At 47.2% G+C, this 121896-nt stretch overlaps 2 protein-coding genes across 11 annotated transcripts; both read left to right on the forward strand.

The window, feature by feature from the left end:
- Window positions 1-1418: 1418 nt before the first annotated feature.
- ei24 (EI24 autophagy associated transmembrane protein) lies at window positions 1419-40105 on the forward strand. Of its 9 annotated transcripts, none has more exons than XM_085968119.1 (11): window positions 1439-1549; window positions 5293-5468; window positions 8198-8346; window positions 9887-9947; window positions 15912-15978; window positions 18192-18316; window positions 22360-22479; window positions 23743-23854; window positions 27923-28034; window positions 30275-30349; window positions 32033-40105. In XM_085968119.1, the coding sequence occupies exons 2-11, from the start codon at window positions 5427-5429 to the stop codon at window positions 32193-32195; spliced, it is 1026 nt and encodes a 341-aa protein (XP_085824245.1). In that variant the 5' UTR covers window positions 1439-1549; window positions 5293-5426; the 3' UTR covers window positions 32196-40105. The 9 variants fall into 9 exon arrangements, with proteins under 9 accessions (XP_085824248.1, XP_085824249.1, XP_085824250.1 ...); XM_085968120.1 differs by having other exon boundaries at window positions 5298-5468; XM_085968121.1 differs by having other exon boundaries at window positions 5341-5468.
- Window positions 40106-64450: 24345 nt separating this feature from the next.
- On the forward strand, window positions 64451-121373 carry stt3a (STT3 oligosaccharyltransferase complex catalytic subunit A). Of its 2 annotated transcripts, none has more exons than XM_085968125.1 (18): window positions 64451-64554; window positions 76043-76166; window positions 80282-80342; window positions 81957-82078; window positions 84926-85071; window positions 86759-86849; window positions 88811-88917; window positions 92935-93099; window positions 95339-95519; window positions 96633-96788; window positions 101869-101960; window positions 103895-104050; window positions 108700-108888; window positions 109213-109329; window positions 111604-111706; window positions 114207-114395; window positions 116385-116500; window positions 121079-121373. In XM_085968125.1, the coding sequence occupies exons 2-18, from the start codon at window positions 76079-76081 to the stop codon at window positions 121115-121117; spliced, it is 2118 nt and encodes a 705-aa protein (XP_085824251.1). In that variant the 5' UTR covers window positions 64451-64554; window positions 76043-76078; the 3' UTR covers window positions 121118-121373. The 2 variants fall into 2 exon arrangements, with proteins under 2 accessions (XP_085824251.1, XP_085824252.1); XM_085968126.1 differs by lacking the exon at window positions 64451-64554 and adding an exon at window positions 75460-75553.
- Window positions 121374-121896: the final 523 nt, after the last annotated feature.

Consider the following 121896-nt stretch of genomic DNA (forward strand, 5'->3'; position numbering starts at 1 on the left):
CTTTCTCCCCCCCCACCATTCCCTCAGCCCCCCTTTTCTCCCCCATTCCCTCAGCCCCCCTTTTCTCCCCCCATTCCCTCAGCCCCCCTTTTCTCCCCCCAATTCCCTCAGCCCCCCTTTCTCCCCCCAATTCCCTCAGCCCCCCTTTCTCCCCCCAATTCCCTCAGCCCCCCTTTCTCCCCCCAATTCCCTCAGCCCCCTTTTCTCCCCCCCATTCCCTCAGCCCCCTTTTCTCCCCCCCATTCCCTCAGCCCCCCTTTCTCCCCCCCCATTCCCTCAGCCCCCCTTTCTCCCCCCCATTCCCTCAGCCCCCCTTTCTCCCCCCCATTCCCTCAGCCCCCCTTTCTCCCCCCCATTCCCTCAGCCCCCCTTTTCTCCCCCCCATTCCCTCAGCCCCCCTTTTCTCCCCCCCTATTTCCTCAGCCCCCCTTTTCTCCCCCCCTATTTCCTCAGCCCCCCTTTTCTCCCCCCATTCCCTCAGGCCCCCCTTTCTCCCCCCCATTCCCTCAGCCCCCCTTTCTCCCCCCCATTCCCTCAGCCCCCCTTTCTCCCCCCCATTCCCTCAGCCCCCCTTTCTCCCCCATTTCCTCAGCCTCCCCTTCTCCCCATTTCCTCAGCCCCCCCTTCTCCCCATTTCCTCAGCCCCCCCTTCTCCCCCCCATTTCCTCAGCCCCCCCATTCCCTCAGCCCCCCCTTCTCCCCCCCTATTCCCTCAGCCCCCCCTTCTCCCCCCCTATTCCCTCAGCCCCATTCCCTCAGCCCCCCTTCTTCCCCCCTATTCCCTCCTCCCCCTTCTCTTCCCTCACCCCCCAATCCCTCCTCCCCTATTCCCTCAGCCCCCCCATTCCCTCAGCCCCCCTTCTTCCCCCCTATTCCCTCCTCCCCCTTCTCTTCCCTCACCCCCCAATCCCTCCTCCCCTATTCCCTTCCCTCACCCCCCCAATCCCTCCTCCCCTCACCCCCTATTCCCTCCGCCTTGTTCTCCCTCTTTTTCTCACCAATCTGTGGGAAGTCCGGCGTGAACAACCAAAAAAAACAATAGAACTGCATATGCGCAACTACTTTACTTCGTTGGCAGCAGCGCCCGGTGAGGCCGATCCCGGGGGGCGGGGTGAAGCGGGAGAGCTGTCCGTGCGAACACAGTGACTGCTCCCAGTGGCCGGAAGCTACGTATTGCGCAAGCTACAACGACCGGAAGCTGCTGCGCGTTAAACTGGAAGCGAGTTCAGTCGTGCGTCCGTGTTGGTGTGGGGGGAGCCAAAAAAAAAAGCAGAAACATCAGCAAAAATACAAACAGAACAAAGGCACAATGCTAATCCGCGCAGCTTCCGGCCGTTGGCAGCAGCCACTCCGGCTTCCAGCTCCCCGGGGGGACCCGCGCAGTGGATGCCGGGACCTGTAGTTCCCCCAAACCCCGTGCGCGCTGCATGCCGGGAGCTGTAGTCCGTCCCGCGCAGGCGCGCAGAACTGCAGTACCCGTCGACCCACGCGCGGCAGTCGGCGGCGAGCAGGCCTTGGGGTGGCTGAGCGTCCGTCCCGAGACCAGTGAGTGAGCGGGCGGGCATTGCTTGGTATACCGGGGGACCGGGTCAGGGCGAGGTGGAGGCGGTGAGAGATGGCACTGAGAGGCCCAGGGGACACAGTGAGTGGGGGAGTGGAGGTTGCCCGGGCGGGCGGGCCCCTGGGTCATTGTCCTCCTCCCAGGGCTGCAGCCTCTCCCGGGTCTCTGCAGCCTCACATTGCACCTTGTATTTGCACATTTTTGAACCAGAGACACAGTTGTGGTTACAAGGAGGGGAGGGCACTGCCCTGTTAAAGGGCATTATCTCTATGGGGAGGGAGGGAATAATAAGGATTTGGACCACCCTTTTTTTGTGTGTGTTTGGGTGTGATGAAGAGTTGCAGAAAGTATCATGATGTGTTTCAGCAAGAATTGCGTAAGTAAACAACAACAAAAACAAATTGCCAGGACATGAAGGCGGTGGCGGTGCTAGTGACCAGTATTTGGTGCTGTTATTGAGGCTGTTATGACGTGTCACCCTTCATACAAAGCACAGCAGTGTGGCAGAGCCTTGGTGCTGTGACACTCCTATTAAGTTTGGAAATTAAATGTTGATGTGGGCCCTGTTGTAGGTTTTATATCGATTGTGATGGTTTAATAGTCCTATTTCTGCCACATTACATGATAACACAGCAAATAGTAACATTAGTGCAAGTCACAGCGGGTAAAGAAAACTTAACACTGGGGCACAAACTGGTGCAAGTTTCGACTTGTTTCTTAGTCAGGAACTTCAGTGTCTAAACTAATACTTGCTGTGCCAGCAAGTTGCACTTCTGAAGCAGACTTTATTTGACCCAAATTGCCTGAATTACGTGGTGGTATTGGCATAAAGCAGGTACTCAAGTTTAAATCTCAAGCTGATGTCAGGTTGGCTGCATTCAGATGCTATTGGTGGTATACCCTGTTCCAAATCTCCCTAACTACCAGACTCATTTCTCCTCCTCTTGTCCACCACACCTCCCTCAAGCACCCGCTTTATTCTCAATAACGTGCTGGTTACTGAGCGAGAGAAAGCAACGTCTGTTAGTCCAAACACTGGCACCTGCACAATCTATGTGCAGATATTTGTGCAATGCAGAAATGCGTGTACCACCATGGAGCAGTGTACCCGGGCAGCTCCACTAATCTCAAGTGGGTTCGAGTGCGGAAGCTGGATTGTGGTACCAGGGCTTAAAAGTAAGCGAGGTACAAGGCTTATGCCCATGAACCCGTTTTTATTGGGACGAGTCATCCTGGTTTTGGAGGTGAGAGGAAAAAGATCGAAAATACTATACATCGTGATGCCATTGAGCACAACACAGTGATGGTTTCTATTGCTCTAACAAAGAGCTATAAAGGCACATTGGGCCGAATGGCCTCCGGTGCTATAAACTTTTATAGTCCTACATGGTTCTGCAATGCAAATAATGCCATTGCGTTATGGGTTTATTGACACAAGTAGGACATTTTACATGGGCGATGCTATAACTTTTATAAAGAGTTGCTGTTTACACGGGTTGTTTGGATGGAGTTGTTCGGAAAACACTTTTCTGATGAGTCACTTTGACCTGCAAGCTATTGCACAGTAACAATACTCTGACTAATTGCAAGCCTAACTCAATGAGTATTTACTGCTTACTTAAATCTATGAAATATTCCAGGCTCCTCGGCAACTTGAAAGAGAGGTGCTTCTGCAATGCTGTTTTAGTTCTTCCCTCCAATTTTCTCCCTCGCGCACTTGCATTAGAAACAAAGACTTGCATTTCTATAGCGCCTTTCACCTCCAGATGTCCCCAAGTGCTTTACAGCCAATGAGGTACTTTTGAAGCGTAGTCACTGTTGTAATGTGGTAAATGCAGCAGCCAATTTGCGCACAGCAAGCTCCCACAAACAGCAATGAGATAAATGACCAGATCATCTGTTTTATTGATGTTGATTGAGGGATAAATATTGGCCGGGACACCGGGGAGAACTCCCCTGCCGCTCTTCGAAATAGTGCCATGGGAATTTTTACATCGACCTAGGAGAGCAGACGGGGCCTCGGTTTAACAGCTCATCCGAAAGACGGCACCTCCGACAGTGCAGCACTCCCTCAGCACTGCACTGGAGTGTCGGCCTAGATTTTTGTGCACATGTCTCTGGAGTGGGACTTGAACCCACAACCTTCTGACTCAGACGAGGGTGCTACCCACTGAGTCACGGCTCAGTTAGGAGTATGATTCTATTGGTATCTCACTCGCCAAAGTGACTTTTCTTCATGTGTGAATCCAGACAGAGATTGCTGCCAGAGTATTTAACTAAGTCGGTGGGGGGGTTGCTGCTGTTTGCAGACAGGCCAGAACTCCCCCTGCTTCCCAACACGCACGCTTCCCAGCTGTGTCACTGCCTCGCAATCATCTGACTCGGTAGAGACCCAGGTTCGAACCTTGGACCTGCCTGGTTTATATGGCTGTCAAAAAGTGCCATCATTAACTCTCTTTATTAAAAAAAAATTAAAAAAACTCACACTGTATCCTGTCCTTGCAAATTACCATCTTATCACTGAGAAACTAATGTAACCCGTAGAGCGGGAGGCGAGTGAATTACCATTGTGCGGGGTGGTACTGGCTTGGTGTGTAGTTGTGCTTTAATATGTTTTATAGGTGGTTCAGACTCTACAGAAATGGTGCTGTTACCACAATAATGGAATGAAAATATATACTTATGAGCTTTGGCGATTTGAAAATTGAAATCAGTTGAGCTAAGGCTTATCGACAAAGAGTTACAAAGCAAAGTACTGGCCGCATGTTATATAGAAAGCCACTTTGTTGTGATGACAGGAAAGGAAGCTAATCACCTGGGTTGTTGCACCCCTCCCTAGTACCTGAACTGTATGCTTTGAACATGCTTACCGGGGCATGCATGGAACAGATTTAGTTTTTGTGAAATCCACCCCCACCCTTCCTGCCCATGAAGCATCATTAATGGGTACAGTGGGTGGCCTGCAGCTATACTGCCAGGCATGAGGTCACTGTGGTGCTCGGTCAGTGTGCTTCCAACTGGAAAGTATGTTTGAGCAGTCAGGGGAGACATCCCCCCCCCCCCCCCATGCCGCCTAGTCTATGTTTAATTTGAATGTTAATTTGAATTACAATCATGCTTAAAAATCCTCCTGTGTTTTATTAAAATTGCTTACTTCATGCTGCTGGATAATTTGACTATTAAAACAAAAACTTTGAATTCATAAGAATAGACTTGTCTCCAAGCGAAGGTCTAATGTGAATGTCAGTGGATGCTGGGATTTCAGCCGGTGTCTCAGTTTAACACACGTCAGTATTGTAGGTAGAGTTCTTGTTTAAGAGCAAATGTATGATGTCCTTCTGTCTTGTTTCAGTCAGCAGTTGCTGGTCGCTGTGCCTCTTTTTTTATCCACCCCTCTTTTATGTCCCCTGCAATCTACGCACAAAAATGGTGCTGTTGCCGCAATGATGGATGGCTAACATATACTTAGGAGCTTTGGAGACTTGAGAATTGAAATCTGAGTGAACTGAGGCTGATGAACAAGTGGTTACTAAGCAAAGTACTGGACGCATGTTATATGAAAGCCACTTTGTTGTTTTGATTGCTTGAAAGAAAGCTATTCATCTAACTTATTGCACCCTCCCTAGGCCCTGTGCTGTTTGCTTTAGAAATGCTCATCAGGGGCAAGAGGTCAGTTGAGTAATTTGTTTTTTTTGTGTGTCTGTCTCCCTCTCCCTTCGTCCCTCCACCAGTGCAGGTGGTTTGTGTGACTGATGTGGCGATGTCGCTCCTCTCCCCAGGTGCCTGAGCTGGCTGCTAGCTCCCACGGTGAGATGCTGCTGTGAAGGGGCTGTTGCTATGCTGTACAGTTGATGTTGCTCTGGCCATGGCTGATAGCGTTCGGACGTTCCTTCTGGATGTCGTTAAGGTGAGTGTCCTCCATTTAGTTAGAATCGTTCTGAGACACCCGGTCCAGGGCAAAATTCCACACAGTCAAACCTGCAGATTGCAGATGAGATCCGACATGGTGAAATTCCCAATCCCAGTTTTATATCGAGCTTGGTTTGGGCAAATTGGCTAAGACGAAAGTCCATTTTGAAAACAACGTTTGGCGTACTTTCTATCTAGATCTGTATGTCACCTGCTAAATCTACTGACAAAACTGTATTCAGCCCCCACCAACCCCCCACCACCCACCAAAATATTCCTCCCCTGTCTTCCCCAAAGCCGAGGGATTTTGTTTTTTTCATAGGTCGATATAGAAAACTACACCAACGTGTCTATCTGGGATCTGAAAACTGTGTGTGCATGTTTGAAGTCGTTTCCTGTCTCCTGAGGGTTGTCAGTACAGGAAACTCTCGATTTACCAGCACCTAAATATCCAGAAATCTCTCTTAACCGGCAAAATTCAGGAGTAGGTTCAGGTAAGTTTTACTTCATATTAGTGGCAGTGTAACCGGGGTCCCTGGATCTGTGGCCGTGTAACTGGGGCTCCTGCACAAGTGCCGTGTAACCGGGGCTTCTGCACCTGTGGCCATGTACGGGGCTCTCGTACCTTGGTAAGTATACCTCTCTGTAATCCGGACTTTTTGATCAACCGGCACCACGTTGGTGCCGGATAAAAAAAGAGTTTCCTGTATATAGTTCCACTCTGATCACACCAAGGGTATATGGAGTGCAGGGGAGTTAGCTGGCTCGGTCGACTCTGCACAGAGGTGGAAAGATTTTTAATTTCAACAAATGCTCTCCGCCGAGCATATTTTCTCCATTTTCCCACTATTTAGATGTGTACATCGCCAATAGTTAAATTTACAGTGACACCTAACTTTTTGAGTGGGGTGTGTTCGGAACCTTCTGGTGCATAAACAAAGATCACACTTGCATTTATATAGTGCCTTTCACATCCTCAGGGTGAGACAAAGTTCTTCACAGCCAGTTAATTACTGTGGGGAAAAAATAGTCACTGTTACGTAGGCAGCCAGTGTGCGCACAGCACGATCCCACAAACCGCAAAACAAGACGAGAAACCAGTTGAGCTGGGGGGGGGGGGGGGGGGGGTTTTGGTGATGTTGCTTGAGGGAAGAATATTGGCCGAGACACCAGAGAACGCCCCCCCCCCCCCCCCCCCCCCTGGTCTCGGGGTCGTGCCATGGCATCATTCACATACCATCTAAAGAGGGCCTTGGTTAACCCTTCGTCTGAGAAACGGCACTCCCTCAGTACTCAGCCTACGTTACATGAGCGAGTCTCTGGAGCGGGGTTTGATCCCACAAACCTGCTAACCCAGACATAATGAGCAGCCATTCTGCCTGAACAGTGAATGTTTGAGCTTTCCCACTGTGAGCTGTCACAATTGTCCCTGACCCCTGTCTTCGCCCAGCAGGGGACACGGGGCCAATTTTAATTCCCTTACTACCACTGCTTCTCCTTCCCAAATTCAATAAGCTGAGACAGGGATCTAATCTGGGACATTCCTGGTTACCCTGTGACCCCCTGTCGAAAAGTTTTAACTTGAATTTCCATTAATAGGATTTTCAGGGTGACCAAAATGTTTGAGGGGTGAAGGCTGTTTCACATAAAGACACACGGGATGCCTTGGTACCGCAGTACCTGCCATGTTCATCAGTTATATAGTTTATTTTAGTTTATACTTCTTTTCCTATAGTCAAAGATTTGTCCATTTGCGTGACTTCCCAAAATGTTGCTGTTTTTATTGGCTTCTCCAGCTCTGCATCTTTCGCCCTGGGGTGTCCGAGCGAGACACCACACGAAGGGCCAGAAATTCGGGTCCCCACGGGTGAGTACGCGCTGTGTGCTCCCCCCCCCCCCCCCCCCGTAAGGCCAACGGAAGTGCCAGTTTCGCGCATGCACTGGAAACCGGAACTTCCGTTCCCTTGAAGGAAGGGGTTCGGAGGTCAAACGCGTGCGCCGGAGAGGCAGCGCGTACGCCTGGAACTCCCGACTTTTTCACAGGTTTTTCAGTGCGGGTAAGCCCCTAGCAGTTGCGCGTGGAAAAAGCAGTCGCAAGGCCTTCTTATAACAAGGTAAGAGGATAATTAAGTAAAATTAAAACATTTTTTCCACTGATTTATCATTTTAAAATACTTTAAAGAACGGTAAGTTTATTTTTAGCCCCGTTAAAAACTTTAATAAATTTTTCAAAAATTAAAATTTTTGTTTAAAATTCATGTAATTTATAGTTATTTTAAAAATGTGATTTTTTTATTTTTTTATTTGAAGTTTTACTTCGTTTTTGGGGCCGCTCTCTATTCATAGATTTGACAGGCCTTCCTGTCAAATCTATGAATGGAGATTCCCTGCTCTGATTGGCTCTCCATGGCCCACGTGATCCCAGGGGACGCTGCGAACTAACTGCGCCCCTGGGATACGCGAGCACTGCGCGCCGGCAGCTGGAGGAGGCCCAGGATCGGAATCCCACGCGGCCCCACAGCACAACGGCCGGCGCGCTAGGTAAGCGCAGGTCGGGGGCTTGCACCCGCGGGAAGCCGCCAACCCGAATTTCTGGGCCGATGCATTTAGCATCCACAAACATTTAGCAGGGGGCAAACTACTGATTGCATCTTTGGTTTGAAAGGCTCCCTCATTAGGGGAGAGAGAAGCTCCAGCGCTCACACAGCCCACCTGCTTATATTCCAGGGGATAAAGGATTCCGTCTTCGGAATACGAACGATCTCCAAGCTCGATGAGCGGATTCACCAGAAGCGGGAAGAGCAAAGGAGGAAGAAGGAGCAGCGCAGCGTACTGGCGCACAGGAGGGCCCAGATTGAGGACAAGAGAGAGGAGAAGTGAGTGGATACTGGCTCCCCGATAGCAAAACCGTTAAATGTAGAATGAGCGCGAGGCCTGCAGGTTCGAGTGCTCGTATTTGCCAGGGTACCGCCGAGTCCTGTTTTATTCCGAGCAAGGGATAAATTCAATAAGAGCCGAAAGCTAGACTATAACCTTCGTTAAAGGGCCCTGAAATTACACTTCATGCATTTGTCTGAAATTCCTCTCTGCTATTTTGCCAGAGGCACTTTTATTTTTAACCAGTTGATGACTGCACTAAAACGAGGGATTTCAGAGGAACGCATCTGAATCCCACTGTATATTTTCAGGGCCTGGGCATTATGAGTACAGGAAACTGTGCTATCCGGCACCGACGGGACCGAGCTGTTGCCGTTCCCTCAAAACTGCCGGACACTCCAGCGCTAATGTTGAAAGATACGGAAGCTTCTGAGCTCCGTATCTGTCAACAAACCCTGTCAGCTTCTAAACAGTCCAAGCGTCTCTGTAGCTTAGCAACAGCTTCAGCAGACCTTGCAGAGCTTGACTGTTGAGGAAAAAAGCAACGAGAAGAAAAAAAAACCTAACGAAAACGGCTCCTGATTTTTGCCGGTGGCTCGAGCATTCCGGACAGTTAGCCTCCGGATAACACACAGTTTCCTGTACATCACAAAAAAAAAATCCAGATGGAAACTGCTAAATGAAAACTGAGGAGAGAAATGTAGCAGGAACTCCATCTGTTCAACCAGTGAAAAGCCTGCAACTCTTGTCCACTCATTGCTGAGGGGTGCAGACGCCAGTTACTGAGTACATTCCCCAGCTTGTTTGTGTGAGGGCTGGACAGAAAGTACAGTGTCATATTGACTCAGCTGACGCTCTCTAATGTGGGCTGCATCGACTTGGCAATGAGCCTCGGACATTGTGACATAGCAGGAATGAAAATGTGAACAAATAAACAACCCAAGATTAGAGGAACCTGGAATAAAGAAACCAGGCACGCAGGAGAGAAAGAAACTGGGATTGACAGTGGGGGGGCTCCTTTATCACACTCTTCTCAATATTATAAACATATCGATATAGAGGGACTTCATTTCTTCCATTTATTAATTTTAGCATGCCGTTTATTGCGTTTGTGTTAAATTCCTGTCTGCAGTCCTTATGTGGGTTAAAGATTGCATTAAAATAGCACCTGATTGGGATTCAATGTGATTGAGTTAAACCCATAAAGTGAGAGCTGCGGGCACTGCGGAGGCAGGAGTGTGATACTTTGCATGCATCGCCGTATTCCCCCATCGCTCGCCCCCACCTGGAGTGGCAAGGGCCACTGACTTGGCTATTCCACTGCTGCGAGGAGGGGCCTCAGGGCTCAAGGTTGGGTCATGGAGTGAGGAGGCAGCAGTGCTGGAGGTGGGTGTGGGGGATTGGAAATTCAATTGGCAACCCTAGGTTGGTAACAAGGAGGCACAAACTCCAGATTTTCTCTGTGTCTGTGTCGGCAAAAACCAGTCTCTCGTCGAGCTCGTTCAAACTGACGAAAGGCATCCTGCTACTGTTTTTCAGTGAGCCCCGAATAGCGAACCGGATCGTGCAGTGTTGTGCCTGGAACGGAGGGATATTCTGGGTAAGGCCACTGTGTTTTACTTATTGTTGGGTTCTCCTAAAGGATGGTGATTCCAGAATGTAGTGAGCTTGACTATCTGTTAACTACTTTATGTTTACCAAAATCGCAGCGGTTTCAGCAACAAGGACCTATTCCAGTAATTCCAGGTATTTTAGTTTAACATGGCTGAGCATGGTAAGAAATTGTGGAGATTTATGTATTGTAATTGTTGAGGGTGCTCACACTGATAAAAGAGAACGGGGTCTCCTCTCCCCCCTCGAATGGCTGAGTTGGTCACTACCCCATAGCTCCAACCAGCAGGTGACTTGTAATTGAAGAGCATAGATATGTTACATAAGGAGTGCAAAATTACAGCTTACTCTATTACAGCCTGTAATTACAGCTTACTCTGTTACTGCCTGTAATTACAGCTTACTCTGTTACTGCCTGTAATTACAGCTTACTCTGTTACAGCCTGTAGTTACAGCTTACTCTGTTACAGCCTGTAATTACAGCTTACTCTGTTACAGCCTGTAATTACAGCTTACTCTGTTACAGCCTGTAATTACAGCTTACTCTGTTACAGCCTGTAATTATAGCTTACTCTGTTACTGCCTGTAATTACAGCTTACTCTGTTACTGCCTGTAATTACAGCGTGCTCTGTTACAGCCTGTAATTACAGCTTACTCTGTTACAGCCTGTAATTACAGCTTACTCTGTTACAGCCTGTAATTATAGCTTACTCTGTTACAGCCTGTAATTACAGCTTACTCTGTTACAGCCTGTAATTACAGCTTACTCTGTTACAGCCTGTAATTACAGCTTACTCTGTTACAGCCTGTAATTACAGCTTACTCTGTTACAGCCTGTAATTACAGCTTACTCTGTTACAGCCTGTAATTACAGCTTACTCTGTTACAGCCTGTAATTACAGCTTACTCTGTTACTGCCTGTAATTACAGCTTACTCTGTTACAGCCTGTAATTAGTGTGTTTTTTTTATTTATTAATTCATGGGACGTGAGCGTCGCGGCCAGTGCCAGCATTTATTGCCCATCCCGCGTTGCCGTTGAGAAGGTGGCAGTGAGCCACCTTCTTGAACCGCTGCAGTCCGTGTGGTGAAGGTGCTCCCACAGTGCTGTTAGGGAGGGAGTTCCAGGATTTTGACCCAGTGACGATGAATGATCAGCGATATATTTCTAAGTCAGGATGGTGTGTGACTGGAGGGGAACTTGGAGGTGATGGTGTTCCCATGCGCCTGCTGCCCTTGTCCTTCTAGGTGGAAGAGGTCGTGGGTTTGGGAGGTGCTGCCGAAGAAGCCTTGGTGAGTTTCTGCAGTGCATCTTGTAGATGTTACACACTGCAGCCACGGTACGCCAGTGGTGCAGGGAGTGAATGTTTAAGGTGGTGGATGGGGTGCCAATCAAACGGGCTGCTTTGTCCTGGATGGAGTCGAGCTTCTTGTGTTGTTGGAGTTGCACTCATCCAGGTAAGTGGAGAGTATTCCATCACACTCCTGACTTGTGCCTTGTAGATGGTGGAAATGTTTTGGGCAGTCAGGAGGTGAGACACTCGCCGCAGAATACCCAGCCTTTGACCTGCTCTTGTTGCCACAGTATTTATGTGGCTGGTCCAGTTTAGTTTCTGGTCAATGGTGATCCCCAGGACGTTGATGGTGAGGGATTCGGCGATGGTAATGCTGTTGAATGTCAAGGGGCGGTGGTTAGACTCTAGCTTGTTGGAGATAGTCATTGCCTGGCACTTGTGTGGTGCGAATGTTACCTGCCACTTATCAGCCCAAGCCTGAACGTCGTCCAGGTCTTGTTGCATGCGGGCATGGACTGCTTCATTATCTGAGGAGTTGTGAATGGGACTGAGCACTGCTGTCATCAGCGAACATCCCCATTTGTGACCTTATGATGGAGGGAAGGCCATTGATGAAGCAGCTGAAGATGGTTGGGCCTAGGACACTGCCCTGAGGAACTCCTGCAGTGATGTCCTGGGGCTGTGATGCTTGGCCGCCAACCACCACAACCATCTTCCTTTGTGCTAGGTATGACTACAGCCAGTGGAGAGTTTCCCCCTGATTCCCGTTGACTTCAGTTTTACTAGGGCCCCTTGATGCCACACTTGGTCAAATACTGCCTTGATGTAAAGGGCAGTCACTCTCACCCCAACTCTGGAATTCAGCTCCTTTGTCCATGTTTGGACCAAGGCTGTAATGAGGTCTGAAGCCGAGTGGTCTTGGCAGATCCCAAACTGGGCACCAGTCAGCAGGTTATTGGTGAGTAAGTGCCGCTTGATAGCACTGTAGATGACACCTTCCATCACTTTGCTGATGATTGAGAGTAGACTGATGGGGCGGTAATTGGCCAGATTGGATTTGTCCTGCTTTTTGTGGACAGGACATACCTGGGTAGTTTTCCACACTGTCGGATAGATGCCAGTGTTGTAGCTGTACTGGAACAGTTTGGCTAGAGGTGCGGCTAGTTCTGTTACTGCCTGTCATTACAGCTTACTCTGTTACAGCCTGTAATTACAGCTTACTCTGTTGCAGCCTGTAATTACAGCTTACTCTGTTGCAGCCTGTAATTACAGCTTACTCTGTTACAGCCTGTAATTACAGCTTACTCTGTTACAGCCTGTAATTACAGCTTACTCTGTTACGGCCTGTAATTACAGCTTACTCTGTTACGGCCTGTAATTACAGCTTACTCTGTTACGGCCTGTAATTACAGCTTACTCTGTTACGGCCTGTAATTACAGCTTACTCTGTTACGGCCTGTAATTACAGCTTGCTCTGTTACAGCCTGTAATTACAGCTTGCTCTGTTACAGCCTGTAATTACAATTATTCTATTGCAGCCTGTAATTACAGCTTACTCTGTTACAGCCTGTAATTACAGCTTACTCTGTTACAGCCTGTAATTACAGCTTACTCTGTTACTGCCTGTAATTACAGCTTACTCTGTTCCAGCCTGTAATTACAGCTTACTCTGTCACAGCCTGTAATTACAGCTTACTCTGTTACAGCCTGTAATTACAGCGTGCTCAATTACAGCTTACTCTGTCACAGCCTGTAATTACAGCGTGCTCTGTTACAGCCTGTAATTACAGCTTACTCTGTCCTCTTTTATAAACCCAAATAAAACACCCTTAAACAAATAAACCCTTTAAATAAACCCGATTAATCAAATTAAAATTTGGCCTCTTAAATCGATTACGCACTCCAGTCCCCGCGGCGCCCACCGGTCACGAAAGAGCTCGAGCTCGCCGGCGGACACCGCGTGCTCCATCTCCAGGGCCACCCGGCCGCGAACATGGCCGCGGAAGAGAGGGAGGCAATCCGGCCGGACGACCCCCTCAGCTTACTCTGTCACAGCCTGTCATTACAGCTTACTCTGTTACAGCCTGTAATTACAGCTTACTCTGTCACAGCCTGTCATTACAGCTTACTCTGTTACAGCCTGTAATTACAGCGTGCTCTGTTACAGCCTGTAATTACAGCTTACCCTGTTACAGCCTGTAATTACAGCTTACTCTGTTACTACCTGTAATTACAGCTTACTCTGTCACTGCCTGTAATTAAAGCTTACTCTGTCACTGCCTGTAATTACAGCTTACTCTGTCACAGCCTGTAATTACAGCTTACTCTGTCACAGCCTGTCATTACAGCTTACTCTATCTGTAAATACAGAACATGTAGCATTTTGTAACCATGTGCACTCTGTAATAATGAACTCATTGTAAAATATACCAGTCCAACTCCGTGACATGGCTCCTGGTAAGTGGGGTGACCTGTTTTGTAGCAGCGGGAGATTTATACCATAACATTATTCTGCGGCTAAGATAATCTGTCTCTTTTTAAGGCCGCAAAGCCATACTGCTGTCAACTTTGTGGTCAATTAGCGGTTAATTGTCAGTAATGAAAGTTTGCAGATTGACAGGTGTTGTCGGTTCTGGGTCAGAAGTAACCAGCATGAAGTGACTCCCGTATTCTTTTTTTTTTCTTGATGCTTTTCACACTTGGACATGTGATGGGCACTATCAAAACATTGCAATTAAATATTTAGGAGTTTCACCAATCCTGCTGTACTTCACCTCTCGTGGTTGGCAGTAAAGGAATGTATGTTGGACAGCAGTCACCGCCATCCCTCAGCAGATACTTCGTGCCACAGAATGGAATTGGGTGCTGGGCAGATTTTAATCGGAGTCGTTCGAGCGAGGAAGTGCCGCTTCACTCGCCGGGGGTGGGACTTGAAGGGCAATCGGAGTTCCTGCATGTTTCCTGGCACCGCCTAGTAACTGCAGTGGGTGTTTGCACTGGGCTAGGGCCAGGCCATATACCTCCCCTGTAACCTGCACAGGCATCAGAGCAGAGAGATGGAGAAAATTACAGGGAAAAGGGGAGAAACGTAACCAGAAATATCTTCACACAAATTAAACTTTAAAAAAAGCTGTGGCCTCACACCCAGATCCTGACGGTCCACTGGCCAGATCCGACCGTCAGCTGCATTAGTGTCTTTTTTTAAATGTTTTAATTTTTTTCCTGTTCTCTCCTCTCCCAGAGTCTCCCCATGCCAGCCTTAGCTCAGTGGTATTGCTCTCGCCTCTGAGTCAGAAAGTCAAGAATTCAAGCCTCACTCCAGAGATTTAAGCACACAATCTCTAGGCTAACACTCGCTCTAGTGCCGAGGGAGTACTGAACTGCCGCAAGTGCCATCATTCAGATGAGATGTTAAACTGAAGTCCTGTCTGCCCTCTCGGTTCGATGTAAAATATCTGTGGTTCTTACTTGAAGAAGAGCAGGAGAATTCTCCCGGTGTCCTGGCCAATATTTATCTCTCGATCAACGCCACCGAAACCGGCTAGCTAGACATTCATCTCTCTGCTGGGCGCAAACTGGCTGCCGCGCTTCCTTACACCAGTGACGACACTTCACTGGCCGCAGCGTGCTTGGTACGTCCTGAGATCGTGAAAGTCTGTACAGAACATGAAATCATGCCCAATTCATCTGAAAAAATACCAAATTTGCATCCTGTAGTAATATATAAAGTAATGTACAGTATCTAATACAGTATACATTATAAAATGTAGCAAAACTGTTAATTTTTTGCCTTGCAAAAAGCTCCTCGTCACATACATGTAATGTATTATTGGCAGGGCCGAGGATGATTCTTCTGCCGCCTTTGTTGGATTAAGTGATCCAGTAATCATTGCAGGATTGTTCAGTTTTCATGGGGTGAAGTTCCCCCTCTGTTTCCCCCCTCATTGAGATTTGTGTACTAATGAGCAGTTAACACATTAATGTGCACAAATGAAATTCTTTCATTCATTGTTTAAAACAGGTTAAAGCCATTGTTAAACCAGCAGACAGGAATTCTGTACAAACACATTGAGAGATTCAATATTAGTATCATGCAGTACATTTTCGACCCATGTGTGTATTCCTCCTTTCTTGGTACAGTTTTCCTGATGGTTCCTTGTGTAAATGCACCACATGGTGTGATCCTGAGCCTTATGGAAAAGAAAGATCCCACTTCAGACTCCACAAGCCTTTGAGGAGTTAGCCGATCTCAGCCAGGGTGGAAGTTAGGGTATTACAGCTGGCCTCATTACCCACCAGCTAGAAGGGGGTAAATCGGGCAATGCTTCCTCTTCGGGGGCGTGTGTGTGTGTTTAAAAGTTGGGTGAGGTCAGGCGTCGGTGTTGCCTATAATGTGCCTTGCAAACAGCCCGCTGATGCTCATTGTCTGGAATCACACGTGCAGAAAGGCCACTGGGGCAAGGTACCTGGATGGCTACCATTATTGCTGAAACCAAGAAAAGCTGAGTTGAAAAGTACACACTGTATTCATTCCTTACCAAGAGAAAGGCAATAGACAGCAGAAACCTCCAGTGTCGTGTGCATTTTATTACAGTGAATATTTGACAAGTGATGCTGTGGCACTGTTTCCAGTAACACCTTGTCCTTCTCTCCCCACAGCTGAGTATCTTGGTCTTTTACCGAGTCTTTATCCCTCTGCTGCAGACCATCACTGCGTCTATTATTGGTAAGGAAACACTATTACTGAGAGAGAGAGAGAGAAAGGAAGGGTGGGGGAGATATTTGAAGAATCCGGGAACAGTAGCTGTCATCAGCCCATGAGGAACAAAGCTCCCTGGTCACTCGTTTAGTAAACGCACTGCCCAGTGTGGAACTGACCATACAGATCAAGCAGGTCCCAGCTTCAATCCCCAGGCTGTGCGGAGCGATAGATTTTTGTTAGGTAAGCGTGTCGACAGAGACTGGTTAAAGGCAGGTAAATGGAGTTGAGGTACAGATCGGCCATGATCTAATTGAATGGCGGAACAGACTCGCGGGGCTGAATGGCCTCCTCCTGTCCCTCTCTGATCTCAGCCGGAGAGGTAGCGGGTAGACTATAATTGGCCCTAGGCTAGGGAGTGGAAAAATCAATCAGGATTCATCTCTCAATCACTATCACAATGACTGCTGCTGGACAGTGAATGTGTGCAAATGTCAAGTGAGGGCTCCACAGTCAAATAACCCTGCCGGCACTCATAGGCCCACACCTGAAGAATGGGTGAGTTACCTGAGGCAAGTCCACGTTATCAAGGCAATTGATGCTAGATTAATTGTTAATTTTAAATCCGAGATTGATAGCTTTTTGTTAACCAAAGGTATTAAGGGATATGGGCCAAAGGCGGGTTAGGTCGCAGATCAGCCATGATCTCACTGAAAGGCGAAACAGGCTCGAGGGGCTCAATGGCCTACTCGTGTTCCTAGAATGGGAGAAAACAGGGGACAAGAAAAAGATTTAAATATAAAGATTCTGGCAAGTCAAAAATGACGATTGGAGCCTGATTCTAATCCGTGGCAATTGCAGTCTTGTGACACAGTTTGACTTGTTTACTTCAAGCCCTGATTAAAGTTCCAAGGTTAGAGACTGCACTGTCCTATTAACAGATAAAAACCATTCGATCTGTTTGACTGGACCATGTTGTCTGTATTCTGGCAGAATGAGGTGTCCTGTAAAATCCTCTACTGTTGCAAAAGCATGTTGCAATGCTACTTAGTGCAGCCCGAACCCTACCCTGCACAGCTGTGGTAATAGTCACCCCTCTGTCTGAGAACAGGGGGTGCACTGGAAATGATATCATCTGCACTGGTGTCCGTTTCCCATTTTGGGAAAGGATCGGGTGGGGTGGGTTACAAGATAAACATACCACATTTTGGCCACCTTTTACGATAATTCCTGCAAGCTTACCCAGCGCTCTGTGCTTTGTTGAAGTTTTATTCCTCATGGTGCTGCTCAGATGTGTTAAATTCCAGCAACACTACTACACAGTGTTTGGGGGATTCGTGTCCCCAAGCTTGGCTCTGGCAAATTGGACTTAAATAAGTGGGGTGTGTGTCCCTGTAAAGCGGTGGGGGGGGGGGGGGAGAGAACGGGGCAGCATTTGCATTCCGTATCAGGCAATGGAAACTGAACATTCCTGGATTTCTCAGTAGTTTGGTTTGGAGACTCGAGTTTGATTGTAGTTTCCATATGTGTGTCGGGGGAAATAGTTTTTTTTAAATACCCTTGTTCATTTTAAAGATCTTGTCTCCTGCTCGCCTCCACTCCATTTGTCTCTTGTCTCCATGTTCTTGATTTTCCCTGTGAGCTACATGATTTCTATCTTATTTTAATTTTGTATGGTTTATTTGGGGGGAAAAGCTCTCCTGTTTGATTCATTTCTCTGCTCCACTTTCTTTCTGTACAGGAAACTTTGGTTTTTCCGGAGGTTAACTGTCCGGAATGCTCGAGCCACCGGCAAAAATCAAGAGCCGTTTCGTTAGGTTTTTTTTCTTTTCGTTGCTTTTTTTTCCACCAGTCAGGCTCTGCAAGGTCTCGCTGAAGCTGTTGCTAAGCTACAGAGACGCTTGCAAGGTATGGCCGACTGTTTAGAAGCTGTTGCTAACAACAGGGTTTGTTGCCAGATACGGAGCTCAAAATCTCCGTATGTTTCAACATTAGCGCTGGTTTGTCCGGCAGTTTTGATGGGACGGCAACAGCTCGGTCCCGTCGGTGCCGGATAGCACAAAGTTTCCTGTACTTGCACGGGACTGGTTTCTTGCCTTATGTACTTCAAGCATCCACTAACCAAAAGTTATTGCATCAGGTAGCGTTGGCCCCAAGTAGGAAATCTCTTTGCCTTTATACTGAATGGAAGTTGCTGATCTTTGGCTCTTTATGTGAAGTAGTGTTTTTTGTCCGAGCAGGTGACCCCTCGTTACATGGAGACGTCTGGTCCTGGCTGGAATTTATCCTGAACTCCACTTTCAGTGCTTTGTGGATATTGCCTCTCTTTGTCCTCAGTAAAATAGTGAATGCCATCTGGTTTCAGGTAAGTGACACTCAGCCATGGAGCAGATTGTCACTCCAGATTGTTCAATTATAATCTTGACATTGTATAATTATTCCATTTCCCTGTGGTCCTGAATGTATTTAGTGCTCTGCTCTATATCTCTGGAGGTGATTTTTATGTAGGGGCCCTTCCACTGAAGTGACTTCTGCTTGACGTGTGATGTAAGGTCACTGCAATCTGATAACCGGTTTACTCTTTGGTGCCGAGAAGCTCTCTGTATTTAAGTCAGCCGAGAATCTGACGTGTGCAGAAAGCCATCACTGTGTTTGAGTCTCCAAGACAAGCATAAGAAATTTACGATAACAAAATACTGCGGATGCTGGACATCCGAAATAACAACAGAAAATGCTGGAAAAACTCAGCGGGCCAGGCAACATCCGTGGAGAGAGAAATAGAGTCAACGTTTCGGGTCGAAACCCTTCTACAGAAATTTACGGCCAGCTTCTGTTTGCTCCAATATGGAGTGTACACGTTCCCACTAACCCAAGGTCAGATTAGGTCCAGGTTGGTGGACCCAAGTCTTAGTGTCCGTATGCAGCCCCCAGGCCTCAGCTTTAATCAACTGAAACCCCCGCACTGCCGAGCTTCCTGCTGCTTGTCCAACTGGGGCCACCCTACCCTTTGGAACATTATCTTGCAGGATTATGTGAAGCCAGGTGGGAAGAATCCCAGCCTCCAGTGACTGGTCCAACTCTCCAGGTTCCATTAGTGAGCCAGGGATCGCTGATCACCAATTGCACTCGAGTACTGCGGACTTGCCTGGTTCAGGCATCCAAGTACAGAGGGTATTTATTGCCCATCCCTAGCTGCTCTTGAGAAGGTGGTGGTGAGCCGCCGCCTTGAACCGCTGCAGTCTGTGTGCTGAAGGTACTCCCACAGTGCTGTTAGGCGAGAGTTCAAAATTTTGACCCAGCAACGGAATGAACGGTGATATATTTCCAAGTCAGGATGGTGTATAACATGGAGGTGATTTTGTTCCTATGCGTCTGCTGTCATTATCCTAGGTGGTAGAGTTCGCGGGTTTGGGAGCTGCTGTCAAAGAAGCAATGGCGAGTTGCTGCAGTGCATCCTGTAGAATCATAGAATGGTTACAGCACAGAAGGAGGTCATTCGGCCTATCGAGCCCGTGCCTGCTCTCTGCAAGAGCATCTCAGCCAGTCCCACTCCCCCGTCCTTTCCCCGTAGCCCTGCAAATATTTTTCCTTCAGGTACTTATCCAATTCCCTTTTGAAAGCCACGATTGAGTCTGCCTCCACCACCCTTTTGGGCAGTGCATTCCAGATCCTAACCACTCGCTGCGTAAAGATTTTTTCCTCATGTCGCCTTTGGTTCCGCTGCCAATCACCTTAAATCTGTGTCCTCTGGTTCTCGACCCTTCTGCCAATGGGACCAGTTTCTCTCTATCTACTCTGTCTGGACCCCTCATGATTTTGAACACCTCTATCAAATCTCCTCTCAACCTTCTCTGCTCTAAGGAGAACAACCCCAGCTTCTCCAGTCTATCCACGTAACTGAAGTCCCTTATCCCTGGAATCATTCTTGTAAATCTTTTCTGCACCCTCTCTAAGGCCTTCACATCCTTCCTAAAATACAGTGCCCATAATTGGACACAATACTCCAGTTGAGGCCGAACCAGTGTTTTATAAAGGTTCATCATAACTTCTTTACTTTTGCCTCTATTTATGAAGCCCATGATCCTGTAAGCTTTTTTAACCGCTTTCTCAACCTGTCCTGCCACCCTCAGCGATTTGTGCACATATACCCCCAGGTCTCTCTGTTCCTGCACCCTCTTTAGAATTGTACCCTTTAGTTTATATTGCCTCTCCTCGTTCTTCCTACCAAAATGCATCACTTTGCACTTCGCTGCGTTAAATTTTATCTGCCACATGTCCGCCCATTCCACCTGTCTGTCTGTCTTGAAGTCTATCACTACCCTCCTCACTGTTCACTATACTTCCAAGTTTTGTGTCATCTGCAAATTTTGAAATTGTGTCTTGTACACCCAAGTCTAAGTCATTGATATACATCAAGAAAAGCAGTGGTCCAAGTACCGACCCCTGGGGAACACCACTGTATACCTTCCTCCAGCCTGAAAAACAACCGTTCACCGCTACTGTTTCCTGTCACTTAACCAATTTTGCATCCATGCTGCCCTTTTATTTCATGGGCTTCAACTTTGCTGGCAAGCCTATTATGTGGCACTTTATCAAACGCCTTTTGGAAGTCCATATACACCACATCAACCGCATTGCCCTCATCAACCCTCTCTGTTACATCATCAAAAAACTCAAATCAAGTTAGTTAAACACGATTCGCCTTTAACAAATCCGTGCTGGCTTTCTTTAATTAATCCACACTTGTCCAAGTGACTCTTAATTTTGTCCCAGATTATCGTTTCTAAAAGCTTCCCCACCACGAGGTTAAACTGACTGGCCTGTAGTTGCTGGGTTTATAGTACACACTGTACTGATTGTGTTTTAGACGTTCACACCAATCTTATATTAAGAAAATATAGATAGTGCACACAGCAGCCACGGTACGCCAGTGGTGGAGGGAGTGAATGTTTAAGGTGGTGGATGGGGTGCCAATCAAGCGGGCTGCTTTGTCCTGGATGGTGTCGAGCTTCTTCACTGTTGCAGCTGCACTCATCCAGGCAAGTGGAGAGTATTCAGTATGCAGGTGCAGCAAGTGATCAAGAAGGCCAATGGAATATTGGCTTATGCTAGGGGGTGGAATATAAAAACAGGGAGGTATTGCTGCAGTTGTACAAGATATTGGTGAGACCGCACCTGGAATACTGCATACAGTTTTGGTGTCCATACTTAAGAAAAGACATACTTGCTCTCGAGTCAGTACAAAGAAAGTTCACTCGGTTAATCCCGGGGATGAGGGGGTGGTCATATGAGGAGAGGTTGAGTAGATTGGGACTCTACTCATTGGAGTTCAGAAGAATGAGAGGCGATCTTATTGAAACATATAAGATTGTGAAGGGGCTTGATCGGGTGGATGCGGTGAGGATGTTCCCAATGATGGGTGAAACTAGAACTAGGGGGCATAATCTTAAAATAAGGGGCTGCTCTTTCAAAACTGAGATGAGAAACTTCTTCACTGAGGGTGGTAGGTTTGTGGAATTTGCTGCCCCAGAAAGCTGTGGAAGCTACATCATTAAATAAATTTAAAACAGAAATAGATAGTTTCCTAGAAGTAAAGGGAATTAAGGGTTACGGGGAGAGGGCAGGAAATTGGACATGAGTCTAGGTTCGGAATGGTCATGGCCCTGTGGGTAGTGGAGTGGGCCCAGGGGCCGTGTAGCCTTGTTCTGCTCCTACTGTGTTCTAATTCTGTGTTAGATTTCAGGAGATGGTTTTATTCCTGTTCCTGGCTGGGGTGGAGATCGCCTTTACAGAAGGTAAGTACTGTAGAAAATATAGGGACAGAGTGATCTCCTGGAAGAATTTCGATCGCCTAGATGGGTCGGAGAGGAATTTCCCAGATTTTTTTCTCCCAAATTGGCCATTGGGTCTTTATCTGGTTTTTCGCCTCTCCCGGGAGATCACATGGGTTCGGGTGGATGCAGAGTGATAGAAGATTTGAGGTTAGGATCAGATCAGCCATGATCTTATTGAATGGTGGAGCAGGCTCGAGGGCCGATTGGCCTACTCCTGCTCCTATTTCTTATGTTCTTATTCCATCACACTCCTGACTTGTGCCTTGTATGTGGTGGAGAGGAAATCTGAAATAAAAATGGCAAAGTGCTTGAACTGCGCAGCAGGTCAGGCAGCATCTGTAAAGAGAAAGGACAGACTGTGGGGTTTCGAGGATGTGTACCCTTCGTCAGAGGCCTGGGAGCAGGTTACTTACCTACTCAAAGATGCTTAAGACAAAATAACTGGGGGTTGGGGAAGGGTAGATGGAGGCGGTATATACTTTTACCCTTGCCCTCTTCCCTGCCCTCACCCCCCCAACATTAAGGCAGTCTTCACAGTGAATAATTCTTTAAAACGCTACTTTACTTGTTACAGGACATCGCAGACCTAGCGTTTAAAGTGTCCGGGAGGAAAGCACAGCCCTTCCCCAGTATCAGTAAGATTATTGCGGACATGCTCTTCAACCTGCTCCTGCAGGCCTTGTTCCTCATTCAGGTATGATTGGTGCAGAAACGCAGTGCTCGCTTATCCAAACGAGACTGGTAAACGGGTCAGACTCCGGGCAGTGTCGATACAGACCATGAGGGCGCAGAGTGGCTGCAGTTCCCCCTGTCGCCATTTGAATTACTTTTGTGTTTGGCTAGAAGTCCGTTAATCTGGATTACTTGAACCAGATGCTGGTGTGGTATTGTGTTGAAACACAGTCTGGCCAGGCGATGAGACACTCGGCAGAGTCGAAGAGTTTTGCTCTTTCCATCGGTCTCTGGTCTTCTGTCAGCCGGTCTCCATTTCGCTCTGTGGATCTATGCAGGCATCGTCCTGTGCAGCACAGATTCTTTGTTGGGTTATGTTTTTAAAAATGTAGCACAGAAGAAAATAGTTCTGTTAGTAAATACAAGCCCTTCGTAAGCCACACAGACCAGCAAAGTCCCAGGTTCAATCTCTGTTGTGGTGTTAGCTGATCTCCGCTGGGGCAGTGTAATGGACGTGAAAGAAAGACTTGCATTTCTATAACGCCTTTCATCTCCGGACGCCCCAAAGCGCTTTACAGTCAACAAAGTACTTTCGAAGTGTAGCCGCTGTTGTACTATAGGAAATACGGCAAGAGGGGAAATGGGAGCGAAAATAAAAGAAAGAAAGACTTACATTTATATAGCGCCTTTCACGACTCAAAGCACTTTACAGCCAATGAAGTACTATTTGAAGTGTAGTCACTGTTGTAATGTGGGAAACGCAGCAGTCAAGTTGTGCACAGCAAGCTCCCACAAACAGCAATGTGATAAAGACCAGATAATCTGTTTGTGATGTTGATTGAGGGATAAATATTGGCCAGGACACCGGGGATAACGCCCTTGCTCTTCTTCGAAATAGTGCCATGGGACCTTTTACGTCCACTTGAGAGAGCAGACGGGGCCTCGGTTTAACGTCTCATCCGAACGACGGCACCTCCAACAGTGCAGCACTCCCTCAGCACTACACTTTATATGCTCAAGTCTCTGGAGTGGAGATTGAACCCGCAACCTTGCGACTGAGGCGAGAGTGCCACCACTGAGCCACAGCTGATTCATGCAGTTGGGTTAAGTGCCCCTGAACTAAGTTGGGGAATAATAAGTCGGGGTTCCTGCCCCTGACTGCTATCCAATACCCTCTGCTGGAAAGTACATGCGTGGACATCTGGCGAGCACAGGTTTGAGCTCGGCTGTAGAACACTTTTTATCATTAAACTCTGGGCTTGTTTTCTTGGTTTCTTTCCTCCAGGGGCTGATCGTGAGTCACTTTCCCATTGAAATCATCGGACAGCTGGGCAGCCTGTTCCACATGTCAATGCTGTATTCTCTCTACTGCTTCGAGTACAAATGGTTCAACAATGGTGAGTATGGTCTGTGCCAGTGACGTCTGCCGAATGAGTCAGGTGGGGGGAAATGTGTGTGCAATCATATGAAGGGGAAAAGCCAACTTTTCCATCAAGCCTGTCCTGGTGCAGCCTCTGCACATCATTCTCCCCCCATCCCCACCCACCACATAATCTCCGGGAGAGGCAAGCAAAACAGAGGGAAAACTCCTTAGTCAATGTAGGAAAAGCACTCTGGGGAAAATTCCTCTCTGACCCGTGAAGGCGATCAGACAAGTTCCAGGCGACCAATGTGACATGGAGACACGCCCCCCCCCCCCCCCATAGCCTGCCTAGCTTCTATATGCAGTTATGTTGGCCACACAAGGAACTCTTCCTTTTGAATGCTTGGAGTAAATCCGCACTCACTGCCCAAGCTGGCTACTTGTTCAGTAGATCAGCGGCTCTCTGTGAAAACAAGCTGACTCCTGACCTAGTTCTGTGCTTGCATACTTTATGCTCGGCGCCTGCTTACCAAGGCCCCCACTTCGAAAGGGGTCTCAGTTCACTGGCTGAAACTTGAAAGATACTCTAAAGCAAGACTGGCAACACTGACTGCTGGACGTTGCCGCATTTTATTGCAGTACCATATTGTAGAATGATTATGGGGGGGGGGGGGGGGGGGGGCGGTGAGGCTGGGAGAAAGGGGGCTTCCTGCAGTGGCTCTGTGGTTAAACTGGACTGTCCGGGCTCGCTCCTGAACATTGGGTGCAAAGCCAGCCACCGAACCACATCCCAGCACAAGCCACCAGAGAATCGCTGAGTGGAGAAACGGTTCATCCCCACTGGAAGGGCGATATGTAAAGTGAGCGTGTAGCCGGGCGGATACACACCACGGTCAAGTCCAAGACAGGACTTGTGTACCACCCACCAGATAAATGTCAGGACCTGTGTGCTGCTTGTGTGGGAGGCCAGTTCGCCAGCCTGAATCGAAAGCTAAGCAATTAAACAGTGTGAGCAGTCGGTTGGTTAAAGTGGCTGAGCCACATTGAACACAAAGGCACCAGACTTGAATCCCCAGTCTGTGCTGAATTAGCTCATCTCAGTGGCGGTTGGCCTCAGCACCCCTGGGGCAGGGAGAGGGGAGGAATCCGGCCTTGGTTCCTTCTGATCATTGTCCAGTGACCGCTGCTGGTAAGTGGACACTGTGTGAGGACAAGGTTGGACTCCGCTGTGACGCCTCCTGTAGATGAATAGCCAGCACTCACCGTCCAGGCTCATGCTGGAAATCTGGGGCGTGAGTGAGGTAGCGGAAGGTAACCAGGGCCCATGGAACTGTTTCCCAACATGGAGTCAGCACTTCCTCCTTTCAGCAGAAGTCCCCTCAATTGTCATCAGAAATCTGGTGGCCTTTTCCCTTCTCACCCTTACCCCTGGAATGCTGATATTAGCACCTCTACTGCTGCCCCAGCTATCGGCTAACTCAGTATAGACTGGGAGCCAAGTCTGGGACCTTCCTAGTCTGTGTGGTTCAGTCCCAAACCATGGTGCGTTTACACACAGCCACCAGGGGGAGACGGTTTTCCTTTGGTGTTGGAATTTGCCGGCTGGTTAATTTGTTCCTCTGCCTTTCGTTTTAAAGTATTTGGCTGTTTTCTCCTTTTCCTCTTCTGGTCTCCACACGTTAGGCACACAGGCGTTTAACATGCTCCCAGGCTTTACTCTAAAACCGACAGCTTTGATATGTGGGAGTGGCTTGTGTTTTTCTCTACATTTTTCCCCCCATCCTGTGAGGGAGTGCTTGCTTTTGCTCACAGGCTCCTTCTGGTGGGATACCTGAGATCAGCAGCTCGGCATGTAGCAGGGAACCCTCGACCCACTGCTTATTGCTGCCCCATCACACTGCACTAGCGTTCCCCCCAATTTCAAACAACAGCTTCTGGCTTCTACAGAATTTGCACTACCTTAGGAATAAGCAAAAAATCATTTTTATTTCAAAAACATTTCAACTTCAACATAAAGCAGTGGTTTTCCAGCTTTTCAGTGGGGCAAACACTGACAATATTGACGCACTCCCAGGAACCCCCCTTCAAATACTAAATGTACTCTGGGTGGGGGACGTCAATGTCCATCACCAAGAGTGGCTCGGTAGCACCACTACTGACCGAGCTGGCTGAGTCCTGAAGGACATAGCTGCCAGTCTGGGCCTGCGGCAGGTGGTGAGACAACCAACATGAGGGGAAAAACCTACTTGACCTCGTCCTCACCAATCTACCCATCGCAGATGCATTTGTCCATGGCAGTATTGGTAGCAGTGACCACCGCACAGTCATTGTGGAGACGAAGTCCCGTCTGAGGACACTCGCCATCGTGTTTTGTGGCACTACCACAGTGCTAAATGGGATAGATTCAGGACAGATCTAACAGCTCGAAACTAGGCATCCATGCGATGCTGTGGGTCATCAGCAACAGCAGCAGAATTGTATTCCACCACAATCTGTAATCTCATGGCCCGGAATATCCCTCTCTACTATTACCGCCAAGCCAGGGGACCAACCCTGGTTCAATGAGGAGTTTAGAAGAGCATGCCAGGAGCAGCACCAGGCGTACCGAATAATGAGGTGCCAACCTGGGGAAGCTGCAACACAGGACTACATGCATGCTATAAAGCAGAAGCAGCATGCTATAGACAGGGCTAAACAATCCCACAATCAACGGATCAGATCAAAGCTCTGCAGTCCTGCCACATCCAGTCGTGAATGGTGGTGGACAATTAAACAACTAACAGGAGAAGGAGGCTCCATGAATGTCCCAATCCTCAATGATGGCAGAGCCCAGCACACGAGTGCAAAAGACAAGGCTGAAGCGTTTGCAACCATCTTCAGCCAGCAGTGCCGAGTGGATGATCAATATCGGCCTCCTCCTGAGGTCCCCACCATCACAGAAGCCAGTCTACAGCCAATTCAATTCACTCCACGTGATATGAAGAAATGGCTGAGTGCAATGGATACAGCAAAGGCTATGGGCCCGACAATATCCCGACTGTCGTGCTGAAGACTTGTGCTCCACAACTAGACGTGCCTGTAGCCAGGCTGTTCAGTACAGCTACAACACTGGCATTTACCTGACAATGTGGAAAACTGCCCAGGTATGTCCTGTCCACAAAAAGCAGGGCAAATCTAATCTGGTAAATTATCCCCCCATCAGTCTACTCTCAATCATCAGCAAAGTGATGGAAGGTGTAGTTGACAGTGCTATCAAGCGGTACTTACTCACCAATAGCCTACTCACCGATGCTCAGTTTGGGTTCCACCAGGACCACTCGGCTCCAGACCTCATTACAGCCTTGGTCCAAACATGGACAAAAGAGCTGAATTCCAGAGCTGAGGTGAGAGTGACTGCCCTTGACATCAAGGAGCATTTGACTGAGTGTGGCATCAAGGGGCCCGAATAAAACTGAAGTCAATGGGAATCAGGGGAAACTCTCCACTGGCTGGAGTCATACCTAGCACAAGAGAAGATGGTTGTAGTTGTTGGAGGTCATCATCTCAGCCCAGGACATCGCTGTAGGAGTTCCTCAGGGCAGTGTCCTAGGCCCAACTTCAGCTGCTTCATCAATGACCTTTCCGCCATCACAAGGTCAGAAGTGGGGATCTTCGCTGATGACTGCAGAGTGTTCAGTGCTATTCGCAACTCCTCAGACAATGAAGCATTGTTGCAGGCCTGAGCTATGTTCCTATTTCCACCTCACAAACCCAGCACAAGGCCCTAGCAGCGGGCGATCTGTGCCAGGAGGGTACATGGGTCAGGCAAATTCGGTCACTGCTGCCTCAACGGTGCAGCACACCTCTGGTGTAAGGTGTGCTTGTCAGGGGCTCAAGGAGGAAAGTCTGTGGCCCACAAGGCTCCATGGTAACCTGATGTGGAGGATCCTTCATAATTTAGATGTGAGATACGACAGTGAATGGATTGGTGTCAAGAATGGCCTGTTTGAATAATAAAGCCTCCATCCCCTGAATAAAAGCTGATCCAGATTTCACACTATTCATGCGTGTTTTAAATACAAAGCAATATCTCGAACGTACTTGTTCTTTGTGCTGTGTCTAGGGGTGGAGATGCACCAGCGCTTGTCCAACATCGAAAGGAATTGGCCTTATTACTTCGGTTTTGGATTGCCTTTGGCTATCCTCACTGCTCTGCCGTCATCCTATGTGATCAGGTTTGTGCTTCACCTCAATAATCTCATTAACTGTTAACGGCTGTTTAAAATATCATACGAGGTCCTTAGCTTCATAAATAGAGGCACACAGTACAAAAGCAAAGAAGTTATGCCGAACCTTTATAAATCACTGGGTTAGGCCCCAGCTGGAGTATTGTGTCCAATTCTGGGCACCACACTGTAGGTAGGATGCCAAGGCCTTAGCGAGGGCGCAGAGGAGATTTACTAGAATGGTACCAGGGATGAGGGACTTCAGTTATGTGCTGAGACTAGGGAAGCTGGGATTGTTCTCCTTAGAGCAGAGAAGGTTAAGGGGAGATTTAATAGAAGTGTTCAAAATTGAGGGGTTTTGATAAGAAGAAACGGTCTCCATTGGCAGGAGGGTCGGTAACCAGAGGAGACGGATTTAAGGTAATTTGCAAAAGAGCCAGAGGCGCGATGAGAAAATAAATTCCGCAGCGAGGAGTTGTGATCTGGAACGCGCTGCCTGAAAGGGCGGTGGAAGCAGATTCAAGAGTAACTTTCAAAAGGGAATTGGAGAAAATTGCAAAGCTATGGAGAAAAGAGCAAGGGATTGGAACTAATTGGAGAGCTCTTTCAAAGAGCCGGCACAGGCATGATGGGCCGAATGGCCTCCTGCTGTACTGTAAAATTCTATGATTCTGTAACAGTGTACCGTCCCCTTCCTCCCAAAACCTCTATTGTCACCTCAAATAAAAACACCCTTGACTCCTCTGCCCTTGCAAACCACTGCGCCATCTTCAACCTACCTTTCCTTGCCAAAGTTCTTGAACGCGTCATTGCCTCCCAAATCTGCGTCCTTTCCTGCAGCACCCTGTTTGAATATTTCCAGTCAGGTTTCCACGCCTACCAGAGCACCATAATGGGCTCTAACCAAAGTTACAAATGACCTCTGTGACTGGTGCCTTGCGTTATCCCTTCTCGACCTCTCTAGCTTTGACCACACCATCCTCCTCCAACCCCTCGCCTCCATTGTCGCGCTCAATAGGACAGCCTCATTGGCTCCACTCTTATCCAGTTGTAGTGAGAGCATCTTCAGCAATGGCTTCTCTTCCCACTCCCCCACTGTTACCTCCAGCATCCCCCAAGGACCTATTCTTGGCCCCTTCCTCTTCCTCATCTACAAGCTGCCCTTCAGCGACATCATCCGCAGACGACAACTAGGTCTACCCCAGGTTCCACATGTTGTCAGACTCCAATTTTGAATGTACACATTTTTCTCCAGCTAAGCATAGGTAAGACCAAAGCCATTTTCTTCAGCCCCCACCACAAACCCCGTACCCTTGCCACTGGTTCCCTCCCCCTCCCTGACCATTGTCTCAGGCTGAACCACGGAGTCTTGGCATCTGTGCGACCCCATCTTCTCCATCACAAAGACCTCCGACTTCCACCTCCATCCCTACCTCAGCCCATCTTCTGCAGAAACTTTCCTGCCTTTTATAACCTTCACTCTCAACTATTCCAATGGTCTCCTGGGCGGCTTCCTATCCTCCAACCTCTATAAGCTTCAGCTCATCCAAAACTCTGCTGCCCATATCCTATCCTGGAGCAATTCCTGCTCGCCCATCACCCCTTTCCTCATTGACCTACATCAGCTCCCGGTCCCCCAGCACCTCACATTTAAATTCTCACCCCTGTGTTTAAATCTCTTCATGACCACTAATGCTCACCCAATCTGAGAGATGATACAATCGTGTGCACCTCCCCCCGCCCCCCCCCCCCCCCCCCCAAATCGCTGGCAATACTGAAAGCCATGGGACAGAGGGATGATGGTTTTCTGTGGTATTCTGATTGTTCTGGACTCTTAATAGCAAAGGAAGGAAGTGCTCACAGAGTCTGCTTAACTTAGATCCACTTTCATATGCCCAGAATGAGGGAAAAAGAAGGAAGAAAAGCCGAGAGACACAGGCGACAATGAGAGAAATTGTGAGCGAATCGACAGAGAGGAGAGGGACAGAAAGAATGAAAAGAGAAAGTGAGCAAGAGAGAGACAGTTACAGAAACAGAGAAACAGGTTTTCTGGCATGGGAAATCGCCCAGTCTGGGATTAAAATAGTATCAGAAAGTGAAATCCATTGGGTTTATCAATGAGTCCAGAGGCCCAAACTTGGCATACATTAATCTGCTGGTCTGTGTCCACTGGAAGAAGTGTACTGCCTTGGGCAGGGTGGTGTGATTACCGCTTTGTAACAGAGAATGTCCCTCTTTGTGTTTTGCAGTGGCTGTTTGTTCTCCATTCTCTTTCCTCTGTTTATAATAAGCGCAAATGAAGCCAAGACCCCCGTGAGGTCGTTGTAAGTACACTTCGATTCCCATCTCTCGTCACTCTACAGAAACAACTCTCGTGGTGAAGACTCGCATTTGGAGAATGGGGAGGGAGGCTAAGAGTCTTGTTGGCGCCAGCTCACAGGCTTGTCAACATATACCACCTTGCACCAGGGGTGGAGCGAGATTGTTGATACTGCATTGTGGCAGGGAGGCAGAGTTTGATCCATGCCAGCTCCCAGGGTTGATGATGTTGCCCTTCAGCATTGATGTTTCAACCCTTTCGCCAACTACAGAAGCATAAAGGTGTGAGGAGACTGGGTGGTGCAGCGACTTCACTATCGCTACTTCACCTCTGGGGCACGGTATCAAATCCAGCCCCAGCTCCTGAAATTCTCCACTCTTTGCCAGTTGTAAGGGTCCTGAATTGAGTTTGGACAGTCCCAACCCACTTCCAGAACCAGGGGACACAGTCTAAGGATAAAGGGTAGGCCATTTAGGACAGAAATTAGGAGGAATTTCTTCACCCAGAGAGTGGTGAACCTGTGGAACTCTCTACCACAGAAGGCAGTGGAGGCCAATTCATTAAATATATTCAAGAAGGAGTTAGATATATTGCTTAAGGCTAAAGGGATCAAGGGGTATGGGGAGAAAGCAGGGACCGGGTACTGAATTTGGATGATCAGCCATGGTCGCATTGAATGGCGGAACAGGCTCGAGGGGCCGAATGGCCTACTCCTGCTCCTACCTTCTATGTTTCTTCCCAGTGCCCACAGCTCAAAACCATTCATTGTCACAACATGCGAGTTGGTGGATAGGCAACTTGTTCCCAGGTCGCTGCCAATGCTCCTGGTGATCCTGCCTCAAAGAGGTACGCAAGGATGACCCAGCACCCTTGCTTTCCATATTTCTGTATTTTTCCTCTCCCCCCCCCCCCCCCCCCCCCCCACCCACCCAGTGTGAACAGCTAAAGCTTCCCTTGGTGTGGCCTCACTGGCGCAGCCTAGAATCGCAGTCACAGCCCAGCATCAGTCAGCTGTGGGGACCGCACGTCAGCACTCCCAACAAGAACTTCCCTTCCATCTAATGTGTGGCTGCCTTTAGATCGCCCAGTTAGTCCCACCATCCCAGCAAGGGACAAGCAACCTGCTAATGGGGTGGGAAGAATACCAATGTTAGATTTTCAAAGTGGTGAAGTTAGGAATCTATTTGAAGATTACAGTGGACCCGCTTAATTGTAACCGCTTAGGACAACCTCACAAATGGTGATAAAACGCAAATTTCTATGAAGTGAGTAGAAACAAAAATCAAGGCTCGTCTGCTGCACAACAATATTTATTTGCCTAAATTTCATACACTCTATTCACCCTTGTTGTAAGGTGTTGTAACATCTTAAAATTAAAATGCTCACATTTTGAATTTTTTTTATGCAGCGAAGAATTATTACAACATCCTAAAAGATGAAAACAGTACAACATCTTAAAAAATTAAAGAAAAATACTCAAGTCTTGTTAAACGGGATTTCTGCATGTTTAGCAGCAGGAATTCCACTCGATAGAATTGCAATAAAACAAACCTTTCACAATTGGAAGGATAGAGGGCGGGGGGGAGACGGGACTTTAGAAATGGGTGTGTTAAAATGGGAACTGCAAAGCAAGTTACAAATAAAGGGATATATCTGTAATTGTTCTCCTTTCTCCTCCTTTTCCCAGTCATTTCCAGCTGCACCTCTTCTCCTTCGTGATCATGCTCAGCAATAAACTCTTTCACAAGACGGTTCATATCCAATCTGCCATGACAACAACAGGGTCATCTGAGCATCTGCCATCTCCCCATCCGTCCCCTGCCAAACAGAGACCTACGATGCAGCAGTAAACGCCAGCTGAGGGCACAACGCTTCCTGCCCCCCTTCACTTGCACAAGGTACACTCAAAAGATTCATCTCCCCAGAAGGCAGGGCAGTTCTGCTGGAGACTTTGTTGATGAGTAGCCATGATTTGCTTGCGTGTCTGAATATGGATTGTACCTGGCACTCCAGACCTGCCCGCCACCTGTCCAGCCCTCCTCTCTGAATCTGCATAGAATTCGCCCACCTGCTACAGAGCTGGGAAGATGATGATTTGAACTTCGTCTGATTTTCAAGGGGTACACTTTTATGTGAAAAGCATTTTATATAGAATATGTGCGAGTGAGACAGAATTCACAGCAAATACTAGCTGACTTGTGCCTGAATGTTACTTTTTTGTACACATTTGTGCCAAGTATGTGACTTACAGAATACAGTGTGTTTTTTTTTGTTGGGGGGGGGGGGTGGGGGCTGGGGGCTGAGAGGAAGGGTGTGTGGGGTTGTTAAAATGTAACCGTGCTTGTGTCAGTATTAGTCTCAGTCCAGATAACCATCAGGGATGTCATAATGAAACGGTAACTTGTGTTCTGGTTCAATATTAAACCAGTAATAATTATGGTAAGTGTACTTGTGATCCCATTGAGTAAATGAAGAAAATTCAGTGATTCTTTTCGAAGAGGTGGGATGGAGTACTGCAGTGGAGTTTACAAAATCTTGTTCCTTAAGGACTGAAAAATGAAGCTATTCTCAATGTAATATTGTGCTCTGTTTAGACTGCCCCAAAGCCTGATCTGGTTCTAGTTAGGAACCACTTTGAGGCTGGATTGACGGCTAAATCTCAATCTGGCTGACACTCTCGCTGAACGTAAGTAAGTGAAGTTCACTTGCACTAATCTCTAACTGGGAGAGAAGAAAATACCCAAACATTACATCGACCCGGCATGCCTTCTGTGAGCTCTGCCAAAAGAGGGTTTGTTACTTCTCCACTGAGCTTCTCTCTGCCAGAACAGGTATTTATTTAAAGTCTCATTTGAAGGCTGATAATCAAAATTCTTTGAAAGTAATCGCAAATGAGGGTGGTTAATCCCAATCTCTCGACCAGTAATGTCCCAGGAAAACGATCCCGATCACCCAATCGACCAAGACTTCTGTAATAAGGTGTCCATCAAGACTCCCCTTCCTATTTACAAAGCTTAAGTGTTCAGTTAAGGAGTCAAAATGGAGAAACTGTTGCTGCAAAGATTAAATCTGCCACTGTCTGTAGCATGCTATGTAAATCTGATCTGATAATGATGTTTACTAACATCATTGAGTGGTGTGAATTGTAGGTAGGCTGGATGACTGAAGATGAAAGGTCAAGTCTGTTCATCCTCCAACCGTTTGGTAAGATCATGCTTTGGTGCTGTCCGAACTTTGGGGTTTGTTTCAATAATGTACTTTTTAATATTTTTTGCCTTTTTTCCCGGATGTTGCTATTCAGTGCCCACCCAACCAACAACTTGGATTTAGCCAGGCCTCTTCAAGGTATTCCCAGCTGACCTTCATTTCATTGTTGATACTTTTCCTTTGGCCGGATCTCAAACTCTTCACAGCGTGTCCACGGTGCAATTGTAATGAAGACCCACCTACACAGAATGAGTTGACTCTCAAATCCACTCGACGTGTGTTGGGTTTCAACAATTCTGAGTATAGAGTACTCTGTACAACTGGGAGGGGGGGGGGGGGGCGAGGGGTGAAGAGAGAGAACTGATCGTTGTTTCCTTCTGTGCAGAGTGCCATTGGTGAGGGGGAGGGGATGCAGATGGCCTCCAAAAATGGAAGAAAGAGCAGAAAAGATGTCTCTGATGACCAAAAGAACATGCTGCTCAATCTCGGCAGTTTCTGGGTCAGTGTCAGTCATATTGGGCATTATTGAGGAACAGTTAGAAACCCTAGTTTATAGGGACTATTCTCCTTTAGGATTGGAGGTTGGATACGTGTGTGGGGGGGTGGGGGGGGCAATGTTCTACTCCCACCAACAACTGCTGAAATGAGCTTGGGACGCTTTGACCCAAGTCCTGAACACATGCTCCCTCATCCCATTTGCGGTACAGGCTCAAGGGGCTAAATGACTTACTCCTGTTCCTATTACCCCCTTCCACAATACATCTGAATTGAAGCAATTATTTTTACTGTTTTTTTTCACCAATTTTCTGATCTTCCAAAAATTGATGACTCCTCACTGAGGTACGTGTCCATGGGCAGCACCTAACCCCCCCCCCCCCCCCCCCCCAAGATACCGAAGTCACAAGACAGTTACAAACGAAGAAGGCCATTCGCCCCATCCAGAAAGAGCCTACCGGTTCCTGTCACGCCATACAACCATTCCAGGGTTTTCGCCTTCACTTTCCTACCCATAAATACATTCTGTGGGTTGATCAATTTGTGAAGCAGAAATTCCTGACACAAGTCCTAAATTTGCCTTTTACTAGTTTGAGCCTATGCCACCTTGTCCTGTCACAGTTTTTAGTTTGACACCGTGTTCCAGATCTCTCTCTCTCTCTCTCCTGTACCATTTGCTATCTTGTCTACTTCTATAAGATCACGGCTCCAGTCAGCTCCTCTCCAGGCTGAAAAGCCCAGGTTTCTCCAGCCTTTCCACCTAATTCCGTCCTCCGATGAGCCTCGTGGCTCTTCTCTGAACTGCCTGCGGGACTGCAGCGTTTCCTCTGCAACTCGGTGACCAGGACCAGTCAAAAAACAAGCAACTGACCCATGGTGTGGTGGTGTACTGAGGGGGAGTCATCTAATTTCAACTGGTTGATAAAAGGATGTTTAAAACTCTCCAATCTTGGAATGTGTTCAGTGCACTCGGCTTCTTAAACTTACCTAATACTTTGTGCGTCTCTAAAGAAACAAAACGACCGGTTTTGTGATCTACCATAGTCAGCACCAATGACTAGGTTCAGCAAACTCCTGTGATCTAGCCTACAGTAGTAACCTTCAGCCAGTTCATCCCTCTGACCAACAGACGTGGGGAATGATGAGATTTCTGTCCCCCTGCCCTGAGTTTGAATCCACCAACACCACAAGCAATTGTGGTCATAGTACATGCACCATAGATGGGCAAACCAGTGGGTTTCTTGTGTGTGGGAGAGATATTTGCCATTGTCGATCTGTGATACGAGACAGAGCCTGTTCTCAAAGAATATACATTAGAACTTCAGTTACAGACACTATGGGACCAATATGTGTCACTGACCACAGAAATTATTATTTCTATAAAGCAAGCTTTTAAACACAGTAAAACTCCAAACTTATCAAAGAGATAAGAGTAGCCAGCACTAGGATAGTGTGCACTGTTGTACATTACTTACTTACAGTTAATTTGCACTCTGTTGATTTGAGCTATATTGTTGCATCAAACTGAGTAGTCAGCATTGAAATTGCCGAAAGTGGATCTTGCCAAGTTTTCTTAACCCTGAATGTATAGAACTAGCTCCTCTGCTAAAGAGCATGAAGATTACACAGATACCACACCTCTTGGCAGGATGCTGACCATCCAAGAAATATCACCTTTTACCCGATTTGTGCAATATCCAGGAGGTATTTGCGGAAACTCGTAGCCCTTGATTTGAGGGTCCTCGGCCCGTGAAATGTTGAAGTGAATTAACTGTTAATGTTCTGCAGAAGTTGCCATTTCCTTTTTACAATCGCTTGTATCTTGTCCGAGAAAAGGGTTACATCGTCTTTTTAACAGTATGTCGTGTAGGATTGATCTGTGACTGTCTCTAAAATGCAGGCTACAGTAGAGGGCCACACTTTATCCAGGCCAGGCATTAAAACAAGGACTCTCATTCGCGTTCTGTTTCTCATTGTTGTTCTCTCTCTCTCTCTCTCTTCCTTCCCCCCCCCCCCCCCGTCTCTTTCTCTCGCTCTCGCTCTTGCGCTCCCTTTCTCCTTCTCTCTCCCTTTCTCCTCAGTCTGTCACCTTGCCATGCTGAATGATTTTCCTCATCAGCCAACACAATGGGATTTCTCTACAAACCCCTCGATTCGATTCCACCCTATGATTCGCTCCCAGAGATTTATTATTCTATGTCAGCCATCTAAATCACTCACTTATATTCCAACCTCTAACTCACTTTCAGATATCCATCATTATTCTACATTATTTTCTTTAACAAAGGAGAACTGATCCAAAAGAAGACCGCCCTGCTGTGATTAGTATATCTTTGATTGCCAGCAGTTCTCCAGGCAACCAACTTGTTTTGGTTCACAAGTATGATCAGCAATGTATTGTACAAAGGGCTTTATTGGCAGAGAGCATCTGTATTCAGCCAAGCACTGAAATTATGGGTTGCTTTAATGCTGTGAAGCTGTTGCTTGCTTCAAGTTATTTACACACCAATTGTTGGAGAGGTGCAACCTGAAGCTCTATTTAGTCAATAATAAGGTATCCGCAAGGATAATGCAGGCTGGAGTTGGCCTCTATCCCCCTCTGTCTGCATTTAAAGGTTCTCTAATATGTAAGGAGTGAGGTGCAACAAAGGGAGCAGTAATCCAGGCAGGTTACATGGGTGTTCTTGCCAGGGTCACTGTCAAATGTGATACCGTACAAACTGTCAGTGATAGACCTTCGCTACTAATGGAGTGCACCAGGTTAAATGACTCAAACCTTTCGGAAGGAAAATTATATTTTCAGATCAAACCTGGAACAGTGTGATGAGAAAATAGCAAAACACGAGCAGCCGGTACTGCATCTACCACAGCACGCACACCACAACCAAGGGGTTGAAATTCAGCTCAACGCTATCTTTCGCATGTTGCTTGAAGCACTCGTAAAATTCCTCCGTGCACTACCTGGGTGAAGCTGTTACTCCGACACCCACACGCGTGCTGCTTCGAGCAGGAGTCACTGGATAGCAGTCGGGAGCGGGAACCCCTGCTGATTTCCCCCAATTGCCCTCTTTTCCTCCCCCCCCCCCCCCCCCCCCGGCCAATTCCTAACCTGAGGCCAATTGTACAACCCCCATTGCCACCTGGCCAAAGCTGACCAGCACAGAGCAGGGATTGACTCTGGGGACCCGCTCCCCTCCTCTGTGGGTCACACTAAACACCCCCATTCACCCACCCCGTACAAATTAATCTTACTTTGTAATTCTGCTATTTCAAGGCTCTTTTTAAACTAGATTTGAGCAACTTTTGCAGAAAAGTTTGAAAAAATAAATAAATATATGTAATAACAGAAAATGCTGGATCCACTCGGGCAGCATCCGTGGAGAGAGAGAAACCGAGTTAACGTCACAGACCGAAAATGTTAAAACTCTGTTTCTCTCTCTACAGATGCTGCCTGACCTGCTGAGTGCTTCCAGCATTTTCTGTTGTTACTTCAGATTTCCAGCATCCGCAGTATTTTGCTATTGAATAAATACATGTATCCTGCCCAGTCAGTAGGGAATTGGTCTGTGCCAACTCTAATTTAATCTAATCCCAGCTTTAGATTTAAACCAATAAAACTCGGCAAATGGAACGCTTTGCGGTTGGTATGTATTTCAATAAAACCAAGAGGAAAGGTGAACAGTGCAGCTCTATATATGACTGGTTAATCTATGTTTTAAATATGTTAAATTTGTGTTGGTTTACTCCCAAATTTAAAACAATTAGTTTAGCTCAACAGTGATGCAGGGAAGCATTGATTCAGAAACTGCCCAATCCAGGGTGTGATAATGATGCTTTATGTTTTTTTGTACCTGATTCTACCTTTACCAGAAGCACTGATAAACCAACGTCGTTAGCGGTTAAATTAAACACTGAAAAATCATTTGAAAAGAAGCTGTGCCGGCCCTATTTATGCTGTGAAAAGGTTCACTGGCATTGAATGCGATGTGTTGCACCAGTTATCAGTACTCCACAGGGACAGTCCCATCTCCAGTCTCATCAACTGACCAGAGAGAGAGGGCTCACTGGAACTTTAAAAATAAAGATTGAAAATGTTGAAGTTTGCCCGGAATTGACCCAGTCTGAACCGATTACAGGCTGCAGAACTCTTGAATGTCATCAGTCCTGATCCTCCCAACCCATTCCACCTCCGTGTTGCCTGGGGTGAGCACAGTTGAAGGCATTTGGCAATTGTCCCCGTTAGATTTCCTCCTTTTATTATAAAGAATTCGTACCGTGGGAGTCGTAACCACATTCGCCTAAATATACTGTACAGGGATCTCACTAGAACCCGCGTTTATATCAAAAGGTAGTCTGTATTGCTGCAGTGCTGAAAAGAACAGAGCATTGATGGTGAATACTTCCTTTGCTTTGAGTTAGTTCTAGGCTGTGTTGTGTCTGGCTCACAGCAAACCGTCCTTGACATGGTTAATTGCACATAGCTCATGTTTGTATTATATCTTGTGTGACAAGTCATGGACACGTCTCTGAATATTGTGGTGTAAGTGAATTGTTAACCTGCCAGTAATGTGTCTGTGAGGCTCCAGCAATTAATGGGTTATTAATATCTCTGTGTTGCCCCTTTTTTCTGCTTTCTAAAATGTGTGCTTTAACCCTTTGATCCACGGAGCTCCCCCCACTGTGACGCATGGTTCAGTCCACGGAGCTCCCCCCCACAGTGACGCGTGGTTCAGTCCATGGAGCAACCCCCAACTGTGAGTTCAGTACCTGCATTCCCTTTGGTTAGGAGAGTGCAGCCTGTCGACATAACTACATTTAATGCAGCTTTTCAGACAATTCACCAGGAGATGCAGGAAGGACCCAAACAGTTCCCCCCCCCCCCACTCTCTCTGACCTGGGCCAGATTGACTAACCATTCCGGTCAAATCTGGGATTTTGTTTGCAGTGCCCTGCTTGCGATATCTGACACTCTAGCATTGTAACTCTCAGGTTGCCAGTGTTCCCCTGTGTAATGTGGCGCTCAGTTCACAGGGCACACCTGTGCAATGCCCTGTTTGGCTTGGCAAGGCTCCCTTCCTCCCTTGTGTAACGCAGACACCGTCCACAGAGCTCCCCAGGTATTGCGGTGCTCTGCTGTGATGCACCATGATGTTTATACTGGTCTTAATGAGGGTAGATTGCAACTGTCTGTTAAATGAAAACACTGCCTCACTGACTGGTGAACTCTTTGAGCAACTGAATTACCGAGGGCTAGACAAGAGCTAAAGGCAATTTTCTCTTTCCCCCCCCCCCCCCCCCCCAAAACCCCACTCAAGCAGGGGTGCCGTTCCAACAGGGCTGGCCCCGAGTGGCCACTCTTCAGTGCGAGTTTAGATGCTGGATATTTAACTGTGGGGTCATCACCTCCCAGCCTGACCCCAACATTCACCACGTGCAGCAGGGGTCACTGAACGCTAACTACTTTTCACCCAGCTATTGCCTTGGCTGAGATCGGGTAACCCGGCACAGGTCAATGGTTGGAGCCCTGGACCTCCCTGGTTAGTTTGGCTCTATCGCACCAGGTGCAGTATTAACTCACTGATTATCCAGGGGACCGCCCTCCTCTCCAAATATTCTAAACGGTAAAACACTTCCTATAACAAACCAAAAAAAGGGATGATGAATATTATTTCTAGTTAGAGAGGTGCCGAAGGACTGAGTCCTGAGGTTTCTGGTCAAGCTGCTTGTATTCCTTTATATGAAGGACAATATTAGACTTTTTTTAATGTGCATTTTCAGATTTCATACAAAGCATGTTGTTTTCAAACTGCAGCAAGCTTGAGCTGTTCAACTTTCACTTTTTAAGAAGCAAGGTCTGTCTTAACGTGCTATGTTTTGTGAACTTGTACAAAGTAATTTTTAAAAGTCGTGTTTGACACATTGTGTGCTTTTGTAACAAGGACTTGATCCTCTGCCTCTGGCATAGACTGAGGACTACGCAAAAACGGAGCTCGAAATGTATTTGATATGTCGGTGTACACACCACTAAACGTGAAAATAAAAGCACTTGTACCAATTAGTCATGTTTTTCGAATGAAGTGCTGAGGAGGGAGAATGTGTAATTCGATATGGAAGGTGAATTGCAGCACTGTCACTGCACTCGGTGTTAAATAGTACCGAGCACAAGAGGAACACTTGCACTTATTCCAATATTCTTGTGCAAGGCATTCAGTTCGTCACCACAGATTGCCCCCACCACCTGTGACACATCTATGACGACCATTACTTCACTCGAGTGTTTCACCGCTCATGATACTCCCTCCAGACATAGCCCAATTTTGGATAGCCAAACTTTGTAAATGTACTGCGGAATATTTTTCACAGTACAGGTGAACATTGAGGGAAATAAACTTGCAGGGCTACAGGGATAGAGCGGGGGAATGGAATTGACTGGATTGCTCTACAGAGAGCCGGCACGGACTCGATGGGCCGAATGGCCTCCTTCTGTGCCGTTATGACTATGATGGAAGTTTCACACACCCGCCAATACCCTTTGTTGAAATGCGAGTAATGACACTGATTTGGCCCAAGGCAACATTTAAGGTAAAGACAACAACAATTTATCACTGACTAGAAAAGTTTAAAAATCCCTGGCCTAGAAATTCGATGCTTTAAGGCCGGTTTTGTAGAAAACATGGCGGCCGCCTCGCTTCTGCCCACTTCCAGCACGGAACATGGCGGCCGCCATATTCGGCAGGTCGGCAGCCCTGTAGCTGCCTGCACTCGCCGCAAGTGTTTTAATTAGCAGGAGTGTGTGGTCAATCGGCAATATTTTTCAATTGATTTCTCATGCAACAGTTTAACGACATCTGTGCCACAGTCTTCATGTGGTGCTTCCAGTCACAGTCCTTCAGATCTGAGCCTGTGATTTAAGACTCTCTCAGCAGGGAGTGAATCCCCTGTGTGACATGCAGGCTAGTGCACAGTCACTGCAAGCTGCAAGACCGCCATCCCCCTCCCCCCTCCAGCACCATGTTGGCGCACAAACCTCCACACAGCAAACATCTGGGTGAAACATCTATGGACCTATGGCAGCCAGCGAAGGCGGGAGCACCAGGCAGTCTGGCACCTATTTGTGGACCCCACACAACACCCAGACAAACGTCCAAGAAAGTAAGAGGAGAGTTGTGGACAAACAAATGCCTCGTAATGTGCCACAATGCTCCAACCCTACAAGGGTCAGCAGCGGACTTGATACCTCCTGACCCAGCAAAACCCAGGAGCCATCACCAAATTATCCCAAACAGCACACTGCCAGAGAACGTCGCACCAATCCTTTAGACGCGACTTTCGTCCTCCTGCTGAGGTTACTGCCGGAAAGAGCGCGCTGCACGAGATTCTGCGCTCACTTAAATCAGCAAAATACCGGCGCTGCCTGTGCTGTTTTTACGAGTGGCCGTTAACCTTGGCCCGTGGTGGCACCATCCATTTCCGGGCCGAATTGAATTTCTAGGCCACTGTCCTTAAAACATTCTAGATCGCACTGACATAAGATTGGCACATGCTGGAATTGCACAGGTCTGTCAGCATCTGAAAGAGTCGTCTAACGATTCAGGAGTGATCCGGTATCCGAACTCGAGGATTCCCACCTAAAATCTGAACCGATCTTTCTCTCAGCAGCTGTGTTTCATTGCAGAATTCCAGCACTTTATATCTACCAGCAGATCTCCCACACCCTTATTCATGGTGAGTCAGAGGTTACAATGTCTTATAACAATTAGGGGTGTTGTCAACAAAGTAGCAGAATTACAGGGAGTAAGCATAACACTTAGTGTGTGATAATATGCAAGAACATAGCAGATGATGGCAATGCTCATGGTTAAGTCAGGTTTCATAAGAGGCATGGTGTTGTGGCAAATACCAGACCAGGAATCCTGACTGCATTGGGGCAGATCTGGGAGGACTGGAAAGGAGGGCCGGGATCTGGCAGAAGTGGGGAAAAAGTCTCAGGGACCAGCAGTACTTTGAGGATAAGGGGTTGCTCCCAGAGTTTGGGCACGGTAGCATAGTGGAACTGCGACTGGACTAGTAACCCAGAGGCCTGGACTAATGATCTGGTGACAAGTTCAAATCCCACTACGACAGCTGGGGAATTTAAATTCAGTTAATTAAATAAATCTGGAATAAAGCACTAGTATCAGTAATGGTGAGCATGAAGCTACCGGATTGTCGTAAAAACCCATCTGGTTCACTAATGTCCTTTAGGGAAGGAAATCTGCCGTCCTTACCCGGTCTGGCCTATACCTGACTCCAGACTCACAACAATGTGGTTGACTCTTAACTGCCCTCTGAAATGGCCTAGCAAGCCACTCGAGGGCAATTAGGGATGGGCAATAAATGCTGTCCTTGCCAGCGACGCCCACACCCCATAAACGAATTTTAAAAAAGTTTGGGAGCAATAGGAGAGGGAGTTGTAGGGTTCCAGAAATGGCTTCTGGGAAACATTGGGGCAGATTCTGGGACTTGGGAACATTGAAGAGGTGAGACTGTGGGTTTGGGGGCAGTCCTGGGATTAGGGAATATACAGTGCGGGGGGGAAATTGGGGAGTCTTGTCGAGGTAGTTGCTGGGGTCCAACTGGATGATGGGGTTGGAGCATTGGGGAGGCAGAGCCTGGCAGTATTTGGTGGATTCCGAGACCTGGAAGTTTTGGGGGACAGAACCCAGGAAATTGGAATTTGAACTGACCGTGGCCCTTTCAGAACATTAGGTGCCACTGCTCCCACCATCCCTGTTCCCACCTTTTGTCCTTCCCAACCTGTTCACAGTTCCTGTTGCGCCCTCGGGCACTCCCACACACACCACCGCTTGCCCCCGTCATCAGTCTGCTCCCATCTGTCTTCAAGCACTTGTGCAAGTAGTGAGTTTACCAACACAGTCTTTAATTGTAGTGTATGTGCTTTAAGTCAGAACTACTTTTTACAGCTCCTGTATACTGTAGTACCGGCAGTAACCACACCGGTATATAAGCTGTGCGCATGCCTCTGTACTCCAGTCTAGAGATGACCCTCCTCCAGTAAAGACCTGTTGTTTGTTTATGTACAGCATCCGTGTAATTCTTTATCCACTGAACCACGGATCTAACATTAATAAACATAAATTGCCATCAACAAACATAAAGGACCCCATAAAACGCTCAAAAGTTCACTGTTTGAAGCTTTCTCTTAAGCTGCAAAAGTGCTTCAGGAGAAAAAGATTTTTTTTAATGAATTTTCAAATTAAATGAAAAGGGGTGTGTGTCTTGCTTTGATTGATGTGGACAGCAGCCAATCAGGATGGATCTGATCCTTCAAATGTCTTCGAGTTGGATTTAAATCACTTGGAAAACAAGTTGAGATCCTTAATAACAACAGAAAAAGCTGGAAAAACTCAGCAGGCCAGGCAACATCCGTGGAGAGAGAAACAGAGTCAATGTTTCGGGTCGAAACACTTCTTCAGAAATCCTTGTCAACCATTCTTGTTAAACAATCTCTTTGTTTAGTAAGTGTCAACAAAGAAACCACACCTGCCCTAATTACAGGTATTGTCCATCAAAGAGTACTTCATCATAGAACAGGAGGAGTTGTTAACAACAACAACTTGTATTTATATAGTGCCTTTAATGTAGTAAAACGTCCCAAGGCGCTTCACAGGAGTATTATAAGACAAAAAATTTGACACCGAGCCACATAAGGAGAAATCAGGGCAAATGACCAAAGCTTCAAAGAGGTAGGTTTTAAGGAGCGTCTTAAAGGAGGAAAGAGAGGTGGAGAGGTTTAGGCAGGGAATTCCAGAGCTTAGGGCCTAGGCAACAGAAGGCACGGCCACCAAAGGTTGAGCGATTAGAATCAAGGATGCTCAAGAGAGCAGAATTAGAGGAGCGCAGATATCTCGGGGAGCAGGTTGTAGGGCTGGAGGAGATTACAGAGATAGGGAGGGGCGAGGCCATGGAGGGATTTCAAAACAAGGATGAGAATTTTGAAATCGAGGTGTTGCTTAACCGAGAGCCAATGTAGGTCAGCGAGCACAGGGGTGATGGGTGAACGGGACTTGGTGCGAGTTAGGACACGGGCAGCCGAGTTTTGAATGACCTCAAGTTTACGTATGGCAGAACGTGGGAGGCCAGCCAGGAGTGCGTTGGAATAGTCAAGTCTAGAGGTAACAAAGGCATGGATGAGGGTTTCAGCAGCGGATGAGCTGAGGCAGGGGCAGAGATGGGTGATGTTACGGAGGTGGAAATAGGCGGTCTTTGTTATGTGGTGGATATGTGGTCAGAAGCTCATATCAGTGTCAAATATGGCACCAAGGTTGCGAACAGTGTGGTTCAGTCTCAGACAGATGTTAGGGAGAGCAATGGAGTCAGTGGCTAACCTCACCCTCAGTAAGCTCCCCACTGGAGTGGAGCTAATTTACAGAACAAATGGGAAACTGTTCAACTTCCGTCGCCTCCAGTCTGGATCCAAGGCTGTCCCATCCTCTGTCGTCGAATTACAGTATGCAGACGACGCTTGCGTCTGCGCTCACTCGGAGGTTGAACTCCAAACCATCTTCAACACCTTCACCGAAGCGTACGAGGGCATGGGCCTTACGCTAAACATCCGTAAGACAAAGATCCTCTACCAACCTGCCCCTGCCACACAGTACTACCCCCCGATTATCAAAATCCATGACAAGGCCTTAGACAACGTGGACCACTTTCCATACCTTGGGAGCCTACTGTCAACAAGGGCAGACGTCAATGACGAAGTCCAACACCGCCTTCAGTGTGCCAGTGCAGCCTTCGGTTGCCTGAGGAAGAGTGTTTGAAGACCAGGACCTCAAACCTGGCACCAAGCTCATGGTCTACAGGGCAGCAGTGATACCTGCCCTGCTGTATGCCTCAGAGACCTGGACCATGTACAGTAGGCACCTCAAAGCACTGGAGAGGTACCACCAACGCTGCCTCCGCAAGATCCTGCAAATCCATTGGCAGGATAGGCGCACCAACATCAGTGTTCTTGCTCAGGCCAACATCCCCAGCATCGAAGCTTTGACCACGCTTGATCAGCTCCGATGGACGGGTCACATTGTCCGCATGCCCGATACGAGACTCCCAAAACAAGCGCGTTACTCAGAGCTCCGGCACGGCAAGAGAGCCCCAGGTGGGCAGAGGAAACTGTTGAGTCTGTGTGTCCCAGTTATGCTTATTATAAATCACTGGACTCAGACAACAAGAATAACTTTAACAGGTCTTTACTATTCGGAGGTCAGGGCTGAACTGCCCAGCAAATCACTACACAACGTTTATATACCGGTGTGGTCACCACCGGTATTACAGTATACAGCAGCCAAGAGAAAGTAGTACATCTCTTAAGGCCATTCTCTTAAGGTGGAACAGGCTACATACACCACAATCCTCCCTTTTTAGCTTAACAGTGTATATCCCCATTTAACATAACATAATAACATACATATATATATATACAACTTCATGCAAAACAGTTCAAAGATTCAGTCTCTGAGGAGGCCTCCTGATCCGAGTTGGATAACGCCTTTCAGGGGTCTCTGATTCTCGTTGCTGGGGTGACTCATCTAGTTGATCTCTTATGGATTGGACATCATCATCAGGTACATTCACTTCTGAGGTAGATGCTTCAGGTTCACTAACTTCTTCCACAGTTGTCTCTGCCGTAACCATGGGTTCGACCCTTGTTCTCGATTCTACCAGTTGGTCAGCATGATGCCGTATTACATTTTCACCCATATCTACCGTGTACATCAGGGGTCCTTGTCTGGCCCGAATTGTTCCAGATTGCCATTTCTCATTTTTATAGACCCGGGCTAACACTGGTTGTCCTATTTCGAAACTCCGAGTGGTCTTGTTATTTATATGCTGGAACTGTTTGTTTTCGACTTCCCTCCGCACATTTGGTTTTAACAAGTCCAACCTGGACCGCAACCTCCTGTTATAGAACATCATGGCAGGACTTTGGTTTGTCACTGCATGAGTGGCGTTTCGATATGCCAGTAGGAAATTGTCCACCTTGTGTTGTAGTGGAATCTGATCTTCGCTCATGGCCTTTATTGCTTTTTTGAACGTTTGTACAAATCTCTCGGCCAACCCGTTTGTAGCCGGATGATATGGGGCAGAGGTATAATGTTTCACCCCATTCTTCTTCATGAATTTCTGGAATTCTTCTGACACGAACTGCGGTCCGTTGTCTGAACATATTTGTTCTGGCAATCCATTTCTTGCAAATATCGTTCTTAGCACCGCGATTGTCTTTTCCGAGGTAGTGGTAGTCATCTTAATCACTTCTGGCCATTTAGAATGTGCGTCCACCGCAATTAAAAACATGTAGTCCATGAATGGACCAGCAAAGTCAATATGTACACGTTGCCATGGGGTTGAAGGTCATTCCCATGGATGCAGCAGTGCAATCGGAGGTGCATTTTGAACTTTTTGGCACCCTGAGCAGCTTTTCGTCAGATCCTCTATCTGTTGGTCGATACCCGGCCACCACACATAAGCCCTAGCAAGGCTTTTCATCTTGACTCCCCCCAGATGACCTTCATGCAGTTCCTTTAGAACTCTCTCTCTTAACTTAGGAGGAATAATCACCCTTGTTCCATACATCAATGTTCCTTGACAGACGGACAGCTGTTCTCGTCTTGCTGAGAATGCCGGTAACAGTGGATCACCATGTGCTGGCCATCCCTTCACTGTCAATTCGTAGACCCGGGACAGTGTCGGGTCATTCCTGGTTTCTCTTTCAATACTTGCATTGGTGACTGGTAAACATTCGATGATGGTCGAGTGAAATAACTCAACAGGGTCAACCGTCGGTGCCTCCTCCGCTGTAGGTAGTGGCAGGCGCGACAGCCCATCAGCATTACCATGCTGCTTTGTACCTTTGAATTCAATCTGATATTGATGTGCCCCTAGGAAAAGGGACCATCTCTGGAGCCTCTGTGCTGTCATCACCGAAACACCCTTCTTAGGGTTAAAAATGGATACCAACGGCTGGTGGTCTGTCAGTAGCGTAAACTTTTGGCCCTGCAGGTAATGATTAAACTTCTTTACTCCCCACACAAGGCTGAGAGCCTCCCTATCTATCTGAGCATAGTTGCGCTCAGCGGAGGTCAATGATCTGGATGCGAACGCGACTGGCTTCTCCAAGCCATTTGGCAACTTGTGTGAGAGTACTGCCCCAATACCATATGGAGAAGCATCACAAGCCAAACGAATAGGCAGTGTTGGGTTGAAGTGAGCCAACACTTCCTCTGAGGTGATCAATGCCTTGCTTTTGCGAAAGGCCCTCTTACAGTCCTCGCTCCACTTCCATGGTACTCCCTTCTGCAAAAGAGCGTTCAGCGGGTGCAGCACCGTGGATAAATTTGGCAGAAACTTATGGTAATAGTTAATCAACCCTAGGAACGACCTCAACTGGGATACATTATCCGGAGCGGGAGCCTTCACAACAGCTTCGATCTTGTCAGGAGACTTATGAAGCCCCTCCTGGTCAATGACATGACCACAGTATGAGATCCGCTTCTGAAAGAACTCACATTTCTGACGATTAACTCGAAGTCCATATTCTTTCAATCTGGTGAGCACCAGTTCCAAATTTGCAAGATGTTCCTCATCATCATCTCCTGTAATCAGAATATCATCCAGGTAACATTGTGTGCCTGGAATTCCCTGTAATACCTGCTCCATGGCCCTCTGCCAAATTGCTGGAGCCGATGCCACTCCAAAAACCAGTCTATTATACTGATACAAGCCTCTATGCGTGTTGATCGTGAGATACTGGCGTGACTCTTCCTCAGCTTCCATCTGTAAGTACGCCTGCGCCAGGTCTATCTTGGTGAAGTGTTTCCCGCCAGACAACGAAGCGAAGATATCCTCAATCCGCGGAAGCGGATATTGCACCGTGTGAAGCACCGGATTAACAGTGATCTTGAAATCTCCACAGATGCGAACCTTCCCCGGTTCCCCCGGCTTGTTGCTCGATGAACGCTTCATGACGGGAACAATGGGCGTAGCCCATTCACTCCAGTCCACCTTTGACAGTACTCCGGACCATCCTAGTCCTTCCAGCTCAGCTTCCACAGCAGGTCGTATCGCATAAGGTACCGGTCTGGCTTTGAAAAATTTTGGATTTGCATGTTCTTCAACTTTGATGTTTGCCGTAATTCCTTTCAGTGTTCCCAGTCCCTGCTGGAACACCTCTTTAGCATCGTCCAATATTCTGGACAGTCGTTTAGGTTTGACATCTTCCTTTTTGCCGGAATCTACAGTTAGTGCTTTTAAGGAATGCCAGTCCATATTTATTCTCCTGATCCATTCCCGTCCCAGGGACCTCCCTCAGGTAACACATATAAGTCCATTCCTCGGCTTTCTTTATCCTTGTGGACCACCTTTACCTTTATCTTTCCAATGGGGTATACTCTTTGCCCCGTATATGTTTTCAAAACAATCTCCGTATCCCTTAAGGGAATGTGTGGAAATAACCTTTTGTAATCTTGCTTATTCATGACCGTCAATGCCGATCCAGTGTCCAATTCCATCTTCACTTGGACTCCTGCTATCTGAAGTGTGACCCAGATAGTTTGGTGGTCTGCTGTGTTACCCACATTATGTATTCTTAGACAACCCAGTTCCTTACTGTTGGAGTCTGAATCTGTCTTCTGTTCATCCGAACTGTTCTCTGTCACCTTGTGTACCTTTTTGCACTTTTCCTGCGGTGACTTTTTGCTGCTGGTCTTCTTACCTGACCGGCATACTTTAGCTATGTGACCGAGCTTGCCACATTTTCTGCATTCCTGATTTTTGAACCAGCACTGATTCTGATCGTGCGTTGTCCTTCCGCAACGATAACACTTTACTGCACCCAATGCCATTTGATTGGTGCTGAGTTCCGATGACCTTAGTTGCATTTCCGCGGTGCCTCTTGCTGCGGCCTCGTGCGATGCTGCAATGGTGACAGCTTTCTCAAGCGTAAGGTCCTTTTCTTCTAGCAGACGCTTTTGTGTTCCTTCTTTTAATAATCCACACACGAATTTATCTCTCAGAGCATCTGCTAGTCCTGTACCAAACTGACAGTACTTTGATAGCTTACGCAGTTCAATTAAGAATTCAGCGTTGCTTTCCTCTTTCAGCTGCGTTCTGCTGTAAAATTTAAATCGTTCCGCTATCATCAGCGGCGTGGGGTTTAAATGTTCTTGCAGGATCGTAACAATTTTCGCGAAAGTCTGATCCGCCGGTTTATCTGGTGTTATCAGATGCTTCAATAACCCGTACGTTTTCGCCCCCATTGAGTTTAATAATGTTATTGCTTTCTTATCATCTGGTACTTCATTTGCTGTACAATAAACTCCAATGCGTTCTACATACATGGTCCAATCTTCAACATCACTATCAAAAGCAGTGATGTTACCGTGTTTAGGCGTCCTTGAGATTTTCTTTAACTATTTTATTTTCCCAAAATGGCGGCTTCCCGCGCTTGTCTTCTTCTCCCGCCTACTACAATGGCGGCTTCCCGCGCTTGGCGGTTTTTCCCGCGCTCATCTTCTTCCCCCGCCGACTACAATGGCGGCTTCCCGCGTTTGCCTTCTTCCCCCACTGGCTGCAATGGCGATTGCCGTGCTGCTGCCGTTCTCGCCTCCCCAGCGGTTCTCAATTCCCCGACGCTGCTTTTTTTGCTCCCCCGCGGGTCCCGTGGGCATTCACGCTTCCCCTGCTGTTGCGCCTCTCAGCCCCGCTTGCAGGCCGGTCCTTTACACCGGCTGCAGTTGAGTTCTCCGCGGTTCTCGTGGTCTTAACGCTGCCCCAGTCGCTGCGCCTCTCGGCCCCGATTGCAGCCCGGCCCTTTTCACCGGCCGCGGTCGAGTTCTCCGCCCTTTTTCCTCCGTTTTCCCTCCCCTACTCCACAGCCAACGCGGCCGACTTTCTGCTCGTGTCGCTGATCGGCTTACCCACCACCGTGGTAGAAGGGATGATCACTGCCTGTCGCTGATGGAGGGCTTCGTGGTCAGAATTTTTCTTTTTAACCCGGGTTCTCGATGCCTCCCGTGCGATGTGGTGCTCAGCAGGATGATGAGGGCGGATGCCTCTTCTCGATGCCCGTTCTGAGGACGAAGCTGCCTTGGATGTAAAACTGCCGCAGGGTAAGATCGGACTCGTCGCCACTGTTGAGTCTGTGTGTCCCAGTTATGCTCATTATAAATCACTGGACACAGACAACAAGAATAACTTTAACAGGTCTTTACTATTCGGAGGTCAGGGCTGAACTGCCCAGCAAATCACTACACAACGTTTATATACCGGTGTGGTCACCACCGGTATTACAGTATACAGCAGCCAAGAGAAAGTAGTACATCTCTTAAGGCCGTTCTCTTAAGGTGGAACAGGTTACATAGACCACAGAAACCCTTCAAGGACACCCTCAAAGCCTCCTTGAAAAAATGTAACATCCCTACCGACACCTGGAATCCCTGGCCCAAGACCGCACAAAGTGGAGGAGCAGCATCCGGGAAGGCGCCGAACACCTCGAGTCTCTTCGCCAGGAGCAAGCGGAAGCCAAGCGCAAGGAGCGCCCGTCAACCCAAGCACCCCACCCACCCGTCCCTTCAACCACCGTCTGCCCCACCTGTGACAGAGACTGTAGGTCCCGCATTGGACTCATCAGTCACCTGCGAACTCATTTTTAATGTGGAAGCAAGTCATCCTCGGTTCCGAGGGACTGCCTAAGAAGAAGAGTGTCAAATATGGCACCAAGGTTGCGAACAGTGTGGTTCAGTCTCAGACAGATGTTAGGGAGAGGGATGGAGTCAGTGGCTAGGGAACGGAGTTTGTGGCAGGGCCCGAAAACAATGGCTTCGGTCTTCCCAATATTTAATTAGAGAAAATTTCTGCTCATCCAGAACTGGATGTCGGACAAGCAGTCTGACAATTTAGAGACCGTGGAGGGGTCGAGAGAAGTGGTGGTGAGGTAGAGCTGGGTGTCGTCAGCGTACATGTGGAAACTGACGCTGTGTTTTTGGAGTATGTCACCAAGGGGTAGCATGTAGATGAGAAATAGGAGAGAACCAAGGATAGATCCTTGGAGGTCACCAGAGGTAACGATGCGGGAGCGGGAAGAGAAGCCGTTGCAGGTGATTCCCTGGCTGCGATTAGATAGATAAGAATGGAACCAGGCGAGTGCAGTCCCACCCAGCTGGACAACGGTGGAGAGGCGTTGGAGAAGGATGGCGTGGTCAACCATGTCAAAGGCTGCAGACAAGTCAAGAAGGATGAGGAGGGATAGTTTACCTTTGTCACAGTCACAAAGGATGTCATTTGTGACTTTGATGAGAGCCGTTTCGGTACTGTGGCAAGGGCGGAAACCTGATTGGAGGGATTCAAACATGGAATTGCGGGAAAGATGGGCACGGATTTGGAAGGCGACAACACGTTCAAGGACTTTGGAGAGGAAAGGGAGGTTGGAGATGGGACAGTAGTTTGCAAGGACGGAGGGTTCAAGCGTTTTTTTGAGGAGAGGGGTGATGACGGCAGATTTGAGGGAGGGGGACAGTACCTGAGGAGAGAGAACCGTTAACAATGTCAGCTAACATGGGAGCCAGAAAAGGAAGTTGGGTGGTCAGCAGTTTGGTGGGAATAGGGTCGAGGGAGCAGGAGGTGGGTCTCACTGACAAGATAAGAATATAAGAAATAAGAGCAGGAGTAGGCCATTCGGCCCCTCGAGCCTGCTCCGCCATTCAATAAGATCATGGCTGATCTTCTACCTCATTTCCACTTTCCTGAACTATCCCCATATCCCTTGATTCCCTGAATATCCAAAAATCTATCGCTCTCTGTCTTGAATATACTCAATGACTGAGCCTCCACAGCCCTCTAGGGTAGAGAATTCCAAAGATTCACCACCCTCTGAGTGAAGAAATTTCTCCTCATCTCAATCCTAAATGGCCGACCTCTTATTCTGAGACTGTGACCCCTGGTTCTAGACTCCCCAGCCAGGGGAAACATCCTCCCTGCATCTACCCTGTCAAGCCCTGTAAGAATTTTGTATGTTTCAATGAGATCACCTCTCATTCTTCTAAACTCTAGAGAATATGGACCTAGTCTACTCAATCTCTCCCCATAGGACAATCCCCCCATCCCAGGAACCAGTCTGGTGAACCTTCGTTGCACTCCCTCTATGTCAAATATATCCTTCCTTAGGTAAGGAGACCAAAACTGTCCACAATACTCCAGATGTGGTCTCACCAGGGCCCTATATAATTGCAGTAAGACGTCTTTACTCTTATATTCAAATCCTCTTATAATAAAGGCCAACATACCAATTGCTTGCTGTACCTGCATGTTAACTTTCAGTGATTCGTGTACAAGGACACCCAGGTCCCTCTGAACACCAACATTTCCCAATCTCTCACCATTTAAAAAATACTCTGCTTTTCTGTTTTTCCTACCAAAGTAGATAACTTCACATTTCTCCACATTATATTCCATTTGCCATGTTCTTGCCCACTCACTTAGCCTGTCTGTATCCCCTTGAAGCCTCTTTGTATTCTCCTCACAACTTACATTCCAACCAAGATGAGTGCAGAGAGGTGACGAGGGGAGATCGGAGAGAAACTGGAGAAAGATGTGAGTTCAGGACTAGGGCAGGGGGGAACCTCAGAGCAAGTTTGGCTCGGGGGCCTGGGGAAGGAAGGGAAGTGGCAGAGACAGCTGATCGGATGGTCTCAATCTTAGAGACAAAGAAGTCCATGAGCTCCTCACACTTGTTGTCGGAGATGAGGGTGGAGGAGACAGGGGAGAGTGGTTTAACAAGATGGTTAGCAGTGGAGAATAGAAGTCGAGGTTTATCTTTGCATTCCAGAATGATTCTGGAATAGTGAACAATTTTGGCAGACGAGAGCAGGACCGGATAATGCTTTACGTGGTCCAGCCAGATCTGGCGGTGAATAGCTAAACCAGTTGTCCACCATATCCGTTCAAGTCTGCGTCCCTTGGACTTAAGGGAGCGAAGATGAGGGCCGTACCAGGGGGAGCAGCCAGGGTGAGAGAGGGCAATTGTTTTAATAGGGACTAGGGCGTCAAAGGTGCTGGTGAAGGTGTGGTTGAGCAGATCGGTAGCTGCAGAAATGTCGTGGTGAATGGAAGGCCAAAGGTTGGACAGTTGGGATTTCATAAGTGCAGTTGTAAGAGAGATGGGAGAGAGTTTTTTCCCGGGACGGACACAGAAGGAAGTAGGGTTGTGGGGTGGGGGGGAAGGGGGATGTGGGTGGAGAGCGATACGAGGAAGTGGTCAGTGATGGCCTTATCTGCAATTGACACAATGGGAATAGCGAGGCCACGAGAGATGGCAAGGTCGAGGGGGTGGCCGTGAATATGGGTTGGGGAGTTTACATGGAGGGAGAGATTAAGGGAGGATAGGAGGCTAGTGAACTCAGAGGAGAGCGAGCATGATGAATTGAGATGGAGGTTGAAATCACCAAGGATGAGAAGTCGCTCGGTACAGAGGCTGAGGGAGGAAGGCAGTGAAGATATCTCAGTAATAACATTTTTATGGTACTTGGGTGGGCGGTAGAGAACGAGAATTTTAAATGAGAGGCGAGAGGGGTGGAATAAGGTGAGATGCTCAAAGGAGGAGAAACTGCCGGAGGAATAGAGAGACAGACCAAGGTGTGATTTGGTGATGAGAGCCACACCGCCACCACAGCGGTCAGAGCGGGGCAAGTGGTGGAAGGTATACTCAGGAGGGGAGTCTTCATTTAAGGGTAAGGTGTCATCGCCCCTCAGCCAAGTTTCCGTCAGGGCCATGATGTCGATGCAATCATCCACGATAAGCTCATGGATGGCAAGGGCCTTGTTCGCAAGTGAACGGACATTCTGGAGGGAGATGCGGAGAGGGTCGGTGATGGCTGCCCCACTGCCAGCGTCCACGGGGTCAGTGCTGGGGGGGGATGAGTTGGAGGGGGAGGAGATTGGCAAGATTTTCCCCCAGTGGGCGCGCTGGATGGGAAGGTTGGCGAGAGAGTAGGATGGGAGAGTTGGGGTTGTTACTCGTGAGGAGGCAGTGATGAGTGCCACGTTGGGCCTTTCAGAGGATGCCAAGAGAGGCACAAAGGGAAGCTGTAGGCTTATCTAAGAGGGAGTCAAGCCTGGGACAGTGGCAGGAGAGTTGGAAGAGTAATGAAGGATTGGGGCAGGGATTTGGGAGGGCAGAGTATCCGAGAGAGGAGAGATGAAAGGAAGCATGACGACAGGAGAGAGCGGTCAGGGAGGGATAGAGAGGAAAGGAAAAGGGGGAGAAAAAAGTGGAAATAGAAGTGAACAGCTCGAGTCCGGAGCAGCAGCCAAAGTGTGCAGACGAATGGACACAGGGAAAAACTCAGATTATATAGGCCTGGTTATTAATGGGATACATATTTCCTGGTAGTAGCAGGGAGTAGGTTGGAGACAATAACAGGGAGACCAGAGTTAAAGTCAGAGGTCCCATGGAGGGATAAAGTTGGCGTAGGTAGGATGGAGTCGGTGTGGAGCATCGACGAACTATTATCCAAGTTCAGAGACAGGCGTAGCAGGCAAGTGAAATCCAGAAGCTATTTGAAGGGTAGAGAATTGGAGGATGGAGGTTATTGCCGTAGGAATGAGAATTAGTTGCGGCTGTTAATAAATTTAAATCTATGTCAGACTTGCCTGTGACTAAGTTTTCTGAATTCAGTCTCAATTTCTTGTGAAGTCTTCAGAATAAGCAAAATAATCTCAAATTATCAGGATGGTGGGACTCACCCTTCTACATCACTTCATGTTGTCGGCCGTGACTCAATTGGTAGCACTCTCACTTCTGTGTCAGAACCGGGATGAGGTCCTAGAACCGGGTAAAAACCGGGATGAGGTCCTAAAAGCTGAATATAGGGAGTTAGGAGGTAAATTAAAAAATAGGACCTCAAAGGTAGTAATCTCAGGATTGCTACCAGTGCCACGTGCTAGTCAGAGTAGAAATAGAAGGATATTTCAGATGACTACGTGGCTAGAGGAATGGTGCAAGGGGGAGGGATTCAAATTCCTGGGACATTGGAACCGGCTCTGGGGGAGGTGGGACCAGTACAAAACGGACAGTTTGCACCTGGGCAGTACTGGGACTGATGTCCTAGGAGGAGTGTTTGCTAGTGCTCTGGGGGAGGGTTTAAACTAAAATGGCAGGGGGTTGGGAACCTGTGCAGGGAGACAGAGGAAAGGGAAACAAGGATAGAAGCAAAAGACAGGAAGGAGAAAAGCAAAAGTGGCAGTCAGAGTAATCAAGGGTTTAAATCAAACATGGCCACAGTAAATAATAATTCTAAAAGGTCTAAGAGTGTTAAAAAAACAAGCCTGAAGGCTTTGTGTCTTAATGCGAGGAGCATTCGTAATAAGGTGGATGAATTAGCTGCGCAAATAGATGAAAACGGATATGATACGATTGGGATTACAGAAACATGGCTCCAGGGTGACCAGGGCTGGGAACTCAACATCCAGGGGTATTCAATATTCAGGAAAGACAGGCAAAAAGGAAAAGGAGGTGGGGTAGCATTGCTGGTTAAAGAGGAGATTAACACAATTGTAAGGAAGGATATTAGCTCTGATGATGTAGAATCTGTATGGGTAGAGCTGAGAAATACCAAGGGACAGAAAACGTTAGTGGGAGTTGTATACAGACCCCCAAACAGTAATGCGGAGGTTGGGGAAGGCATTAAATGGGAAATTAGAGATGCGTGCAATAAGGGCACAGCAGTTATCATGGGTGACTTTAATTTACATATAGATTGGGCTAACCAAATTAGTAATAATACTGTGGAGGAGGAATTCCTGGAGTGTATACAGGATGGTTTCCTGGACCAATATGTTGAGGAACCAACTAGAGATCAGGCCATCTTAGACTGGGTATTATGTAATGAGAAAGGATTAATTAGCAATCTTGTTATGTGAGGCCCCTTGGGGCAGAGCGATCATAATATGATAGAATTCTTCATCAAGATGGAGAGTGAAGTATTTGACTCGGAGACTAGGGTCCTGAATTTAAACAAAGGAAACTACGATGGTATGAGGCGCGAGTTGGGTAGGATTGATTGGGGAATGTTACTCAAAGGGTTGACAGTGGATAGGCAACGGCAAACATTTAAAGATCGCATGGATGAACTATAGAATTTGTTCATCCCTGTTTGGCATTAAAATAAAACAAAAAAGGTGAATCAACCGTGGCTAACAAGGGAAATTAGGGATAGCATAAGATCCTAGGAGAGGACATATAAATTGGCCAGAAGAAGCAGTAAACCTGAGGATTGGGAACAGTTTAGGATTCAACAAAGGAGGACAAAGGGATTAATTAAGAGGGGGAAAATAGAGTATGAGAGTAAGCTTGCAGGGAACATAAAAACTGACGGTAAAAGCTTCTATAGATGTGTGAAGAGAAAAAGATTGGTGAAGTCAAGCATAGGTCCCTTGCAGTCAGAATCAGGGGAATTTATAATGGGGAACAAAGAAATGGCAGACCAATTAAATACATACTTTGGTTCTGTCTTCACAAAGGAGGACACAAATAACCTCCCAGAGATGTCGGGGAACATAGGGTCTAATGAGAGGGAGGAACTGAAAGAAATCAGTATTTGTAGGGAAATGATGTTAGGGAAATTGATGGGATTGAAGGCTGATAAATCCCCAGGGCCTGATAATCTACATCTTAGGGTACTTAAGGAAGTGGCCCTAGAAATAGTAGATGCATTGCTGGTCCAAAATTCTATAGACTCTGGAACAGTTCCCATGGATTGGAGGGTAGCTAATGTTGCCCCACTATTCAAAAAAGGTGGTAGAGAGAAAACGGGGAATTATAGACCGGTAAGCCTGACATCGGTAGTGGGGAAAATGTTAGAGTCCATTATAAAAGATGTAATAGCAGAGCACTTGGAATACAGTGACAGGATCGGACAAAGTCAACATGGATTTACAAAAGGTAAATCACAGAAGAATCACAGTGCAGATAGAGGCCATTTCGGCCCATCGAGCCTGCACCAACACATATCCCACCCGATCCCCGTAACCCCTACACCAACACATATCCCACCCTATCCCCGTAACCCCACGTATTTAATCCCCTAACACTAAGGGTCAATTTATCATAGCCAATCAACCTAACCCGCACATCTTTGGACTGTGGGAGAAAACCGGAGCACCCGGAGGAAACCCACGCAAACACGGGGAGAATGTGCAAACTCCACACAGACAAGTCACCCGAGGCTGGATTCGAACCCAGGTCCCTGGCGCTGTGAGGCAACAGTGCTAACCACTATGCCATCGTGCTTGACTAATGTACTGGAATTTTTGGAGGATGTAACTGGTAAAATAGATAAGGGAGAACCAGTGGATGTGGTGTATTTGGACTTTCAGAAGGCTTTCGATAAAGCCCCGCATAAGAGATTAGCGTGTAAAGTTAAGGCACATGGGATTGTGAGGAGGATGCCGAGAAACTCCAGTATGCTTTGGACAGGTTGGGTGATTGGGCAGATGCATGGCAGATGCAGTATAATGTGGATAAATGCGAGGTTATCCACTTTGGTGGCAAAAACAGGAAGGCAGATTATTATCTGAACAGCAATAGATTGGGAGAAGGGGAAGTGCAACAAGACCTGGGTGTCCTTGTGCACCAGTCGCTGAAGGTAAGCATGCAGGTGCAGCAGGTGATTAAGAAGGCAAATGGTATGTTGGCCTTCGTAGCAAGAGGGTTTGAGTACAGGAACAAGGATGTCTTGCTGCAGTTGTACAGGGCCTTGGTGAGACCACATCTTGAGTATTGTGTGCAGTTTTGGTCGCCTTATCTGAGGAAGGATGTTCTTGCCATGGAGGGAGTGCTGCGAAGATTCACCAGACTGATACCTGGGATGGCAGGAATGACGTATGAGGAGAGATTGGGTCGATTGGGCTTATACTCGCTGGAGTTTAGAAGAATGAGAGGGGATCTCATTGAAACTTATAAAATTCTAACAGGACTAGACAGACTAACTGCAGGAAGGATGTTCCTGATGGCCGGGGAGTCCAGAACCAGGGGTCACAGTCTAAGGATAAGGAGTAAGCCATTTAGGACAGAGATGAGGAGGAATTTCTTCACCCAGAGAGTGGTGAACCTGTGGAATTCTCTACCACAGAAGGCAGTTGAGGCCAATTCATTAAATATATTCAAGAAGGAGTTAGATATATTTCTTAAGGCTAAAGGGATCAAAGGATATGGGGAGAAGGCAGGGACAGGGTACTGAGTTTGGATGTTCAGCCATGATCTCATTCAGTGGCGGAGCAGGCTCGAGGGGCCGAATGGCCTACTCCTGCTCCTATCTTCTATGTACCTATGTACCTATGTAAGGTGGTGGGTTCAAGTCCCACTCCAGAGACTTGAGCACAAAAAGCTAGGCTGACACTCCAGTGCAATACTGAGGGAGTGCTGCACTGTCGGAGGTGCCGTCTTTCGGATGAGACATTAAAACCAAGGCCCCCTCCACTCTCTCAGGTGGACATAAAAGATCCCATGGCACTATTTTGAAGAAGAGCAGAGGAGTTATCCCCGGTGTCCTGGCTAAATTTATCCCTCAATCAACATCAGTCAAACAGATTGCCTGTTCATTCTCACAAATTGGCTGCCGCATTTCCTACATTACAATAGTGACTACGCTTCATAAAGTTTCTGTAAAACACTTGGAGATGTCCTGGCATGTGAAAGGTGCTATGTAAATGCAAGTCTTTCTTTTTCTTTATGTTCAAACAAAGATCACGTTTGGAAATTCTGCAGCCTGCACATACTCAGAATGCCTAGATGTTGTTGGAAGCTCTCTCCAACTGTTCTGAGGTAATAATATCCTCAGAATTGAAGTAAAAACAATTTTTAAAGGTATTAAAAGACACAAGACATCAATGGAGAAACTGAATTTAATTATTATAGAATATGTAATTTATTTTAATTAAAACCTTAATTTGGACAATTAGAAATTTCAGTAACTTGAGGGAAAATGGAGGATGATTTTATTAAAGCATTTGGAGAGGTTTCATTTGGAATGTTAACAAAGTGTGACGGCAAAATGTTGACATATGGTTTTCCCATTATAAATGTTGGCATGAAAGCATTACTCAAAAGTGTCCCTTCCTTCATTCCATACTTTTTTTTCTTCCTCTTCCCTGAGTTGTGCTCACAGGATAAAGGTGGTTTCCTTAAGCAGACTAAGGTTCTGACCCAAAACCGTCAGATGAGAAGAGATTGAGTAAACTAGGCCTGTATTCTCTTGAATTCAGAAGAATGAAAGGGGATCTCATTGAAGCATACAAAATTATTACAGGGCTTGATAGGGTGGATGCTGGGAGAATGTTTCCCTTGGCTGGGGTGTCTAGAACCAGGGGCCACAGCCTCAGGATAAGGGGTTGGCCATTCAGGACTGAGATGAGAAGAAATATCTTCACACAGAGGGTGGTGAATCTTTGGAATTCTCTACCCAGAGGGCTGTGGAGGCTCAATCATTGGGTATATTCAAAACAGAAGTCGATAGATTTCTGACTAGTAAGGGCATCAAGGGATATGGCGATCGGGCCGGTGAGTGGAGTTGAGGCAGAAGATCAGCCATGATCTCATTGAATGGCGGAGCAGGCTCGAATGGCTGAATGGCCAACTCCTGCTCCTATTTCTTATGTTCTTATGTAACCTGCATCTTGCGCATGTCATGTCTGGGTTAGCAGGTCCAGTTTAACAATTAATCTCTAATTACAATATATTGATCGTTGGAGAATCCGTGGGATGTCCACAAAATGTGCTTGGCCCTTCCAAAATGCAGATAATAACACACTGTCAGGCCAATGCGTACAGGCTAAAACAATGGTGGGAAAAATATGGCCCATAGTGGATTTAATCCGGCCCGCCAAAGCCTGGCTCCGAGGCCGAACATACGCCACACCTGACCCCCTAGCCTGACCCCGCCCCACATAACGTCAGGAGGCGGGTCATTGTCTCCGAGGCATCAGGGGAGTCACAACCAAAAACAGAGGCGACCAAATCGAATCTGCCATCTGCTGCATCAGTGTGTCTGGATATGTTCCACGGAGGACCCGCCAGATTTACATCCCTGCCCACCCCCCCACCCCCTCACCCCTTCCTTCGATCTGTGAGCCCTGGTTTAGCAGTTGTAGCTGGATTTAACACAGATGAGGCCCGGCCATCAAAATGGCTGGGTCCTCTCGCCACCATCATTGGACAGGCAGCACCATTGCACCACTCCCCCGATGTCCACCCAGAATGAAAATCGGCCCCAAGAAGTGTAAGCTCAGCAATCTCAGCAACGTCAAACACATCCCAGATCCCCGATCAGCTGCAAGAGAAGGATCGACATTCCACTCTTGCTGCTGCGGCAGTTGCAATTGAGATCTTTCTTTGAAAATGAGCATGACTGAATGATCTGATCTGTGGCGTTTTATGGACTTGGGAAGCCAATCATATTTGGAAATATGCAACTGAACCCTGTATTTATTGAAAATATCAACTCTGCCTTATTCAGGTGACTGATGCATCTCAATGGCAAGAGCATTGCGATAATAAAGGTCTGCAAATCAGTGCTGAATTTGAGATTTCCAATAAAATCAACCTCAATGTTTCACAAATCCGAGATGCTTCAAGAGTTTTCAATGCAGGGGACCAGACTGGATTCTGATAAATATTTGGACATCATCTCCAAGCACACTGCCTGACACAAGATTGTCTTCCACATTCCAAGCTTCGTGTCTTATCCTCTTCAGCAGTGCAGCTTGAAATGAGAGCAAAGGTCGTCACGTGTATTGATTTCTTCCTGCACAATGCACCTCCAGTTTACTCCCATTTGCTCACTGCGTGTGGAGAGATCACTGCTTTGCTGTCAGATCACAGGCCAAATGTCAGAATTAAAGCAATGGCGGTGAGAAGAGTAGCTCAAACATTATTAAGGATCAGAACAAAACTATCGTAAGGAGAAATTTGCTTGCGTTGTGTTTGGAAATAGCAGGTGGGAATTTCAACCTCAAGCACCCGGCGGGAAACTAATAAGATCAGATTGGCCGCTTGTTTTACACCCCGCCTGATTTCACTTTCTATTGAAATCAGTGGACAGTGAAATCGGCAAAGGTGTAAAACGGGCAGTCACTTCAATCCCCTCTGGTGGGTTAGGTTCAAATTACCCCCAGCATATCTGAACGAGAAGGACAACTACTAAAAATGGCCAAATGGAAAATAAAATATCGATGGAAACAGCCTGAGCAGTTCCGCAGCGACACAAATATCCCAAATGGGAAGCTTTATGCTTCTTAACCTCGTACACTATTTGTCTACAAAGTACATCTCTAATTATAATCAACAGCAAGCTGCAATATCACTTATTGGAATATGATTGTTTGACTAAGTAAGAGTTTAGCTAAAGAACTACCTGCATTTATTTTACAAATATAGTATTTTCTTACATTAAGCAAACCCTTTTTAAGTTATCTTTTTACTCTTTTACTTTTTGTTGTATGTGGTTTTTTTCTCTTTAGGTCCCTGCACACAACCAATGCATTCTCAGCTGAGAAAAAAGGTGGGCAACTTGGTCCCAGACCTCTGACAGTGCCATTCTACTGTGACCCGTGGTGTCCCACCCTCCAAATTTACTTCCTTGTGGGGACATACTCATTTTCTGTTGACCCCTCTTTCTTCCTGACAGTCCAATGGAGATTAAGGACTTGCTGTGTGAGGGAAAATGGGCAAAAACCCACATCACACCATTCTTTGGTGCCATTTAAGAACATAAGAAAATAATAGGAGCAGGAGTCGGCCATTTGGCCCCTCGAGCTTGCTCCGCCATTCAATAAGATCATGGCTGATCTTCTACCTCATCTCCACTTTCCTGCACTATCCCCATATCCCTTGATTCCCTTAATATTCAAAAATCTATCGCTCTCTGTCTTGAACATACTCAACGACCGAGCCTCCACAGCCCTCTGGGGTAGAGAATTCCAATGATTCACAACCCTCTGAGTGAAGAGATTTCTCCTTGTCTCAGCACTGTGGGAGTACCTTCACCACACTGACTGCAGCGGTTCAAGAAGGCGGCTCACTACCACCTTCTCAAGGGCAATTAGGGATGGGCAATAAATGCTGGCCTTGCCAGCGACGCCCACATCCCATAAACGATTTTTTTTTAAATGGCCAACCCCTTATTCTGAGACTGTGACCCCTGGTTCTAGACTCCCCAGCCAGGGGAAACATCCTCCCTGCATCTACCCTGTCAAGCCCTGTAAGAATTCTTCTAAACGCTAGAGAATATAGGCCCCGTCTACTCAATCTGTTCTCGTAGGACAATCCCCCCATCCCAGGAACCAGTCTGGTGAACCTTCATTGCACTCCCTCTATGGCAAGTATATCCTTCCTTGGTTAAGGAGACCAAAACTGTACACAATACTCCAGGTGTGGTCTCACCAGGGCCCTATATAATTGCAGTCATTTGTTGAACTGGCAAGCTATGCCACCGGTCTCCGTTAATTATTTCTTCTGTTCTTCAGTTTTTTGAAACAGAAAGTGTCCACAAAGAGCTACTTGTGCTTCTAAAGACTCGAGCCGCTTGGCCAAGCAGCCACGTAGACTTTCAGTACAACATACAATCGATCGATCGACTGATCAATCATTTCATTCATTTAGTAACGGAAGATTTAACTATTTTACACCACATTTTCTAGTATCTGACTACTATCTGAATTTATTATGTTTATAAATTATTGGGAGGGTAGAAGTGGGAGTGATGCTCAACACTAAGAGTTGGCCTGTTTCAAATTTAGTAATCTCAGATCATAACCTCGGCCCCTATTACATTTTTACTTATATTTTTTATCCACACCTTTGTTTTGGCCTTCCCCCCCCACTTTCTTTTTTTTTCTCTCCCACACGGCAGCTGTCTCCCATTCTGCCAGCGCATTTTACACCTAATCTAGAGCCGTCTTTTGTCTCCACTAGTCCTAGCACCATCTCGTCTCGTTTTGAATACCTCTTAATGTCTCTTCTCTTTTGTTCTCTCTCAGCCCCGCCTCTTAATCTATTTCATTCCCTGTGCCTCTTTAGTCTTGATAAAGGGTTTTCACCTGAAACGTTGACTCTATTTTCTCTCCACGGATGTTGCCTGGCCTGCTGAGTTTTTCCAGCATTTTCTGTTGTTTTTACTAATTTAACACTTTGCTCTCACCAACGTCCGCGGTATCTCTTCCAGCGGCAGGAGCTGGTGAGCGGCCTGCGCGGGACCTTGCAATTGGTGCCCGACCGTGTGGCTGCGCACCTTAGGGGGGAACATTGGTGGACGCTCCTCAACAGTTCACCAAAATTTGTTAAGTGGCCCTCCAGCCCAAAAAATGTCCCACCCCTGGGCTAGTGGTTAGCACTGTTGCCTCACAGCGCCAGGGACCCGGGTTCAAATCCGGCCTCGGGCGACTGTCTGTGTGGAGTTTGCACATTCTCCGTGTCTGCGTGGGTTTCCTCCGGGTGCTCCGGTTTCCTCCCACAGTCCAAAGATGTGCGGGTTAGGTTGATTTGGCTATGATAAATTGACCCTTAGTGTTAGGGGATTAAATACGTGGGGTTACGGGAATAGGGTGGGATATGTGTCGGTGCAGGCTCGATGGGCCGTAATGGCCTCTACCTGCACTGTGGGGATTCTGTGATTCTGTGATTCTGTGAAAATAACTTGGCCAGATTGATTTGCAGATTAACGAATACACACAAGTCAAAAGACACAGCAAGACAATGAAACAGGCGGTAGAAAAAGAGGGGATAGAAGTAAAGCCATGAGCGCAACCCAGGAGAAAAACCACAGCGGCATTAAAAGAAACGGTGGTTTTTTTTTCATTCTCTTTGAAGACTTTTGTTTATTAATCATAAAAAGAGATGGGGAACAAAGGCTGGTGACAGGCTGGGGCGGGAGGTGATTTGACAAAACTTTCAGGAACTCGGCCAACATTGGTCACCCAAGTTATGCCAAGGATACAGACTTCTGGGCCGAGACAAAGGTGTTTGACGAGGAGAGTAACATTTTAGCTGGAAAAAGTTTCAGATCATGCAGATTTTCATGTCTTAACTTTATAACCAGGCCCATTTTAATTTTCCTAATGTAAAAGCCTGGCTTCAGGGCTTTGAGTGCAGCTGAGACTGTTTGATTGACACATGCCCTGGGTGAACCATCCCAGATCCCAGCAGGCTGCGCGGCCGGGCCGGGTGGGAGGGGCCCCTCTTGCCCCCGCCGGACTGACACGTACATCATCGCGCGCTCAGCCCAGCCTCGCACCGGAAGCAGGCGCCGCTGACTGACAGCCGCCGCGGCCAATCGGAGGGCGGCAGAGCGGGCAGCGCGGGGCCGCCATTGGCCGAGCGGCGGACGCTTCCGGTGTCGGGGTAGGTTGGGCCGGCGTGCGGGCCGAGCCGGGGTTGGATGGAGTGAGCGCCGCGGCGAGCAGGTAAAAGCGGGGCCTGGGGTGGCGGGAGGCCCGGGGCCCGTAGATGGGGGTGAGCGGGGCCCGGGCCTGAGCCACAGCAGCGGCTTCAGTTTGTTCACTGCCCCGGTCCCTCCCCCTCACTGATCTCCCCCCTCACTGATCCCCCCACTCCCCCCTCACTGATCCCCCCCCGACTCCCCCCTCATTGATCCCCCCACTCCCCCCTCACTGATCCCCCCCCCCACTCCCCCCTCACTGATCCCCCCCCCACTCCCCCCTCACTGATCCCCCCCACTCCCCCCTCACTGATCCTCCCCCTCACTGATCCCCCCCCACTCCCCCCTCATTGATCTCCCCCCTCACTGATCCCCCCCCACTCCCCCCTCATTGATCTCCCCCCCCACTCCCCCCTCATTGATCCCCCCCACTCCCCCCTCACTGATCCCCCCCACTCCCCCCTCACTGATCTCCCCCCTCACTGATCCCCCCCCACTCCCCCCTCACTGATCCCCCCCACTCCCCCCTCACTGATCCCCCCCACTCCCACCTCACTGATCCCCCCCACTCCCCCCTCACTGATCCCCCCCACTCCCCCCTCACTGATCCCCCCCACTCCCCCCTCACTGATCCCCCCCACTCCCACCTCACTGATCCCCCCCACTCCCACCTCACTGATCCCCCCCACTCCCCCCTCACTGATCCCACCCACTCCCCCCTCACTGATCCCCCCCACTCCCCCCTCACTGATCCCCCCCCTCACTGATCCACCCCCACGCCCCCTCACTGATCCCCCCCACTCCCCCCTCACTGATCCCCCCCCACTCCCCCCTCATTGATCCCCCCCACTCCCCCCTCACTGATCCCCCCCACTCCCCCCTCACTGATCCCCCCACTCCCCCCTCACTGATCCCCCCCACTCCCCCTCACTGATCCCCCCCACTCCCCCCCTCACTGATCCCCCCCCACTCCCCCCCTCACTGATCCCCCCACTCCCCCCTCACTGATCCCCCCCACTCCCCCCTCACTGATCCCCCCCCACTCCCCCCTCACTGATCCCCCCCACTCCCCCCTCACTGATCCCCCCCACTCCCCCCTCACTGATTCCCCCCTCACTGATCCCCCCCACTCCCCCCTCACTGATCCCCCCCACTCCCCCCTCACTGATCCCCCCCCCTCACTGATCCCCCCCCCACTCCCCCCTCACTGATCCCCCCCCACTCCCCCCTCACTGATCCCCCCCCCACTCCCCCCTCACTGATCCCCCCCCCACTCCCCCCTCACTGATCCCCCCCCACTCCCCCCTCACTGATCCCCCCCCACTCCCCCCTCACTGATCCCCCCCCACTCCCCCCTCACTGATCCCCCCCCACTCCCCCCTCACTGATCCCCCCCCACTCCCCCCTCACTGATCCCCCCCCCCCACTCCCCGCTCACTGATCCCCCCCACTCCCCGCTCACTGATCCCCCCCACTCCCCGCTCACTGATCCCCCCCCCACTCCCCCCTCACTGATCCCCCCCCCACTCCCCCCTCACTGATCCCCCCCCCACTCCCCCCTCACTGATCCCCCCCCACTCCCCCCTCACTGATCCCCCCCCACTCCCCCCTCACTGATCCCCCCCCCACTCCCCGCTCACTGATCCCCCCCACTCCCCGCTCACTGATCCCCCCCACTCCCCGCTCACTGATCCCCCCCACTCCCCGCTCACTGATCCCCCCCCACTCCCCCCCTCACTGATTCCTCCCCCCTCACTGATCCCCCCCACTCCCCCCTCACTGATCCCCCCCCCCCACTCAATTCAATTCAATTCAAATCGCTTTATTGGCATGATGACAAGTTACATCTTATGTTGCCAAAGCATCGAAAAACATTCATGTTTGTACACAAAAATACAGATCTATCCATACAGTGTATAAACAGATATATCCCTGAGTGTATAAATATACTTTCATATAATTTATATATATACTCTTTTCTTATATTTAGTGGTTGTCCCTCTGTTTATGGCAAGCTGTAACATAGTGTGCCGCTAGTGTTACACAATTTCTCTCTTCCCTAGTAGGTATGGGAGTTTTTGGTCGTCGTTCAAATTTCTGAATTCCGGGCATATTTTTGTGAATTTTGGGTAGAAATTCTCCCTTATGCCCTGATATTTTCTACAAGCTGTGAGGAAGTGCATCTCTGTCTCCACCACTCCCTGACTGCAGTGAGAGCATATCCTGTCCTCTCTTGGTAGCCGGGTCTGCCTGTGTCTACCTTTTTTGATCGCCAGGCTATGTTCACTACGTCTGTACATTGTCAAGGTTTTTCTCAGTTTGCTATCCTTTACCATGGTCAGGTAATCAGCCATGTTGTATTGTCTGTTTAGGGCCAAGTAGCAATTGAGTTTGCTTTGGGTTTTTGTTGTTTCTGCCCAATATGACAGATATTTTTCCTTTTGCTTAGCGACGACTGTGTTGGGTCGAATTCTTTGTGTTACGCTGTCACTGTCCTGGGGCTGGTTATTGTTAGTAGTGTTAGTAGTTACTTCACTGAGTCCCAGGACTAGTTGACTGAGGGTATTCTTCTTTATGGTCCTCTCTTGGCATTTCAGGGCTTCGTAATGATAGCATTGGGGGTTGCTCATTTCTAGGTGTTTCCAGAATTTGGTGGCTCTTTTTTGGATAGTGATTATTAATGGATATTGGCCTAGTTCTGCCCTGCATGCATTGTTTACGGTTTTCCTTTGAGTCTGGAGGATACTTTTACAGAATTCTGCATGTAGGATCTCAATTGGGTGTTTGTCCCATTTTGCAAATTCTTGTTGTGTTAGCGGTCCCCACACCTCACTGCCATAGAGTGCAATTGGTTCAATTACTGATTTGAAAATTTTGAGCCAAATGCTAATTGGGATTTCTATTTGGATTGATTTTTTAATGGCATAGAAAGCCCTTCTTGCTTTCTCTTTCAGTTCATTCACAGCCAGTTTGAAATTTCCCGTAGAACTGATTTTTAAGCCCAAGTATGTGTAGTTAGTGGTTTGTTCAATTTTGGTTGTTCCTAGTGTGAAATTTATTTTGGGTCCCTGATGTCTGGATCTTTGCTGGAACACAAGGACTTTGGTTTTTTGGGGATTTATTGTCAGGGCCCAAGTCTGGCAGTACGACTCCAGCAGATCCAGGTTCTGCTGTAGACCCTCCTTAGTTGGTGACAGCAGAACCAGGTCATCTGCATAGAGGAGGAATTTAACCTTGGATTCGTATAGGGTGAGGCCGGGTGCTGTAGATTGTTCAAGTAGTTTTGCCAATTCATTTATGTAAATATTAAAGAGTGTCGGTGAGATTGGCGAGCCCTGCGTCACCCCCTGCCCCTGTGGGAAGTATTTTGTTTGTTTGTCTCCAATTTTAACTGCACATTTGTTGTTTGTATACATTGATTTAATTACATCATATGTTTTTCCCCCTACCCCGCTTTCGATAAGTTTCAGGAATAAACCGTCGTACCAGATGGAATCGAAAGCCTTCTGGAAATCTATAAAGCATGCGTAGATTTTGCTTTTGTTTTGATGAACGTGTTTGTCGATTAGGGTCTGTAGGGTGAAGATATGATCTGATGTTCTATAGTTTGGCAGGAATCCAATTTGGCTTTTACTCAAGACATTGTGCTCCTCAAGGAAGTTTATAAGTCTTTTGTTTATGATACTACAGAATACCTTCCCCAGGTTACTGTTTACACAGATGCCTCGATAGTTATTTGGGTCGACTTTGTCCCCACTTTTGTATATGGGCGTTATGAGTTCTTTGTTCCAGATATCAGGGAAGTAACCGACACTCAGAACCAAGTTGAAGAGTTTTAGGATAGCCAGTTTCATTTTATCGTCTGTGTGTTTAATCATCTCGCTTAGTATGCCACCTGCCCCGCAAGCTTTTCCTGGTCGCAGGTCCTTGAGTTTTTCAAAAAGTTCTTTTTCTGTTATTATGGAGTCTAGCAGGTTTTGGTTATCTTTTATGGCCATTTCGAGCTTTTCCAGTTTTTTGCATATTTGGTGTTGCTCTGGCCTTAGTGTGTTTTTCTGGTATAATTTTTCAAAGTGGTTTTCCCATGTGTCTCCATTTTGAATGGCCAATTCGTCGTGTTGTTTTTTGTGTAATGTATTCCAGTTGTCCCAGAAACAATTGGAATCAATGGATTCCTCAATGGAGCTGAGTGTATTCTTAATATATTGCTCTTTTTTGGTTCTGAGTGTGTTTCTGTATTGTGTTAGTGTCTGACAATAAGTAAGGCGTAATTCCTCGTTTTCTGGATGTCTGTGTTTTTGGTTTGATATTTTTCTAAGTTTTTTCCTCATGTTATGGCAATCTGGGTCAAACCATTTTTCATAGCTTTTTGTTTTGGGTTTGTTCTTGCGAGCTTTCAAGTTTGACCTTGTTGCCAAATTATCAAAAATATTGTTTAGGTTATTCACTGCCCGGTTTACGCCGCCTTTATTGTGAGTGTATATGTTATCCAGAAAGGTGTCCAAGAGAGCTTGAGTTGATTCATTGCTAATTGCTTTCTGGTATTTTTCCGTGTCGTTTTTGGCCCATCTGTACGATTTTTTGGTGTTGTACAGTTTACTGGGTTGTGTTTCTGTGTTTGTTTCTGTCTTTTTAAGATACATAGTAATTTGACTGTGATCTGACAGTGTTGTTTGTGGTTTGACTGTGAATGCTCTGAAAGAGGATGGGTCCAAATCCGTAATCATATAGTCTACGGTGCTGCAGCCAAGAAGTGAGCAATAGATCGATCTTCCTAGGAGGTCTCCCATGAACCTACCATTGACAATGTACAGACCCAGGCTTCGACAGAGCTGCAGGAGCTGTTTTCCGTTGGTATTTGTCTGCTTGTCGCAGTTATGCCTGTATGGAAGGGAAGGGATATCGAAGTGGTTATTCCCGAATTTGTAATTGTTTCCCTGATTATTGGTGAAGTCTGGTTTTTCGCCAGTTCTTGAATTGAGGTCAACACGTTCCCCTGGGCCTGGAATTGGATAATTTCCCCCTCAATGTTGGAGAAGGTGTCCTCTTTAAAGTACGGGGATATTCCATTGGGGGGATATAGAGTGCGCAAATGAAAACATCTTGGGTGTTAGAGATAATCCCCCTCTCAATTTTGAGCCACATGTGGTTTTTGCCCTTTTTTATAAATTTGATGCAATTCTTAAGCTCTGTTTTAAACCAAATCAGTATGCCTCCAGAGTCCCTGCCTTGGGTTACTCCTGGTAATTTATTGGAGGGGACCACCAGCTCTGTGTACCCTTGGGGACGGCCAGTGTGTCCTTTTCCTTTATACCAAGTTTCCTGTAAAATGATAATATCTAGATCTTTAGTTTCATCTATGAACTCTGGGGTCCTGCTCTTCACGTCGAGCACCGAAGAGCGTAGACCTTGGATATTCCAGGTCGAAATATATAAGGATTTCATGTTAATTTTGATCTTTTACTATGATATGTTAAAGAATGATATGTGTTTGTCGTGTCTAAATGTGGGGAAAAAAAGATCATCTCAGTTGTCTATAAATGCTAATACTACTTGGTTACAATTCCCCCCCACTCCCCCCTCACTGATCCCCCCCCCACTCCCCCCTCACTGATCCCCCCCACTCCCCCCTTATTGACTCCCCCCTCACTGATCCCCCCATCCCCATCATTGATCCCCCCCTCACTGATCCCCCCCCCTCACTGATCCCCCCCTCCCCCCTCACTGATCCCCCCCTTCCCCCTCATTGATTCCCCCTCACTCCCCCCTCACTGATCCACCCCTCACTCCCCCCTCACTGATGCACCCCTCACTCCCCCCTCACTGATCCCCCCCCTCACTCCCCCCTCACTGATCCCCCCTCCCCCCTCACTGATCCCCCCTCCCCCCTCACTGATCCCCCCCTCCCCCCTCACTGATCCCCCCCTCCCCCCCTCACTGATCCCCCCCTCCCCCCCTCACTGATCCCCCCCACTCCTCCCTCACTGATCCACCCCTCACTCCCCCCTCACTGATCCCCCCCCTCACTCCCCCCTCACTGATCCCCCCCTCACTGATCCCCCCACTCCTCGATCTCCCCCCCCCTTGTCACTTAGTCCCATCCTCCCCCTGTTGCCCTTCACCCTCAGCCCCATTCTTTTCCCTGCACCGCCCCCCCCTGCTCTTTTCCCTTTGTTCCTGATTCTGGTCAGGGCACCTTGAACTTCCTTCTCGTTCCTCCAGAGTTTTACTTTCCCTCCCACACACTACCCCTCCTCCCTGTGGGGAAGGAGGACTCACTGCAAACTCTCCCTCACTAACTCTTTCCAGGACATCAGACTCCTTCCCTCAGACCTCTGTTGTGCCAACCATCTGCAAGCTTTGAATACCCAAACTTTGTGTGGTGTAACCACTTTATCTGATCTTCTCTCCTACTCCCTTCAACCCTGTGAAGAATTCTCAATTTCAAAAAAACCTTTGCAAATCCTGATTGTATCCTCCAGAAATCTGCAAAATCCCAGTCAGTTAGACAATTCCAGATGTGATTTTGTTTTTTACTGTGGGAATTACCGCTGCTGTCATTTTCCTGGTCTTTCACATTTGGTTATTCTGATTTTTTTTTTTTAAATGTGCAGGTGAAATAAAAATATATTTATCCTTCTGCAACCTTGCTGGTATGCTGGGGCACAGTTGTGTGGGTAGATTGTCCAAGTGACCATTCTTCTTCTTAGGCAGTCCCTCAGAACCGAGGATGACTTGCTTCCACATTAAAAATGAGTTCTCAGGTGACTGATGAGTCCAATGCGGGACCTACAGTCTCTGTCACAGGTGGGGCAGAAGGTGGTTGAAGTGACCATTCTACTTATGTGAGCTCAGACAGCAAGTCTTGTCAAGTTATTCGACTAAAGGGGCGTCACAGCCAGAACTGATTCTGCCCCCTCTTGCCATTTACACCCATGCAGTGCCCAGGTATTGGTCACTGGACCCTGTTCAAAAAAAACCTTTTTTCCCACTTCTCCCTAGCTCGGGTGCAGTGAAATCAGCTGCTATCCCAGCTTTGATCAGCTCAAAGCACAAACATGGACCCTTCCTGCTCTGTACGTCCGTCTGACCTCATGTTTCCCAGTGAGATGTCGGAGGAGTTTGACTCTTTATGTAAACGATTGAATTACAGGAAACTGTGTGCTATCCGGCACCGACGGGACCGAGCTGTTGCCGTCCCATCAAAACTGCCAGACAAACCAGCGCTAATGTTAAAACATACGGAGCTTTTGAGCTCCGTATCTAGCAACAAACCCTGTTGCTTAGCAACAGCTTCTGAACAGTCGGCCGTACCTTGCAAGCGTCTCTGTAGCTTAGCAACAGCTTCAGCGAGACCTTGCAGAGCCTGACTGGTGGGAAAAAAAACTAACGAAACGGTTCCTGATTTTTGCCGGTGGCTCGAGCATTCCGGACAGTTAACCTCCGGATAAACCAAAGTTTCCTGTAATGCACTGGAGTGTCAGCCTAGTTTAGTTCGTGCCCTGGTTTGACTGTAGTGAGCTAAAATATTTGTCCGTGTGGTGCAGTCAAGCATTGTCTGGTCGGGTCATTTAAGAGCCCGCTTACCCTCCCGTTGAGGTGGGAAGGCGGAGTGCCGCGTGGATGGGCGTGTCGGGCGACCTGTGGCCGAAACGTGGGGGCAGGGCGGTTGGAGACGGAAAGTCGTGCAATGAATCCTGCAGGATTACGTCCGATCTGAGTTGGCAACCCTACAACGAGGAGGAGGGGAAAACTGGACATGCATGTCCTGCCTAAGGGGTCCTTGCACCTGCTCGCCTCCTAGTGGCTGCTCACAGCTGGCATGGACAACCTATTAGAATGAGACGATGGGGTGCCTGTGTGTGTGTGTGTGTGTCGTTTCATACATTACAACAAACAGTACGTCATTGCTGTACAGTGCTGTGGGACGTGCAAGGCGCTATAGAAATGCAAATCTTTTTATAACCCGTACTGTGGCAGTGGAGAGGGAACTTTATTTTGCATCTAGCCTATGCTGCACTTGACCTACGAGTGCTTGATGCTGACCCTAGGTAAAGAAACGTTCCATTCACCTGTGTTGACCTCTCTCACCCTGATAAATATCAATATATACCCCAACATAGAGTAAGTTGTAGAATTTGCCCAGTGAAGCTGGATTGTAGAACGATCAGCATATCCCACACTGCACCAGTTGATGACCTAGTGGTACAAGAGGAAACCGGAATGAATTTACTTACACGTATTGCTTCTGGATTTTTCACAGTCTTGTGGAAGAAAGTTTTCTATCACCGAGATATCTTCAAATTTGTTTCATTTCTTCCCTTTTAAACTCATAACTGTCTCTTTATAATAGTTAGTGTGCCAATCGCTTTCCCCTTTGGTTTTACATAGAATCTACAGTGCAGAAACCGGCCATTCGGCCCAACTAGTCTATGCTGGTGTTTACATAGCCTCCTCCCACACCTCTTCATCTAACCCATGAGTTTCAACGTTAAGTTAAGACTGGACACAGGAAGAAGTATTACACATAAACGCATTGAGGAGACGGCGCAAATTCTCAGTGTGTTCTGTGGGTGGGAGCTAGTTCTGGAGCATTTAGTAAATATGAAACGGTATTTTTTTTGAGGTAGGTAAGAAAGAAGAAAGAAAGACTTGCATTTCTATAGCACCTTTCACGACAACCGGAGGTCTCAAAGCGCTTTACAGCCAATGAAGTACTTTTGGAGTGTAGTCACCGTTTCAATGTGGGAAACAGCTTTTTTTAAGTTTGTCTTTTTAAGAGTTTGCTGTCAGACATGTATGAAGCTACTGTACGTTTAAATTGCACTGTGCTTGCAGGACTACATTAATGCCTTCGGGTGTCTTGACCCGCTTGTTTCTGCACTGGGATCACTTGAGGGTTTAAAGAGTTGAAGCAATTTGTTCTTGGTCTCTAGGGTTCACTTGGCTCGGACAACCAGAGTGGTTGGAGTCGTTCTTGCCTGCTTGGTGGTGGGCCGCTGTCACTGGTTTGCTTTCTGCTCCTGGGAGGAGGTGAAAAGGTCCTGTTTTGCAGACTCTGCCTTGCACTCGGGTTGTGTGTGGGCAGGAGGAGAGGGGCGGAGAGCAGTTCGTCCAAGTTTTTGTCTTGGTTGGCTGTATAGGAGCCTGGGGTTGGCCTATCCAGTTTAAAGCCACGTTGCCATTATTTGGTGTATATTTTAAGTTGGCGCTACTAACCGTGCTTAAAAAAAACCCTGACCTACAAAATTCAGCTAGGAATCACCAAGTAAGAAATATGAGTACATATAGGACTGAGTTGCCTGGGTTTCAAGGGTTGTAGACTCAAACAGGACAAAAGCCAGCTTAAATGTAAATCTTTGCGAGGAGGATAGTTGTTTGCACTAGTTTGGCGACATCACTGCTAGCTTAGGGAAATAAATCTAACCAGATATCAGTCCTCCAGAGTACTGGCTTTGACTAAGAGCATTTTGCTCAAACAAGTACAAGTTTGAGAGCCAAGTTTTTTTTTAAAGCTTCCGTAAACCATGGCTGGCTAGCTGGCAGTCTCTTAGAGAGCCTTCCATAAAAAAAAGGAAGCAATTAAGTGCTGCAAGGCCTCCCATCTGCGGTCACTGGATTCCAGCCCCCAGACTTTGATAACAAGTCCCTCGGGGCCCAGGACCGGGCCTGAGAGCAGCCGCGGCGTTGATGAGTGGGGAGGGGAGGGGAGACAGCCTACTGTGTGGGTCGGGTGAGGCAAGGCGTGGGCTGGTGTGTTCCGCCGGGACCAGCAGCAAAGGGACTTTGGCAGCTGAACAGCCGTGGAACGCAGATTTAGCAGGTTTGTGGTTGTTTTTTTTTTAAATAGCTCGTAAAATTCTGCATATAAATTACAAATCGCAAATTCAGATTTCCCGACGGAATCATGTCAAGGCCATGGCCTCAACCGCTATCTTCATACTGCCTCCACACACGCACAATTCCCCAAGTACGGTAGCATCGTGGTTATGTTACTGGCCTAATAATCCAGAGACGTGAGTTCAAATCCCACCACGGCAACTGGAGAAATTAAATTCAGTTAATTAAATAAATTTGGAATTAAAAAGCTAGTATCAGTGATGGTGACCGTGAAACTACCAGATTGTCGGAAAAACCCAACTGGTTCACTGATGTCCTTTAGGGAAGGAAATCTGCTGTCCTTACCCGGTCTGGCCGATATGTGACTCAAGACCCACGGCAATGTGGTTGACTCTTAATTACCCTCTGAAATGGCCCAGCAAGTCCCTCAGTTGTAACAAAGTCAGCACTGTGGAACTACCTTCACCACACGGACTGCGGCGGTTGAAGAAGGCGGCTCACCACCACCTGCTCAAGGGCAATTAGGAATAGGCAATAAATGCCGGCCTTGCCAGCGACGCCCACATCCCATGAACGAATAAGTGAACAAATCTTGCTCTGGTATGGGGCAGTGTGTGAGAGACACGGATTTCGACTTAAACATTCTGAAGGGAGTAGTTTTGGATTTTAAATATGTGGCAGAAGCAGGTTGTTTAAGAATGAAATTATAACGTAGGAGATATTCTTTGGGTTATCTGTACCCTGTGTCATTCACATATTTACTCCTTACAAATGTAATGCATTTGGAGCAGTTTTGACCCAGTCCCCATGGACACAAGCCCATAGCAAACTGTCTATATTACACCGTTAGTAGTCAGTTTGTGTCAGTCTGCAAAAGGGGTCCTTTTGCAGACGGTTACTTTCTGGAAGCTTTACCCTGCATCGAGTATTAACTAAAGCTGCTGCTTGCTGTAAGCTTACTGCTTGGAGTGTTCTGTTAGCTACCAGTCCAGGCCTGGTATATGTTGCAAATCTTTGACGTACGGTTTAGTTTAGGCATGGACTGGTGCAGAAGGCTGAATAATCTCGTCTTCCAGCAGGCCTCTCTGAACAGTTTGCTCATCACAGTGCGTAGGGCAGCGAGTTGGTGTTCCGTCTTGTCCCGCTGAGCAGCGCTACGCCAGAGGCCAGGCACTCCCCGCGAGGTAGGAGGAGAGAAAATACAAAGCTGGAGTTCAGTAGCCACGGGCTGGTTTTCACTGCCTGCCATTGGCAGGGGTCACGTGCCTGCTCGTCACCTTGGCTGAATGCCGAACTCTGAAGATGTATTTTTAGGCTTTGCTGGGAAGGGTAGCAAGTGAAAAATGTATTGCAAGAAGCTGACGCACACTACAGTACTGCACTGACTTCACCCTGAGCTAATCCACACTCCAAATATGAAATGTAATTCCCTGCCCGCGCAGCTTGGGGGGAGCGTTGATTACAGGATGCCCAAAGTAGAAATGTATTCCACTCTCCAGTATCCTCCACCTTGATCGACTTGGGGAATTAATCAAAACATAAATCCCACAAAGAGAAAATATATTATCCATCTACACCCTGATGTCATTGTAATCATGGTGTGTTTCTTGTTAATCCCTGAACAAAGCTGGTGCCGATGTCTGTATTTACAATTTTTGTGTTGTGTTTTGCAGGTTAATGATTTGTCAGCTGCTAACACCAAACCAAAGATGACGAAGCTGGGGTTCCTGCGGTTGTCATATGAGAAGCAGGACACTCTGCTGAAGCTGCTCATTCTATCCATGGCAGCTGTGCTCTGTAAGTTTCTAACAGGACATCCCTTATACACCACACGGCTAAAACACAGCTCTTGGGCCGCTCCAATTCTCCTTTTTTTTTTTGGCGCCGTGGCCCCTTTGAGGGGCTGTGCGGGTCATTCACGATCCCGCGCATGACCGGTTTTTGCATTGACAAGCTGCGCAACTTAAAGGGAACGTTGGGCAGCTCCTACTCCTACAGTTTAGTATCAATCCCCGTCGCACCATCTCCTACTGTCCCATTTATTCCTCGGACCTAGAAACTGTGAAAGCTGTCTCCCTGCCCTCCCTTCTTTTAAACTCGAGCTTGCTTCCACCTAATCGCTACTTCCTGATTTTCCTCCACCTTTCTCTATGGCTTTAAGTGGTCTTTAACGAAGGGCCTGGCCCTTTACCAATGATCCTGAATTTTTGTATTAGGATCTTTCACTGTTAAGTGTAATCCACGCCTGACTTTATTGAAATAAAGTCCCATCATTTTCCTGAAAGTTTCTACAGGTGCACTTGCACTACAGGTTGGGCTTTGGTGTAACGTGTTAACAGTTTTGCATTGACGCTAAGCTTGTTGTCTACATTGGGTGTTTAAGATGCTACCTCACTCCAGAAGAGTGGGTTTCCCTCCCCTATGGATTCTCGCTGCACTTCGCTTCAGTTTCAGGTTGTGCCCTAGCTCCAGATTCAGGCTGCATGTACACTGTAACTGCAGCATCAGCGCGAAGTGAAACCACTTCATGCCAACGCCGCAGATGTGTGAGTACACGCTAAAACCGAATTGTGTCGGGCTGCTTAAAGGTTCAAAACTTATCCTTGCAGTGCAGTGGAAACTTTCATTAAAAGGGCCATCGTCTGCCATGTCTAGTTACTTTCCCCTCCCCACGCTCGTTCCCTCCCGGGACTTGGCATCATCCAGTTTGCCACCGAGGTGAGTAGAAGCACCACAAGTCCAGCCGGCCAGTTCTTTCAATCAGCCAGCTAAGATTGGCATTCACCACACAAGCAAATCATAGCAATTTGAGACGTCCTGAGGTTGTGAAAGGTGCTATGTAAATGCAAGTTCTTTCTTTCTCGAAAGTGCCTCGGCCTCACCGATGGCACTGGTGTAAAAAGATCCAATTGTTCCTACAGAGTAAATAGCAAAATGTGTGAGGAGCAAGCTGGTGCCAGAAACAACTATTTTATTGGGCTGGTCTGTGTTCCTGAAAAGTTGTACAGGAAACTTTCGATTAACCGGCCCCTAAATAACCGGAAATGTCGTTTAACCGGCAAAATTCAGGAGTCGGTTCAGGTAACTTTTATTACTTGCACAGCAACAAATGGAGGAAGGCAAGGGTTTGGCTGCAGCTGTTGCTAAGCTACAGAGACGCTTGCAACTTGTGGACGTTGTTCTGAAGCCAACAGGGTTTGTTGCTGTATACGGAGCTCTAAAGTCCGTATCTTTTACAATAGCGTTTGGTTATCCGGAATTGTTGATGAACCGGCACCACCTCGGTCCCGTCCGTGCCGGATACCAGAAAGTTTCCTGTATTTGTTTAAAATTTGGTGACCTGATCAACATTTGATTTATATATAACAAAGTTGATCCTTCTGTTATTCTTCCATTAACCGTTGGGTATAAAATTTTCATATTGTGTTGGTTAATGTGGGTGAAATGGTCTTGGGGATACGCATTTCCTGCATGACATACACCCCTTCCCCTGCAGTTAAGCATCTTGTGGGCATCACCGTCCCCTGGTCTTATATAAAGAACTGAGACACTCAAATCAGGCTCATTCAAAATATATCTAACTGAAACCAAAACCGGCTAACTTTTCAGTTGCAATGTGAAGTCAGAATTGTGAAATAAAGTGTCGGGTGTATGATACTACCAGCCGGAGCAGATCTGCTGATTCTCCAGGAGCAGTTTGTAATTTTCAATTAATGGCCTGATGTTTCCTTTCACTTGTACACCATTGTATGTCGGGTAGACGCTGAGAGGTTGTTTCCCCTGGCTGGAGTGTCTAGAACTCGGGGGACAGAGTCTCAGGATAAGGGGTCGGCCATTTAGGACCGAGATGAGGAGGAATTTCTTCACTCAGAGGGTTGTGAATCTTTGGAATTCTCTACCCCAGTGGGCTGTGGATGCTGAGTCTTTGAGTATATTCAAAGGATGAGATCGATAGGTTTTTGGACTCTCGGGGAATCGAGGAATATGGAGATTGGGCAGGAAAGTGGAGTTGAGGTCGATGATCAGCCATGATCTTATTGAATGGTGGAACAGGCTCGAGGGGCCGTATGGCCTCCTCCTGCTCCTGATTCTTATGTATCCTGTTGATATAATTGGCCCCACATTGTCCTCTGGCTGAGAAGGCAAGCAGACATCCCACTCTCCAGCCTTCACCAGCACTGCATTATAACTGGCTGCTAGGCAGCACAGGAGAGGGACCAGGGATGGTCACGCTCGTCAGTGTTCCCCGTGGGAAGGGGCCTGTCTTCCATGTAGTGTATCCCTGTGAACAGGAACTCTCCATGCAGGGAACGTCAAATTTAAACGCATGTTCTCCATGGAACAGTGCTTTGGAGCTGGAAACCTGACTTCTGGAATCTCTATCAAGGGTTGATGGCATTGGTTCATATAAGACTCCTAGTCTGAGGCCCCAGACTCTTCCTGATCCAGTACTTGCTTCATACACTGCAACTGCCACCCCATCTTAGCCAGCTTTACTGGCCTAAGCTCTAGGTGCCTGTACACATACTGAGATACAAGAGTAACCATCACAGCAAAAAAAAAAATTAGACTAGTTTACAGGTTAAAGTTTTGTTTTTAACAAAAAAAAAGCACATGCAAAAAGAAATGCCATATGCAATTGCACAAATATGATGCCCATTTAGACTTTGTCTATGGCGGAGGAATCTGCAGTTCAGGCCTTGATTGATTATAGACCCTAACCACATTGAAATGAATTGTCCATTTTTCCTGTTATCCCCACGCCATGCAGCGTGTATGGCTTGAGAAGGGGCTTGGGTGACCCACCAAGCCTCTGCCAGTGCCACGCTGAAACCAGCTGGCAGGAGGCTGAGAGTCTGGGTAAGCTGCTGCCAGGCCAGATTCGATGCAGCACTGAGCTGGCTGCTGGGAGGTGTGTGAGGGCGTTTTGGAGATCACTCTTCTATTGTTTTGTGCTGCCAGGTGTTATAGATTAGTGTATTGATAATGTCAGACACCATCCTGACTTGGACATATATCGACTGTTCCTTCAACGTCGCTGGGGTCAAAATCCTGGAACTCCCTACCTAACAGCACTGTGGGAGCACCTTCACCACACGGACTGCAGCGGTTCAAGAAGGCAGCTCACCACCGCCACCACCTCGAGGGCAATAAATGCTGGCCTTGCCAGCGACGCCCACACCCCGTGAATAAATAAATAATTTTTTTTAAAGACAGCAGGGCAGCCAGAGATATCGAGCTAAAATACAGTCAATGTGGACCAATTTCCTTTGGTCATTAAACGATAGTCCATCTCACTGTGTCAGGATAATTTTTTTTTGCGACTGTAAAGATATGTTCTCTCTAAATTTAGCCTGTATTAATTTGAGAAGGGAGCCAATGCGTTGTCTATGCATTCCTTTTCCTTAAATTTCCTCAGTTCTTCCTCCCAATTTCTCTGGCTTTTCACAGAATCACAGAAACCCCACAGTGCAGATAGAGGCCATTTCGGCCCATCGAGCCTGCACCGACACATATCCCACCCGATCCCCGTAACCCCACGTATTTAATTCCCCTAACACTAAGGGTCAATTTATCATAGCCAATCAACCTAACCCGCACATCTTTGGCTAGGGTATTGCCTTTCTACCCACTGAAAGCCAAAGAGGACGTTGGGTTGTCCTTACACTTTGCCCTCCATCCACGATACTTTCGGATTCTGACTTCCTCGGAACTTCTGCTCGAGGCCCCAACAATTTACACGCAATCTTAAAAGGTTCAAAGCCCAGGCCAGGTTTCACAAAGTGGTTAACTTCAATCTTTGGTCAGTGTAATAGATTTGAATCCCTGTGTTGAGATTAGTGGTAAGAGTATTGAAATCCAGCAGTGAAATGGTTTTAATTGTTATACAAATTTTGTGCTTTGTTTCACAGCATTTTCCACCAGGTTATTCTCTGTATTGAGGTTTGAGAGCGTGATCCATGAGTTTGACCCGTAAGTACTGCTACAAACTTGTGTAACACCAGTCCTTTTGTGGGTTTTTAAAAAAATGTGAAATATAACCAAACTTTGGCAGTTGGGTGAAGTCCTGTTCACCCAGCCCCCCTGTGCTCGTTGACCTATATTGGCTCCCAGTTGAGAAACGCCGCAATGATAAAATTCTCATCCTTGTTTTCAAAACCCTCCATGGCCTCGCCCCTCCCATCTCTGTAATCTCCTCCAGCCTCACAACCCCCTCCCCCCCGAGATATCTGCGCTCCTCTAATTCTGTCCTCTTGAGGATCCCTGATTATAATCGCTCCACCATTGGTGGCTGCGTCTTCAACTGCCTAGGCCCTAAGCTCTGGAATTCCCTGCCTAGACCTCTCCGCCTCTCTACCTCCTTTAAGATGCGCCTTAAAACCAAACTCTTTGCCTAAGCTTTTGGTCATTGCCCTTATTTCTCCTTACGTGGCTCAGTGTCAAATTTTGTTTTATAATCACGTCTGTGAAGCGCCTTGGGATGTTTTACTACGTTAAAGGCGCTATATAAATACAAGTTGCTGTTGTTTTCAGTCAATGTACTTTTGAGGTATTTTAGCTTGGTAACCAGCCAAACTTGTTAAAGCACGACAGTAGCTTTAGCACTTGAGGAGCTCCGGTGACTCTGCTGTTAAAACTCTCATTACAGGGTGGTGGATAAAAGTGAGGTAACAAAGGCATGGTTGATTTATTCTGTATAAATGCAGTGATTTCTCAGCAGCTTCCATATTTTGCGAGTGCCGTTAGGTTGATGGACATCAGGTTCCCAATCACAATAATTTATCTTATGACTGAGGCAAAGGAATATCAGAGTCTACCTATTGAAAACTTCTTATGAACATATGTAAATGCTCCTTAAAATTCACCTCTTTCACCAAACCTTTGGTCAGCCTTCCTAGTGTCTCTGTTTTGGTGCCCATTTTTGTTAGATTACGCCTCTGATGTTTGTTATTTTCTTGTTCATTCTGGGGATGTGGGGTGTCACTGGCAGGGCCAGCATTTATTGCCTGTCACTACAGGAAACTTTCGTTTATCCGGAGGTTAAATGTCCGGAAAGCTCTATCTACCGGCAAAATTCAGGAGTCGGTTCCGATAATTCTTTTTTCTTTTCGTTGCTTCTTTTCTCCAGTCCTGGCTCTGCAAGCGTCTCTGTAGCTAAGCAACAGCTTCAGCTAGACGCTTGCAAGCTGCGCCGACTGTTTTGAAGCTGTTGCTAAGCAACAGGGTTTGTTGCTTCACATGGAGCTCTGAGCTCCGTATATTTTAACATTAGCGCTGGTTTCTACGGTAGTTTTGAATTAACGGCACCAGCTCGGTCCCGTCGGTGCCGGATACCAGAAAGTTTCCTGTAGTTACCCTTGAGAAGGTGGTGGTGAGTAGGGCCTGGGGTTGATGGTGCTATTAGGGGTTAAGATCAATTTACATTCCAGGATGTAGATAGAGACTAGCTTCCACCACTGCAGTTTTGGGACATTTTTCTACATTTTTTTCAAGTTGTTGTAAATGTTTAAAAAGCTGAAGTAGTAGTGTTATTTATGAGGGAACTGACTGTGTTCTTTCCCAACCGACACCTTGAAACATCCTAAGGTACTTCAATTACCGCACCACTCGCTTCCTTACTGAAGAGGGTTTCTACAAGTTCCATAACTGGTTTGATGACCGAGCCTGGTATCCACTGGGCAGGATTATTGGAGGAACCATCTACCCAGGTCAGTGTAGTTTTAGCACTCCAAGCAGCCATATTACCTGACCTCTAATTTCATACATCGGTGCAGTTGTTTAGTTTTTGATCTATTTATTAACCACTGGCGTGCCATGGCTGAGTTACCCCGTAAGGATCGGAGGCTCACCTAGCAGTGGCATTTCCTGGCGTCGAGATTTTAAAACAATCGCCCAGGCCAAATCTCTGAAGCAACCGTGTCGATCTTTAAATTTATGGGCCTTTATAGCCTCAAAACATTATCTTTGGGAGCAATCAGGCCCCAATTTTTTAATTGTAGACCTTGACTTCCGAATAGACAGTGGAACCTGAGGGGGGGAAGCAAAGAAATGCAGGTAAATAGTGTTTTTTAAAATAAGGTTTAGAACAGGAATTAAAATGAGAGACTGGGAAAGGAGAGGTGAGCAGAAGTAAGTTTATGAAATTGATTTTATTTAGTTTGATAGTGTTAATGCTATAACTGTCCTGGGTAGCTTTATTACTGTAATATTAGGATTTATTTTGAAGGTGTGGGCAATTAAACAAAGAGGCAGGACCTGGGCTTGATGGTGCTGTTAGGGTTAAGATCAATTTACATTCCAGGATATAGATCGAGACTAGCTTCCATAACCAGGTAGATGTCTTCATTGAGTGAGTTGTGAAAATTAAAAGGAATTTTTCCCTTTATTGCAATAAATTTGATATGTTTGCTTGTATTGAAGAAATGGCTCCCCTGTCTTGCTGCATTAACACAGCCACTATATATTTATTTATACAGGGCACTGTCCAACCAGACAGAGCCCAGATCTTTAAATAATTTTCTGCCTTTACATTCACTTACTGACAGGCCGACACTCCAGTGCAGTGCTAAGGGAGTGCTGCACTGTTGGAGGTGCCGTCTTTCGAATGAGATGTTAAACCAGTCTGCTCTCAGATAGACGTAAACGATCCCATGCAGATTTTCGAAGAAGAGCAGGGGCGTTATCCCCGGTGTCCTGCCCAATATTTATCCCTCAATCAACATCACAAAAAAAATTATCTGGTCATTATCACATTGCTGTTTGTGGGAGCTTGCTGTGCGCAAATGGGTTGCCGTGTTTCCTACATTACAACAGTGACTACACTTCAGAAGTACTTCATTGGCTGTAAAGCGCTTTGGGACAGGAAATGTCCCAGCAGATTGGAAAACTGCTAATGTAACGCCCTTATTTAAAAAGGGAGGTAGACAAAAGGCTGGAAACTATAGACCAGTTAGCCTAACATCTGTGGTTGGTAAAATGTTGGAGTCCATTATTAAGGAAGCAGTAACAGGACATTTGGATAAGCATAATTTAATCGGACAGAGTCAGCATGGTTTTATGAAGGGGAAATCATGTTTGACAAATTTGCTCGAATTCTTTGAGGACGTAACAAACAGGGGGGATAAAGGGGAACCAGTGGATGTGGTGTATTTGGACTTCCAAAAGGCATTTGACAAGGTGCCACACAAAAGATTATTGCACAAGATAAAAAATCATGGGATTGGGGGTAATATACGGGCATGGGTGGAAGATTGGCTATCTAACAGAAAACAGTGTTGGGATAAATGGTTCATTCTCGGGTTGGCAATCTAGCTAGTGGTGTTCCGCAGGGGTCAGTGCTGGGACCCCAACTCTTTACAATCTATATTAACGATTTGGAGGAAGGGACCAAGTGCAACATATCCAAGTTTGCCGACGATACAAAGATGGGAGGGAAAGCAGTGAGTGAGGAGGACATAAAAAACCTGCAAAAGGACATAGACAGGCTAAGTGAGTGGGCAGAAATTTGGCAGATGGAATATAATGTTGGAAAGTGTGAGGTTATGCACTTTGGCAGAAAAAATCAAAGAGCAAGTTATTATCTAAATGGAGAGAAACTGCAAAGTGCTACAGTACAAAGGGATCTGGGGGTCCTGGTGCATGAAACACAGAAGGTTAGTATGCAGGTACAGCAGGTGATCAGGAAGGCCAATGGAATCTTGGCTTTTATTGCAAGGGGGATGGAGTATAAAAGCAGGGAAGTCTTGCTTCAGTTATACAGGGTACTGGTGAGGCCACACCTGGAATACTGCGTACAGTTTTGGTTTCCATATTTAAGAAAAGATATACTTGCTCTCGAGGCAGTTCAGAGAAGGTTCACTCGGTTGATTCCGGAGATGAGGGGGTTGACTTATGAGGAAAGGTTGAGTAGGTTGGGCCTCTACTCATTGGAATTCAAATGAATGAGAGGCGATCTTATCGAAACATATAAGATTGTGAGGGGACTTGATCGGGTGGATGCGGTGAGGATGTTTCCACTGATGGGTGAGACTAGAACTAGGGGGCATAATCTTAGAATAAGGGGCTGCCCTTTCAAAACTGAGATGAGGAGAAACTTCTTCACTCAGAGGGTAGTAAATCTATGGAATTTGCTACCTCAGAGAGCTGTGGAAGCTGCGACATTAAATAAATTTAAAACGGCGATAGACAGTTTCCTAACTGATAAGGGAATTAGGGGTTACGGGGAGCGGGCAGGGAAGTGGACGTGAGTCTAGGTTCGGATCAGCCATGATCCTATTGAATGGCGGAGCAGGCCCGAGGGGCCGTATGGCCTACTCCTGCTCCTACTACTTATGTTCTTATGGGACATCCTGAGGTTGTGAAAGGCGCTATAGAAATGCAAGTCTTTCTTTTTACTGGGAATTTTTAGTGCAGTGTAACTTGTGCTCCCATAAGTATTAGAAGGATATACAATAGAGTCCATGCATGTTCTGTGACAACAGTTTTTTTTGGGTGAGGGCGCAGACATTTTCTTAGTTTGTTTGACAGAAACTGACCGTTTATTTCTTTATTTCCAGGTCTTATGATCACCTCTGCTGCACTCTACCACGTGCTGCACTTCTTCCACATTTCAATCGACATCAGGAATGTCTGCGTGTTTCTGGCTCCCCTCTTCTCATCTTTCACCACCATTGTCACTTATCACTTAACAAAGGAACTGAAGGTAGGAAGTGAACCGTATAAAGCAGTAAATATACACCAACAGAGTGTAGAGACCCACTCAAACTGTCAGACCAGCTTTTGTAACTAGAATAACAACAATAATGCTGTTGTATTTGTAACTAGAATGTTGGTACAGGAAACTTTCTGGTATCCGGCACTGACGGGACCGAGCTGGTGCCGTTAGATCAAAACTGCCGTATAAACCAGCGGCAATGTTAAAACATACAGAGCTTTTCAGCTCCGTGTGAATCAACAAACCCCGTTGCTTAGCAACAGCTTCAAAATAGTCGGCTGCAGCTGCAAGCGTCTCTAGCTGAAGCTGTTGCTTAGCTACAGACCTTGCAGAGCCTGACTGGGGGAAAAAAAAGCAACGAGAAGTAAAAAAAACTTACAGAAAACGGCTCCTGAATTTTGCTGGTAGATAGAGCTTTCCGGACTTTTAACCTCCGGTTAAACGAAAGTTTCCTGTAATATTAACAGCCTCATTGGTGAAACACTGCGGTTCACTGCGGATCGTTATTTTAGGGTAGGACTTCTCAGCTGCAGGATCACTTGTCTTCATATCCTATTGGCTTATTTACATTGCAGAATGACTTTCATTTTCTAGCATGGATCTTCCCCAAGATGGTAAGTTGTGCTGTAGGCCAGTATGAGCAGGTTGAACACTCGACCTCCTGGTGGCAAGGAGGAAGTGGTGGGCAGCACCGCCAGAGACGGTAACTTGTGTCTGCCTTTTGGTGATGTTGGTATCTCTACAGAAACTTTCAATGACCAACCTCGAGGCGGTTCTTCACTTCACTCCTGGCAGTGACACAGCCTCGTGTATGTCACAGAGCTGCAACTGAAATGGGGGGGGGGGGCGGTGGTGCTCCATTTCAGAGGCCATAATGTGAGCTGATTAGCGCAGTGCACATTGTTTGACCTGGCTGGGCAGTACACGCTGCAGAACAGAGTTTCCACTTCAGCGAGTCCACGCTCCACCAGTTTCAGCATTGTTTCATTCAATTCAATTCAATTTTTATTTGTCATATATGCAGCAGACGTGTGTACTGCACAATGAAATGTTGATTTTTACGAGTCCTCCCATCAAACGTGATTTGTGATCCTGCATTTGTATAACTCGGGAATAAAACCCAACCTGTGAGTAAATTGAAACCCTGCGCTTGCCTGTGGAGCCTTTCACGTTTTGTAGTACAGGTCCGTCCGTATACACTACCATTGGTGGGAATTAGGGTGATCAGTGGGAGTTTGTGCTGTAAATTACTCTGAGTGTTAGCAGTGTCTCTCTTTGCTGCATCAAGTATATCCACAATGGTTACTGTGTGGAGCCAACGTCACGAGGAAGCTGCTTTAGCTGGCAGTATTGGGAGGCGTGTAAGTACAGGCCACTGTATTCAGAAAATGTAGCTATTTCACTCTGCAATCTGAGTATCTGTAATTAAAAGACAATGCTTGAGATACACAGCAAGTCCATCAGAAAAAAGACAGGTTTGTGTTTTATATGGAGACACTTGGCCTGAGTTCTCACAAAAGCCTCTACCTGAAGCTTTAACTAGCTGACAGGCCTGGTGTGGATGCCCAGCATTTCCTGGTTTTGTTTCAGATTCTGAACATTTGGCAATTGTTTTTTAAAATACTTCTCTGTCTGCGCTGCGTGTAAGAATGTTAATGTGCTGGTTGTGTTTCAGGATGCTGGCGCTGGCTTGTTAGCTGCTGCCATGATTGCAGTGGTCCCTGGTTATATCTCTCGGTCTGTGGCTGGCTCCTATGATAATGAAGGTGAGTACCCAGCCCAAACGTCCTTAGTGTTGCATAAATCGGTTTCATTAATCTCCTTGTAGCTGCAACAATTTCTGTAATGCAAAATGGCACTCTAAAGTTTTAATAATGAAATAAATAATTCCAGTAGTCGTGCTTAACTTCCGTCTGAAACTGAGTCTCATTTGTCAATTGATTGCTATCTGCACCAACGCCAAGACCGCCTACAGGAAACTCTTTTTTATCCGGCACTGACGGGACCGGCCTGGTGCCGGTTTATCAAAAAGTCCGGATTACAGAAAGGTATAGTTTAAAAGGTACGAGAGCTCCGTACACAGCAACAAATCCAGGCTTCCCTGTTGCTTAGCAACAGGTGCAAGAAGCCTGGCCACAGACCAAGAGTCCCTGTTGCTTAGCAACCGGTGCAAGAAGCCTGGCCACAGACCAAGAGTCCCTGTTGCTTAGCAACAAGTGCAGGAACCGGTTACACAGCCACAGTTCCAGGAACAGCCACTAATATGAAGTAAAACTTACCTGAACCTACTCCTGAATTTTGCCGGTTAACAGAGATTTCCGGTTATTTAGGTGCCGGTAAATCGAGAGTTTCCTGTACTTGCACCTCTGCAATATCGCTCGACTCCGTCCCTGCCTCAGCTCGTCGGCTGCTGAAGCCCTCACCAATGCCTTTGTTACCTCTAGACTTGCTCTCCGGACAGGCCGCCCATCTTCCACCCTCCATAGCCTTGAGCTCATCCAGAACTCTGCTGCCTGTGTCCTAACTCGCACCAAGTCCCGTTCACCCATCACCTCTGTGCTTGCTGACCTACGTTGGCTCCCGGTCCAGCACTGCCTCAGTTTTAACATTCTCATCCTTGTTTTCCGATCCCTCCATGGCCTCGCACCCCTCCCTTTCTCTGTAACCTCCTTCAGCCCCACAACCCTCCAAGATCTCTGCGCTCCTCCAATTCTGGCCTCTTCTGTATCCTCTGTTTTAATCGCTCCACCATTGGTGGCCGTGCCTTCAGCAGCCTGGGCCCTGAACTCTGTAATTCCCTCCCTAAACCTCTCTGCCTCTCTCCCTCTCCCCCTTTAAGACACTCCTTAGAACCTACCTCTTTGACCAAGCTTTTGGTCACCTACCCTAATATCTCCTTATGTGGCTCGGTGTCAAATTTTGTTTGATAACGCTCCTGTGAAGTGTTTTGGGACATTTTGCTACTTTAAAGGTGCTATATGACTGCAAGTTGTTGTTTAAAAATGAATAAATAATTGTATTTGAAAATATAGCCTCTGTTACTGTGTACTTTACACTATAAGTTAGTCCCTGTAAAAAGTGGTTTCATTTTTGCACTGACACTAAACTCATCATGTGTTTGAAAGCCCAGGCTGACTCTGAACTGGGTGAGACTTCCTCCCCTAGGGAGTTTCACCCTGGTGTGTTCCGATGTTAGGTTGGTTCACTGACTCCAAATTCAGGCTGCATTCACTCTATAACTGCAGTGTCAGTAGAAACCAGAGCTGCTTTGCAAACATACCCCAGAAATCTGAGGCGAATCACCATTCATTGTTAATTTCTTGAGTAGTGATATTTGAGGTAGCAAAGTTAGCCAGGACATTGGGCGAGCTCGCTGCCCCTCTTCACATAGTAACGTGGGAGCTTTAATGTCAGTCTGAATCACCGGAACAAGCAGACAGAGCCTTGGTTTAATATCCCATCCAAAGGATAGCATTTCTCAGCTGTGCTGGAGTGTCAGTCTGGATTGTGTGATTCTTGTCTGGGTGTAGAAATGCCTTCATGAGTGGCAGTAGGTCCCAGTCCAGCCCGCTGGAGCCTCATGTCTGTTGGTTGCAGAGTGCTGTTGGCTGGATCCTCGATGTGGCCTGGAATTGTCGTCCTCTTGCTGAAAGAAGAATGGCAGCAAAAGGTGACATTAATTGGTTTGCCTTTTCTTGTTAGTAATGTGTGCTGTGTATCTGTGCAGGTATTGCAATCTTCTGCATGTTGCTCACCTACTACTTGTGGATTAAGGCTGTTAAGTCTGGCTCCATCTACTGGTCCTCTATGTGTGCCTTGGCCTACTTCTACATGGTAAGTGCTCATCATCGTGTCTTCACACTGTTCCCTTTGGGGAACAGTATGAAGTAGTGGAAGGATTTCTGGCCGCGTTAAACGCTCCTTCCGTGACCGTAACCATCTTCATACCAGCCAATAGGGTGGTTAGTCCTATGGCGGGAGGGTTTTATGGGCTCCCACAACCCATACGAGGGGGGGGGGGGCCACCCACACCCACACCCATGGACGCAAGCATCCCGCTGGATGTCAACCCAGAATTTAGAGCCGGAGCTCCGACTCCACTTGCCGGGACTGTCTGGAGCGGGGTTCGAAACCCTACACCTTCTGGCCCAGCGGCGGGGATGCTTACCGCTACGCCAAAGGCCCACTCCGGAACAGGAAGTGAAGATAATATATTGTCTGGTTTAACCCTGCCCCCAACCTTGTTCAGCCAGCACCCTCCAACTCGAGTGCAGTTGTTGCACTGTTACAGGTCTTTGCTCACACTTCTGTTAAAGCAACTGCTTGGAAATGAGCGAGGCTGATTTGCCGTCTAGTTTGCTGTTGAGAGGGGGAGGAAATGTCTGGGTTCTGTTTCAGTGCATTACCCTCCAGACTAGTAAACCAATTCAATTTTTTTATTTGTCATATATGCAGCAAACGTGTGTACTGCACAATGAAATGTTGATTTTTACGAGTCCTCCCAACATTGGAATAAATATGGCATAGCAATGATAAAATACTAATAGAATACAGTAATAATAAATAAAACAACAGTTATAAATAATAATAAATTATTTGTTCATGAGTCTTATGGCCTGGGGGTAGAAGCTGTTTCGAAACCTGCTGGTACAAGACCGTATGCTTCGGATTATGCAGGAAGTTCTGGTTACAAACCCACCCCCAGCCACTCTCTGCAGCCATGAATTATGTTTAACTCAGGAGTAACTATGACTCTCTTTGAGGGTCTTGTAGTTGTGGGGATGGCTATGGCTTTCTTCAGATCTATGTAGTTAAGTAGCGATGATCATCTTGTGAGCTCTTGGTCACAGTGAGTCGTGGCTACCAAAAAACAACTACCTAAATAACTTTCAAAATGGAGTTAGATATATACTTGAAAAGGAAACATTTGCAGGGCTCTGGGGAAAGAGTGGGTGAGTGGGATTGGATAGCTCTTTCAAAGAGCCGGCGTAGGTACAATGGGCCAAACGGCCAACTTCTGTGTTGTAAGAACCTATGATTAGAACCCGAGATGGATACTGTGGTCCTTGCTGATAACACTCCTTGTGGGTTGAGGGAGACTGTACCCCGCACAGGAAAAAAACTACAAACAACCAGCAATGGCTTTTCCTGACTGGATGGCACAAGGCTCGGGCAAAAAAAAACACCCCAGTCACAAAGCTTAGTGCAGCAGTGCCAAATATCCCTACTGCCTTACTGCTAGTCTCATGGCTGCTGGGCCGAGCACTATCACCTCCTGCAGTCAGTCCCGTGAGGAGGACTTTATTTTGAGTCGATCCTTTTACTTGCCCAACTGGTACTGCGCTCTGGTTACCAGCAACTGTTGGTTTTGTCAAATCCGGGCTACTGGTGACCATGTGATAGAACATCCAGTTGGCAAAGACAATGAAGATGCAGATCTTCTTGGAGATAAAATCCCAGTTCCAAAGTTTGTTATTCAAAGCCTAACAATTTATATAATAATAGATAGATTCATTGGCCCAGAAATTCGTGTCGGGGGCTTCCCGCGGGTGCAAGCCCCTGACCTACACTTACCTAGCGCGCCGGCCATTGAGGCCTGGCCCTGCGTGGATTTCCTGTCTGTGGCCCGGCCCAGCTGCCGGCGCGCTGTGCTTGCGTGATCCAGCGGCGTAGTTAGTGCGATGCGTCGGCTGGGATCACGTGAGCACTGGGCAACCAATCAGAGGAGGGAAAAGTCCATTCATGAGTTTGACAGAAAGAACTGTCAAACTCATGAAAACTCCGGGCGCCCAAAACAGTTCTTAACCTTAAAATAAATTTGAAAAAAAATCACACTATTTAAATCAACTATAAATAACATTAAATAACTATTTTAAACAATAATTTAAATTTTTGAAAAAAATAATTTTATAAAAAATCGGGGCTAAAAATACACGTACCTTACTGTAAAGTATTTAAAAATAATAAACCTGTGGAAAAAATGTTCTAATTTTAAATTAATTGACCACTTACCTTTTAAAATGAAGTCCTTACGTCTGGTTTTTAAATGTGCAAAAGGTAGAGGCCTTCACGCACGGGCAAACCTGTTTTAAAAAAAAAAAAGAGGAAGTTCAACACGCCGCGCAGACTCCTGCACGCACGCGTTCGACCTCTGAACCCCTTCGTTCAGAGGATCGGAAATGCCGGTTTCCCGCGCATGCGTAGTGCATGCAAGAAACCAGCACTTCCATCGGGTCCACGCGTGAGTACTCCGTCCGTACTCACACGTTGGGACCCGAATTTCTGGGCCATTATGTTTCTATATTTCAAAAGCACCAAGGGATTTGTATCTGAAACGGATAGAGATTCCAAGGACCCTAATACAACATCCAGTGACATGGCAGAGGCATTTGATTAGAACCCAAAGCAATTGTAACCAGCAGATTGATATCATCCCTTACTCTTCGGACAATCTGTTTTCCCTTCGGAATCATTTTGGAAAAACTGGCAATTAAAGTTAGTAAGTACGGGTGCACTTCGTATATTGAATTTGCACAAATACACATTAATATTGAAATCTGAAGATGGTTCTCTTTGGAAGCCTGATATATTCCAAAAAAGGGACGAGACTGCAATTGTGCAATAAGATTCGAAGAGAACACTCAGTCAGTCCCTCGAATACCTGGACTGAAAAACAAACAAAATGAAGGCTATTGCTGGCAGTAAAAACATCAACTTCCTTGGCATTGTCATTGGTGTTAGAGGCAGATGGCTGGAGAAAAACAGAGTTAATGTCCTTTTTAAAAATCGACCATTACAACTTTCCAGATTAACACTTTTTTGCTAGCTTTAGAAATTCTTCAGATCTTTTTGTAGAATCAGTTTTTGACATGTTTATGGCTATTGTGTTACACTGTTGTGTTGATTGAGTTTGTTATATTTCTTAAATTAGTTATGTTTATATTTTGGTATTTTATTAATTTAGTTGAACTATTAGTAAAGGCATCAGCTCATGCTCAGGGTAATTGGGTAACTTTAATGCCATGTAACTAAGTGATGCTTGGCTCAGTTTTACCACTCCACCCGATGGGGTGCCCAACATTTGGTGATTTTTGGCGCCCCCTTGGTTTTTTCCATCCTCCCTTCTTGGCCTTCATCACCCTGCTGGATTTGACTTTATGGGTGAGCCACGTAAATACTTAAAATGAAGACTGACTTAATGGAACTGGGCTCCTGAATATTTAAATAGTGACCATCTGAAAATCGTATTTCACAATGAGCTCCAGCATCGCTGCAGGGACTTTGCCTTTTGAGATTGAAATCACCACATGCAACATTATTAGTGGCTGCATTGAAACATTTGTATGAGAGTCCTTTGTCCCATGTTTTACAGAGATGTTACCCTGTTTATTTAAACAGATTAATGGCCCAGAAATTCGGGTCTCCACGGGTGAGTACGCGCTGGGTCCTCACGCGTAAGCCCAATAGAATTTCCTGTCAAACTTATGAATGGGCATTCCCTGCTACCATTGGCTCCCCATGGCCCACGTGATCCCAGGGGACGCATCGAACTAACTGCACCCCTGGGATACGCAAACACTGCGCGCCGGCAGTCGGAGGAGGCCCAGGATCGGAATCCCACGTGGGCCCACAGCTCAACGGCCGGCGCGCTAGGTAAGTGCAGGTCGGAGGCTTGCACCCACGGGAAGCCTCCGACCCGAATTTCTGGGTCATTGTCTTTGTTAAAATAGCAGGGAAAGGTATTTCTTGTCAGTGCGTTCATTATTAATATCACAGCATGCAGTTAATGTTGCTGTAAAAAATGATGATGCCTGTCTGGTTTTTAATCTTGGCGCGTTTTATCTCTCTCAGGTTTCTTCATGGGGCGGTTATGTGTTCCTGATTAATCTGATCCCACTTCACGTACTTATCCTTATGCTGACTGGACGATTTTCCCACCGGATCTATGTTGCATACTGCACGGTGTACAGTCTTGGAACCATCCTCTCCATGCAGATCTCCTTTGTGGGATTCCAGGTTTGTGAAGCTACTTCCTTTTCCCAGTGTTCTGCCCCCTTTTGATGTATATCTGGTGCAGCCCCTAGGCTGAGCCTAGGCATTGAGGCGAGGAGGACTTCAGACCAAGCCATATCCCAATGGAGGACCTTTCTAAAAGATTGTGCAACACAGTGTGGACTAGGGCTATACATAAGAACATAAGAAATAGGAGCAGGAGTAGGCCATTCGGCTCTTCGAGAATGCTCCGCCATTTAATAAGATCATGGCTGATCTTCTACCTCATCTCCACTTTCCTGCACTATCCCCATATCCCTTGATTCCCTTAATATTCAAAAATCTATCGATCTCTGTCTTGAATATACTCAACGACTGAGCCTCCACAGCCCTCTGGGGCAGAGAATTCCAAAGATTCACCACCCTCTGAGTGAAGAAAATTTTCCTCATCTCAGTCCTAAATGGCTGACCCCTTATTCTGAGACTGTGACCCCTGGTTCTAGACTCCCCAGCCAGGGGAAACATCCTCCCTGCATCTACCCTGTCAAGCCCTGTAAGAATTTTGTATGTTTCAGTGAGATCACCTCTCATTCTTCTAAACTCTAGGGAATATAGGCCTAGTCTACTCAATCTCTCCTCATAGGACAATCCCCATCTCCTATAATGCCCAGTCTGCCGACATACTAACTAAATCTTAAAATTACACTTTTTAAACTTGTTTGTTCAAGTTCAGCCACAGATAGGAACCCTCAGGAGGAGGCTATTCAGCTCCTCGAGCCTGTTCCGCCGTTTAATTAAATAATGGCTGATCTGTGCCTTCACTCCATTGACCTGCCTTTGATCCATAGCTCATGATACCCCTCCTAACAAAAATCTTATCACTCTCCGGTCTTGAAAATGTTAATTGACTCTCGGCATCCACAGCCTTCTGAGGGAGCAAGATCCAGATTTACACTACCTTTTGTGTAGAAGTGCTTCTTGATTTCACATCTAAATGGCCTAGCTCTTAATTCTAAGATTAGGCCCTCCTAAGCATAGAAGATAGGAGCAGGAGCAGGCCATTCGGCCCCTTGAGCCTGCTCCACCATTCAATGCGATCATGGCTGATCATCCAAATTCACTACCCTGTCCCTGCCTTCTCCCCATACCCCTTGATCCCTTTAGCCTTAAGAAATATATCTAACTCCTTCTTGAATATATTTAATGAATTGGCCTCTACTGCCTTCTGTGGTAGAGAATTCCACAGGTTCACCACTTTCTGGGTGAAGAAATTCCTCCTCATCTCAGTCCTAAATGGCCTACCCCTTATCTTTAGACTGTGACCCCTGGTTCTGGACTCCCCCGCCATCGGGAACATCCTTCCTGCATCTAGTCTGTCTAGTCCTGTTAGAATTTTATAAGTTTCAATGAGATCCCCTCTCATTCTTCTAAACTCCAGCGAGTACAAGCCCAATCGACCCAATCTCTCCTCATACGTCATTCCTGCCATCCCAGGTATCAGCCTGGTGAATCTTTGCTGCACTCCCTCCATGGCAAGGATATCCTTCCTCAGATAAGGATTGTCCCACCAGAGGACGTGGTTTCTCTGTATCTACCCTACTGAGTCCTTTAAACAACTCAGGACTGTAATCAGTTTTGCAAAAGTATATACCATCAGTTTCAGGTCCGACTTCCAACTTAATTTTGAAGAAGAGCAGGGGAGTTCTCTCTGGTGTCCTGGCCAATATCAATCAACATCACTAAAACAGAAGATCTGGTCATCATATTGCTGTTTGTGGGATCTTGCTGTGTGCAAAATGGCTGCCCCGTTTCCTACATTACAACAGTGACTACACTTCAAAAGTATTTCATTGGCTGTAAAGCGCTTTGGGACGTCCTGTGGTCATGAAAGGCGCTATATAAATGCAAGTCTTTCTTTCTTATATAAGCAGCAGATGCAGTGACTCCTTACCAGAGTCTTTGAATCATTTACAGAGCAGTTTTAAGACAAGTAGGTTGGAATTGTTCTTTCTATCATTTAACTTCCAACACTCAAATGAGCTGGCTCCTGGTACACTGACTTCAAAATTTGTTGCATTTTCTGATTTAATTTTTTGTCTTCTCTTACTCATCAGAAAATAACACACAGCAGTTTGTCAAAAGAAACCATAATCTAATAAAATGGTGTTTGTATATGGGTACTTTATGCTCCCTGCGCAGTTTCTCTCTGGGTCATACGATGAAGAAACATTTGAATCCTCGGGTTTTCTTCCTCCCCCCTCAGCCCGTCCAGTCTTCGGAGCACATGGCTGCCCTGGGTGTTTTTGGTCTGTGCCAGATCCATGCCTTCGTTGACTACCTACGCAGCAAGCTGAACCAGCAGCAGTTCGAGGTCCTTTTCAAGAGCGTCATCTCTCTGGTGGGGTTGGTGGTCCTGTCTGCAGGGACTGTGCTGATGCTGACAGGTACAGTATTACTGCTCATACTATATCACCTTCCTCCCTCCTCCCATTACACTTCCCCCATCAAACTCCACCAATCCCAGCCAGAGGAGTGGTCACATTGCTCTCTAATAAAATCCTAGCAACAGCAGAAGCACTGAATAATACCAGAGAGAAGAGCTGTGTGAGTGTGTGTATGGTGTGTGTAATCTGCGAGAATGCTTCTCGTTCAGTGGCCCTGTATTGTGATCAGATGTTTCTTTCGCTGCATGCTGTATAGCATTATATAGAAATGAAACACAGCAACAGGGTGGTCAGCCCAACCAGTCTGCGTTGGGGTTCATCCTCCACCTGAGCAGTTGCTTCCTGTGAGCTTGTGTACGTATCAGAAAAAACATTTTTAGCACGTTTCCTATTTTGGTTTGTTGTCTCTGTACCTACAGGAAAACCAATTGCTCTGCGATTATAATGTAGTGTTTATAACTGCAGCATTCCGCGATCGTGGTCAGACATTTCCTGAAGATTATGGAACTATTCCCGTGCTTCCTTAATGAGTTTCCTGTACTTGTGTTCTCCCTTTTTCCTATGGATTATGAGTTTTCCTAATTTTCCATCCGGGATTGGCATGCTGGTCGTTTTTCACTGTGAGACGCAAGAATACTCTTTGTTCACAAGATAGATAGAGATGGAGATAGCCATTCAGGCCATCCTAGCTCATCTCTCCGTAAATAATCTATGGTCCCCTCCCCCATCAAGGGGTACAACTGTTTGTGATTCCAGGGTTTTTATCTCCACTACCCTACCTAGAAGTCCATTCCACAAATGATCACTGACACCAGTCCTAAACGTGCATTTTATTTGAACCTGTCCTGCTTTCATGAGTTGAATTTAAAGTTCTGTTCCAAGTTTGCCTTTTTCTATGCTGTTTACTAACTTGCGTACCTCTTGTCAGGTCCCTGCGTAGTTGCTGCCTTTCAAGGTTGAATAGCTTTTGCTTCAATAATCTTTCCTCCTGACTCAGACCTCTGATATGAAGCTGTTTTATATTATATTTGCAAAATGAATTAATAGCCTGTGGCAGCTAATACACTTGTTTTTTTTTTCTGACTATAACTAGGTATATTGGTTTCATTGCAGGCAAGATTTCCCCGTGGACTGGCCGTTTCTACTCTTTACTCGATCCTTCTTATGCAAAGAACAACATCCCCATCATCGCCTCGGTCTCCGAGCATCAGCCCACCACCTGGTCGTCCTATTACTTTGACCTGCAACTCCTCGTCTTCATGTTCCCAGGTACGCGTGTTTACGAGGGCATGGCTAAAAGGTGCACATGCCCACTCCATCTGCTTTAGACGTGGGGATTTGTGTGAAATCCCACCCAAAAGCTTCCATGGGCTGTTAAAAAACCAGTGTAGTTTCCTACTTGACCAAAGACCCTTTTAAGCTTAAGATTTAAGTGGAATGCGTACTCTTTCTAACAGCATCTGTTGTTTAACGATTTTGTCAAGCATGATTTTTCTCCCCTCTTTCTCCCAGTTTTCTCCCCTATCCCCTTCAAATGCATCAACTCCTTGCTGGATGTGATTCAACAACTTCCAAGATGCCCATTCTTTAGAAACGAGACAGTGAACGCTAGCAAGCTACTCCAGTGTGGAGGACATTACAGCAAAGCTTGATCCCAACCTGTCCAATATCTACACGTGTTGGCCTGGAGTTTTCGCTAGGTTGCGCTGTTTTTTTTTCCGGCGCAATTCGTCCGAAATTGGCAAAACCAGCGCAAAAGATGGCGGAATTTTAAGCGCAAGTTAAGTTCAGAGCAAATGGAGTTTCCACAGTCTTTGGCGCTGGTTTAAAAACAACCGTGCTCGAAGTAGGCTCCACCCACAAAACTGGCCACGGCCCCAGGATGAATTACTCGCCATTGGGAGTTTCCGCTAATTGCGCTCATTTGTGGGCCTACGAGGAGGCTCTAAAAATTAAGCTGGTTCTTTTGGGTGTAAGGTCACTAATAAGAACATAAGAAATAGGAGCAGGAGTAGGCCATTCGCCCCTTCGAACCTGCTCCGCCATTCAATAAGATCATGGCTGACCTAACTCAACTCCACCTTCCAACACTATCCTCATAATCCCTCATTATACAAGTAAAAGTAACTGGCAAATCCTGTATATTTCAAATAAAGATGCTGGAAATAACAGCAGAGCCATTAGCATCTGAAAGGGGAAGAGGCAATTTGTTTTAGGTGGACATGAAAGATCCCATGGCACCATTCGAAGAAGAGCTGGGGATTTCTCCCGGTGTCCTGGCCAACATTTATCCCTCATCCAACATCACTAAAATAGATTCTCTGGTAATTTATCCCATTGTTGTTTTTGGGACCTTGCTGTGCGCAAATTGGCGGCTGCATTTCCCTACATTGCCACAATACTTCTGCAGCTGTCGACCTCTCGGGTTGAACTGCGCTATTCGCAGTGTCCTATCTGACCCGAGGTTAGTTTCTGACTCCATCTCCTCTCCGTCACAAAGACTGCCTACTGCCACCTCTAGCATTGCCTGTCTCTGCCCCCTTGCCTCAGCCCATCAGCTGCCCAAACCCTCATCCATGTTTTTGTCACCTCCAGGCTTGACTATTCCAATTCTCTTCTGGCCAAGTCTCCCAGCCATCGGCCTCCATAAACCTCAGCTCATCCCGAACTCTGCTGCCCGTATCCTGTTTTGCACCCAAGTCCTGCTCATCCATCACCACTGTGCTTGCTGACCTGCATTGGATCCCGGTCCCCCAATGCTACAAATTTAAAATTCTCATCCTTGAGTTTAAATCATGTCATGGCCTCACCCTGTCTCTGTAACCTCCTCCAGCCCTCCCAAGAATTCTGCGTTCTCCAACTGTGGCCTCCTGTACATCCCCACTCCCTTTGCCCCACCATTGGCGGCAGTGGCTTCAGCCATCTAGGACCAAAAGCCTGGGAATTCCCTCCCTAAATCTTTCCATGTCTCCATTTTCCTTTAAAAAACCCCACCTTTTTGAACATGCTTTTAGTCACCGTTCCTAATATCTCCTCCTTTGTCTTGCTGTTGATTCTTGTCTGATTCCACTTCTGTGAAGCACCTTGAGACATTTTTCTACACAGGCACTATATAAATGCAAGCTGTAACATTACAACAGTGACTATACTTCGCAGGTACTTTATTGGCTTGTTTTAATCCATTCTCTGGATGTGGGCGTCGCTGGCTCGACCAGCATTTATTGTCCATCCCTAATTGCCCTCAGAGGGTGGGGGCGGGCCGCCGCATTGAATTGCTGCTGTCTTCAGACATTTTTCAACATTAAAGGTGCTATATCATTATAAGTTGTTGTACATATTTAAAAGACTGAAGTAGTAGTATTTATTGGGGAACTTGCTGTGTTCTTTCCCACCCAACACCCAAACATCCTTGGGTACTTCAATTACCGTACTGCTCACTTCCTTGGTAGCGGTTTTGATACAACTGAGTGTCTTGCTAGGCCACTTCAGTGGGCAGTTAAGAGTCAACCAGGCAAGAAGCTAGAATCTTTTATTAGGGACGTGGTAACAGGGCACTTAGAAAATCATAATACAGGAAACTTTGTGCTATCCAGCACCCACGGGACCGAGCTGCTGCCGTTCCCTCAAAACTGCCGGACACTCCAGAGTTAATGGGGCAGTAATTCCTCCCCAAACGCATGAGTACGGAAGGGGTACTCACGCGTCTGGCCGGAGGAAATGCCGGTTTTCAGCATGCACAGTGCATGTGCTGAAAACCGGCATTTCCTCTCCTCTAACCCAAGAGGTGAAGAGGCTAGCACGTGCGCTGTAGGGGGCAGCGCGTGCGTCTTGGATTTCCTCTGTTTTGGGGGATTTGCGCATGTGTAAAGGCCTCCGGTCTTTACGCTTGTAAAAAGCACACGTAAGTATTTATTTTTACAGGTAATTGGTGTTTTAGTGCAATTTAGAATTTTTTTTTCCACAGGTTTATTATTTTAAAGAATCTACAATAAGGTAAGTTTAGTTTTAGACCCTTTTTATTAAAAATTTATTTTTTTCAAAAACAAAAATTATTGTTTAAATTATTTTTTTAAACTTATTTATACTTAATTTAATGATTGGGATGTTTTTTTAAAATTTTATTTAAAGTTTAAGTAGTGTTTTGGGGTGCAGTACTTCTCATGAGTTTGACAGTTCTTACTCTCAAACTTATGAATGAAGTTTCCCCTCCCCTGATTGGCCGAACAGTGCTCACCTGATCCCAGCCGGCACATCGCACTAACTACGCCGCTGGGTCAGGTTAGCACAGCGCGCCGACATCAGAACCGGGCCACTGACAGGAAATCCACTGCGGGCCAGGTTTCAGATGTCGGCGCGCCGGGGAAGTGCACATCGGGGGCTTGCATGCGCGGCAAGCCCCCGACACCAAGTTCTGGGCCATTGTTGAGAGATACGGAGATAAGGACAACAAACACTGTTGCTTAGCAACAGCTTCTAAACACTCAGGTGTGGCCTGCAAGCCTCTGTAGCTAAAGCTGTTGCTATAGCTACAGACCTTGCACAGCTTGACTGTTCAAATAAAGCAAAGAAAACAAACAAAAAGAATAAAAAACGGCTCCTGATTTTTGCCGGTGGCTCCAGATTGCCAGATAGTTCACCTCCGGAGAGCACAAAGTTTCCTGTATGATTAGGCAGAGTCAACATGGTTTACTGAAAGGGAAATTGTTTGACAAATCTGTTAGTGTTTTGAAGATGTAACTAGTAGGATGGATAAGGAGGAGCCAATGGATGTGATGTATTTGGATTTTCAAAAAGCATTCGATAAGGTGCCACACAAGAGGTTATTACACAAAATTAGGACTCATGGCATTGGGGGTAATATACTAGCATGGATTGAGGATTGGTTAATGGCCAGAAAACAGAAAGTAGGAATAAATGGGACTTTTTCGGGCTGGCAGGTTGTAACTAGTGGGGTGCCGCTAGGATCAGTGCTTGGGAGTCAGCTATTTACAATCTATATTAATGACTTGGATGAAGGGACTGAGTGTAACGTATCCAAGTTTTCTGACAATACAAAGCTAGGTGGGAAAGTAAGCTGTGAGGAGGATACACAGTGCCAGCAAAGGAATATAGACAGGTTAAGTGAGTGGGCAATAAGGTGGCAGATGGAATATAATGTGAGGAGATGTGTGGTTATTCACTTTGGCAGGAAGAATAGAAAAACAGAATATTTTTTGAATGGTGAGAGACTGGGAAATGTTTGCATTCAGAGTGACCTGGTGTCCTTGTACATGAATCACAGAAAGTTAACATGCAGGTACAGCAAGCAATTAGGAAAGCAAATGGTATGTTAGCTTTTGTTACAAGGGGATTAGAGTATAAGAGTAAAGAAGTCTTACTACAATTATACAGGGCATTGGTGAGGCCACACCTGGAGTACTGTGTACAGTTCTGGTCTCCTTACCACTTGCCTTGGAGGGAGTGCAACGAAGGTTCATTAGACTGGTTCCTGGGATGGGGGGCTTGTCCTATGAGGAGAGATTGAGTAGACTAGGCCTATATTCCTTAGAGTTTAGAAGAATGATCTCATTGAAACATATAAAATTCTTAAGGGGCTTGACAGGGTAGATGCAAGGAGAATGTTTCCCCTGGCTGGGGAGTCTAGAACCAGGGGTCACAGTCTCAGAATAAGGGGTCGGCCATTTAGGACTGAGATGAGGAGAAATTTCTTCACTCAGAGGGTGGTGAATCTTTGGAATTCTCTACCCCAGAGGGCTGTGGAGGCTCAGTCATTGGGTATATTCAAGACAGAGATCGATAGATTTTTGAATATTAAGGGATATGGGGATAGTGCAGGAAAGGTGGAGATGAGGTAGAAGATCAGCCATGATCTTATTGAATGGCGGAGCAGGCTCGAGGGGACGAATGGCCGACTCCTGCTCCTAATTCTTATGTTCTTAACCACGTTGGTGTGGGACTGGAGTCACGTATAGGCCAGACCGGGTAAGGACGGCAGGATTCCTTCCCTAAAGGACTTTCGCGAGTCAGTTGGTTTTTGCGACAATCAGACTTCATGGTCACTTTTACCGATGCCTGCTTTTTACTTCCAGAATTTTACTTTTAAAACTCAAACTGCCATGGTGGGATTTGGCCTAGTGTTCGATGGATTATTAGTCCAGGCCTCTGGATTACTTTATTGGCCGTGAAGTGCTTTGGGTCATCTTGAGGTCACGGAAGATGGTGTATAAATGAACTTTTTTTGTTTCTTTCTGTTCTGTGTAAGCAGTGAAACTGGGCCTTGGCAAGTTTGCAAATACTGGGTGGCTTAGTTTGTGTCTGACTGCAGTGCTTTTGTGCTTTCCTCCTGCAGTCGGTTTGTACTATTGCTTCAACAACCTGTCGGACGCCAGGATTTTCATCATCATGTACGGTGTCACCAGCATGTACTTCTCGGCTGTGATGGTAAGAATCCTTCGGACCTGTGAATGCTGGTATCACTGGCCCCGGGCACAGTGTTGCCAGTGGGATTTGAGCACGTGGAATGTTTACACTATGAACTGTGATACTTGAATCCAGCTCAACACACTCTCAGCACTCTGCAAAAAAAAAAAAAAATGAACCTCCGAATGATAGATTGTGTTATGCCGGGGAGAGCACTGTGAGGCTGTACAACATGTGAAGTGCTGGTAATCACAGGGCTACCACTGGGGGAGCGATTTGAGGTGATGGATTAATGCTATCACACGTGGTGTGTTGCACAACATTCAAACCTATCGGTTTGTGATTTAAGAGCATTCCATCCCCCTGTAGCGTATTGATCATTGTCGAGTAAGCCCAGCAATCCTTCACAGCCGTGCGCTATTCACTGAAGTCCCTGTTTTCCCATTTGCTTCTGTTTACTTAACTCTAATGAGGTGGTAAACCCCAGGTGTGTTGTGCATATTGTAAACACTTCAATCATTATTCATAATTTTATTTTGACGTTTTTACAAAATATTATGGTAGGAGTTCCTTTTGAAAAGGACAAGCTGCCGGCAATGTTCCCTGTAATTTTTCTTGGGCCTTTTGAAATACCTCGCATGCGCGGTTTTTTGCCTTGACAAGCCGGCTGTGCGGGATCCCTGGAGCGCTGTGCAACCGCGCAGCTTAAAGAGAACTTTGGCTGTCAGATAAAACCCTGCCCCAAAGTGGCCTCAAGCCTGTGATGTCAAATTGTGGAGCTCCAGGCAGAGTCTACGGGGTGGGGGGGCGTGCGAGGGAGACGAACCAAAAGCCTGCTGCGGTTTCCAGGTTAGGAGTTTCTCTGGCCCGTTCCAACATTCTTCACTCCAGTTCCTCCCATGTATTTCCATCCCTCCCCTCCCCTAGTGATTAACTGAACGGTACATCTGAAAACAGCCAGTCCTTCAAGCCTGGGGTTTGAGCTTGCTGCACTCTGCACTGGGACTCGTGCTGCCACGTTCAGTGTTTCGATGAGCAACAGATGAAGGGTAGTGTGTGCCCATATTTGGCCATAATGCCTGCTGATCCTCTGAATCACATTCCGAGTTCCATCTGTCTATATGCACTGTTTGAGAGTGCAGGGTGCTTAATTTGAGGGCAGGTATGTAGAGCTGGATTCAGGTGTCACAAATACATTCATATGGAACATTTCACGGTGTAGGGATGTTTAGGGGGTACTTTTTGGCCAATGTTTACCCCCCCCCCCCATTGTACAGAGTAAAGTCATTTTTTTTCACCAGAATTTTGTTTGACATTTGTATAAAAGCATTGATTTTTCTTCCCCAACCAGGCACCATTGATCCAGGTCTCTCTCCCTGCTGGATCACTACTTCCATCACTGGCAGTGTGTCCCTGTGCCTTCTGCACGGGTCTTTTTGGAAACCGCTGGGGCTGTGAAATCTGCATCCCCAACAAATAACACAGCATCCTGGGGCCCAGCAGCACTCTGCTTCATCCACAGTGGCAGCCCGCACTGTATCCAGTGGAGCTGCTTTGGGATATTGTGCCAGTAACATCACTGGAGCAGAATGACCGCAAGGGAGCCCCGACTGAATATTCTCCGTGTGGCTAATATCAAAATGTCAAATACAATTCTGGTGGTACTGATTTATTCTGTAAAATGAGGGAGTACATTGAAAACTACTCTCTTCCTGCCAAACGTTCCTTCCTCTTGTTGCTCAGTTTGTTTGATCAGTGCCCCAGCTATTATCCACCCCCTCCTCCTCCTCCACTGTGGCTGCAGCATGTACAATCTACAGGGCTTACTGCATCCTCACCATAAGAGCCTGGATTCAGACCCAAGAACAAGTGTTCTGTAGCACTGCATCAGTCAGTCTTGACTTTTAATTTTCATTATTCATTTTTTCACTTGCATGTTTTTCTTGCCTCCACAGGTTCGGCTTATGCTGGTCCTGGCCCCAGTGATGTGTATCCTCTCGGGAATCGGTGTGTCTCAGGTGTTGTCAACTTACATAAAGAATTTGGATATCAGCCGTCCAGATAAGAAATTAAAAAAGCAGCAAGACTCCACGTATCCAATCAAGAATGAGGTATGATCCTCCCTCGGGCTCATTGACCTGGGGACCCGACCGGTTGCATTAACTGTGTTGGGTTAAAGTTACACTGGGTAACCGCCTGGTGTAGTACGAAGCCCTGCTCCTGGCCTGTCCGGAGTTAGCTGATCTCGGCTGAGGCAGCAGGCGGGGCACTGCAACGGGCATTGGTGTCCCTGGGCTAGGACAGGGGAAAGGTTTTCGCTTCTGATCGCCATCCAATGATGCCTACTGGAAAGAGGATTTTGGGTGGGTCCAGATTGGGGTGAGGGTGGGTCCAGATTGGGGTGAGGGTGGGTCCAGACTGGGGTGAGGGTGGGTCCAGACTGGGGTGAGGGTGGGTCCAGACTGGGGTGAGGGTGGGTCCAGACTGGGGTGAGGGTGGGTCCAGACTGGGGTGGGGGTGGGTCCAGACTGGGGTGAGGGTGGGTCCAGATTGGGGTGAGGGTGGGTCCAGATTGGGGTGAGGGTGGGTCCAGATTGGGATGAGGGTGGGTCCAGATTGGGGTGAGGGTGGGTCCAGATTGGGGTGAGGGTGGGTCCAGATTGGGGTGAGGGTGGGTCCAGATTGGGGCGAGGGTGGGTCCAGATTGGGGCGAGGGTGGGTCCAGATTGGGGCGAGGGTGGGTCCAGATTGGGGCGAGGGTGGGTCCAGATTGGGGCGAGGGTGGGTCCGGATTGGGGCGAGGGTGGGTCCGGATTGGGGCGAGGGTGGGTCCGGATTGGGGCGAGGGTGGGTCCGGATTGGGGCGAGGGTGGGTCCGGATTGGGGCGAGGGTGGGTCCGGATTGGGGCGGGGGTGGGTCCGGATTGGGGCGGGGGTGGGTCCGGATTGGGGCGAGGGTGGGATCGGATTGGGGTGAGGGTGGGGGTGGGATTGGGGTGAGGGTGGGATCGGATTGGGGTGAGGGTGAGGGTGGGTCCATAGATTGGGGTGAGGGTGGGTCCATAGATTGGGGTGAGGGTGGGTCCATAGATTGGGGTGAGGGTGGGTCCATAGATTGGGGTGAGGGTGGGATCGGATTGGGGTGAGGGTGAAGGTGGGATCGGATTGGGGTGAGGGTGGGATCGGATTGGGCCGTGATGCTCTAAGTTCATCACCGACTCGGCTCACAGATAAAGAATGGCCACTTGAGCGAGGTACCGAATGTCAGCTGATAAAACTCAACTGATCATTCAGTTGCTAAATGCACTGAGCCATTATGATCAGAAGAGTACCAAGTCCCGATCCCTCCTCTATTGATCTGATCTCAGGAGGGATGGCAGTGAGTGTATTTGCAGTTGCCCACTACATCCCCAGGCTATAGGGCAGAAAATCACTCGGGTTCCTATTCCTGCTTGATCCCTGTGGCTATCAGACATGGTGGCAATGCCTGCCACAGTCAAATAGCCTACCAAAACTCCAGATTGCTTTGTGAAGGCTACCTGTTTGGATGTGGCACGGAAGGGCTGTCGATGCCTGTATTGTCCATCAACCAGGCCTTCCGAAGGGAAAGGGAGACAATGGAGAGACATAGGGGTCGATTTTCCTGGAGCCGTCAGGCGGGGTTTGAGGGGGGTGGTGGGGGGGAAATCCTGAATTCGGGGGTCCCGACACCATCCCGCCCAAAACCCCCCTCCACGCAAGTTTCAGAGGAGGCGGGTACCCGCCCCGCACTGGGACCCGCCAACCCGAGGTGGGAAGGGGATTAGTGCCAATTAACTGCCTGTTAACAGGTAGTTAACAGGCAGTTTTTAGCCTAATCCCTATTTTGAGGGGTTTCGTGTGGGATTCCCGACGGCTCCAAACCACTCCAGGTTAGAGCAGGTGGGCCGTCGGGTTGAGGGACTTGGAGGGGTCGCGATGTCGGTGTTCAGGTGAGTGATGGGTGCATGAGTGCAAAGGTAAGTGTGTTTGGTGTGTCTAAAGAAGTTTAAATTACCTGTACTTACCTTAACAGCCTTTCTTCCTGTAGGCGTCGGGAGCCCATCACTCAGCCGGCACTGAAAGCTGAATGGCTGCGATCTGTCAAAAGTGACAGCCTGCAGCTTTCAGTGCTGCTGAGAGTTCTGAGTCTGTGTAGAAGGACTCAGGTTAGAACTCAGACTGTCAGTGTTTGACAGCTTCAAACAGCTGTGAAACACTGATATTTCATCTGTCAGGACGCCCTGACAGATGAAATTTCAGTCTGTGACGTCACCTGTTGCCAGGTGGCCCTTAATTGGCCGCAGGCTCAACAAGGTCAATCGAGGGAAAATCGTGCGGATTGGCCGAACGTCGATGTAGGCGGGACTAAAACCCGAAAGTTGTAGTCCCGACAGCTTAATGAAAATCGACCCCATAGTGTCGTTGATAAATGGACAGGAGCCTGTGGATTAATACAGAGCTCCAGAAAAGCCCAATCCATGGCAGCAGCAGCAGGGATACCTGCAGTCCGGACACTCTGCCCCTCCCAGAGGGATTAGCATTGAGGCGGCGAGGCAACAGCAACCTGAAGGGAAAAACTACAAGTTTGGGTACCTTGTTGTTGGTGATGATGCACTTGAGTGCAAGAACCTGCTGTCACACCCACTACCCTGCGCACAGTGCCAGCTCGGCTCAGTTGACTCAGATGTTGGTGTGTGCAACAAAGAATTAGGTGGGTAGCTTTTAATGTAACAAAGTACTGAGCACAACAACTAAAATTTGGATGGGTGATTGCGTGTTTATCCCAGGGAGTTTTTGCAACACTTAAGTTAGCACCATCCAGGGCAGAGCAGTTTGCTTGATCAGTGCCCCTGCTACTATTCACCTCCTGCACCACTGGCGCACTGTGGCTGCAGCATGTGCAATCTACAGGAAGCACTGCAGCAGCTCGCCAACGTTCCTTCGACAGCACCTCTCTCCCCTGTGACCTCTAGACCATGAACAACAAGAGCAGTGATGTCAGGGGAATGCCATCCCTCCAAGTTCCCCTCCAAGTTGCAGACCATCCTGACTTGGACATAGATTGCCAATCCTTCATTATTGTTGGGTCATTATCCTGGAATTCCCTGCCTAACAACATTGTGGGGGCACACGCACTAGAAAGACAGCAGCAGTTCACGGAGCAGGCTCGCCATCACCTCCAGGGCCACTGGGGATGGGCATTAAATGCGACCTTGCCACCGCCGCCCACATCAGAGAGCTAAAGGAACGGAAATGGAGGTATCCCATTGTAGTGTAATTGTGTGAGTGCCAGCTTGGCTCAGCCAGTGGCACTCTTGTGTCTGGGTCACTGGGTTGTGGGTGTGAGTCCCACACAGTGTTCCCTCTAATTTTTTTGTCTGTGTGTGGTCCCTTTAACTGGCTGCGCGGCCCATTCAGATTTTCACGCATGCGCGGGTTCTTCCATGTAAAAGTCGGTGAGCGGCCCGCGCAGAACCTCCAGACCAGCTGTTCAGGTGGATGTTAAGAGAAGGAGCTGGGTGTTCTGTCCGGCTGCCATTCACCAGCACCACCAAAAAAAAAAGTGGATTTTCATCTCATTGCTTTTTTTAAGGACAACGCTAGTGCAGTTTAGTTACATAACCACCGTCGCACTCCCAAAGTGGTTCATTGTGTGAAGTGCTTCAAGACTTATTGACCACCTGGTAATGCACAATATAAATGCGATTTTTTTTTTGCCGTGATCTTTTCCAGTTATCTGCAGACAAGGTGACAAAAGGACAACTTGCCTTTGTGCTCCCCCTGGTGTTCAGTTACAGTGTAGCATTGCCGAGTCCTGTTCCGCATCACAAGATAAACTCCTCCTGCGTTTAGAACTGAGACAAACAGACCGAAAGTTCTCTGGTGCAATCCCTGGCCGCCGCCACTGTAGCAATAAGGGCACTGCAATTAGCAACAGCATTCCTGGGCTAGAGGGGAATATCAGCCAGGATTCCTGCCCTAATGGCTGGAAAGTGCATGTGGGTGTTGGCTGAGGACAGCATATGGCCTCCTGTGGTCAAATAGCCTGCCAACAATGAATATTTATGCCCGCCTATGAAGAATGGACATTGAGGGCAGTAAACCAGGGCTGTTGGCCAACGTTCCCGCTAAACTGTGTGGCCGCGCAGTGGCCTGGAGGTCCCGCGTAACCTGTTTTTCAATGGAAATAACCGTGCATGCGTGAAAGATTGAATGGGCCGCTTAGCCCATTAAAGGGCCCAGGCACCAGAAAAAATTTACAGGAGTATTGCTGCTAAGGATAAGGGGTAAGCCATTTAGGACTGAGATGAGGAGGAATTTCTTCACCCAGAGAGTGGTGAACCTGTGGAATTCTCTACCACAGAAGGCAGTTGAGGCCAATTCATTAAATATATTCAAGAAGGAGTTAGATATATTTCTTAAGGCTAAGGGGGTCAAGGGATATGGGGAGAAAGCAGGGACAGAGTACTGAATTTGGATGATCAGCCATGATCGCATTGAATGACGGAGCAGGCTCGAGGGGCCGAATGGCCGACTCCTGCTCCTATCTTCTATGTACCTATGACACATGGCGGCCATACCTCAACATGAATTTGAACTTCCAGGAGAGGAAGGAGAAAATGAGTCACGGGTATGGGGAACCCATCAGTCCAGCATTGATTGTGAGACATTTCTGTTTTTGCTTCCAGGGCACAATGAAGGCATTCAACATCTTTTTCTATAATCTTCCCTGATTTAGGTAGCGAGTGGAATGGTACTTGTGATGACCTTCTTCCTAATTACCTACACCTTTCATTCCACCTGGGTGACCAGTGAGGCCTACTCGTCTCCCTCCATCGTTCTGTCCGCCCGCGGAGGAGACGGAAGCAGGATTATCTTTGACGACTTCAGGGAGGCTTACTACTGGCTCAGGCACAACACCCCAGAGGTATGGGCACTGAATTTGTATAAAGCCTCTTGTAACGCTAAGTTCCACAAACCTTAAACGTTAATTGGCCTGCGTTTTTGGGGGGTTTTTTAGCCTCTCCCAAGAGATCACATGGTTTCGGGTGGGCTGGGGTGTCCATATATTGTGATGCACAAGCCATCATGTTGTGTAGGACAGGCTGGATGGGCTAGAGGGTCTTTTCCTGTCCGTCATTGTTGGTATGTTCGAGTTGCCGCTTCAAGTAAGCTGATAATTTGAGTCGATGGAATGGTCGGCTTCCCTTCAGTGCTGGCTTGTTTTAATTTGCCCCCTGTCTGTTTCTAGGATGCCAAAGTGATGTCGTGGTGGGATTACGGTTACCAAATCACAGCAATGGCCAATCGAACCATCCTAGTAGACAACAACACCTGGAATAACACACACATCTCCAGAGTCGGGCAGGTGGGTATCTTTGGAAAATGTAATTTCAGTTCAGCACACACTCACAGAAGAGGGTTCGGGAAAAACATATTGTGGGGACCACCTTTAGGATTATATGAAATTTACAGATTTTCACAATGGTCTGTCCGTTATCAGTGTAAATTTTTTCTCACTAGTGTCCTTAATGAGCAATGCAGCAGAGGTCTCCCTCTAGAGCTGAAAATAATCACTGCATCTGATGGAAATCCGGTATAGTTTGAAACCAATTTGTTGTCTCTCCCATCATTAGTTCGCCCTCTAATGGCAGAAAGCACAGCCTCCAGCATTTCAATTTTCTGCACAGATCCACGTTCTCTACAGAACAAGCCAATCCTATACCACAGGCCCAAGGTGTCAGCTGTGGCTTAGACGTAGCACACTCGCCGCTGAGTCAAGAGGTCGTGGGTTCAAGTCCCACTCGAGACTTGAGCACATAATCTAGGCTGACCACTTCAGTGAAGTACTGAGGGAATGCTGCACGGTCAGAGGTGCCATCTTTCAGATGAGGCATTAGACCGAGGCCCCGTCTGCCTTCAGATGGATGTAAAAGAGTCCGTGGCACTATTCAAAGAAGAGCAGGGGAGTTCTCCCCGGTGTCCTGGTCAACATTTATCCCTCAACCAACACCTAAAACAGACAACCACGTCGTTTATTTAATTGCTGTTTGTGGCAGATTTCTGTGCGCAAATTGGCTGCCGCGTTTCCTACATTACAACAGTCATTGGCTAGAAAGCGCTCTGGGGAGTCCTGAGTTGTGAAAGACGCTATATAAATGCAAGTCTTTCATTCTTGCATGTGGAATTTTCCACTCCTGCATAAGTCTCGTAACGCTATAGCAAGCCCATATGTACAGCATCCATTAGTAAATGCAAGACTCTGCATCAGGTCCTGTGCCTTTACCCTGTGCTGTCTAACATTGGTTTCTGCTGTACAATAACACTTTCATTCTCTGGCCCTGCCATACCTGAAAAGCCAGAAGACGCAAAATAATTTACTGTATTGCCATTCTTCCGATTGATCCTGCAGTCTATTTTGATTTGAAAAATTAACCAGTACTGATAATGGGATTGAACAGTTTGAAATTCATAGAGCTAAGAATATTCTTGCCTCTGAGAATCTCAGATCAGGTTAACAAACTACAGTATGTGGTTCAGTGAAATCAGTAATATTGGTAATCGGATGACTGGTATGTAAACGCCTAGGGTTCCCTCTCTATAACATTGTCCCTTCCTCACCCTATTCCATTGAACCACATCACCATCATCCCCAAACTGAACATTTCCAACTCTTTCCTCACTGGCCTCCGAGCTCAACTCTTCCAAAACTCTGCCATTCACATCCTATCCTATTCCAAGTCGCACTTGCCTGTTAACCCTGATTCTCACCAACGTCTACTGGCTCCCTGTCCCAGCCCAGTGGTTTCGGTACCGTTGTCCTTATTTATAAACCCCTGTGCAGCCTCATCCCATCCCACTCCAGGCTTACAACCACCACCAGCCATGTCTCCGCTCGTGATGTTCAACCCTCTGTCATTGAGCTTATGCGTAGCTTGCCTTCCCGGCGTTCCTTACAGTGGCAGAACTTACTTGGCCTCACCCTCTGGAAACCTCCCCCTGTACCTCTGTACGCCCCAAAAAAACCTAGCTTTCAGCAAACTATCCTAAATTGTCTACCTTTTCAGTCCATATCTCTCCCACGTGAAGCGCCTTAAGATGTCTTGCTATGTTATGTTACAAATGCAAGTTCTTGCCTACAAGACCTGAAGTGGCCTTGCCCCCAACCTATTCCAGGTCTGCAATCTCCTCCCCAGCCCTTGCGTTCTTAAATCCTCTGCCTTGTTCTATCTCTTCCACTTTGTAAAAAGCTTCCTTAAAGCCCCTCGCCTTCAAGCACCTCTTCTCACTCCTGCTAAAGTGTCCACTCCCCCCAATGTTAAAGGGGCAGTTGTAAGTGGAAGTTGTGTGCTAGTCTAGACCAGTGCTGAGCAACAGTAAATTCTTCTAATGCAAGACCTGGTGACCTGAATTAATGACAATTCTGCAATTGGAAAAATATAAATGTTTATTAGCAGCATATATCAGATATCCCAATAACATAACCTCACCAGACAAGATATTAGAAGATGTACTTAATCTCACAGAGCTGTAGATGTGTGCAATAGAATCCTGATTGGACAAGTGTAGGCAGAATGAGAGGAAAGCTTATAGATATTGTATCCAAATGTCATTAACACTGAGTATATTTATCCACTACTAGGCAATGGCTTCTCCAGAGGAGAAAGCCTACGAGATCATGAGAGAGCTGGACGTCAGCTACGTATTGGTCATTTTTGGAGGCCTCACTGGATATTCCTCTGACGGTAAAGTGTCTGTTTCTGCATTCCATGATGAGATGCTCACTTCACACTTTGATAACTGGGGGGGTTCGTTCCCTTCAGCTGGAGCAGGAAGGGGGAAGTGCAAAAATCTGCACTGCCTGGGAGTCTAGAAATGCAAGCTTGCTAATCGAGGTTCCTCTTCAAAATGACAATTGATGCTTTCTTGCTACATCGCGGTTACCATGCTCACTCTGCCCATTCTTCCTGTTGGTATTTTGCTCTAATTTTCTCAAGAGTCCTGAGTTTTCAGTACCTTTTCCTAATGGCCATTATTTTTGTATGAAACCAGGCAGACTTTCTGACCATGGAAGGATATTACTTTGTAGTCCCGTCCTTACTTGACGTCCATATTTCAGGAAGATCAGTTGGATAGAGATCTGGAGCAGGAACCCTGGCTAGTTCTATCCCCTCCTCTGGGACAATGTGGCCAATTGTGGTGCCCCAGTGATTGACCTGGCTGGGATCAGCGGACTCGGCACAGACCGGGAAAGGAACCTGGGAGCATCTCGTGTTGTAAAGAAGGAAAAGGATTGGATTTGTATAGTGCCTTACATGACTTTGGGAGATCCCAAACTACTTCAAAGCCACTGAATTACTTTTGAAGTGTAGCCACAGTTTTGTAGGCAATTATGTGCTGCTGTATGGCTCAGTACCACGCAGGGCAGTGAATTCACCTCCAGGGCCATTCAAGTGCATTATCGCATTCTTGTTTCAGAAGGTTGACTTTACTGTATGAATATTTTTTTTTAAATCACCTTTTAATTGAAATTAAAAATCTGGATTTATAAGTGCATCATTACATGGAAAAGTCCATTTGACACTGAATCATTCCTAAAGGAGGCCATTCAGCCCATTGTGCCAGTGCTAGCTCTACACCTGGAGCCTCTTACTCTAATCTCATTTCCCCCCCCTTCCCCGTATCACTGTATATTCTTCCTTTTCAAATACTTATCGAGTTTTCTCTTCGTTATGTTATAGCTTATGATTGCTATTAAGAAACAGAAATAACAAGTAAAAGGGATCAACCAGCAGAATGAGTTCTGTAATAAACACTTGATTTCTCACCAGTATCTTAAAACCACTCGAACAATAAAAATCCCGAATCTATTGTAATTCTTGTAGTCTTGGACCACGTGTCCAGAAAGGCTTTAATGTGAGAAAGGCAAGCCAGGGAGTCTCTCACTTGCCCTCCGGCCTGTATTGTGTTGGAACGTGAAGGGAAGTGAAGAATAAATGCTACCACCCCGGGTTATTTGATGCTCTTCACTTGGATCCAGTCTGGGACAAAAGAAGTTAAAACAGATCGCTCAATTAATCAAAGGTACCACTGTGGCAATCAGGTCAAGCTTTTTGCGGGTAGTGCCTCGGGGGTCCCGGCTAGCACCACGGGGTCCTGGCTACCGCTGTGGGGGTCCTGGCTAATTCGCCCACCATCAGGGCAAAACAGAACTTCAAGTCTGGCAAACAACCCCCTAATTAGACAAACTTTGCAGTTAATGCCCCCTTCAAAGGGCTGGAACAATCGAGGAAGCCATAGACTGTTAGTCGAGGCAGCTGTCAGTCTGATGATCAATATTCAGTCTTGGCATCAGGGTGGTCTTGGCATTTACTACCATTTGTTAGGCACTAAAACGGGTTTGGTCCCAACATACGCACCAGCTTAAACATTCAAACTATGTTCTCTTGGTGGGGGAGCTGCCTACAAGCCATGGAGCACAATTTGAACTCCAAACCTTCTGACTCAAAGATGAGAGAGCTATCAACTGAGTTAAGCCAACAGTCCGGTGAATAGCTCCTCACACATAACCTGCTTGTACCCAGCCTTGCATAGTCCCAGGAGGATTCTATTGTAAGCAGACACTGCACACTATAAGCTTCATGACTGTCGCTCTACTTTCCCACATCCAAGTCCTGGATGACTCAAAGTTTCCTTCAGCCCAACATTGGCAAACCCCAAGCTATTTATTCATCTCCCACTACTCCTCTGCCCCTATGGGTTCTCTACCAACTCCACTTTCATATGGCACCTCTCTCCTTGCTTCAAAAGCCTCTTTTTAAAAACTCATCTCTCCAGCCATACCTTCAATATTCTACACCCTGATCCCCTCCACAAATCCCTCTTCCCGCTCACTGTTATTTTCCCTTGTAAAATACTTGGAGACGTTCTTTCATATAAGGAGTGCTATGTAAACACAGTTTGTTCTGTGTGTGCTGCAGTGACGACTCTGGGTAACCTAGCAACAAGGTCCAGCAACCTCCTTACCCTGAGATTATGGTCTGTTTACCTCAGGAACAAAATGGGACTCTTGTAAACATTTTTGTGTCAGAGTTGCAAATATATGGATTCCAAATGAGCTTTAAATTGCTGCTGAATTTCCATGTTTCTGGTAGAGAATTCGACCGTGGAACTCGAGGGACCGCAGCAAATGCTGAGAAGTCCTTTTATTTCTAAACTTCATTCAGTTCATTTTTTCCCCTTTAGATATAAACAAGTTCTTGTGGATGGTGAGAATCGGGGGCAGCACAGACAAGGGCAGACACATCAAGGAGCACGATTACTACACCCCGACAGGAGAGTTCCGCGTCGACAGGGAGGGCTCCCCCGTCCTGCTCAACTGTCTGATGTACAAAATGTGCTACTATCGCTTCGGCCAAGTCTACACAGAAGCGAGTGAGTGTTGGCGATGTGACTTTTTTAGTGTGTGTGGCACAGTTAACTAGCATCAGTGGAGCCAGTGCACTTTACACCAGCACCGCAATCTAACGAATCGCAGCCTGAATCTGGAGTCAGGGCCTTGACCTGACACTGCAATGAAGAAAGATTTGCATTTAAATAGCGCCTTTCATGACCACAGGCCATCTTTACAGCCATTGAAGTACTTTTGAAGTGTAGCAATGTGATAATGACCAGATAATCAGTTTTAGTGATGTTGGTTGAGGGATAAATGTTGGCCAGGACACTGGGGAGAACTCCCCTGCTCTTCTTCGAAATAGTACCGTGGGATCTTTTACATCCACCTGAGAGAGCAGACAGGGCCTCAGATTAACATTGCGTGCGAAAGATGGCACCTCCGACAGTGCAGCACTCCCTCAGTGTCGGCTTCGATTTTGTGCTCGAGCCTCTGGAGTGGGACTTGAACCCACAACCCTCTGACTCGGAGGTGAGAGTGCTGCCACTGAGCCACAGCTGGTAAGACTCCCCGGAAGAGGTGGTTGACGTAAGAAAACTACTCGGCACTCGGTCTAAGCATTAAACAAAGCTTTAATCAACTGTTTTACAACATGGAGGTCTAGTGTCCTTCACTGGTTCCTGTTAAGAATGTCCTGCGCAAGCTGGGCTCGTGTCCGAGTATTTATACTCTCCCTGGACAGCGCCACCCGCAGGCCGCTCAGTTGATTCATGTCCGTGGTCTTGTTCTTTTTCACTTGAGAGTCGGTGCAGACCTTAACACCTGATTCACACTCTGCAAGTTTAGGATCGGTGATCAATTGAATGCACCGTGACATGTTGAGAATAGTTGGATAGTAAAACAAGCAGGCAGAATGGATTTATAAAATTATAAAAGCTGGCATGTTATAAAATGGGTCTCCTGTTGCTGAACTTCACTATTTTTCATGTACATATGGATGCGAGAAATTGTATTCTTAATACAGTGAAGTGCAAATATATTCCAAAAAATATTGAGATTCACACCTGCTTTTAACCTGACATGGGTTTGGGGCAGGGTTGAAAATCCAACTGTACTGTCCCAGGTAAGCACTTGCCTCACCAGGAAATGTATTGAGGTTAGAACAGCCAATGGGTTTGACACAACTGCTAAAATTCTGAAACCTGCTGCTGATAAAGGGGAAGGGGTGGGTCCGGAATTAAAGCGGATTGGGGGGTGGGGTGTGCACACTGCACATTGGGTTTAAAGGTTATTTTGATCACGTTGAGAGTGCATTCAGAATGCCGCTGTACTCCAGCTTCAATGGGCTTTAATCTTCAGAAGCTTGCTCCCTCTGTGAAGCATAGAAAATGCCCCTTCTTCAAAGAACAGATAATTTGATTAGATCTGAATCAAAGTTTACTGGAGTCTCAAACAAGTCACCAGGGGGCAGCCATTACAGTCTCCCAGGGAATTGCTTGGATTCCACCTTGAGGTTGCCATAACTATAAAGTGATACTTAATGACTGTCCGGATGAAAACTTGTCCGTCAGTGTTGGGAATTGAATACTTTTCACTATTTGCATGCAGTGTCCACATCAAGGATTTCTGGGTCAGATATTGCCCCGGTTGGATGCAGAGTAAATATCCCCCTACACTGATTCAATAAGCTCTACAATATCCAGTACAGATCAGAGGCAGAGTAAAGTTTCCTTAACACAACTCCTCAAGCATTCCTGGGTAAAATTTTAAATCGTTTGGCTTTAGATGGACCTCCCTGTACTTTACCCAAACAGTGTGCCTAAACTCCACCCTCAGAAGCCCCCCTCTTGTCTTTCCCTCCTACTCCAATGCTGTATCACTTTGATGTTTCTGTTTCACACCGTCTCTCTGACATTATTTGGGTGGCTCGGTACTTCTGCATACTGATCCGAGTTGAGACTGCCACTGGACAGAGTCTTACAACGTCAATTGACAAGACTATATTAACGGTTCCATTGTCTTTGCCACAGAACGCCCGCCTGGGTATGACAGAGTGAGGAATGCAGAGATTGGGAACAAAGACTTTGAGCTCGATGTTCTAGAAGAGGCATACACCACCGAGCACTGGCTGGTCCGTATATACAAGGTGAGTGCTGAAAGCAACTGCACTACTCTAGAGACGCAATGGGTCCGTGTTACCTCGCTCAGCTCTTCTGTGGTTTCAGCTCATGAGTTGTAGGATTTGGCATCCTCAGTAAAATAGAGAGAGCTTCGCAGTGGCCTAGTGGGTAAAGTCAGTCTCTCATGTAGCACCGAGCCACCACAGACCGGGCATCCCAGTTTACTGAGTTACCACAGACCAGACATCCCAGGTTACTGAGTTACCACAGACTGGGCATCCCAGGTTACTGAGTTACCACAGACCAGACATCCCAGGTTACTGAGTTACCACAGACCGGGCATCCCCGGTTACTGAGTTACCACAGACCAGGCATCCCAGGTTACTGAGTTACCACAGACCGGGCATCCCAGATTACTGAGTTACCACAGGCCGGGCATCCCAGGTTACTGAGTTACCACAGACCGGGCAGCCCAGGTTACTGAGTTACCACAGACCAGGCATCCCAGGTTAATGAGTTACCACAGACCGGGCATCCCAGGTTACTGAGTTACCACAGACCGGGCATCCCAGGTTCCTGAGTTACCACAGACCGGGCATCCCAGATTACTGAGTTACCACAGACCGGGCATCCCAGGTTACTGAGTTACCACAGACCGAGCATCCCCGGTTTTGAGTTACCACAGACCGGGCATCCCAGATTACTGAGTTACCACAGACCAGACATCCCAGGTTACGGAGTTACCACAGACCAGGCATCCCAGGTTACTGAGTTACCACAGACCAGACATCCCAGGTTACTGAGTTACCACAGACCGGGCATCCCAGGTTACTGAGTTACCACAGACCGGGCATCCCAGGTTACTGAGTTATCACAGACCGGGCAGCCCAGGTTACTGAGTTACCACAGACCGGGCATCCCAGGTTACTGAGTTACCACAGACCGGGCATCCCAGATTACTGAGTTACCACAGACCGGACATCCCAGGTTACTGAGTTACCACAGACCAGGCATCCCAGGTTACTGAGTTACCACAGACCGGGCATCCCAGATTACTGAGTTACCACAGACCAGACATCCCCAGTTACTGAGTTACCACAGACCGGGCATCCCAGATTACTGAGTTACCACAGACCAGACATCCCAGTTTCAGTCCCCAATCTATGATGAATTAACTGATCTTGCCCATGGCTTCAGTCACAGTGCTAGAATCTCAGCAATCCTAAGTGGGGTGGGGGGGGGAGGGAGCGGTGTGAAAAATCATCCAGGGTTCTCACTCCTCACAACTGTTTAACAACTCCTGCAGGAATGTTTGTGTATGTGGACACCAAATGAGGACGACTTGGGACTTGGTGGTGGTGCCTTCCACAGTCAAATAGCCTACTGACACTGATGAATGACTGGACGAGGTACAGGAGGACTGATGATCCCTGTGGGATTAAATTCCAGCTGGATTCTATAAGGGAGGGATTGATCTTCAGATACAACAATGCGCAAATCTTTATGGGTTATTGACGTTTTTGTACTTGTCTTCTGGCTCAGTAATTTCACCTGTGGGTTTATTCTATGAAGCTAGTTCCGGTTAGTATTACAGCTGTAAGCAGTCCGACGTTCGATGGCTTTGCATATTTGAAGCTAGCAGGTATCACCTTGTGACGGTGTGGTTGGCTGTTTGAAGGGAACGCCTTCAGTTTGGTGTGGATGTTGCCAAATAGATCACAAGAAACACTTTCGATAAATAATTGTCAATTATACACACACTTTTTTACCCAGGGGTTGTATAAGTGGAATGTAATGATTCCTTTGCAATAACAATAGAAAATGCTGGAAAAACTCAGCAGGCCAGGCAACATCCGTGGAGAGAAATTAGAGTCGACGTTTCGGGTCGAAACCCTTTTTCAAAACTGGAAAGGAAACTAAATAGATCGAAAGGCAGGGCTGGGAGAGAACAAAAGAAGTGGAGAGACATTAAGAGGTATTCAAAACGAGACGAGATGGTGACAGGACTAGTGGAGACAAAAGACGGCTCAGATTAGGTGTGAAATGTTCTGGCAGAATGGGAGACAGCTGCCATGTGGGAGAAAAAAAAGGAAAGGGGGGGGAGGAATCCAAAACAAAGGGGTGGATAAAAAAAATAAGTGAAAATGTAATAGGGGCCGAGGTTATGATCTGAAATTGTTGAACTCGATATTGAGTCCGGAAGGCTGTCAAGTGCCTAATCGGAAGATGAGGTGCTGTTCCTCGAGTTTACGTTGAGCTTCCAGCATTTTCTGTTATTTCAGATTTCCAGCATCTGCAGTATTTTGCTATCGATCCCTTTGCAATGTTGTGTTTGTCCATATCTGGGCAGTATTCCGTATTGTCACTAGGTTTATACCAACATACGAATTGATGGGCAGGATAAGACCAGCTGGTCCATCAAACCTGCCCCTGCCACTCTACCCTCCCATCAGTCATTTAATCTCCAGGAAGAAGCAAAAATCTGTGGAAAAAAATACTCTGGAAAATTCCTCTCCAACCCCCTCAGGCGATGGAAACCAGTCCAGGAGATCACACGGACCAAGTATTATCTATAAAGACACTTTCGAGGGGTCACAGTCTCAGGATACGGGGTAGGACATTTAGGACTGAGATGAGGAGAAATGTCTTCACTTAGAGGGTGGTGAACCTGTGGAATTCTCTACCACAGAAGGCTGTGGAGGCCAAGTCACTGAATATATTTAAGAAGGAGATACAGGAAACTTTGGTTTATCCGGAGGTTATATGTCCGGAATACTTGATCTAACGGCAAAAATCAGGAGCCGTTTTCTATATGTTTTTTTAGTTCTCGTTGCTTTTTTTTCCCCAGTCAAGCACTGCAAGGTCTGTAGCTATAGCAACAGCTTCAGCTACAGACGCTTGCAGCTGCAGCCGACTGTTTTGAAGCTGTTGCTAAGCAACAGGGTTTGTTGATTCACACGGAGCTTCTCAGTTCCGTATGTTTAAACATTAACTCTGGTATGTCCGGCACTTTTGATGTTACGGCACCAGCTCGGTCCCGTCAGTGCCGGATATCAGAACGTTTCCTGTAGATAGATTTCTAGACGCAAAAGGCATCAAGGGGTATGGGGAGAGAGCGGGAATATGGTATTGAGATAGAGGATCAGCTATGATCATATTGAAGGCTTGACGGGCCGAATGGCCTACTCCTGCTCCTATTTTTTTATGTTTCTATGTTTACCTTTGAGATGCGATCTCTGCCCCAGTCAAGAACCGGTCCGGCTTCCTCTTGAAGGCAGAGAGTCAGCTCCCACCACACCAGCCAGCAACACATTCCAGAGGCTCACTGCTCTCTGGGAAAAGAAGAACCGCCCAACATCCAGTCTATTCCCACTCTTACATCGTGAACTCGTGTCCCCTGGTCCTCCCCTAAACTGAAATACAGGAGACTTTCGTTTATCCGGAGGTTAAATGTCCGGAAAGCTCTAGCTACCGGCAAAATTCAGGAGTCGGTTCAGATAATTTTTTTTCTTTTCGTTGCTTCTTTTCTCCAGTCCTGGCTCTGCAAGCGTCTCTGTAGCTAAGCAACAGCTTAGCTAGACGCTTGCAAGCTGCGCCGACTGTTTTGAAGCAACAGGGTTTGTTGCTTCACACGGAGCTCTGAGCTCCGTATGTTTTAACATTAGCGCTGGTTTCTACGGCAGTTTTGATCTAACGGCACCAGCTCGGTCCCGTCGGTGCCGGATAGCAGAAAGTTTCCTGTAATCTATTAATAGAGACGCTATCCAGCCATTTAATTATTTTATAAACCTCTATCAGGTCTCCTCTCAGTCTACGCTGCTCTAAAGTAAATAGGCCATGGTCCTTGAGCCTGTCTGAGTAGCTGAGGTTCTTTAAGCTAGGAATCATTCCCGTAGCTCTCCTATAGAAAGAATCACACTTGACCGGTGAACTATAGCGCTGTGTCAATATGCTGCTTCGGTGATGCTCTTAACGTAACATTTCAAACTGCTCCTACCACGGGCACCACCCATGACAGACTTCATGCCTAGTGTTATGCAGTTCAGAGTGTGCTCTCCAGGCAAACCCAGCCTTGGATGGATAAAAAGATAATAACATAGAATTACGTAGAAACTTACAGCACAGAAACAGGCCATTTGACCTAACCTGTCTATGCCGGTGTTTATGCTCCACACAAGCCTCCTTCAACCCTACTTCATCTCACCCTATCAGCATATCCTATTCCTTCCTCCCTCATCTAGCTTCCCCTTAAATCCATCCATACTATTCGCCTCAACTACTCCATGTGGTAGCGAGTTCCACATTCTCCCCACTCTGGGTAAAGTTTCTCCTGAATTCCTTATTGGATTTATTAGTGACTCTCTTATTTATGGCCCCTAATTGTACTGCTGGGTGTTTTGAGTTCACGTACATACAATATAAAAAATTTATACACCATATGTTACACTTGACTGAAATCCTGGTAACCGTTCTGCTGGGTATTTGAGATCAGTCGATGTAGTCTTCCGTGATGCAGGGATGGAACTGGGCTGTTTGGAAACAGTCGAAGACTGTCCAACACTCGGAACTCTTGCTTTTCCACTCATTTTGTTATCTGTCCGCAGGTGAAAGACTTGGATAACCGAGGTCTCTCGAGAACGTAAAAGACAGGATGCAGCTACGACTGATAGCAGCACTGAGGCCTTGTCCTGTGAAGAAGAGCTGTATTGTTTTTTATATATACACTAGTTTGGGAATAAAGGAAGCGATCGGAGAGTTTGTTTACACGTTGAGTCCTATCTGCGGCAGTCTGTCTGATGTCCAATTGGGTGATGAATGATTCATGGCGAGTGACCAATACATTATTACGCTGGGCTTAAGTTCTACAGTGGTCAAATAAAGGGTTCAAATGGACACCGAGAGCAGTGTCTTGTGTGCTTTTGTTTCGACAGTGGTTGGGATTCACTGCATGAAGTTTGGCTCTGAGGAGCGTGAATTCTAATGTCCAAATACCTTCTCTCATCACCTCCCCCGAAGCTTCTAATTCGCTGCTATAGTTCAGTGAGTGTTATCTGCCCTCTAGTGAATGACCACAGCCTATTTGGCCGTGGAGGGCATCGCAGCTAAGTTTGATTCCATCCTCGCATGTGCAGGGGTCACAGAATTAGCCAGCAGGAACCCTTGGTTTTATCCCCCAGCCCAGGGCTGCTGAGGTCAGTTGCAGCACTGCTGGCACCACCCACCTCAATCCAGCTGACTGCACAGACCAGGGATCAAGCCTGGGACCTTCTGGTCTGTGGCTCACTACTAAACCGAGCGGTGCATTTACACAGCCATTTTTTAGAAAAGCAAAATAAGTTTTTCTGATGGGGATTGTTAATGTTTCATTGTCTGCATCAGGAGTTTATAGGTCAGGAACAGCATGGATTAGCTTCAGGGAAAT

This window comes from Somniosus microcephalus, chromosome 26 (genome assembly GCF_052327205.1).
Source record: "Somniosus microcephalus isolate GS21.2 chromosome 26, FLI_Smic_1.0, whole genome shotgun sequence".
NCBI lineage: Eukaryota > Metazoa > Chordata > Chondrichthyes > Squaliformes > Somniosidae > Somniosus > Somniosus microcephalus.

What these genes read in the sequence shown, in the direction of transcription:
- stt3a (XM_085968125.1), top strand. Translation starts at nt 76,079, where the DNA reads ATGACGAAGCTGGGGTTCCTGCGGTTGTCATATGAGAAGCAGGACACT. An exon ending in TGGAGGAACCATCTACCCAG is followed by an intron (nt 82,079 to 84,925) that starts GTCAGTGTAGTT and finishes CTTTATTTCCAG; the next exon opens with GTCTTATGATCACCTCTGCT. An exon ending in CACTGGATATTCCTCTGACG is followed by an intron (nt 111,707 to 114,206) that starts GTAAAGTGTCTG and finishes TTTCCCCTTTAG; the next exon opens with ATATAAACAAGTTCTTGTGG.
- ei24 (XM_085968119.1), top strand. Translation starts at nt 5,427, where the DNA reads ATGGCTGATAGCGTTCGGACGTTCCTTCTGGATGTCGTTAAG. An exon ending in TGAATGCCATCTGGTTTCAG is followed by an intron (nt 18,317 to 22,359) that starts GTAAGTGACACT and finishes TACTTGTTACAG; the next exon opens with GACATCGCAGACCTAGCGTT. An exon ending in CCGTCATCCTATGTGATCAG is followed by an intron (nt 28,035 to 30,274) that starts GTTTGTGCTTCA and finishes TGTGTTTTGCAG; the next exon opens with TGGCTGTTTGTTCTCCATTC.